The sequence below is a fragment of the Xyrauchen texanus genome, chromosome 10 (genome assembly GCF_025860055.1).
Source record: "Xyrauchen texanus isolate HMW12.3.18 chromosome 10, RBS_HiC_50CHRs, whole genome shotgun sequence".
In the NCBI taxonomy this organism is placed as follows: Eukaryota; Metazoa; Chordata; class Actinopteri; order Cypriniformes; family Catostomidae; genus Xyrauchen; species Xyrauchen texanus.
The window spans coordinates 19,069,592-19,191,487 of record NC_068285.1 but is presented as its reverse complement, the minus strand read 5'-3'; the positions used below and the strand labels follow the sequence as shown (position 1 = coordinate 19,191,487).

At 37.4% G+C, this 121,896-nt stretch overlaps 8 protein-coding genes across 19 annotated transcripts; 7 read left to right on the top strand and 1 right to left on the bottom strand.

The window, feature by feature from the left end:
* Positions 1-4,119: 4,119 nt before the first annotated feature.
* Positions 4,120-59,128, bottom strand: LOC127650079 (homeobox protein XHOX-3-like). Of its 3 annotated transcripts, none has more exons than XM_052135280.1 (3): positions 58,437-59,128; positions 6,000-6,235; positions 4,120-5,662 (listed from the first exon to the last, which is right to left on the bottom strand). In XM_052135280.1, exons 1-3 carry the CDS (start codon positions 58,489-58,491, stop codon positions 5,126-5,128), a joined length of 828 nt encoding a protein of 275 aa, XP_051991240.1. In that variant the 5' UTR covers positions 58,492-59,128; the 3' UTR covers positions 4,120-5,125. The 3 variants fall into 3 exon arrangements, with proteins under 3 accessions (XP_051991240.1, XP_051991241.1, XP_051991239.1); XM_052135281.1 differs by lacking the exon at positions 58,437-59,128 and adding an exon at positions 18,963-19,077; XM_052135279.1 differs by lacking the exon at positions 58,437-59,128 and adding an exon at positions 7,239-7,608.
* On the top strand, positions 19,140-20,977 carry LOC127650082 (homeobox protein Hox-A13a-like). Its single transcript, XM_052135283.1, has 2 exons — positions 19,140-19,917; positions 20,138-20,977. Exons 1-2 carry the CDS (start codon positions 19,233-19,235, stop codon positions 20,383-20,385), a joined length of 933 nt encoding a protein of 310 aa, XP_051991243.1. The 5' UTR covers positions 19,140-19,232; the 3' UTR covers positions 20,386-20,977.
* Positions 27,785-30,911, top strand: LOC127650083 (homeobox protein Hox-A11a). 2 transcript variants are annotated; one of them, XM_052135286.1, is made up of 2 exons: positions 27,785-29,092; positions 29,716-30,911. In XM_052135286.1, the coding sequence occupies exons 1-2, from the start codon at positions 28,480-28,482 to the stop codon at positions 29,943-29,945; spliced, it is 843 nt and encodes a 280-aa protein (XP_051991246.1). In that variant the 5' UTR covers positions 27,785-28,479; the 3' UTR covers positions 29,946-30,911. The 2 variants fall into 2 exon arrangements, with proteins under 2 accessions (XP_051991246.1, XP_051991245.1); XM_052135285.1 differs by having other exon boundaries at positions 27,785-29,101.
* LOC127650078 (homeobox protein Hox-A3a-like) lies at positions 35,636-83,673 on the top strand. 9 transcript variants are annotated; one of them, XR_007971388.1, is made up of 7 exons: positions 47,413-47,720; positions 59,860-59,969; positions 64,169-64,228; positions 73,269-73,329; positions 76,396-76,954; positions 78,062-82,290; positions 82,676-83,673. XR_007971388.1 is itself a non-coding variant. In XM_052135278.1 (4 exons), exons 3-4 carry the CDS (start codon positions 76,513-76,515, stop codon positions 78,850-78,852), a joined length of 1,233 nt encoding a protein of 410 aa, XP_051991238.1. In that variant the 5' UTR covers positions 71,017-71,769; positions 73,269-73,329; positions 76,396-76,512; the 3' UTR covers positions 78,853-83,673. The 9 variants fall into 9 exon arrangements, 1 of the variants encoding a protein (XP_051991238.1); XR_007971389.1 differs by lacking the exons at positions 47,413-47,720; positions 64,169-64,228 and adding an exon at positions 35,636-35,702; XR_007971387.1 differs by lacking the exon at positions 64,169-64,228.
* On the top strand, positions 38,739-41,319 carry LOC127650085 (homeobox protein Hox-A9a-like). Its single transcript, XM_052135288.1, has 2 exons — positions 38,739-40,067; positions 40,343-41,319. Exons 1-2 carry the CDS (start codon positions 39,524-39,526, stop codon positions 40,579-40,581), a joined length of 783 nt encoding a protein of 260 aa, XP_051991248.1. The 5' UTR covers positions 38,739-39,523; the 3' UTR covers positions 40,582-41,319.
* On the top strand, positions 56,853-58,504 carry LOC127650084 (homeobox protein Hox-A5a-like). Its single transcript, XM_052135287.1, has 2 exons — positions 56,853-57,562; positions 58,062-58,504. Exons 1-2 carry the CDS (start codon positions 57,007-57,009, stop codon positions 58,310-58,312), a joined length of 807 nt encoding a protein of 268 aa, XP_051991247.1. The 5' UTR covers positions 56,853-57,006; the 3' UTR covers positions 58,313-58,504.
* LOC127650087 (homeobox protein Hox-A4a) lies at positions 65,638-67,466 on the top strand. Its single transcript, XM_052135289.1, has 2 exons — positions 65,638-66,104; positions 66,558-67,466. The coding sequence occupies exons 1-2, from the start codon at positions 65,693-65,695 to the stop codon at positions 66,881-66,883; spliced, it is 738 nt and encodes a 245-aa protein (XP_051991249.1). The 5' UTR covers positions 65,638-65,692; the 3' UTR covers positions 66,884-67,466.
* Positions 83,674-84,978: 1,305 nt separating the features above from the next.
* On the top strand, positions 84,979-88,591 carry LOC127650081 (homeobox protein Hox-A1a-like). The gene is made up of 2 exons (XM_052135282.1): positions 84,979-87,343; positions 87,561-88,591. The coding sequence occupies exons 1-2, from the start codon at positions 86,719-86,721 to the stop codon at positions 87,911-87,913; spliced, it is 978 nt and encodes a 325-aa protein (XP_051991242.1). The 5' UTR covers positions 84,979-86,718; the 3' UTR covers positions 87,914-88,591.
* The last annotated feature ends 33,305 nt before the right edge of the window (positions 88,592-121,896 follow it).

The following is a 121,896-nucleotide window of genomic DNA, read 5'->3' as shown; positions in this document are numbered from 1 at the left end:
CATGTGCAGTTTGATATGTGAATTTAGCGGTCACGTAACAAAGTAAACACCAAATTGGAATACGTAGCTTTTACCTCCTGAGCCAATGTTGTCAAGGTAGTACTAGCATGTAATAATTTTTGTGATTTTGAAAAACATGTTCATGTGCTTTGAAGCTACACTATCAGATTTTTCGATAAGACAAATGGAACTATATACAGGCACTTCCATCAATTTTAATAACAGAATATTCTTTAAAAGAAAATCATTGATCCAATGGTTCATACATTATGCTGGATCTGCAGACCAGCCCATATGTGGTATTCTGGCTGCGTCTCAGCTCTATGCATTGACCAGGTTAATCACATTGCAAGCCCTCTGTCTCCCTCTCACAGTGGTAAATGAAGAATGTGAGGGCATCAAGCTGCTGCTCCTCTGATATGTGAATTCATCAGTATAGGCAATGAAGAGCTAGATGGAGCAACTATTGCAACTGCAGCTGTTGGAGAGGACAGCTTATCTAGAAGAAAGAAAGAGAATTAGAGAGTCTGCGGGAATAACTCTACCAGGTGATTATAGCAACAAATTTATAGGTGAAATTAACCATAATAAATGAAAAAAAAACATGGTGATATATTCATTCATCAAATATCTAATTTAAATTGACTATATATCAGACACCAATAAGGACTGCTAACAGTGGAAGACTTGTCTAATTAACAGCAGAAAGTGAAACTAATGTAGAGGTTTGTTAAGACTTTTGTACAGACAATGGGGGCTGCTACTGTAAAACACCAGGGCAAAGAAGAACTGACAGAGAGTGACAGCACACCAAAACACTATGTAACTGTATAAATGCTATGATGATATCATTGTGACTTGCACTCTCTTTTTCTTCCAAAAACACCCTAACCATAACCCAACACATTTAGTTCTTTGCGCTGAAGAATATTGCTGACTGTTGACAATGCTGAGAGGCTAACAATGAGTTGTACTTTTGTATTTGCAGCCTTATTTGGAGCCAAAGCACACATACAGATATATTAAATAAATATCCACTTTTGTCAAGACGTGTTGAGGAAATACTTTGGACATTGATGATTAGGCCTACCTATCCCAAACTTTATAAATATGATACATTTAAATTATTAAATGAAATATCTTGTCATAAATGTCTTCTTTTTATGTTTCACAGTAGCCCAACTGCATTAAAAATTCAGTTAATTATTCCAAATTTTACTTTCTATTTTTGTAATTACTTTGTAACTTTTTTAAAGTGTAAGTTTGGCTGGTTAAGTCTGCTTTGGAGAGATTTTTCCCCTCTTCATCTGTTATTCTTGGAATGAGGAAGCTTATGCTTTGCAATGTAGGAAGCCCATCCCAGCTCCATGCTGACTGGCAACAAACACTGTGTTATAATTAAAAGGTAAACTGAATGAATTTTATAAAGTAAGAAATGTATGGCCTACTTCAACAGGAAGAGATAAAACGAGCTAGTTTTATCCCAACAAAACTGCATCCATCATGTTTGTTCTCTCTTATACATTTTAAAGCGTGTATGGTGTTTCTTCAGCCTGGTAGAAGTGTCTCCGTTGCCCCGTAAACAACGTTGATAGACGCCAGAAACATATGACTTTCACACACGTCGACTGATTTAATGTGACCTCTAGTTTCTTAATGCTATTGGATTTAACCAGATGAAGGCTCAGATTGTCCCGTGCACTTGTGCATTAATTCCCCATTCATCATCATTAGGCAGTGACTGGTGCATTCACGCATCGCTCTGTCTGCTGTAAATTAGAACATAAACAGGCTTTTAAATAGTCGCCGCCTGGAGAAGCGCTCACGGACAGATGCACGGTACCGCCCCAGCCTATATGGAATTCTGTTGCTCCAAAATAAATAAAAACATTTAACGAGATCTAAAATCTCATTCTCTCAAGTCTTACATTGACCTAGATCTTTAACTCTCTTGGTAGGGATTCATCGCTCATGGCCTAATATTGATTGTGTTGTTGTTGTTTTTTTAACATGGCTTTTTATTTTCTAGAGAGGATGCTGGGCGTACAACCTAAATGCACGTGGCGAGAAATGCCGTAGAGGCTACAACAGGACAGCTTAATCAATGCAAGAGCTGAGAGTAAAGCCACTCTGCTCGGTTTACCGACATGTAAATTCGTACATATTTTACGAGTTGGCTGTTTGGTATGATTTCACACGATTTTGTTCGTATGAATTCGTAGGATTTTATCATGGAAATGCCCGGTTGATTTGTGATGTGGAAGTAAGCTTTATGCACACCAGGTGTCAAGGAAAGGTTATTCATATGATGCCCTTACCCAAACCCCTTATCTATACCTAACCCATCAGTATAGTGTGTAAACATGACAGGAAGCTGCTGTTTGTGACAGAATCAAGTATTGGTAGTTTATTAGATTAGATTAGATTAGATTAGTGAATGTTTTAGGAATTAATTTGAGTGCATTCATATGATATCATAAAAATTTGCCAAATTTAGAAAAGTCGTACGAATTTTTACAATTTCGCTGTGAGATTGTGTTGGCAAAGAACTATATAAAGTGACATGTTTTTTTTTAATCCCACATGCTCAGTTTCAGTAGGCCTACATTGGCCTTGGGTATAGGCTATATGCGCATGAAATGTCACATAGCTATTAAGTATCAAACATTTATTGGACAGTGGTAAATTATCAGCCCCATGGTTGACCTATTTATATTTTTATTATTCATTGTCAATTTAGTCGTCGGTCATTTTCCTCGCTTCGCCTTTGGTAATTTAATGTAACACCGAGCATAAATCCGTCTTTGAATTTAGTTAACTGCTTTGTTTAAATGGCGTTTTATTCCAAACATATGCATTTTAATCAACTTGGTCACACTTACAAGAACTGATTCTAATAAGGCCTTCAATCACAGGCGCAGCCAGGACCTTCTGGAGGCTTGTGTGTGGATGGGGGTGGGGGGACTGAATTGTTTTGGCTGGCGATTCACAAGCAATTGTTTGTAAAATTAGAAGATGTAAAGAGTAGTAATTAAATATTTAAAAAAACCTTTCAAACAATAACATTTCCTTTCAAGCATATGGCTATATGGTTAAAAGTGACTGAAAAGGACAGGAAGAAATGGCTGGCACGCGGTTCATGAAGGGGAAAAACAGCTATAGCTTATTATTGTTAGAATTGTTCTTTAATTATTATTGTTATTTTTATTATTAATATTTATTATTATTATTATAGATTTTTTGTAAATCTCTCTTGGCTGGGTGCAAGCAAAATTTAATATCTTTGAATCGTATTGAATATTCTCATATTTTGCTTTAGCAGTTTGACATATTAAAGCCAGCTTGAGATGGTAAGACACAATATACAACCTCCTCTATTATGCCAAGAACGTTTCAATTTGCCCATCCAGGTGCCACAATTACTGGGCCAAACCGGTTTATTAACATACGTTGAATTGTGAGGTATAAGCATAATCGGTCTTTCTGCATTCCAACATATCCGAAAGACATTTCATAATTTGTATTAACAGCGCCAGCATATGGCTTGTGCTAACAATGTTCGAGGACTATTTAACCGTCAAAAACTGTTGTTCGTTCAAATCAAGAGGTCATTAACCAGCCTATCAGACAGCATCGTTTCAGTGTTGCAGATAAAAAAATAAGAGCCATAATAGAGACAAAGGTGACAAAATGCAGTAATTTGATAGCAAAACCATACGGTCATTTATGTTTAGGATATAACTTGTGCTTCTGATGCCTTATGGCTGTCTCTTCGTTCTCGTTCTCTGTACGAGACAGGTTGAGCATGTTTTTGAGAGAAACACAGGACTTATTGCCCCCTTGTTTAGCTTCCAGAAAGTGTAAAAAGAAATATATGTGAACAAATCTCATTCAATTAAAAAATCGTCAGGAAAAGTAGTGCGTGCATTGTTTCATAAATGACTGCATAGCATATTTGCAAATTGTAGTTCTAGCTTTTTGAGAATACACATTGATACACTTGTCCATTTTCGTTTAAAATACACCTTTATTAAGAAACTGAATGTAACCAGAACAGTTCTGACCATTTTCGCTCATTTCTACTATATAAAAACATAAATGGCGAATGTTCGACAGATCTCGAGTGTGAACATTAATACAAAAACGAATACTGGATGATACAATAATTGAATTTAAATACAAAAAAGTAAATACATTACAACAAATACGACCAATAAATAATGCCATGTCTGATATCCATAAATACCAACGTTATCATTTTTGTTTGATTTATCATTTTGTAGGCCATTGATAACTGCCTGAAAGATGGTGATACGAAAGCAAGGAGATAGCACGGTATGGAGGTGTTGGTAAAAGCATTCTGCTGATGTTATGCTGGTGAGATTTGCCGCATGTTTGTGCAATGGATCTCTAGCACATCGTCACCCGTCTAGCCAGCAAGCCTCGCATGGAACTTCTTAATCCGGTCCCCTGGCGCCTTGTTACCGGGTTGGCAGACAAGTCTCTGGGCGTGCAGCATTATCATTAATTCAACATTCAAAATAATTCCCTTCCGAATACATCACTCCTTCATTTCCCTCGCATCTGCACAATTCGTTGTGCTACCGGGACCGGGCGTTCGTGGAGGAGTTAAATAATGAGCCAAACTTGCTCTGTTAACAAATCCCCTTGTTAAAAAAGCAAGATGAAAAACATGGTTTTAATGTGAAAGAAACTGCATATGGGTCAATTTGTACGGAGTATGAGAGTATACATTTTGAGAAAGCCTTTGCGCTATCCTCAAGTCATTCCGATTTACAAATACATTTCCTAAATCACATTTTGTAGATGGGATATCCTTCAAATTTATATGCTTAAATATGATATATCTTTTATTAATATCTACTTCCCCCAAAGATTATTTAAACTAAAAGTCCGTCACCTATCAGTGTTAAAAGTAGGCTCTTTTTGCACAATAAATAGCTTCTCAACTGGAAAACATCCACAGATTGAAACCTTATCAGCAGGTTGCTTTTGTGTTGTGCATGGTGCTTTGGGTCGTTCATGCGTTAACTTATTAAATATTGCCAAAGTGCCCAAAGCTGATCGGGATAGTAATCGAAGAATCCGTAGCCTTTTGCTAGTCTTATCTGGTCAGTGGCACTTCCTCCCTTTGGTGCACCGAGACTGAAGATGATTTGCTTAGGACTGCTGGAGAGAACGTTAGGAAGGCCTCAGTCCTGGTCGTGGGCGAGCACGAAAAATCTGCGTTGTTGGACCTCTGTGGGAGACCATTTGACTGACTGGCAGCATGACAGGCAAGGCAGGAGCATGGACTTCCCCCGGGACCAAGACCATGACCCTGGCTGGGGTACAGTGATGGGTGTCTGAAGGCGCACAGCAGCTCAGGACGCGGATATGGATGCGAAAGAACCCGAAAACTGTCCAGCGAGCGCAGAGGGTTGGAAAATGGACCCCCGGTGGCAGAGACGGAACTTGCAGTTACACCGCTGAGGGGAGAGTAGTAAGGTAGAGGAAGATGTGATGGAAATGTATAGGGCAGGCTGCCTGTGGCTGCAGCATGGCTCATCATATAGGTGTAAAAGGCGGGGTCTGCAGGATGCGGCCAAGTCATCGCCAGCCGCTGTCTCTTGTCCTTCATGCGACGGTTCTGAAACCAAACCTGTAACAAAAAAGCAAGCAAATCAGTTATACGGTAGCCTAATGATTGAGACCTTCTGAACTGTGAGCAATGCACTTTTAATAAAGCAAATAACAGGTCAGACCTATATGTAAGTATAAATATAATGATAGAATAATATTGTTATTAAACTTTGTTTTAACATTCACGATCGTTTGGTCCGTCAGAATATCCGGTGAAGGACTCGAGCTTTTAACGTTTTCACATTGCTAGTTGTTCGCTGATCATCTTTAGGAAAGGTTTTTCAATTCTCATTAAAATAATTAGGTAAAATATTATGTTTTAAAAAATTATATGAGGTTTGTGTGAAGTGCAATACCTTGATGGTTGTTTCCGGTAAATTTAAGGTAGCCGCCAACTCGCACCTACGTGGCCTGGACACGTAATTTTCCCGGTAAAACTCTTTCTCCAGTCGTGTTATCTGCTCTCTCGTGAAAGCTGTTCGATACCGTCGCATCTGGTCAGAAGCGTAGTTTAGAGCCCCTGGGCCTGAACCCAACTTACTGTTGTCCACGCCAATTTCTTTGCCATGGTTCGGCGAACCCGTTTCCAGTCCTTACAGAAAAAAATACATTAAGGATTTTAAGACTTCCAAAAACTATTGCAATGTCATTATATATATGGAAAAACGTTCAAAATGAATTGCTGTTTGCATGATACTGGTTGCATGATAACATAAAACATCTATAACAAGATGTTTCTGAAATCAACAAGATATTTGTGATATTAGCCTACAGTCTTAAAAAGATTTCGCACAGATAGCTAAAATAATTGCACTGGAGACTGATAAACCACTGCAGAAAAGCTAATAAACGCAGTCTCAATTTCTCTCCATAATATATTACATTATATTTATTATTTTTGTAGTGTAAACCAAATAAATCGCGGCTTTAATAAAAAATCTTATCGAACTGCATATGCACTTCCGAGTACTGAGTTTTTGCATTCTATAAAATAATACAAATATAAAAATTACTAGCCAATTCCTAATTTCCTTGTTGCATTACTTGCTTTAAATGATATGCCTTATTCTAAATGGGTACAAATAAAACAACAGCGTTTAATGATCATACCATCATGGTCAAATAATATATATATATATATATAATTGTAGTAATTACACGTGATTTTACACGTGATATATATATATATATATATATATATATATATATATATATATATATATATATATATATATATATATATATATATATATATAAATAAAGCCTTTGATTTCAGTAAACGAAAAACGTAAAAGTTTTTAAGATGTTGCAGATTGGTGTAAAATTACTTGGCACCTTGTTAAATGCCTGGACAGCACCTCAGATATACGGTGGCCTTGTAATTGACTTGTTAATTCGAAAAGCAATGAGGTAAGATGAGCTGACAATCGACCGCGCTCTTAAGCAGTTGGCAACACGACACATCAGACCTGAAAACATGTTCATTATCGATTGTATCGTCACTCTATGTAAAAACGTACAAACAACATGTGGAAATTCAACAAAAATAAATAATGATAAATTAAGAAAAAAGACTTCGAGCAATTATTTTTTACCTTGTCCACTCGGGTAATCCATGCTCTCGGGAGTACAGCTAACATCTATTTCCTCATAGAGGTCTGATTCCGCATCTGAGCTGATAGCTTCTTTATTAGGGGTGTCTGTCAACTCTCTGCCCGGCGCAGAGGGCTTGCTAGCAAATGTCAAATCTCCGCACTTTGCAGGATGTCCCTTGATCGCTATTTCCACAAGGTTTCTCGAGTAAGGCACGGAGCCAGGACTTAGACTGTTCTGGTGAATCGGGTTGTCCTGTTGCTCTCGCATGGGGTCTCCAGTAGCTTCCGACAAATTTGAGCCAGTTTTGGCAGACGGAATACCAATCTGACCACACTCAGCGCGCATCACCAAGACTTTAGTGCTGTCCATAACCGATGGACAAGGACAGTCCAAGTGTTCCAGAGGTTTGTAAGACAGTTTGGAGCAGCAAACGCAGACGAGGAGCTATGCGATGCGAGCGCTCGAGAGTGCAGCACGAGCTCTGCGAGAGATCACCATTGCCCTTTCTCTCCTCAAGCTCTGTCATTCTTAATAGGGCAGTCGTCATAATAGAAGGCTCAGTGACGCCACGCGTCGATTTGGAGTGAATAAACAGAGCGACGAGCGGTCTTGCAGAAACAGAGGTGTATTCAAAGCTACCAGAGACAACTAAATACTGTAAACACCCAAAACAAGACAAATCGCAAAGACTCACTTTAAATTCACAGACATTCTGGTAGCCTAAATATTTTCTTATTGGTTGGGTTTGGGTAGCTTGTGATTTCGTCCTTTTTAATGACAAGCTAAATGATTGTGACTCACATATATCACTAATTTTTCGTTCTCTTTAAAGCTTTGTTCTATATGTTGGGCTTTTTATAAAAACTGTGTTTCCTAAAAGGATGCATGCCAAAACCGTTTTAGTTTCACTGAACTCAAATGTTTTTTTGCACTGAATTTAGATAATTTGGTTAAAAGCCTCAGAGAAGAGAAACAGACCATATGGTAGTTTTTAAGTTCCTAAAATAGAATGGATAGAGGCTTTAAAAAATGATAGTTTGAATAATGTCATAAAACGCAGATATGGTCAAACCCTATCTATTATCTCCCTGTCTTGAGCTCACTCGGATAGGAAGGAGTCATAATGTCAGCCTTTCGGAATTCATTAGCATATGTTTCTCCGCGATCAACACAGTCAGTGCGCGTTGGAAGACGTCAGGCTGAATGAGAATATTCAAAAGATGAGGAGGGCTGTCTCTCCTCCAGCAGCGTAATTTGAAGTAGCCTACATGTTTCATCCTTTCTTCTCGTCCCATCTCAGTCACGCTTTCGTGCACCCTCTCTTCCCTTCTCTTTTTCTTTTGCCTTACTCGATCTTCCAAAGTGGTGTCAAGTAAAGTGCAAAAAGGTCAAGTCCCCGTGACCAGGAATAAGAATAACAGACTATCTGACATTTAATTAGATTTGTTTGAGCCGCGCCAACAACGCATATCCTCATCGTCTACTGGCGAAAGGCAGGTGTCCAGTTCAGATATTCTGGAATAGTGTTTAAAATGTTTCAGTTTGAACTCTACAGGTCCATTGTCACAATTATTATAGTATCTTAATTATTTGATCATATTTATTTAAGGGATTTCGCAACCAAAAAATCAAAAGTGATGTGGTTTGCAGCAGAACGGACAGAAAAGAAGGAAACGATAAAAAAAATAATAATAATCCACAAAAACTGGCCCAAATTACAAAATGCACTTTTTTCTCTCTCTGTTAAAAAAGTATGTTCTTTTATATTGTTCACTTACATTTTCTATCTGAGTTTGACCTTTGGATTTTTTAAGATTCAGGTTTTTATTCTTCTTCTTCTTCTTATTATTATTATAAATAAAATCCACAGAAAACCACTGCATGGACATGTTGCCAAATGCACATGTTGGACATGTCACCTCTTGATCACTGACAAAAACAACATTTAATTGTAGTGGTTCTTATGAGATTGATTTGGGGCTCCATGAGACGATTCTGTCTGATACATACAAAGATGAAGTAGTGCACTAGCTGTTTTCAGTTAGGAGGCCACTCCTTCCTCCGCTTTGATGAGTTCAGGTAAAATTCACAACAAGCCGTGATGAAGTGAATAGCTTTAAACAATATCGTCTTAATGGGTTTGAACTTGATATTACTTCTCAACCCCGATCGCTTTCATCGTTTAATACAGCCGGCTGCAACTATAAGACTTTCCATATAACACTTGAACCACAGTGGCAGCGGTAGAACAGAACGATGTAATTAGCTCAACTGCTCAATCTTAATTAACCCCACCACCACTTAAAATTGATCATTTTGTGAAAACAAGCTCAATGGCGGGTTAATAGCACATATCTCTTTGACAGAGTAAATGGTGTAACCTGCAGAGAAAGTGACCATGTTTGGTGAAGAGGTGGGCAGTAGCCTATAAATCAACTCTACCGTCCTTTTAGCCGTCTCCCTCTGAATGTTCTTCCTTGTCGATTAGCGCGTGGGAAATCTGGGGACGTTTTACAAGCGCTTGTGCACATAACCGCCCTGTTTTTAAGAGAGCGGGACACGCATGTTGGAGGGTGACGTCAGATGCTCTATCCGTGTGGCCATAGTGACACTACTTCACTGAACCATCAAAGCTGTCCTCGTGCGCCCTCGCCTGTTAGAAGAGATGAGGGCTCTCTCTCTCTCTCTCTCTCTCTCTCTCTCTCTCACTCACATACACACACACACACACTCTCTCTCTCTCAAATTCAAATGAGCTTTATTGGCATGACTGCATACAATGTACAATGTTGCCAAACATTCTGTAATAGTAATAAAATGAAATAAATAATAATATTAAACATGTATTACATACACATAAAACAACATACAGTTAAGTACACAAATTGTAAAGAGAAGTAACTACTGAGAGCAATGAGTAACATTAAACTGCTCTTTTAGTATTTAGCGAGGGGTCACCCTCTCTCCCTCAGATCATGACAGGAGAACACATACCCTGCTGATAAGTCTATACATTCAGCTTTTCTCTCCAGGGGTAGCAGATCATCCCAGACTGGTTGCTAGTTCATTGATGCGTATGTTGAACAATGTTGGCCTTAAATAGCAATCCTCACTCCACGCTCCAGGGAAAGATATCTAGTTATTTGTGTTACACTTTTCATGTGGCATTTGCTTTCAGTGTACATCGATATAATAAGGGCTGGGTTTCCCAATAACGTTGCAACTTAAGCTAACGCTAAACTAACACATTTTACGATGGAGTAAAGACTATTTCCCAAACCAGCACGTAGATCGCTCATTATAAAGTAGAATTTACGTGCTTCGTTACAGGAGCTGTTCAGTCCAAATGTGCTAATCACTTTGGCCAGTATGTCCAGGTGTTTGTCTTCTCAAAATGAAAATATGGTGGAAATACTGACAAAGATGAAAGTTGTTCGTAACCTTGTCGAGTCAACAAAATGTATTACCACAGAATTTAATAAAAAAAAAATAATTATGGCTTTAGTAAGATGGAGTTTCAGATTTATTGATGCTCCAGAGATTAATGCAAGTAAAGAAATGCATGTAACGTGAATTTAAGCAAAGTGAATCATAAGGGGCTCTCAAGTAGCCTAAAGTTTGTTCCTTTTGCTGGAAACTGAACAAATGCACACAGAACAGGATTCAAATGACGGGCATCAGTATTGAACTACTCATAGACCTGTCTAAATATTAATAGATCAATAAATGATTTGAAGGTACTGTACACATGTAGCCTTACTGCCGTTATGCATCATCCAATTTGTTACTGCCTTCTAAAAAGACTATAGGCCACCTGATTTGAACCAGCCATTGGAGGAAGAAAGAAGAGGAGGAGGATGAAGAGAGAGCTGGAGAGAGAGAGAGGGAATCTCTCATTGCACACTCACGCTCTAATCTCCTCTGTTATATATATATATTTGTTAAGGTATATTTATTTAAGTTTAAACTGCGGTCACATATGTCTTCTTAAATAATCTAATAAGAGCATGTCGTCTTCCTTTTGCCATTACAATTATGCCCATCAAAGAAGGCTAAAATAACGTTATGCTGTATTATGTGTCTTGTAAATGTAGACCTCTCACGTCGCATGCGCAGACTGCAGAGACTGCCTATTGATTTCATTGTGATTTTTTCAGCCCTTTTTATCCTCAGAAATAGTTTACAATGCCTTTCCAATTATCAAGATATATAAATACAATTTATTAAATATCCCACTGTCTTTGATAAATTGTGATAGATGCCAGAAAGATATGTTTAAACTGCACTTTTGGATTTAAGTTTGGTTCAAAGCTCTCGTTCATTTACGAACGTTATTTACGAACTACTTAGATAACGCTGCTAAGGTTCTACTTAGTTCTTTGGGAAACCCAGCCAAGATCATGTTTTACCTCCCATGCAATGCCAGTTTGTAGTAGAATCATTGGTGTGAATCAATTCAGATGCTTTTTTAAAGTTAATAAAACATGCACAGATTTGGTCTTTATTTTGGACTATGTGTATTTCAGTTAGAATATGTAACGTGCATATATTTGGAGGACATATATTTGGTCATTTGGTAAAATACATTGTGTGTCAAGATGAAGTCTCGAAGTTATTATACAAAATAACTTTCCCAGTTTGCTATAATCACACAAATGTCTCTGTAATTATATCAAATTAATCTAAATGATTAAAGATGGTTACCATTCCTTGATTCCATATGTCAGGGAAATAACCTACACTCAGAACCACAGTTAATAGTTTTAGAATTTTGATTGGATTTTAGTGCTGGTTTGCGTTATCTTTTCTTTTAATATCCTATCAGGGGGATTTAGAGTTTTAATTTTGTCTTTTCAGTAATGTGAAAATCTTGGATTTTTGATTATCTTCGATTGACAATTCTAGTTCTTCCAATTGCTTGGTTACTTGATTTTGTTTATATACTCTCTCTTTCTGTCTCTGTCTCTGCTCTCTCTCTCTCTCTCTCTCTCTCTCTCTCTCTCTCTCTCAGATATTTGTCGTGATGTTTCTCGCCAGCATTGACTCTTAAAAGATAAACAAGCATTTGACAAGCAATACTCTGCTAATATTTTGGGGTCAATAAAATATTATCAACTCTCTAAAGGATAGATGCCCTCCAATATACATGGGCGTTTACAAGGAACTAAAATAAGGCACCTTTATGGTGTCTATATCAAACAGAAGCTAGATTACATTGTAAACATAGAGCAATTCTTTGAATTTGTTGAACAGTTTGTTTTAAGCGATGTATTTTATCAAGTTCATTTACTGATCTAATTGGATATGTTTAGCCTGACATGCCTTGAAGTGTGACTCACAAACTTGGACCCTATTCCTTATGGCTCATCTTGTGTTGGCCTACATTCCTAAACGACCAATAAACCTTTTTGTGGGCGGTCCTTGCAGGCGTCCTTGAACTTTAAACATTCAGATATTTGTCATTTTCCTGTGTAACCCAACCCCTAGAAGCTTTCTGTCATCTATATGTTATATCTACACAGTGGTAATTGTCTCAAACAAATGTGAAAGTTTGGGTTATACAGTATTATATTAATTATATATTTTCATACCAACCCGTTCTCACTCCCGAAGCTTCAAATTACTAATAGCGCGTCGACAAGTGGACGCCAAAATCACGCTTTGGCATCTCATGAAAATTCGTACATAATTTACAGGTTGGCAATTTCGTATGGTCTCGACTTGCTCGATGTTATTTGCTTAAACTCGCACGACTTCATCAAGTGCAAATTCCCAGATGTCTAATGTGGATGTCAGCGCCAGGTCCACATTCAAAGGCAAGGCCTTAAGGACATACTTATTAATATTATACCCTTACCCAGATCGAAACTTAACCAATCAGTATAGAGTGTAAACAGGAAGCTGTTGTGTGTTACAGAAGCAAGTTATTGTCACTTATTAAATGGAAAAGACGTCTTTGGCTGTAGTGAAAGTCCTGACGATTTCGACGCATCCGGCAAGCGCATTGCTTTAAATGACAAAAGTTCTGCGTCAAAGACTGAGGTGAAGGGAATCAGATTTTTTTTGTCATTGGCAAATTATATGCTGGGGTAGAATTTGTCATTATGACATGATATGTAGGGGTATGATTTTCATTATGTTTGAAATAAGCCACATTTTATTCACAACGATAAGGTTTTATTCACAACATGTATTATTTTACAGTGGTTAATGTTAAATCCATTATTTTATATATACATTCTGCTCTGCTGAAGTGACCTGTTCAGTTCCGAGGGTTTCCCATGCACTCCGATCTCTTTGTATGAAGAACAGACCCAAAAGTACGTTTTTATTTCGCGGACCCCCCTGCGTCAGCCGTAACACATTCAGCTCTCGACTCACAAAATCGCCGCCATGAGAAGGCGCCAGTGCAACGTCAAACGCCATTGGCTTTGGCTCTAGCGTGTCTTGTGAGTGACCGATTACGATGAGCTCAAGTTCAGATGCATCTTTTAAATGAGATGTGTGACCACCCGGTATTGGATGGCAGTGTATTCACGGAGGGGGAAGATTTTCAACTATTAAAATCTTCAGTTTCACTCTGTTCCTCATACAATGCTTTTGTATCATTTATACTGTATGTTCAAAAGTGATTGTATTTTTATCTGCTTGTTATGTATTTAATATTGTCGAGAATTTGTTAGGTTTAGGCATAATGGGGTCGGGTGCTTTAAAATATAAAACAAATTTGTGTAATGCACATTTAAATTATTGTTAGGCTACTAAATGTACCCAACCCCATCCCTAAACCTAACCAATTATCAACGACGTTAAACACGAAACCACATTGATAATTGGTTAGGTTCAGGAATGGGGTTGGGTTAGGGGATCTAAAATAATCGACATGATCGTGTAGTATAACCTACTAACATATAAAGGCAGTGACGCCTCCCTTGCAGACTGCCTCTGCGTGCGTCGGATAGGCTACATAAGCCAGAGGGTGCTTTTGTTGTCTGTAGATTGACGCGCTGCACATGCGGCAGTATTTGACGCCTCGGGAGTGAGAACGGGTTGCAAAAAGTCTGTGTTAGGATAGTACTTGCATATAGGTTATTCGTTGCATATGTTTATCCCACTAGACCAAATATCAAAACATTTCGTGACTTTCGAAGTTTCAGCATGTCTAAATTTTTTGAGAAATCGAATCTTAAAAATGTTTTGAAAACAGATTTTTACTCGGATCTCATTTCTTGAAAAGCAAGTCTATGTTAATATTTCTTAGTTTTTCTGTTGTAAACAAACAAACAAACAAACAAACAAACAAACAAAAAAATTTTTGGAACCATAAGGCTCTGTAGTTCATCTGATCGTGTTTTTGTCTTGGCAAGTCTTTCTCGTTTCATCTTAAACTGTTCGCACCTATTTGCTTGTGCGCGCTGATTAGAAGGAAATTTGAGGCCTGGTTGCAAGATGACTCGACAGGATCCGTCCCAAGTGTTTCCCGCACTTCCGCTAGAGGTGTAACAACTGTGCCCAACTTGAACTTGACCATGGCGTGTACAGAATGTTTATCACAACTCAACTCTCCCAAATTTCGAGTTGTAGAGAGCGGTTTTGATTAGCTACAGTAGGTGGACGACGTTAGCACCTTGTTAGGGTTTGCTCGATGCTTGACACTCTTTTTTTATTAAGTACATGTATACCACTATAGACCACATTTATTATATATATATATATATATATATATATATATATATATATATATATATATATATATATAATTTTTATGAACACCTCCATTAAATCATCCATCTCTTTAAAGAGATTCCCAAGGCTTTGTTTGAGAAGTGTGCACACATGCACCACACACCTCTTAGCTTGCTGTAACAATCATAACTTTGATTTTAGGCTTCATCCCAAAATCCTGGGTTAGATCCTGCTTTGGTTCACCTCATCTGTGCTGCTGAGCCATGCATACTGCCAACAGCCTCCACCAGCCAGAAAGCATGAACGCTACGATGACGACTGCCTGCCTCACTCCATTCATTTTAAGGATGGACTTCATATATCATAAATGAATCATTATATTTACAATATAATAACTCTTGTATTACATATTCAATAATTTAATAGGTTATTCAGGTTAACAGCATTACACATTATGTGAATTGGGCACACCTGTACGTGTGCCACCCCATCCTCACGCGAGCATCTGTATGGAATTTTCTGTTGACAAAATCACATTTATCATTCAGGTGCTATACGGCTATACCACTGACTTGACTTTTTACCATTTTCATTGTAATTACACAAACTTTATATCTTAATACTTCAAAACAATGCTTATATAATACGCTATTAGTAAAGTGAGTGGCATTTCCATGCGATAACACGAGACGAATCAAGTGTCTCTTCTTGGAAGGTTTTACTGTTCAACGTTAAAGGATATTAAATCTGATTAAATTATTTATTTATTATTTTTTTTTACACTTAGGCCTAACCGATGAAGTCTATATCAACGACAAACGCTTTCTCGTTTTTTTTTTTTTGTTTTTTTTTGTCGTCTATATAAATTAATTAGAATGCGTCATCAGGGAAATTACACATTTCTTTATTTATTCAATATGTTGGCTACAAATGCACACAATTTCCATAATCTCCACTGAACATAAATATAATACAAACATCAATTCATTTTTACAAGAAATATTACTCTGCAACCGTTTTTACCTTAATAAATAAATAAATATATAAACTCAACACACAATGGCAAGTGACCGAGCGCTAAATGGGCACGCGCATTTGCGTTATATCATTGCCTTATATCATGATGTCTTTATCAATAAAGACACCATTATTTGCGCATGGAAAACAAAGCAATTAAGATACAAAGTTTGGATAAAAGTAGCATCTTTTTGTTTTCCCATCGAGAAATGAATGTGTTTACATGACTCATTATTTAAAATGTACCCTAAATCATTCCCAAAATCTCAATCTTTTCTTTTTACTCATATTTCGGAATATTTTCATCGTTACATTTGAAAACGAAATGTCGAAAAAGAAATGCCGTACTAACGTTAATGATTTAACTCTTTAATTGTATCACCTAATATTAGTAGATATGAGCTTATTTCAGAGCTTCTACGCTAAACACACTTCTATGGGGGTTGTTTGTGGTTAACTGTTATTTCGAAACATTTATTACAAAACATTTATTATTGATTAAAATAATTTCTTTCGGTAGATGTTTTCAAAAGATAAAACAGGCTATATGTTGAACAATATAACTTAATTTCACTACAAATTTAGACGTGGCTGCACTCACTTTTGGTGCAAATGCTGCTTGACTAAAGAGGAAATATCCCAAAAATTGGAGTCGTGGGACCGGACACTGATAAAGAGTATTATTAGTGTCCGTGGATCACAGGTAAACAGTCAATACACCGTCTAGCCCACAAATCACACCACACTGCACAGTCTGTTGAATCTCATTTTCGGAATGAACACTCTTTGAGTATGCCCGTGCACTCTGGACTGCATATGCTGTAAAGTTGAAAGAATCGGACATTCTTATTAAACTTAAATGTCAGCAAAACTATATATAGCCTAAACATATTTGCTTTCAAACTTCACGTAGGCTTCTTTATTGTGTGCTTCGGCTCGTCAAGATGCACTCTTGCTGTAATTTCGTTGTAATTCTTGATGGAGAAGTATTCTTCTTGCTAGTGTTATCAAACATAATAACGTTAAAACGTTGGGTCCTAGGCCTGCACTGGACAACACATACGTTCACTTGTAATATTGTGAACTTTAAAAGTGCTGCGTTATCATTGCATTTAGAAATGGTAATAGATTGAGTTCACTTAGCTAAGCAATTAAAAAAATAGTGATTCCTTGTGGGGTCGAAAGCATACAAAATTGACGAGAAATGTTGGGATTATTGTCATTAACCTAATAAAATAGGTTGAAAGATCTTGCTCATTTTATTCTGTTTCTCAATATTATCTCATTGTTTCGAGTGTTTAACGTGTGAATTAGTAAAAATAAATCTGCGGAATATTTACATTTTAATTGTTATTTTTTTATACTATTTTTAATTTAACGCACAGAGTACAGAATATGCTAAATTTAAATTTTACAGTATAGCCTATACGACAATATACAGATACCTGTTGTGTCTACACGAAATTTCCCTATTAGTCATTTTTAAAAGCTTATTAAACACTATTCGTTTGTGATATAGGATGGACTTGATTAATAATAATAATAATAATAATAATAATGATATGCTAAAATAAATAGGCTATTGAAAAGTCCGATTTCCCAGCACATTAGCTATCAGTCTTTTACGTCTTTTGTGCCGTTTGCTGAAAAGCACAATGAAAATGTTTGACATCTCTTTCAAACATTTCTGAGCTACTAAGAAAACGAAATGTAACTTTGTCAACACATAAGAAAGGATTTAATTTTTTTTACAAAGGGGTCGTTAAAGTTTTTCCATCCGTTTTTTTTCTTTCGAAGCAATCGAATGAATAACTTCCTTTTTAGGAATCATGAGTTTATTTCTATTTAAAAATACTAAGCAAAAAAAGTGCTAAGCACATTTTTGCGCCGGTCCTTGTTCTGGACTGAAAATTCAAAGACATGTTATTCGAAATTTCTGTGGAAGAATTATCAGCATTCACATGAGAAATCAGAATAAAATACAATGTTTTAATGCAGATTTCCCCCTGCAGTTGAATATGCAGTTCTCAACGACCAATTAGTTAAAAATGCTTAAAAAACGTTAAATTGTACCGTCGTCCTTACGGAAAGTGGCGGGCAAGTGTAAGAAAAGGGCCTCTGTGACGCATTTCATTCAGCAGATATTTCTCACCATTCGACTCTTCTCCTTTGTAAAGTTTTGTCAACAGACTGGTCATCAAAGTCTGAAAAGGCCAACAGGCACAGCGTCGGCTCCAGACGACAACCTTCAACTTGACCTTGGCCTGTAGACGCGTCAGTCCCGCACGTAAAATGGACCGAAGAATAAAGGGGCTGTTCTCTGTCTCCGCATCTTGTAAACAAAACGGAAGCCTCAGCAGGAGTTCAAGTCGCGTTCAAAAACTGGACTTTTTTCTTTAACTGCCGTCACTTGCATCCTAGCTACCGTGAAAATATCCTGTACACATCGTTGTTGACCGTAAAATTGCCCACTTGTCTTGCTTACGTTGCATCATAAGATTATATTCTTTTAGATAGCCTAGCCTATATAGTTTGAGGATCCTATCTGGTCGTAGTCTACATTTAGGGAGCAATATTGAGTTTATTTTCTTATTATGATGTCATACTAGCCCATTTCGTTATGTGTATTATTAAGACGTTAACACAGGATACAATAAATAATATGCCTGTTTTAAATATCTTGCTATTCTGGGTGTATTCTGTTAAAGCCGTGGAAAACCTGGAGGTTTTTCGTGTTAATTGTGTCATCCAAGGCCTGCGTACTGGCAACAGCTTACACACGACTTTGTGTTTTATATTTGCAAAGATGGACTAGAACAGGTTCTTGTGATTCAAAAGCAAGTTTGCGGTTACTCTATTGGTTCCATATTTAACACGTCGCCTATGACTCATTTTTGAACAACATTACTGGAACATTTGTTTTAGAAAACAATGCTTTCAACAAACTGAAATTAGAGGCGAAACCTCATGAGGTACCACAAGTATGGAGGGCATTCACCATGTTCCGCTAGTTTACTCACTCGCTATTCACTTTTGGGACATCTTGAAGCTGATGAAATCCTTTGACAGATATCTCCCATGCAGCACAGCATTTGTGTTCCGTTTAATAGTTAGCACTTGAGCCGATTAGAGTCCTCTTACATATCACATGACCAGTTTTAAACCAATGGAGATGTGTTTCTACATAGGGTGCGTCAGAGTCGATTGACTCTCGCAGAATCCACTGTCTCCTGTTTTTTAGTCTCGGGTCTTTTCAAAAAAGAGCCACACGTCTCAATGTCCGACGGGCTATGACAACGTCACTGCTTCTCCGGCCGCGCTGGGTTGACCCGGTCATGTTTCTCTACGATAACGGTGGAGGCTTGGACGACTCCAGCAAGAACATGGAAGGGTTCACGGGAGATAACTTCTCACCGAGTCCGTGCAGGAATTTCATGGCTCACCCTGCCTCTCTTGCGCCCAGCGCTGCCTATACGTCAAGCGAAGTTGCTGCAGCGGGAGCCGGTGAGCCTGGAAAAAAATGCAGCCCCTGCTCAGCCGTTCAGGGTTCAGCCAGCGCTTCACTCTCCTACGGGTATTTCGGTGGTGGTGGGTACTATCCTTGCCGAATGTCCCACCATCACGGGGGCAATGGAGGTGTGAAGACATGCACCCAATCTCCCGCCTCTGCCTCACCTTACGGGGAAACGTACATGGACACGTCCGCTTCAACAGGCGAAGGTTATACCACCGCGCGCGCCAAGGAGTTCGCGTTTTACTCGAGCTATTCCTCAAGTCCGTACCAGCCAGTTTCAAGCTACTTGGATGTCCCCATGGTCCAGGCAATTAGCGGGCCTGCAGAGCCCCGGCACGAGTCCCTGTTACCAATGGAGAGTTACCAACCTTGGGCTATCACGGCCAATGGTTGGAACGGGCAGGTCTACTGCACCAAAGAACAACCACAAACAGGACACATGTGGAAGTCATCAATACCAGGTAAGACACTTTGCCAAAATAGGCAAAATAAATGAAAATGTATAACAAAGTGTTTTCTTATACAATATTCCACCCACTGTATTGTAAGAAACGTAACTGCATTGCCTATTGTGTCTATAACAATGCATACATTTGTTGCCTGAAGTTCTGTTTATTCGGCTTCCGCACATTTTTTTACACATTTCATAATTTTTTACTCTTGTTACAATTTCCTCCTCAGAAGCCGTGTCTCACGGAGGGGCAGAAGGCAGCTCTTTCCGACGCGGAAGGAAGAAACGCGTTCCATACACCAAGGTGCAGCTGAAGGAGCTCGAACGAGAGTATGCCGCCAACAAGTTCACCACCAAGGACAAACGCAGGCGGATATCCGCTCAGACCAACCTGTCTGAACGGCAGGTTACCATCTGGTTCCAGAACCGACGGGTAAAAGAGAAAAAAGTAGTCAACAAATTAAAAAACAATAGTTAGCTTTGCTAAACTGAAGGAAACATCATCAGGCCTGATCGTTAGCCTACCACACACTGAAAGTTATGTGTTTCAGAGTTTTGAAATGATAGACGTTTTGACGATAATTTGGTTCTCTTGGACTTCCATTTTGAAGTGACTCTTTGGATCGGACAGGGTTGATGGTGACGCGGTGCGTCATTTTTGTGTTGCACCAGGTGAAACGGTATGGCTATACTCACTGCTCAGGACAAAGAGGGCCAAAAGATGAAAAAATGTCTATGGAGAGGAACATTCTCGATATCGAAATTAGGAAGCTGTAACTCTTTACAGCGGTCAATCCTATCTTCTCACACAGTGTCAATTTTAAAACACACACACACACACACACACACACACACACACACACACACACACACACACACACACACACACACACACACACACACACACACACACACACACACTGCTTTAAATCACAAGTTTTCTTCTCCTCATGCTGGAGAATATAAGGTATAGACCCAGTAGTTTGTAAAGTTAATTTACAATCTGTGGTTATATTTGTGCTAAACTATGCTACAATGTAAAATTACTGTGTTGGAGTAGCATATATGTTTTGTCTTATAGTGTTGCTCAAAAATCCCAATAAACCATTGATAAGAAAAAATATGTATAATGATGTAATTAAATATGATGTAAAATAAATTTGGGGTCACTTCTCATGATCTTATAAACCTTTTGATCTGAAGGCGTATTCTTAAATGTTTGAAATTAGTTTTGTAGGCAAAAATATAATTGTGCCTACATATTAATTTATTTCATTACAAAACTAAAATTGTGTGTGTGTGTATATATATATATATATATATATATATATATATATATATATATATATATATATATATATATATATATATATAAAATACTTTTTGGAATGGATAATTTGGACTGAAAAATTAAGAAAGAAGCCAAAACAGTATTTATGGAAACTCCTTTAATACTGTTTAGAAATCATCCCAGGGTGATACCTCAAGAAGATGGTTGAGAAAATGTCACGAGTAGCCTACATGTCTGCAAATTCTAGGCAAAGGGTGACTACTTTGAAGATGCTAAAATATAACAGTTATTTTTTTTAGTCACAACACAATTCTAATAGTTCCATTTCTGTTCTTCCATAGTTTTGATGACTTTACTATTATCCTTAAATGTGAAAAATATTAATAATAAAGAATGAGTAAGTAACCCTAAACTTTTAACCGGTAATGTATGTATATATATATATATATATATATATATATATATATATATATATATATATATATATATATATATATATATATATATATAAATGTACAACACCAAACCACGTCACAAAGGTGACCATTAAAAATGCCAAAAATACAGAATATAATCATGAATAGCATCCTTTTACCTTGGTGTTTGAATATGTAACATTGATAAAGTAATTGACCTGTTGGATGGTGTCTGTACTGTAAAACAGACGTGTTCGTGTATACTCTATGAAATAAATGTTTGTCTGTGGACTTTAACAACGAACCAAGGAATAAATACATTTAGATCCCTTAAAAGGACGCGAAAACATTTTGCCCGTCTTAAGCAGAAACTAATGATAGAGCAATGGCGCCATCTTCTGATGAACAATTGCAAGCAGTTGACCTTGGTCACGTCAATCTTTAACATTAATACATTGTGTTGACATTGCTTTTATTATTCTTGTTTTTATATTAAATGCAATTTTCACTGACTACTACATTTAGATTTTTAAATAGTATTTTTAATTTAAGGGGTTCACTATTGGAATTTTGTGACTTGTAGAAACACGATCATTTGTACACATTGCACAATTTGAGACACTTCTTATGACGTAAGATAACTTGAATAACATCGTGTATCTTGTAAGCTTTGTAATGTAAAAAAAAAATGAAATAAAAAAATACTTAACTAGTCTACGGCAACATGAGGCTTAAGCCGTTATTCACTAGCACCGCGATGACGTTTTCTGGCTCAGGCTTGATTTATTATGTCTTACGAGGCAGAAAGCTTTTTGTAATTTGATCATTTTATTCTATTTTCTACATTTTCTATAAAGTCGTTTCTTTTATAATTTCTAGAACTTTGTAGAAATTGTGCTTCTTTACACACCTGCTGCCTGCAGCTCTTTTGACTCTGACTGTCATGGCATTCGTGCTTTTATGTTTAAAGAGATGTTGCAATTTTTGTAGTTTGGCAAATGACAGAACCCAAACGCACACGAGCCATCAAATAAATATGTTTGTGTCAAAAAGCACTGTTCTGATTTGTTAAGACCGTAACATTTTCAATATAACGCTGTTCAGCATTGTGGGAACAGCTTTTCCGTTTTATGATTATATATGTGTTTGACAACAACCGATGATCTCAAATTATAACTGGTTGTAACACACACACACACACACACACACACACACACACACACACACACACACACACACACACACACACACACACACACACACACACACACTTTCCACAGACATAATGATTTTTGTACTGTACAAACTATATAATCTATCCACTAACCCTAACACAACCCCGTAACCCTAACCCTTGCAGAAAACTTTCTGCATTTTTAAATTTTCAAAAAATGTAATTTAATATGTTTTTAAATTATGGAGACACTAGAAATGTCCTCATAAACCACATTTATACCATAATACCCTTGTAATTACCATTTTGTAACCTAGAAAATTGTCCTTGTAAACCACATAAACATGACTCACATTTTTTCTCCGTCAGTGTGTTTACGGTTCTGTTGTGTGACTCTCAAGTGCGCGCACGTATTCTAGAGAAAGAACAAATTTGAGCCCAACACGAGCCCTTTGCTTGTAAATCTGGTTTCTTGCGCCATCTATAGAACAAAAAGTAAACAGCATCTACAACGGCTTTACTTGGCTAGTTGTTCTATATAGATAGTAATATTCACCCTGACATTAAAACTTGTTTGTGTCCCGTAGATAACGATCAGTGCACATTCGCGGATTCTGAGGATTCATGACAATGATCTCTGTCATAAATCTGTCCCAAAGAAAACTGTAGATTTAGATTTAGGACTTTGCTTTTGGTCCAAACTTAAATCTAGTTGTATGGTTTTGACCTTCGATATGCGTATATATTTTGTTTACGAAACGCAGGGTTTGCTTCGAATTTTTGAACGTTTAATTAAAAGATGTCATGAGAGAGATTAGAGTCAATGACTCTAGTTATTACATGAGTTATTACAGTGTAAATACATAGTAATCTCAAATTATATAAAAACAATTGTTTACTTAATCTTACATTTTTACTATTCAAACTAGTTTTAATTAGGTTACCATTACTCTCTAAATCCTTAAATTGACACTAATACAAAAATTAAGTGGTTCTAATTAAACTGTATTTGAAATGTCACAATTTGGAATCATAACTCAAATGCAGTTCTTTAAACTTTGTTTTAGAATACTACTAACTCAAAATGACCAAGCACAAGTGTGGAATACCCACAAACCCGTGTGCTTCAATAAATTATGTTTGTTTAGTAAAAACAAGGGAATTTATGCAGTAAAATAATAGTTTTTTTTTAATAAAATGTATATAGATTTAATTCTTATGACTATTATTGTTGTTTTGTTGTAGCTGGTTGATAATTGAGATTTTTGTTAAATCAACATCAGGATGATTAGTGTTATCTCTGGTGAATTTGGAGCCTTTTAAGATTAAGCTATTTTTCTTTACTCAATTGTACTTTACAAAAATGCAGATTTTTGAGTAGAGTAGTGTGCCGAATGGCTAACTAAGAGTCTAGTCATAATTTCCCTTTTACTGTATGACCCAAATGTAATAATGAATTCAAAACAATGATACTTAAATCATAGATTAATTAGCTCACTTTTAACTAGTTACGTTATTTAAAAAAAATAAGTTAAAATTAAGCCAAACAAGTATGTTCACTTAGAAAAAGCATGCAAACCGATTGGCTTGGAATTTTTAGGTAAGGTCAACTAACTAGATTTTACAGTGTAGTTAAGAATGACTGTAAAATGGCGCGGGTTTTTCAGGTTGCCTTCTGTGCGCCAATGGAAGGTTTAAAGCTCTGGGTGACAGTCTAGAGTCTAGACAATGAAAGCCAAGGCCATAGACTGGTTTAGCGTACACCTCGTTGTTTAGCCCAGTGCTTGCTTAAAAAAAACCTTTGCATTTTAAAAACGTTTCAGGTTACAATCTTACCAAGAAACACGATGCTTTCTTTTAGTCAGTAGCAAAGTTTTTGTCAAAGATGAATGCAATAGGCTATATTGTATTAATTTAGCCTAGTTTAATTCATTAAGCCTTGTTCCCCTATTTTCAAAACATAAATAATGCTATAATTATGTTGCAATTAAAAGTAAATTCGAAGAGGGAAATACAAATTTCTGTGGCCAAAGATGTTGTGACGCTGATCTTTATAGCCGACTAAAACTCACAAATCCAAACTAAAATGATAACCAAACTAAATATATATAAACTAAGGATGTAAATGGGCGTACACTTTTCAAAATAACAGTCAATGCAATGCACGACACACTTGTAATCAAAAAAACAATACATTTGATGACGGATTTTTCATTTTTTATTTCTTCAGTTATGTCAGTATCGGATTTAAAATGCCTAAACTTCCCATAATCACTTTTCTAATCACGGCAAAGACGAGAACAAATTAAATCGGTGATGTGACGTTTTACTTTTGGTCCATAAATGTTTTGCTCTTTTCTGTTGAAATGTAGGTCCCCATGACATGCTTGTTTTACTTTATTAATCACTGAACAGTTAAACTAATTCAACCAAATGTAAAAGTCTTTATATTGCATGCTAGTTGTTAAGGTATACATTTAGTCCATTTTAAATCAATCCGTAAATTTTCGGTTATTTACAAAAGAAAAGACAGGAAGAAAAATGTCTGCAAAATACTAGGTTTTAAACCAATCACGAACCTAGCCCAAAACGGGCTTTTTGCAATATTAGGGTTGTTCAGTTACAAGTCAAGCACAAGACTAAATAACCAGGAAATGATTACAATAGCAACACAACAACTGAATTGGAAGTTCTGTGATTGTTTGGTCAGTATACTTTGCCATGTCCATTTAAAAAATGTAGGTATTTGAATCATACAGTTCCAAATCTTGAGGAGTTTGTAGGAGCCAATGATTTCTTTATTATATTAGAAAGGATAAAACAAATTATGGATTTTATACGCAAATGAAAATTGTGCATGTTTTCAATGTTGTTATTCCATATATTATTATAATCGTTGTTAATCACTGTAGTAACTTTATTTTATCATTATTATTACAATTGTCAGTGGCACTGAAACAGAAATTATTATTATGGCTGTCATCATTTGGACTATAAAACGTAGTAAAACAAAATTATCCTCACGTTAGTCGTAATCTAATTTGTAACTGCAGTTGTAGATTAATACAGAAGCTAGGTTCCCAAACATCACAACGCACCTCATAATGCATACGACTCCAAATAAATAACATTTATTGTTTGCTGAGCCTGCACTACATTTTTGTAGCAGACTTTCTCTTGCAATTATTGGTAGAAGGTGTGATTTTTTAGAATACAATTTTTAGCCCGACATAAAGGTGTTGTTAGGAGAACAGCCTTTCCTTAGTGTCGTTTTTCTAAACAGTTTGGCAAAAAAAAAAAAAAAAAAGACTTTCTATAAAACACTATTTCACTCCCCATTAGGCTATTTATTCGATTATTGTATAAAAAATAAATGTATGTGGTGTGTGACTGTTTATGGGATGTTGATTGGAGGTTTCTTTATTTAGTGCAGTACTTGCTGGTTTTTTTCCTACAAACTTTGACACTTTATGCTGCTCTCTCTCTAGTTTCTTTGTAAAGTTTCCTAATGTGAAATTGACGTTTGTGAAACCATATCCGAGGCAAACACTGGTTTGAGTGTCGTTTGTTTTTTCATTCTCTTTTTCAGACTCTCGCGGTGGGCGGTAGCCCGTCCCCCTCACCGAACTTGAAGTCGACCGTACAGCCAAGTCTGTGCGATTACCCTGGGGGAGGGGAGGGGTGCGGGCCGCAACACCAGACTTTATTAGTAGATGAAGCGTGGAAGAGAAGACGAAGAGAGCAAGAGAAATGGAAAACATCATTGCGACATACAATAGTAGAATGCTATAGCCTATATGTTACCGTACTTTTAAATATTTTTTAAAGCTGGTCCGATATAGGATGGCAATACAGCCTAATATTAATATGTTTTTTCTCTTGCTACATCATGGTCTGCTTGTTGTAATTCTTCTCGTTATCACCATATGCTTCTAAACTAATCTTACATTTATCTGAAGCTCTAGTGCTGCACTAAGTCTTGAGTTGGCCATTATAACGTTGCTACAATTTCCTCTTTACAGGTACAGAAAAATTGTTGATTTTGGCTGAAATATGCATGTGTTGTGTCGCTTCTTCTTGCCTCAGCAGCTTCGTTCTGTTGTGGTAAATGGAGTTTAAGTCGTACCATTTAGATCCCAGAACTTGCAGTCAAATCTAACTACTTTTTCCGTTGCACCCGAGCCCCAAATTACTGCTGAAAGCTTTCCAAACCACGACGGAATTTGTTAGGAGTTGACGAAGAGGTGCAGCTTCTGGTTTTGAGTGTCACTTTGCTATGTATCGTAATAAATGTATTAATGTACAATTGAAAAGGAACATACAATCTCAGAACTTTTAAATTACGAACGACAGTCACGTCTTGCAAACAGTGTGGAAATTGTACTATATGAGGCTCATGTTACTCACCTCCGTGTGCGTTCTTTGGAGGCATGGTGGTACAAGGGGATTAAGGGAAAGCAATGTGGAAATGTGAGGCCTTTGCCGGCCAAATCCGTGTTTAAGTCCACGGTAAAACTACTTTATGTTCTGGCCTTTTCAATTACACAATTTATAAGTATTTTATATGAGGCCTACTCTTAGTCAGAGCTTCTAAATACTAAGCGACACACTGATGGTAAAAAGGTAATGGATTTTCTCAATTAAATTACGACCCCATTAGTATTGAATTCTGAAGTTACCCTGATGTTACTTGATGTGTTATTTGTTTGTATCTTATTGTTTAATACCACGTAATTGTAACGCACAATGTGGTCATGGTGATAATCAGAATAGTTCGTATAGGAACACCTTGTCATAACTAATCATATGATTTTCTTGCGTAAACTTAATGATACATCGATACTGATAAAATGTTGATAACAGAAATACCGAAAGGCATCAGTGAAAACACATAGAAGTTAGTTAAGCAGTTTATAAAAGTGTATACATATTACAGCAACAATTTACAATTTCCTGGTACCAGCATGGAAGTCAAAAGCGTTGTCATTTTCTCACGTTGTCGCATTCAGGTAGGCCTAATGTTTCAAAAAAAAAAGAAAAAGAAAAAAAAAAATGATCACAATAAATAAATAGGCCTAAATATGTTTGTGTCGATATACTTTCATTTGGGAAAACAGAAATACATCATATCGTAGCTTAAATTTGTCAGTTTAAAGTAGACTATTACTTTTTCGATTAAACGTCACAGTCTAGTGCGTTGAGATTAATCCTGCATGCAACTACTGACAAGGTAATGGTAAACTACGGCTGGCATGGACTTCTTTGATGGGCAACCGTGATTGTTTTTTGTTTGTTTGTTTTTTGTAATCTTCACAAACTTGTATTGACATATGATGTGTACACTTTTATTGGAAATTCAAAAGTTCCAAGTTCAAAGATTCTAACCTCAGTTAGAATGTAGCTTTTGCGGTTTGCTTTCCCAGTTAACATTAGCCTACACATTATTAGTCATTGATAGCTTTCGCTTCAAAATACAAACAGAAAAAAAATTAAAGCATCTGTCATTTTCATTTCTAGATCACGTGACATTGGCATCCGCTGTAATGGATAAAGATGGATTTCCACGTCATCTTACGTCTCAAAATTTCTTCCTTTCGGATAGCCCGGGTAGGAGACACGCGCTCATGAGAGCTATGTTGTGGGCGTTGCGTATAGATCTTACAAGCCCAAGCTAGAAGCTGCACGGTTTTAATGATGGATTTTGACGAGAGGGTTTCCGTTGGCTCAAACATGTATCTGCCTAGCTGCACGTATTACGTTCCGGGGGCTGATTTCTCCACGTTGCCATCTTTCCTATCCCAGAATCCATCTTCTCGTCCCGTCCCCTATTCGTACTCCTCAAACCTGCCTCAGGTACAGCATGTAAGGGAGGTTACATTCCGGGACTATGCTATTGAGGCGTCAGGTAAATGGCCTCACCGAGGTCCACTGGCTCAGTGTTATCCGTCGGAGGATATAGTGCACAGGGAGTGTTTACCAGTGCCGACGAGTGTTGGTGAAATGTTCCCCAAGAACAGCTCATCTGCCTATTATCACTCTGCATCGACCTCGACCTCTGCATCCTGCTTCTACGGTGGTGTAGGAAGAAATGGGGTGCTGCCTCAAGCTTTTGACCAGTTTTTCGACAATGCGTATGGGGTCTCGGACAGTACAGCGAACAGCGGCTATGCAGCGAGAGATAAACAGCACTCCAGCAAGCACCCAACGCCAGCGCCCGCACCCGAGCAGGAGTCTCAAGGAAAGGAGCGACAGGAGACCAGTACTCCCGAATCGTCTTCCGGCAACAATGAGGAAAACACTAGCGGTGCGAGCAGTGCGTATGAGTGCAATCTTGTGTGCTCCTGTTAAAATTTTTATATGCTTTTTTATAAGCGTATAAGGTTTATGGAGGGCTTGAGATTTCCCCAACAAAACCTTGGCTACTTATAAACTATGAGAACAACGTGCTTTGAATTGAAATTGGCCATGAAAAACTCAAAGCTATACTTTCTTTTTGACTTGAATTTTAAAATGTGTTTAAGTAGCTGCAGTGATTTCACAGTATTGCTTGCAGAGATTACAGTAACAGTCTTCTCGCAGCTGCCTCAGTTAATTCGTACAGTTGTTTCAAGGGTTTAAGATAAAGGGGGAAAAATGTTGATGAAAGAGTATTTGTAGGGCTTTTTGATGTTGTGTTTGCCATGCTTATTTCATATAGGCGTAGTGTTTAAAATACGATAGCCTACTACTAAAATTAGAATTTTAATTCTTTAATTAACTTGATTTTGCAATCCATTGAATATAAAATGTTTTTTTGCATCTGTACCTATTGACGTTAATCAAAATGTTAGACCAACTGATATATTCATATACAATAATGTATTTGTTATACTTATTAATGTATCTTGTAAATTGTTATGACGCGTGTTTGTTCACATTGTCTCTTAGGTGGACCCAGGGTTCGCAAGAAGAGATGCCCGTATACAAAATTTCAAATTCGAGAGCTCGAGAGGGAGTTCTTCTTTAGCGTCTACATCAACAAAGAGAAACGACTTCAGCTCTCACGGATGCTTAACCTCACCGATCGCCAAGTGAAAATTTGGTTCCAGAACCGGCGCATGAAGGAAAAGAAACTTAATCGGGACCGATTACAATACTATACGAACCCTCTGCTCTAGGACGACGAGGAAATAACTTATACAAAAGCTGCAATAATGATATCAACAATGAGATGTTACAGATTCTCAGCGGTTAATTTCAAGTTCGTGACAAGGCACCATTCACATTAACTTGATGAATGCAATTACTGAGAGACATTTAAGTTTGCCTCATTTAATGGGTTGTTTTGTGGCCATACATATATACAGTATATATATATACGTGAATTTCTACACCATTTGTTTGCGAACATACATTTTGTTGAAAGTAGCTTACTTATCTGCTTGCACTTGTGGTGAATTATATGCGCAACGACTGCGTGCAACTGTCTGAAATATTTGGGTCTAAGCAAGACTTGGCTTTTTTTAGCAACTCACCAATAGTGCGTAGAGGAATGTATGGTGTGTTGTACAGTTGAGCCTAATAACATTTGTGTGACCAAATAGAAAAACTGTGAGAATGTTAGCATTACTGCTCCAGGCTTCCTAAATATTTATTGATTTGCAACCAAATGAACTGCTCTCCCTTGTAATAGTGATAATGTTGCACCTTCTGATTGTGTTCTAACACTCGGTTGTCTCTCAGAAAATGAAAGTGACTTATTACAAGCAAGTGTAAACTGATCATATTTTGGTCATCCAAAGTTTTCACTCGTTGCAAACTGTGAACAGGAAAACAAGAGACACTAACTCAACAAAGGTTGAAAACGTAGAAAATTAAGTGAGAAAACTCGCTGAATCTCAACTGAAAGCCATAAAGAGCGTTTCTGGTCCTGCAGAGTCCAAGAAGTGGCCTCATTCAGCTCATTATAAGACATTGAAGCATTTTCACACAAAAGGGAAACATGTTTAATGCTGAACCTATTTGTTGGTAAATGTTGTACTCTGCAAAGAAACGTGACGAATATTGTGCTGGGATTAAACAAAGCTTGGCTGCTTATAATCCAGGAGGTCATGTATAACACATTTCTTAAATTAAATATTCAAAAAGCGTTCACTGGACGTGTATTTGTCTTATATTATTTACACTTCATTAAGATCTACATATAATGCATATCCATGTGGTTATACGCATTCTGTATATTAATGAAAAACACAAAGAGTGTTTCTCTTTTTTTTCAAGAGCTCTCGAAAGAACAACACTGTCAGCCCACTGGGCAGTTGTTACCTGACAGTTTTACCATCACAGTGGTCACCATTTTTGCAGTTATCATCTGAGTGTTTATGACCGTACCCGTAGCGTTCATATAGCCTAAGACAGTCTAAGAGCAATAAACTAAGTCAGAGGGAGAGAAAAAGTGGAAGAGAGGGGGAGAAAACTAAGCTTTATGGTTGCTTGCTACGGTGCTGCTGGGCCTGGCTGGCGCATCCTTTTGAAACGCTTAGGAATATCCGTCTAATTACGGGGACATCCTCCTGGTTGCTTCAGCAACGCGACCATAAAAGCTGTCTGTGTCTGGGGCATTTGGGTGATTGCAGTGTGGTGCCATAAACTGTCTCAGAACCAAGGTTATTGGACACGGTTCCAAGGGGACGGAGGCAAAAGGATCTTGATGAACGGCTTCCAAAATACTCGAGTGCTTTCTGTCCTGTTTGTATTAGTTTACCACCAAAAGTAGGCTACCACCGAAAAAAAACTCTTGCTCGTTGTCTTGTTCCCCCTGCATTTTTTGTTTTTCTTTTTTTCGGTCTTTACTTGCAAGCAGTGTTAAATGTCGCACGTGTAGGTTCAAATGGTGTCCATTGGGAGGCACTCCTGAGATCAATGTCATGGCCGTGGATCATACTGAACAGGAGGTTGTTCACATCACAAACCAACAAACTCAAGGTTTTGAATCTGTTTTAAGGTAACATCATACTTAACCATCCATTTCAAAAGCTATGCGTCAACCGTGTTTGTTTATATCACATATTTAACTAATGTTTATATTGTCTTTGGTATGTGGAAGGGCTTAACTGAAGTAGTGATACTTTATTCAGTATGGTGCTTGGAACAAATTAATTCAACAAGACTTCAAAAACAGTGCAAAGTGTTGTAAAGGTCGATTCAGAGTCAAATCCCCTGCAGGTGTTCTGAAATGGCAGGCATAGATTAATTCAGCCACTAAAACATACCGTTAATCTTCTGGAACCAGAATACACATTAAGCGTCTAATTTTCTTATTACATTCAATAGCGTGTAAAATATGGGTGTATTAAAATTCCACTTTTACCACTGATTCAAATGAACTATGGTCTGTCGATTAAGAAATCCATTAAGCATACCACAGACTATGCCTTTTCGGTTATATATTTGAGCAAAAATTATTGGATTAATTTTTCAAAGCTAATTTATCGGTAGCTATATTCATGGATTTATTGTGGCCTCAAAATGTCGCACATCGTTCATTCGAGACTCCAGCGATGATTGAACATTGATCAGTTAACGCAGACTAGACGTGTCTCCAAAGCTGTCTTTATCTAGCATAGAGAAAATAAATTATGTAATTTGAAATGTAATTGTGAACCAACCATGATCGTGCCTTTCCGCAAGAGGGATTCAATAACAGCATGGGTAGTGTTACAATAGCAGCCTGACGGGTAGTGTTACAGTTTGCGTGGACTATATGTCTCTAGTGCAAAATAAATGCTTCCGTTTATAGCAATAAAATGTCAGATTATTTTTCTTAAATTCCTCTACAGCGAACCCGACCGTAGGGATGTAGAAAAGAAAGGTTTGGGTTTGTGACATATCAACTCACATATCTCCTAAATAAAATACACATAAAGGGAAAAACAATAATTCAGCAAACAGGATTGACTGAAGAAGAATGTTTATTATTATATGTTTATCCGAAAAGCGATATCATTTGCGTGTCCACGTTTGTGTAGTCCCCAAAGTAGGAGTAGTTTAATTGTTAGATTTAGTATTTATCCCACAATTTGGCCTTCCTCCTTCCTAGCTACACATGAGATATCTGAACATTATACTTACAACGTTAAATAAATATTCATGTGTTTGTTGTCTTGAGCTTGTGGATAACATATGATAACAACAACAACAACGTTATTCAGCAAAGGAACAATTTATCTCTAAGGGAAACATGAACATGAAGATAAAAGGAAATGCAGTGTGGTACGAATGAATAGGATTATCAGATATACATAAAACCATCAGAACAATTCAATAAATCAATATCAACAGCAGAATCATTATTATTATTATAAATCTTATTATAAATTAATATGATAATTTTTAATTGCGTTAATTAATGTTCAAAATTCCTTCATTTACATAAGTTTTATGAAGTACACTCATTAACTGTACCATTTTGATCACCTTTGTTAATACGATAAATTAATTAATTAACATCTCCAAATATAGAGAAAGATCATGTCTGGAATATTTGGGTAACATATGCGATACTATCAAAACATCCTTTTCATCTATATATTTAAACTTGAATTTAACCAAGGCAACCTCGGTTTAACAGAATTTTCGCAGTGTAAAGACAATTGAAGTTTTATCGTGAATGTGTGTTCACGTTTTTTATCATTTATTTTTTTAAACAAGAAAGAGTAAGCAATTTAATAATGTCAAGCAAACAATCTACAGAAATTATTTCAAAGAAAGGAAAAAATATTTACTTCATGTCACTTTTGTTCAATTCATAATTTTGAGAATGTCTGTCTATATATATATATATATATATATATATATATATATATATATGTATATATATATACATATATATATATGTACATATGTATATATACATATATATATATATATATATATATATATATATATATATATATATATACATACATATAGGGTTGGGAGGGTTACATGATGCATGATGCACATGATGTAAAATGTAATTTGTAACGTATTATATTAGATTACTCAAGATCAGTAACGTAAATACTTTGGATTACTTCTTCAGCACTGGTTTTGTTAGTTTTGACTATAAAACTCTGCCAGTACAGTAAGACATAATACACATGTTAAAAATATATTCTCTGTAAAATCTAAATATCTTATGCAGTGTTGTTTCTAAAACAACTCTCTTGTTTTTTGGATTTTTAGATATTTTTAAAGGAAAACAACAAAAAAATTATTATCAAGAATATGATTTTTGCCCTAATATCTTGATAGATGATCTTAATAGAAATAAAAAAATTATGATCCAACGTGAATTTTCTTGATAAAAAAATATGATCGTGCCTGGAAAAGTGCATGTAAAATGGCTAGAAATAAAATTTTAGCTTAGCATAAAGCTGACAGTTTACACAAGGTTCAAAATTACTTCTCTGTCTGCTGGTATGAATGAAACACATCATAAGAAATTGTTTCACCGCTGTTCAAAGGCACTTTGGATCACATCATTTATATGTATAAATATTTTCCATCTGAAAGGACTAAATATTAAATGAAAAAAATGACAATAAATTGCAAAGTAATCTCTTCAGTAATCAAAATACTTTTGGAATGTAACTGTATTCTAATTACCATATATCTAAATTGTTATATTGTTATAAATGTAATACTTAAAATTACACATTTTAAAAATACTTTTAAATATGTGATCCCGTTACATGTATTCCGTTACTCCCCAACCCTGTGTGTGTGTGTGTGTGTGTGTGTATGTATGTATATATATACCCATATACCCAGTTTTTATTTTATTTTAGCTTGACGTAACGATTTGCAGGTTACTAGGAAATGTGTCTCCTAATGACAATTTTAGAAACTGGATACTTAAATTAGCCCATGTTTTGTATTTAACATGTAAGATGTTGGTTCTGTTGCTGTTCCGTACCTTCTAATTTTCAGCTGTCTGTTTTATTATTTACTTTATGCCGTTATCTCATATAGTGTGTAGCCTATTTGGTCGCTCTAAAAATGCAAATTTTAAGGCAGTCATTTTTTTCTATTTTGTCCACAAAATCGAATCAGTTGATAACCGCATATTCAAACACGCACACATGTCTCTCAGCGTATTGTGAGCGAGCGCGCGTGGTTTAGTGTGGAATGGTGAACAGTCAAATCTCCATTTGTCCCACTACTGCACATCTCTGCCTCTATTGTTGATACGTTTGTGACGTGGTTCTGGAGGGGGTGTGGCTATTGAATGAGGGCACCTCGTCTCACTCAGCTTGTCAAACGAAGGAAATGACAGATACTGAGCTTTTCTTGTAGCCTACTTTAGCCAAACAGTTCCTGGTGGCTAGTGATAGCTGACACGAGGAATCTCTAATTAATGAGCGGATTGAATCTGGAAGCTACAAGCGACTTGAGTCTAGCGTTTGACTCTGACGACCAACATCGCTCACAACCAAATTCCTCTTGATGCTCTTTTTTCCACAAGCGGAGAAAGGTCTGTGTTAATATGTGCATACGAAATTTTACCAGTGATAACCTTGGAGGTGGGGTTGGGAGCAATGTAGTCTTGTCGCATGGTGACATTTCGTCTCTCCCCGCAGGACATGAGGATACGAGTTCCGAACTGCACAATACTACTCTGACTATTTCTGCCATAGACAGTTATGGCTGAAGTAATATGGGTAGTATGCAGCCCTGGCCTAACTTAGGTCAACGGACGTCAAACCCGCACTCAGTACTGAAATGAATGCTCGTGTATACATTGCCTAAAATACAGTATTTTCAAGAGATGGAGAGTGGTAGAGCCTCCAGTTATCATTGGTGATGATGTCCGATGAGGAAGAAGCACAGGTCGAACAGAGTGTCATCCTATACAGAGCTCGACAAGACCAGTTTGGCCAAGTGTGGCCACGGTGAGGCAATCCTTTTGAGTTATAGGTCTGTTGATACCATGTTGTGTATGTGTGTGTTTATTTGGTATTGTTTTATTTAGCTCATTATTTAGAATTAATGTGGTGTAGATTATTTATATAACTCTGAAAGGGAAAAATATGTGGGATCCAGACCAACATCAGAAAATATATTTAACATCGAAATGTTATGCCTTAAAAACACACTTATTTAGGTAGAATTAGCCTTTAAATAAGCTATTAAATATGTCTGGCAACCAATTTACATGCAGGCATTATTAAAAATAGATTAAAATCTATACCAAAAATAATGATTTACATCATTGACTTTTGGTAAAATTCTGTCTGCACTATTCCTTTTGCTATTCAATGTTACAGTAATGGTGATACCAAATAAGGATACTTCCTGTTTCCTTAAAAAGAGAAAAACATATCTTCTATAAGACACCCAGTGCTATGACATTGTACAAACGTCCTGTCAGACTGTTGTCAGAAGTTCTTTCCCAATGCATGTGCTATATCTCATAAGTACACAATACATGGATTGCTTAGCCCTATATGCTAACCTAAACCCCACCACTAAACCAAACAAAACCAAACCTGGTAACAGCGAATGAGACTCTCGCGAGACTTAGAGCTCGAGAAGGTGTTCCTCTTAGATATGCACTTGACTCAGGAGCGCCGCCTGGAAATCATCAGCAGTGCGCACCCGACCGACAGTCAAGTGAAAATATGGTAATAATAATAATAATCATAATAATAATAATCATAATAAAACAAATAACAAATACAAATTGTTTCATAACACAGGTTTTCGAGAGGCTCTTCTGATTTGATAAACAAAATGTGCTAATAGCACCTATGGCATTGTGCAATTAAATTGTTATATCATTATAGAATTTATAGCCTTTATTTGTGTTATTTTAATTATCAATTCAAGAATCATGTACTTAATAATTATCAATAATCTTTATATAAATCATTCTTTGAATGTCTTGTCTAGGCTAGGCCTACTGTGAATCCAGGTGACTACATTATCAAGATTGATAATAGTAATCACGTCTGCCAAATGGATAAACGTAAATGTAAATATTGAAAAGGTCTGCGGGACGAAACAAAACAACAACAACAACAACAACAACAACAACTTGTTAGTGTTTAGGCATGTACAAACATTCATACACATACATTGAACCGTTTTTAAAAAGTAGATTTAGTATTTGTGTTGACGACGTAGTTTTTCCCGATGCTATCTTGCTTTAAATATTTATTGAAGAAGTATGCCGCTATGTGTCAACAATTTGGCTTTGGGATTAATATTTTTTTCACGTTATCTCTGGCGGAAATAGTTTGAGTATATAGTTCTACGAAGGGCCACAACATGTAAAGGCATGCATTTAGTGAGTTTAGTCCTCTTTTGTGGCGCTTTATTGCTAGCTACTTTATGAGGCTCTTCGCTTTTCTGAGTGACTATTCTTAGTCCAGACTTGATAGAAGCAAGAATAAACACGTTCAGATTTCTTTCGATGGAATTGTCAGTTTTTGTTTCGCCGATATATTAATGAAGCTTTGAACTGAACGCAGTGCAGATAAGACACTGTTCCTTCTATTTTTACTGTCGAAATGATATAGTTGAATTTTAATAACCTTACGAAATACACTGTTTTATAGAAAATGCGGTAGAATAACTGTAAGATAAAGCATGTGGTTTGTTTAGATAGGCTTAGTTGATTTGTTTGAAGATATGAACCAGACTGTCGAGTGGTTTAGGTAGTTTCATGTTGTTGGGATTATATATTTTAACTCTGCAACAGAAACTGTCTTAATTGCCCCAGTTTAATTCTTCCTTATTTTACGATATTTTTTCGTTCATTTAACCGAATAGCCTATAGCCTATTTCACAGCCTTATTTCCTTAATTTTGTATTTCTACAAAAACAACTCTTGTGAATTTGTGCCATTTGTCTTTGTCGGATTTGTGTAATTTGTTAATTATTTTGTTGGTGAACGGGGCTGATTGCAGACAGGATTTCTGCGCAAACTTAATGTAGAGCGTACTTGACTATTCTCGGTAGTCTAGGCCTCGGTTATGTCCACGACGCAGAGACGAGCCTTGGGTGTCAGCGACCAGAGTGGCGCTGTAAACTCGGAAGATCGCCTAATCTGCTTCCGTTTATTGCCTTAAGAAGCGACTGAACACAAAAGGCAAGACTCATGATGTCACTTCGGCGCAGCAAAGGGAATTAATCTGTGCCTAAAATGTATGAATAGCGCCTGTGGTAAAAACTAAGTTGCGTTAAAAAACACTCCTGTGTCATTTACGGCCTCAAAGGGCCTTGGTTTTTCCGTCCCTCGTATTTTCCCTTTCTTTGAGACGTAGTGGCTTTTCCTGCCGTAAAAGAGTAAAGTCCTTCTGATAATCACTGGTGGACCGCTCAACAGCGTGAACATAGAACTGTTTTTGTCATCATGTTTTCAGTAAAGCCTAGCCTACATCTGCATTTAGAGGCATTCATTGTTGACTTGTTCCTATTTGAACTAGGCCTAAGTCTGTTGATAATACGCCTAGTTGATTAAAACAAATATTAACTTGAGAATGTTATGATTGTAATGAGCATTCTCATTCACCATTATTTATACACACGATACGTAAATGTAGCCTAGTCCTTTTATGAGCAATGATTAAATATAATATTAATTTAAAAAAAAAAATGACCTGATATTAAATAAATAGTATTATTAATAAAATAAGCGGAAGCTCATAAGTTTCTAAAATTGGTGCCACTTTGAATGTTCTGGACATTTAATGTTGTTGTCCTTTTAACCAAGCAGATTACTAAATAAAGCAGACTAACTAGTTCGACGATTGCAAGTTTTCTCACTCTGATTCGCCTGAATTTAAATAATAATAATGATGATGATGATGATCATAAATAAATGCAAACAGAACAGAGAAGTTGAACCACAGATCACATTAGCCTTACTTGTCTAATTTGTAGCGAAAATGCAGGAATATTGCCCTGTGTGAACGGGACAAATAAGTCCATTAAGGACATTAAATATTATTTGTTAAGTAACAAATAATAATTTTACAGGAAAATATCAACGACTGTTTACCATCAAGTTAAAGTAATAAACATGAATGAATGAAGACAGCTGACCATAGCTTTCCCTTTTGACAGATGTTATGTGCACACAAAACCCCTGTACTAATTGTAATATCATGGTAACAACATTATAGCTGAAATCGAACACAATAGTTAACAAGCATCTACATCTACTGTGTGCGATAAACAAGAAACTGGCAATTCGTACAGCAGTGTAACAAATCCCTCTAAATTAGTTTTTCAGATGTAGTTTGGTTTAGTTTGCAGAAAGGTTGTGTGTATTTTCTAGGTTCGAACTAATACTTCATGGGAGAAAAAAAACAAACATATTTTTTACAAACAACAGGCTACAAACTCCTTGGTTTGTGCTTTGAAACGCGTCTAGTTCAGATATCAATTCTATTTGCTGAAAGTGTTTAAATTCGGTGGATACATAACGCATGTTTTTTTTACAGTAGAAGGAGAGTAGTATAATAAGAACAAATGCAATCTTTTGACAGCAATTCCATTGATTTTTTTATAATTCCGTTCAAATGGTCACGTGTGTACCTCATCCAATCAAATGGTGGTTTGCTCTCAACATATTAGCTGACTGGGGCTTTGTGTGGGGGAAGTTACCTCTCCATTTTCACAGATTGTTATTTTGTGAGCGTGTTACTGTATGTGTGTGTTAGTGTTTTTATGTGTGTGTGTGTATGCATGAGAGTGCGACCCCGCCATGTCGACATCCGGCAGTATGACAGGATACTACGTTCACTCTCTTATTGCACCAGTGAATGAGGAGTCTCGTTTCTCAGGTTCAGGACTCATCCAGCACACCAGGCCCTCTGTTCTGGCCGCAGACCACACAGAGCTCGGTCGAAGCACATTCCCCGTAAAGCAACCCGTATATGATGGCTCAGGTTGGGGTCACATCCCAACGCATTTCTCCAGTGGTGTATCATCGGTGTATCAGTCGCATACACAGCCTCCCGTAGCTGGGGATTACGTGCAGTCTTGGCTGCTGGACTCGCCTTGTGGACTGCCCCTGACTGAGCTACAGGAGGTTCATCTTCACTATAATGCAAACCCCGATACGCATAGACCAAATGATGAAAGCGCACAGGCCATTTCGCATGCTGTACTCCCTCCTCGAGACGTCAGTAACGGAGGATGTTCTACCGACACAGAGACATCTGGCCGGACTACAGACACGGGTGGCGAGATCGAGGATAAATCGGGGGCTGATCCACGAAAGGCTCTTCAGATGGTGGGATATACGGGTAAAAATTTAAACTTCACTACTGATATCTTCTTGTGTTTTGACATGATTCTATTTGTAGCTTGTCTGCTGTGAAACCGTGCATGCCATAAACCCTTTGATTTATTTAATTATTTATTATTTATGATTACGTGATTGAAGACTAGTGTTAAATAGACTGTGTGTATTTGTGTTTATGCCATGGTCTCGATTGTAGATATCGATTCTTGTGTTCAAATCTTTTACTGCCCGTTTATGATTTCGAACCCTCCTCCCCTTTCCTCTACATTTTCCCAGACAACCCTGTGTCCAACTGGCTTCACGCAAGTTCTACGCGTAAAAAACGCTCCCCTTATACTAAGCACCAGATCCTCGAGCTGGAGAAAGAATTTTTATTTAGCACTTACCTCACGCGCGACCGCAGGTACGAGGTTGCCCGTCTCCTGAACCTCACGGAGAGACAGGTCAAAATTTGGTTCCAAAATCGCAGGATGAAGATGAAAAAAATGAACCAAGATGGAACGAAAGACAATTGAGAGTAAAGCACTTCGTTTAGGTGAGAATGAAGGATGAGCATTCCCATTGCTGAAATGATTATGTCGTGAAATTTTACATTAAGGCTTGTGTTATTCTTTTCTAACAAAATATAATTGTCGTCTGTCTTGAATCATGCTGGCAACCATGCGTTTTATACATTGAAAACTACTTGTTTGTCATAGTTCTGTTATAATAAATATTGCACAGATCTTTTTCTTTTTCTTTTTTTTTAATATACGGAACCTTAAATATGACGTAGTTTCTTTACAGCTCAGTATTTCACTTTTATTATGTCTGTATGAACATTCTAAAACATGAATGAAATGTGATATTCCACTGCTTTAATAGCTTAAGTTTTCATGTGTTCTATAGCATTTTCCTAAATTTCGAGTGGGATGATTGAGCCCACGTTTATGTAAAGTTCATACACTGAGGACCGCATGAGGTCACGTGCCCTCAGAAGTATTATTCTTTAATTTTAAATAATGGTGTAACCATAATCTAGTCCATTCACTACCTATATATACAAATTTCAAGCGACCAAAATGTTTTCACCATATCAGCTGTTACAGTGTTAGACGGTTGGGTGAAGTTTGTGCACTTCAGGGACTAAGTGAAAACATTGAGCTGTAGATATATAAGCACTGTACAAATACCTCAAAGTCCGTTGACCGCCATGATTGTGTTTTGTTTAACATTTCTCAGATGTCATTTGTTGATTAATTTATTGAATAATAAAGGCAATCATACATTTTCAACAGTCTCCACGAAATTCTGTATTCCTCGGGATATAAAAAAAACAATGAAATTGAGAATTTAAAAACAAACATGTACATGTTAAGTTTATATATATATATATATATATATATATATATATATATATATATATATATATATATATATATATATATATATATATATATATATATACAACATTTGGAATCTTGTATATTTTTTTAAATAAACAGTGATATCTAAAAATAACAGAAAGTATTTATTAGAAATGATGGATGATAACCAAGTTTTGTATTGTGGGAGACGTGAAACGGATGTGAATCTAAGGTATTTCGTTTATACGAAAAATGTTCTACCTCTTTCAGCTTTCCCCTTCAAGCCTAATACCCTCAAATATATATTTTACGCAACAACAAAAAAAAAAAAGATTTTTTTGTAATTCACAGACCTGCCATAATTTCAGAGAAATGTATTCTGAGAAGAGGCTATGTTGGGCAAGTTTGAACTAGGGGAAAGCAGGCTCGTCGATCGTCTGGGCTGCGTTTCCCAAAAGCATCGTAAGCCTGAGTAGATCGTAGAAACCATTGGCGCCAGTGGTCTCAACAATCAACTTAAGCATGCCGTGCTTTTGGGAAACGCAGCCCTGGCCGATGAGGTTGTTAGTTGCATACCACCATAAAAGACAATTGCCGCTATAACCGTTTATGGGGTGCAAAGCGCTGCGAGGCGAGAGAACGCAAAACAACAGAGATGTTACGAGGCTCGACAGCTGAGACCAGTGAATAACTCGCCATGTGTGCATGAAAATGTGGAATTATAAGAACGGACCAGACTTGGCACCGTACCCCCATGATGAGGTGCTTTTATGCGTGGGTTCGGGCTGTCATAATGGATGCCGTCTGCTTCAAATAGAAACCTTTTAAAAAAAATTGTTAGTAAGTAGCGTACGACCTATACTGGACGTTTTTTGAGGTAGGCACAGCTTTGGTGGATGGACATTGACTTCAAAGGCCTCACCGCCAGACAAGACCATGAATTGTAGACTCGGCAACACTGTCTGGCATTCCGTGTTAAATGGCTTTATGGCCGACCAGACACATTTAGACCGTTTTCAGAGGCCCAACACCCATTTGGAGATTTCCCCCCTCAAACCTTCAATGCTTTCAATGAGACTCGACTGTGTGCACAAAAAGCCAGCGGAAACAATCTAGTTTTATTGGCTTCTGTGACTGCAGCTCGCCCTATACGGCAAACTCAATCACCATTTGTATTGGCTTATAAACTGTATGTCAGTGCAATCAGTATATATTCTCAAGAAAGATGAGAAATATTCTCGCTTACATGAGAAAATATTTCATATACAGTGTTTTTACGTGCACACATGTTGGTCACTTTTACACGTATTCATATCTGAGCCCATGTGGAGAATTTAACCATGGCAGTGTGAACTTCTATTATTAAAAATAATTTTGAAATTTTAGTCTGAAACTTATATATACAATATGTACACGTCCTCCATTTTGCACATACAGATGACAAAGGATTCCGTTTTATTTTTAAATGTTTACATTTTCTGGTTAATTTTTCAATACCTATGCGTCCAAATTCAAAACTGGGACAATTTAATTTAGGCCCTATTATAAACCAAATAAACGATTGATTGAATAATGTAGCCTATGTTAAAGGCCCAATTGTAGCCTAAATAAACCGATTTAGTAAATCTCTCTTTATTAAGAATGCTGTATTTGTGTGTCCTATTTTTGGTATGCATTCTCATTACTGCTAAATTTGTAAGACAAATGTTTCAATGAATATTACCATTTTTGACCACTAAACTAGTAGTCAAAATACTGTATCCCTGTTTGATGATGCGATATTTTTTCCTCACTTGTGGGTGCCCCAATTATTAGGGATTTTGTGTTCGGTCAGCTCATTACCGAAAAATGTTTTACTAATTGTGGGAATGAGAATCTGATTGCAGTAATGATAAAAAAAAAAAACTCTTATTATTTCAACTTATAATTGTCTCTTTTGTTTAATGCTGTAAGAGGTACATGGGATCCGAAAACAATATGCTTAATTATGTGTTAGCATAATTTTGACGGAACACCCATAGGCCTACACACTTTAAAGTTATATCAAGTATCAAGTAGTCGACTGACATATATTTTTTAATGCTAATACCAATTTCAGTACCTAGAGGGCAGGTGGTTGACGCAAAAAAATAAATAAATAAATAAATAAATAATAATATTGCTAAATATCAACAGATATACTCAAGCTTGGCAGATCGTTATAGGCCTAATTAAAATCAATAATTTTTATATTGTTGTGTGTTAGAGGTCAAATGATATATTGTGTGAGAGAAAGGGGAACAGATTGTCTAAGTTTTTAATGTTTTTTTTTTTATTATTAATTATAGATATTCTAACTTTCAGTCTCATTACTGCAACCTACTTATCGTTAATGAAACATGTACCACCTTGAGAAATTAGACAGACAAGGGCTGGGTTTCCCGAAGCACTAAGTAGGACGTAAGTAGCACTTAAGTAGTGCTAAGGCGCGTTTCCCAAAAGCATCGTTATCTAATTTGAATTCTAGTTCGTAAAAACTTTCGTGAATTAACGAGTGCATTGAACCGCTATTAAACCATTAAGGGCAGTCGAAACATATTTTTCTAGCATCTTTCACAGTTCAAAGACAATGGGACATTTAATAAATTAATTAATATATTTTTATCATCAGGATATTGTAAACTATTTCAGAGGATAAACAGTGGTGAAAAAAAAGGTTAATTTTATCTGGATCAAATCCTTCTCTCAACTACCCGACCTTCTGTGACCAAATCACTGCGATGCATCTATTTTGTGTATTACAATAAGTAGTATTATAGGAAATTTTAACAGTAGATACATGGAAAAAGTATATCAAGTGACAACACATACATATACCATCGTTTCAACCAGAGATGCACAGGGGAGCAGATTCTCCTGTGTTTCCATAGACTATTGAAGCAGTCACTTAGTTATCCAATCTATTAATCCACTAAATGTCTATCCCGTTTACCAGTTTAATGTATCTGCCCCATTGTGAAAAAATCAAATATGTCCACCTTCATTTGATCAGCAGTTGACCCCAAATAAATCTGTTGTGGCTGTCTTGAGTTTGGTCTGAGGAGTGTGGGCGGAGTTAGTGTAAATAGCCTCTGCCAAAAAGATGGGCTATTTGCACTTAGTGTAAATCAAAAAATCAAATATGCTTAAATATAATTAAACTATGGTTAAGAGAGGAGATTAAAGCTAGAGTATGCAATCTCTCTCTCTCTCTCTCTCACTCTCTCTCTGTATATTCCTCCTCTTCTTTCATCAATATAGGCCTATACTCCGTCTTACTAAAGCCATCATTATTTATTAATTTAATTAAATTCTGTAATAGTTAGGTAATACATTTCGGCGCTTCAACAAGGTTACAGACAACTTCTATCTTTGTCAGTATTTCTACCTTGTATTTATTTTGAGAAGATAAACACCTGACCTGGACATCATGGCCAAAGTGATAAGCACCTTTGGACTGGACAGCTCCTTTAACGAAGCACGTAAGTTCTAAATTTTTATAAGGAGCGATCTACGTGCTGGTTTGGGAAACAGGCATTACTCCATCTTGAAATAACGAGAGACGTTATTTAAGATGATCGTTAAATCTTAAATTGCAACATTATTGGGAAACGCAGCCATGATTATTTTAACAATTATTAAATGCCAGATCATTTCTAATAAAAGCAACCATTACAAATTTATTCAAACAATTTGGGTTAATCTGAAAAATATTAAAAGCAAGGTGTGAAACTGGCTGGCATGTAAAAATGTTTTTTTTTTTTTTATTAACGTCCTTAAAAAAATGCTTTTAACATTTTTGGCCAACGTTTTTTGTGTTGCACTAGCGAGAATTTATCCAGACAAAATGTATAACATGTCGATAAAAATGTGGGTACATTTCGGAATATGTCTCAATAATAGTGTCCACAATTACAGAGTGTAAGAAAAAAAGAAATTGGTAAAAAAAAAAAAAATAGTAGGCCTATTGTGTGACCTGAAATAAATGTAGTTGTTGTTATTATTATTATTATTATTATTATTATTATTATTATTATTATTATTATTATTATTATTATTATTATTATTTTGTGAGAATACACAGCATTATAACATTGGAATAGTACTATATTAATGTATTGACATATGTTGATGTTCCAGCGAAAAAGAAACCACTGTTTATGGTCACGGATGGCTGTTATCTGCATTGTTGTTATTCAGTCCGACCACTTGATGTCAGCAAAACCTCCTAATCGGATAAGTGTTCAGATAAGGTTTCAGCTTTCAAAAATTTTCCAGGCTCTCTGTTAGTCGTATTAAATGTTTCTTTGTTTATATCTTAATCTTAGTTTGATCAATTTAAAAAATACAAGGAAAAAATCTCAATCAAAACAGACCTCGAATTTCATTTTTTAAAATGCGGCCTAATGATCTTATGAATTACTGATTCTTACATATTAAATTACTGTGCTCATGAAATTACAGGTTTAATTGTGATAATTTACAGTGGTTCATTAATGAACCAATTTAACTCATATTTATGAGAACACCCATAATCTAACTTAGAATGTGGCTGCACCTCCTTTCAAACTGATGAAATCGCAACAGGAATACTTATTGTTTTTGCAGAACAATCATGTGACTTCATGGGACCAATGCCAGTGAGGAGAGATTTAATATGAACTTTGGCTGTAATAGCCTTGTATATCACCATACCTCGTAAAAACGACACTGTAATTCCATGGATCCTGCTCAACTTCTCGGCGGGATTCATATTGTGAATGGCTGTCTCAGTCAGCGCGCGAATGACTCCTATTCCTTAGCACTGGTCAGGAATTGTGCCTTTGAGTGAAGGCATTTGTTGTCAGTGTCAAAGGAGGTGTGTGTGGGCATGATTATGTGGTTTACGAGGACAATATTTTAGGTTACAAACTGGTAATTACAAGGGTATTATGCTATAAATGTGGTTTATGAGGACATTTCTGTGTCCCCATAAGCTTAAAAAACATTTTAAACGATGTTTTATTGAAAATGTAAAAATGCAGAAAGTTTTCTGCGAGGATTAGGGGTTGTGTTAGGTTAAGGGTTTAGTTTGTACAGTATAAAAATAATTATGTCTATAGAAAGTCCTCAGAATGATATGTAGACCAACATGTGTGTGTGTGTGTGTGTGTGTGTGTGGTGTTTAAATGCTTAGACCTGAAGTCAATGTCACAATGTGGCTCTTTCAACATGATGCCTCCCGCCACACAATCATATATAGCACAGCAAAAACATGAACGAACAGAACCTCACGCGCGTGTATCCCCCAGTGAGAATGTGAGCTATGACTCTCCGGTTTGTTTGAGACAGCTCATGTATTATGTATCTGGTGTCAGAGGCTAGTGTTCTGTAACTGCATCCATTTAACGGCCGATGCAGCTGTTCATGTATGTGTGAAGTCGTAAAAGTTTTAATGCTCTGGTTCTCTGGTAATAAATCAATTACCTAGTGTGTCTTAATTTAGAGGCTTCCCAGTGCGTATCTGGTTGCATAATGTATTTCCATCGTTGTGTCTGCTTGAAAGATGTATAGCCTGCTCCGTTGAAATAAACCAACAAAGCGTACAGCTAAGCCTATATCAACTTTCAAAAAGATCCATTATTTTTCTTGCAAGATGTAAACATGAGATATATTGGTCTAAATTAATCCTTAGAGCGTTGTGTCGAGAGCTGTCATTGTCCAAAGAGATTGTCGTACCATGTGTAAACCCAACTTTTACTTATAAAAAATATTTTTAATGCAGCTAAATAACCTAGAATTTCTTTTCCTTTAAACTTCTCTTTGCAAAATGGCGGCTAACAGCAAACATTGCTACCCAGCCCCCACCACTGTCCTGCTCTATCACGGAGAAGCTATAAATCTGTTCCTGTGTACGAAAATTTACTACTCTGCCATACAACTTTACGAGGCAACGCTAGCTCCTATTGGATACCGGTTCGTCACATGTTCTTAAGGCCACATTAACGTGAACTTTTTCTGTGTATGCAGCCGAACCTAAAATAGAGCTGCATTCTTCTCCTGACCTTGCTTGCCTGGGCTTCTTTTTCCAGCGATATTCCGTATAATCTTCCTTCAATTTATTTATGTGTTGTTTTATTTCATTCTAAGGTGAGGATCCCTGCCAAGGACTTGCACACTGATTGGTAGTAAATTAGTTTATTGCTTATCCCGTTTGTCACGCTTTTGCCGGAGAGAGCAGTTATCCGAAGAGCTATGAAATATTTCTCATAACAACCTTTCTTGCTTTCGTGGACCAGACACACTGAACGGTATGGACACTGTATTTTTGTACGTACTACGACATCTCTGGGAACTGATTTTAACTTAATGTTGTGGTTATGTAAGAATGAACACGGAAATTGGCTATATAATATAATATAAAATATTTTATAAATTTTTCATGTTATTTTTTGTTTTATTGTTCTGGCTGCTGCTGCTGCAATTGTTGTTGCTTGTTTTCCATGAGGGATATGAAGTGAAAACAGCTTGATAGCTGACTGTATCATGTGTGCTAATATACTTCTGGACGATCTTGTCGTGATGAAATAACCTTTGTTCAACCTTTCTCATAAAAAAAAAGAAAAAAAGAAAACTGTAAAACCATTTTTATTGAGAACAATCTCGGTGGCCTGGCTAAATTCAGTCTTGACAAAAAAATTTAGTTTCATTTCTTCAAGAAAGAAAAAAATATATATACTAGCTTTCACTGCATCTTAATACCTTTTATTCGTAATTGCTCAGGTGTAGTGCAAGCATGAGATAATTTTAACAAGATTTGGGTTATAATAATGCATTTGAGTAAGACAAAAATATAGTTCAAAGAAGGGGTGCAGTATTATCTTGAATTAAATGTGTGTGACGAGGGAAACGGTTGTACCTAAAAACTATCGCTTGGTGGCGATCCATTTTACAGGCTGCAGCGGCAAGTGGGTTCACTTGTTATAGCAAACATATCACGGTAACATATATGTTGTGAATATGTGAGTCTATCCAACCCGTTTGAAGCTTGTGCAGAAGCCGTCCGCGTCTGCATGATGACGTCAAAGGTGCCCTCTGGTGTCCTCTCGTTGACGGTGTGAGAAACCCCATTTTTTTCAACCAGAAAACTTTGTCGTCAGTTATTAATCTTTGAATATTATTTCGTGTGCTTAACCTCAATGTTATAATAGGCCTACTTATAAATATATTAGTGTGATATTACATTATACAATCGTATATAATATAACCCCTAACCCAACCCCATTTCTAAAACCTATCGGATAATCAACCTTAAAAAACACGAAAGAGACACTTAGATATCCATCATGTGATATACACGGTATTCTAGTTTACCAATCCAGCACTGCCCATTGTGTCAGTCAGTTGACGTCAAAGGTTTCTCATTAAAAAGAACACACTTGTCGGTTGCATCGTAATATTGGCGCCAGAGGGCGCTTTTGGCGTCTGTAGATTGACGCGCTGGGCTCTTGCGCGTGCGTCAGTCTTTGACGCTTTTGGAGTGAGAATGAGAATAAAACATCATAGGCTACCTTTTTCCAGATTCTAGAGATCAGCGCTGTTATCAAAACTGTTCAATTTTTATTAAACAGTGCAATATCATCATATACATCTGAAAGATATGTAATAGCAGAATGTTTTATTTAATCGTATGTAGGCCTATTACAACGCCAACGCACTTTAAAAAGGGCTGATGCCTATGTCTGATGTTTAAATAAGCCTATTTGCATTGTCGGAGAGTGGAAACATAAAATTGGCCACAAAATTACGCTGTGTTTGTCCAAAAGTATTTTAAATTGATTATCGTTTTAGAAGTTGTTTTACAAGTGTTTTGGAGAAATCATTTAGGGGAGACCGGGCTTGTTATTACACGGGCAATAACGAACTTTCAGGTTGTGAGCCAAAAGGTTAACTGAAAGTTGAAAAACTGTCCCCAGGAGCAGAATCTTTTTCATAAATGTTATGCGTATTTTAAATGTTAAAATACATTTTGAATTTACACCCAATGGCGCTGTCGCCCACAATGTTGAGCAGCAGTGCGGTAACTGTTATCCACCACTTGATAGCCTAAATGTCCCTAAAGTGCAAGGTAACTATAAATAGGACTATAACTATGGGAAATCACTCGGTAAATAAAAAAGGCAGGTAAATTGCACATATTTTTAAAGTGTCACAAAAAGCTATAAAGTTACAATGACGAGCAATTCAAATGTGACATTTCAGCACTCCAGACAACGTTGAATCTTAGCTCTGAGGTGCCCTTTCCTTTTTTTATTTCCCAAAAAATACTTAAACCATGAATACGCAAGAATGTGCTGTGTGCAATATTAACTGTCTGAAGTTGTTTTCTTAAAAGTAGGCCTACACTCAGTAAGTTTAAACAAGTTTCACTCATAAAGACATGAATTGCATATGTTATGTATATATGTTGGAAATTACACTTACATTAGATGAAGACTCCAGTCCTATCAGAATCTCAATTAAATCTGTTTCATTTTACATGGACCAGGTGGCCCCTTATGGACTCTGCCATGTTTAGGCCTACAATACATGACAACCTGTGTCATACAATTGACCATGTTACTACAAATAATAATTAAAATAATAATAACATGTTTATTTTAAATGGCGAAACAAACAGTTATGACCTGTAACTCTGTAACGCAGATTACCGTCAAACGGCATAGCATCAAGATGGTCACAGCCAGCAGAGAGCTCATGAATCATGGCTTTTCGGTCACAGTTCAATGCACAAAAAGGGTACAAATTAGTTTGGATTAAATCCAAGAATGTCCATTATACAGACGTGTGTAGAATGAGTAAAGAACAGACTAAAAAGAAGATAAACAAACATATTCGGTGTGAAGCTGCAGCAGTGTGTAAACAAACGTTGTGCATCCATAACGATAGGTTTCAGTATAGAGTCTAAAACCACTGGTACTATTGGGACGAGTAAGAGCCAACTAAAAACTTACTGAGTGTGCCTTTAAATTTTGAACCTTACAAAAAAGCTAAACCCAGCCTAAACTGGTTGACTGGTCTTAGCTTGTCTCCCAGAACCGTCAGTTGGGTTTTGGCACTTTTGTGCTTGAATCCATCTGGGTCTCATTTCCCAAAAGCTAAGTAGAAGAAACGCTCCTATGAATCAACCATAAATTATAGGCTGTTTCCCAAACCATCACAACTGAGTATTAGGCTACTTGAAAATCGTTGTAGATCTGCTTTGAGAGTGCTTAGAGTAATTGTAGAGCGCTTAAAATAAAATTAAGGACATCGACTTATACAGACTCCTGCAGGACATTTGCGAAATTACACTTCATACAACTTAATACACTGGGCCGTTTCCTACTTGTGAGGCCACCCATCTCCCCCCTTTACCATCAACCCCTCCCACCCTCCAGTTATTTTTGCTGATCTAAATAAAAATAAAAAAACGTGTTTAAACTAAACATTTTCTAATGTCTGGACTGTATCTGCAGGGTTTTCTGATTATAAATGGTTTCGATAAACTGAGTATATGTGAAGTTAAATTTCATGATTTCACTGCAAATACCACATCAGTAACACTGGAATTGCTCTAACAGTAGCCATTTGTAATCTGTCAGCAACTGTGACAATGGTTCAAACCTGTTTTTTATCCAACCACTTTATTTCTCTTAATTAATTATAATAAACCTGTCTTGAATGAAGTCCTGACAGCCTCATCTCGACCAAATCACTGCGATGAAATCAACATTTATATTCAGTTTTATCTATTATTTAAGTGGTATTAAAGTAAATATTAAGAGTGGAAATAGGAAATTGGATGGGAAAAAGAAGGGGACAAATGGCAGAATCGAACCAGGTTCGCTAGGACAACAGTACACATTCACACTTTGCACCCCAGCCACTGCAGCAACACCTGTTGTCTAGTTTGACGTATATTCCTGTGACTATTGGAGTGCAAATAGCTGCTCTGTGTGGCTGATGCTATTTACATTGAGCTGCAAATAGTCACTCCAAATATGAAAACCTCCTACATTTTATTTTTTGAATGGATTTACACAGTTCACGTTGGTCACATTTTAGGTCGTAAAAAACGAAATTCCGGATTAATCCAGAACAATCATATTCCTGTTGTAGGTGAGCTTTATGATGATGAAAAACCCTTTGCACACATGCCTGTCACATCTAGATACAACTCTCTCCTTGCGATAACATTCTCCCTTCCCTCTCTGGCCACAAGTGGGTGACCTATAACTGCATGTATTTGTGCCATAACAGCTGCCTGAGTCTTTCTTGCAGCTTTTAGTATATTATAAAATAAATAGGGTAAAAAAAGCGAACTTGCTTTGTGGGGGCCCCTGGTGGTTTGGGGTAAACTGTATCCTGTTAATACAGTTAATGTTGTGTCTTTATGCAATTGTATTGAATCAATTTGGTTTATAATTAAATGGAATATAATTATATAGTGCTGGTTTTCCCGAAGCACTAAGTAGAACATTAGTAGCACTAAAATAATACTTAACCTCTACAGCATGTTTCCCAAATGCATCGTTATCTAAGTAGTATGTAAAATCATTTGTAACTTAAGGAGAGCTTTGAACCACTCTTATGTCCAATAAGTGCAACTTATTGGACATTTAATATGTTTAATTAATATATTTGGATCATTGGAAAGCCATACAGATAAAAAAAAAAGTGTTGAGTAAAATCAGGGATGATTTAGTAGAGAATGCCCAATCAAGGTACAAGCTGGGAAAATTTAGTTTTTTAGCGTAATATGCTCATTTAAAATGTGTTCTTTGATCATAATCTTGACCAAACTTTTTTTAGATTTCGGTCATTCTCCATTCAAGTAGATAGGAGCTGCACTGATATGACTGGAAATAGCCTAACAAGAGCGTTCCAACGATGGCCGACAGTGGACTGACTTGCTAGAAAGACTTCGCATTAAGTAAAATCGCATTAAAATGAATAGGCAGACTCTGCTGTCTGGATATTATGAAAGGTCTAAAGATTTAAATGTCACATAATACAGAAGGATTATGTTTTATTGGCCCACTTTGATAAACATAAAAGCAATACAAAATGATATGTTCTTATTAAAAAATTTTTTTAGAGAAGAGACATTTGAGTAATCCCTGCAGTTTAAAACTTAAATAAATAGGTCTAAATAAATAATTAAAAGACGGTTAACAAAGGAGATTATAGCGACAATGTGCAATGAGCAATTACCTCTCTCTCTCTCTTCCTCCTCCTCTTCTTTTTCCTTCCTCCAATGGTTGGTTCAAAGTTTACAAGGCAGACAAAAATTACTTGCTGCATAATGGTAGTAAGGCTACAAGTACACAGTTAGAACTCTAACCATGATCTATTAGAATATATTTAGAATTTGGTAGGACAGTTCTGAATCCCATCATTCTAATCCTGTTCTGTGTGCATCTGTTCAGTTTCCAGCCAAAGAAACAAAGGGCTACATGAGAGACACTCATTGTGTGCATTACATACATTTCTTGCCTCACTGTCATTGATCCATATAAATTGAGCATCAATACATCTGAAACCTCAGTTTATTTATTTTTAAATTGCTTATAAAGAATGCAAGGGTAATAATGTTTGGCACTCCAGTTACAAACAACTTCCATGTTTGTAAGTATTCTCACATTATTTTCATGTTGAAAAAAGATAAGCTCCTGGACATATTGGCCAAAGTGATCAGCACCTTTTGCTGGAAAGCTCCAGTAATTAAGCACTTAGGTTCTACTTTATAACAAGCGATCTATGAGCTGGTTTGGGAAACAGGCACTACTCAATCATAAAATAAGGAGAGATGTTAATTGTAAAGTTTAAGTTGCAACATTATTGGGAAACCCAACTCATAGTAATATAACAAGAGGACATACAGTTGAAGTCAAAAATGTACATACACTTGGTTGAAGTCATTAAAACTAATTTTTTAACCACTGCACAGACTTAATATTAGATTTTTCCAACAATGGTTGCACACAGATTCTTTCCATTTTAATTGACTATATCACAATTCCAGTGGGTCAGAAGTTTACATACACTAAGATAACTGTGCCTTTAAGCAGCTTGAAAAATTCCAGAAAAGGATTTCAAGCCTTTAGCCAATTAGCTTCTGATAGGAGGTGTACTGAATTGGAATTGTATCTGTGGATGTATTTGAAGGCCTACCTTCCATCTCAGTGCCTCTTTGCTTGACATCATGGGAAAATCAAAAGAAATTAGCCAAGACCTCAGAAAAATAATTGTGGACCTCCACAAGTCTGGATCATCCTTGGGAGCAATTTCCAAATCCCTGAAGGTACGACTTTCATCTGTACAAACAATAGTATGCAAGTATAAACACCAATGGACCACGTAGCCATCAAACTGCTCAGGAAGGAGACACATTCTGTCTCCTAGAGATTAACAAAGTTTGGTGTGAAAAATGCAAATCAATCCCAGATCATCAGCAAAGGACCTTGTAAAGATGCTGGAGGAAACAGGTAGACAAGTATCTATATCCACAGTAAAACGAGTCCTATATCGACATAACCTGAAAGGCTGCTCAGCATGGAAGAAGCCACTGGTCCAAAACCACTATAAAAAAAAAAGCCAGACTACACTTTGCAAGTGCACACGGTGACAAAGATCTTACTTTTTGGAGAATTGTCCTCTGTTCAAAAATTTAATTAATATATTGAAGCAACATCTCAAGACATCAGCCAGGAAGTTAAAGCTCGGTCGCAAATGGGTCTTCCAAATGGACAATGACCCCAAACATACCTCCAAAGTTGTGGAAACATGGATTAAGGACAACAAAGTCAAGGTATTGGAGTGGCCATCACAAAATCCTGACCTCAATCTGAAAGAAAATTTGTGGGCAGAACTGAAAAAGCGTGTGCAAGCAAGGGAGGCTACAAACCTGACTTGGTTACACCCGTTCTGTCTGGAAAAATGGGCCAAAATTCCAGAAACTTATTGTGAGAAGCTTGTGGAAGGCTGCCCAAAATGTTTGACCCAAGTTAAACAATTTAAAAGCAATGCTACCAAATTCTAACAAAATGCATGTACACTTTTGACCCACTGGGAATGTGATGAAAGAAATAAAAGCTGAAATAGATCATTTTCTCTATTATTCTGACATTTCACATTCTTACTGATCCTAACTGACCTAAGACAGGGAAGTTATATGATTGCATGTCAGGAATTGTGAAAAACTGAGTTTAAATTTACGTCACCCTGCATTAGTAACTTAAATGGGCCTAAATAATACAATAGACCCAAATTGTTGTAACCCTAAATAAATATGCCTAATTAAATTATTAAATCAAAATATCCTCTTGTTCATTCCTCCAATGGCACGTTCTGGTCTGGGAGCCTATATGGCAGTTACAAATTGTAAGTTGGATAATGGCAATTGGCTACAAGTCCACAGTGCATAAATCTCTAACCAGGTGATCTATGAATACGAAGTGGCACTCTGTATTGACAAGGCCTTTGGAGTAGTTCAATACAGCGCTGATGTTCGTCAAAGCAATCTTCTGTGTGCATCTGTTAAGTCTCAAGTCATAGGAGAGGAACAAAACCTATTGGCTAAGTATGATCCACATCGTGTGCAATCACATTATAAACATTTTCAAGGTCCACTTTCATTCATCTCTATCAGGTTGTGCATCTTTATGTGAAACCCTGTCTAACCAATGCCAACGTTATTTCTTTTAACAAATTCAGTAATATTTCATAACGTTAAGGGCGTAAACAAGATTGCATGCAATTTCGATGTTTGTCAGTATTTTCGCACTATTTTCGTTTAGAGGGGAAACATCTGCCTACAGACTCTTTAACATTATACATTAGGCTACTATTTAATCAATATTGGATTAAGAATGTCATCGAAACACGGGCCTATATCAAATTGGGTTTGTTGTCTCGCCAATGCCTTCGTTATTTCTTTTAATCATTTCAGTAGTATTTCATAACGTTAAGCGCATAAACAAGATTGCATGCAATATCGATGTTTGACAGTATTTTCGCACTATTTTCGTTTAGAGGGGAGACATCTGCCTACAGTCAATTTTGGATGGAATACAAAGACTCTTTTTCATTATTCATATAATTGAATTTAATCAGTTTTAAACGTTGCCTTGGATTCCCTTAATTATTGAACATAATTATTGAATATAATAATAATGTACAGAGACGTATTAGCCTTAAATACTATATAGATACATACTATTGACTTATATTATTGTAAAGCCAGAGGAGGGTGCCTCCTCTGGCTTTACAATAATATAAGTCAATATTATGTATCTATATCCTATTGACTCTAATTTCTCTCAAGGTTTTGTCTCTCCACCAACAAACATCTTACGATTTTTTCCCTTGGCACAATCGCTTTGGCTTGCTCACTGCGGGCTTATATAAACCAAGGCATCATTTTCTAAAAAAAAGTTGTACACTGGGGGCATTAAGACATTAAGGCATGACCTCATGCAAAGCTTTTGATACGATATGCATAGTGGAAAGCACAAAGCGCTATTATAGGCCAACTATACAAATAACAATGACTTGACACTTTACTGGACATATTGGCGAAAGCTTCGACTGTTGGACCTGACAGCTCCCGTAAAGATGCACTTAATTTCTACATGAAATCAAGCGATATAGTACTTTGGTTTGGAAAAAAATCCTTTCCTCCATCATAAAACAACGTAGGCATACAGCGGTAGTGTATGTGAAAGCATAAATTGCAACGCTTTCAGTAAACCAAAGTAAAAGTGTCAGATTGTCCCCTGAATCGTTTCTTTTAAAATAATATTACAATTCAATCCTTCCAAATATTGGATTAAGAATGTCATCAAAACATAGGCCTATATATATTTGGGTATGCTCGATTTCACTGTCAATTCATTTTAAATTGGCAACCCATAATCGACATTCAGAGGTCATCCTTGATATCCTTTGTATTTGATATTTATATAATTGTTGACGATCATGTTCGAAACCTCTATATGCTTGTGTCTTTCAATTTACTGAATCAATTGGACATTGGTGTGCCTGTTTTGTGTGCAGGTCACGATGCATTGTTTCGGCAGACATAATTTTTCTACTGCAGAGTCGTTACCCTCTGAATGACCTCGTCGCACGCACGCTTCGAGTTTGATACTTAGGGGAGTCCCGATTTTAACCAGAGGGTGGCGCGCGGCCACAATCTTTAACAGAGCCTACAACAGCTAGTTTGATGAAACTGTAGTTGCGCGCTCCCGTCTCCAAACAATTCCACCCTGATTTCCTGCTTGCGCGTGAGTTTACCGCTGGAGGTCACAGAACAGGATTTACGACTGGTCAACAAAAACACGTGACTATTAGCCGTACCCCATATCTGGAAGCCTACGTAAGGGAGCATTAAGTCTGTGTCTCAGTCATTTCCATAATTCAACATAAATTGTGCAAGGGTGCAACAGAACCTCAAAACCATCAAGAGAAACAAATCAAACACACACGGTATTGTTCTCTCCACAACAGTAGTTTAAGTAATAAAAATAATTATACGGTAATTATTGTCAACCAATGAGCTCTTATTTTATGAACTCATTCTGCGATCGCTATCCAAATGGCGCGGACTATCCCTTACATAACTATGAAGATCACAACTCAAGTGGCCAATACAGAGATTCTACTGGCATGCATTCGGATAGGTATGGCTACAATGGAATGGATCTTAGCACCGGGCGCTCTACCACCGGACACTTCCTCTCATCTGGTGAGCGAGCTCAAAACTACACAGACAGCCCAACTACGACGCCTGCCCGATACAATCAAACGGTTACCACGAGCAGCGTTGAGTCCCAATCGCTTTCCACTGACCCTCTCCCTTGCTCGTCCTTAGCCAATTCTCCTGTCAGAAAGTCACCACATCTCGCCCTGAAAACCTCACTACCGAATACCAGTGGCTCTGCGACCAACAGTGTCGGGGCTTTTCTCGGTCGCGAGGACATTTCTAAAGCGCCCAGCACCATGGAGGAAGAAAAGCCAGCGGGAAGTGCGCAGACAACCTCAGTGAATGTTTCCGACACGTCGCAACCACAGATTTATCCATGGATGCGGAAACTTCATATAAGTCATGGTAAACAAGGCAAACATGCACTTCTGCTATTTTCAATTATTATTAATAGTATTTTATATTAAACTGATTGTTGAAGTAATATGTGATTTACCTAAGTACCTGTTAAATGCCACAAAATATTTGGCGATGTCTTATGCAAATACAGTTATTTAATTTGGGTTTTATCCACTATTTGGTCTATTATGTCGTAGTGGGCCACCTCTAACTTACTCTCATAGTTGACTAATTCGGGTAATTGGGTCTATTCTTAAAATAATAATAATTAAAAAAAAATAAATAATAAAATATATATATATATTTAATTAAGTAAACTTAATGTTTTGTTAATCGTCTATTTATCCATTAAAGAATGGTTATGCTTATAAATTCATTAAATACAGATATTTTAGACAGCATGACAGTTTATTTGTTTTGTTTTTCTTCTGCATTATTTAGTTGATATTGTTGGATCCTACAGTATACTATAGCTCTGACAATATATAACTTTTTTTTATAACAGACAGTTTGGCCGGACCGGAGGGGAAAAGGGCGAGGACAGCCTACACACGTTACCAGACACTTGAGCTTGAAAAGGAATTCCACTTCAACCGGTACCTGACACGTCGCCGACGAATTGAGATTGCACACACGCTCTGTCTATCTGAGAGACAAATCAAAATATGGTTTCAAAACCGCAGAATGAAATGGAAAAAAGACAACAAATTTAAGAGCATGAGTATGCCAGCTGCTGCTGCCGGATACCGACCCTGAGAATGTGTACATACTGAATATGTGCATTAAAATGTGTGTGTGTGTGTGTGTGTGTGTGTGTGTGTGTGTGTGTGTGTGTGTGTGTGTGTGTGCGTACGTGCGTGCGTGCGTCATATTTCCTTACCTGTATGCGTTTGTTCCGCATAACAGAGGGAATGAAGATTATGGGCTTTTCTCATTTCGTCAAAGACTTGCCATTGGTCATGAGACAGGGAGCATCCTGTGTTTCGGCTTTGGCAAAAAATAAACAAATAAAAATCAATAAATATATAAATAAATACAAATAAATACTCTCAATGTTTACATGAAATGTTGCTGTGTTTCGAACTTTTCACTGTCTCAAAAAAAAAAAAAAAACACCTGAAGGTGTAAATGAATTCGTTTTGACGAAAAATTCTTGACGTTTCTGAAAGATAAGAAAACTTGTAAAGGTGTTAGTTTTGACTCTGTCAAAAAAAACGTGTTGTTGTTTTTATGTCTTCTGGTGTGTAAATATGCATTTGTATATTCTGTATTTATTTTAGTTTGATATCAAATGTCAAGTGAATTTTATTTTATTTTATAGTCAGTCTAAAGTTGTAATTATTTGGGCCGTGCTGTAATGTCATCATTGTGTATTGTTAAAATTGTTAATTTCAGAATTGTCTGAATATATGTGAGTCGTGGCCTAATTTTTCTACTTGAATGTGTGTATATGAGTTTGTTTTACGTTTTCAAATGTTGAACAACATGTGTTTTAACTTATCGTGAATTTTGAATGATAACTGGAATTGAATGATACAGAAAACACAATATTGCTAACCGTGAATACAATGGTCATGCCAATAAAATTTTTACTTTAAATATTAGATCTTATTGTTGTCAGGTTTGCTTCTTGCCTGGATGTCTGTGATATGTGTAGATCATTAAATGTGTCACATGGAAATGCTATATGGAACCGAGAATTAGTCTTATAAAACTGCAATGTACAAATCGGTAAAAACAGCAACAACAACTCCACTTTCGAGATTCTCCAGTTTCGGGATCATTTAATCTAAATGCTTATGCAATTAATTGTTATTGAAATTCAAGATGAAGCAGAGCGCTGTGCTCCGCACAATTCAGTGTCTTTATTTCTGTAAAAGTTTGTTTCTGGTATTGTCTCTAGAAGTTCAACAGGTATGAGACTCACTAATCACCATTTTAACCGCTGTGCAAAGGGGGCACTTATGGTCCCCTAGCCAACCTCTCAACATGAGTGTGCGTCCACGCCCAGAGTCTAGAACACTTCTCTCCAGAAAGCTGGACAGAGTTTGGAGATTCAAACTTTACTAGACCTTGTGCCATTCTTGTTCCGTGACATTGGCGGGTAAGATAAATAAGCAGGGTTAGTCCATGAATTTGATCGTAAATATCACCCGGAGCCAGTCGGCAACTAGGCTCACTGGCCATAAAAAAGTCACGTGATGGCCATTAAAGTCAGTTTTATGGTTTTGGGGAGTCAACACTATATCGCATATGAAGTTTAATCGCACTGACGTGGAGCTTCGTTGACTCTTTCTCTGCAGACCGTAGAGGTGTTCCTTGACTGCTTCCACAATGTTTCTGACATACACGATTGCTATGGACTGGAAACATGCCGACCGGATTCACTTGAATGGACGAAGGTCATCTTATGGTAAGTTTAAGTTGGTTTGTTTCATTCTTGTGCTGCTGTTAAATAAGTCTCTCCAGACCCTTATAATGAGTAGAACACTAATGCGCTCAGTTCCCACTGTGTTAATGAAGGTTTGCACTGTTAGGAGGCTACTTGTCCGGCAGATGGGAAGTAGGCTAAGGGGAATTACATCTTGACTGTAGTTTTTTCCGTCCTACTGTAACATTTCAACCCTTTGCATCTGTTCAAAGACTACAATTTGTGAACGTATATGTGTTGAGAAAAATCAGTTTAGATGTGGTTGCACAGATTTGTCTCAAGCCAGGCCTACCTCAAACGTATGAGAGAAAGGTAGGAATCCCACACATAGACTGTATTAATAGCCTAACCTACTTCAATTCAAATAAATAGTGTTACGAATGTGGAGCCGCACTTACGGTCATTTTCCAGTATGTACTAGTGGACACGTCTTGCTTTATCCAGAGTTTTGTTTTGTATTACCTCCACAGATTGTTTTGCCATCATTTGTTTAAGTTAGGGACTATAGATATGTCCTCTTTGAACATTGTGCTCTCTATATAGAAACTACAATATGCTAATGTATTTAAAAGTAATCATACTTTTCGTGATAATAAACCGAATATACCAACACAGGTCTATTTTTGTCGTAACCATACAGAAAATCTAATTGGAACGCAGTATTGTTTTTAAATCAATTATAACTGTTAATGCAGACTCTTCATATTCTTTGCATGCTTGAGTTGAGGAAATAGGCATACCCGCATCCTTAAACTGAATTGTGAGGGCGAGTGGGAGATAGACAGAATTCGATAGATAATGAGGGGGAGAGAGAGAGAGACTGAAGAAAAATGCCTTGGCTCCTGGTTCAACGCGAGGTCAGCGGTGGCAGGAAGATGAATGTGCACACGCTGAAACCACCAGCAGAGCTCGCTTTTGGCCAAGTTCAGTGTCACCCTCATGGGCGCTCCTTTTCCCTATAAGGCTAGAAAATATAAACAGAGAGAATAACAACTCCCACATACAACTTTAATGGCAGGGACTCTCAGTTGAATGAAAATGGTTTGCAAATATATCAGAATGCAGCATGAATCTAAGCTGAACGAAATTGATTGCCATAGGCCTAAATATAAAATGTTGCTTGATAACGTATAAATAGGTTTGGTCTAACAACACTGGAATTAATGGAAAATATAGGAGACGTTACAGAAGAAAGAAAGAAAGAATGCGTGTTTGTTTTCATGTGTTTTATTTGTGCTTGTTTGTTTGCGAGAGAGAATGAGACTTTAAAGGGAGGGGGAGGGCTGGGGTTAAAAGTTTACTGAAGAACACGTAGCTGTCATCTGTTCTGGAAGAGAGCAGTGCCACTTTTATAATGGCACAAAAGATGGAATAGCTGTGAATCCCGCGAGTTCTGGTCTAACCTCGCAGTGAACTCTGCATTCTGGGTGACCCTAGGTTAGCATCCCCAAGAGACTACCTCTTTCGACTCTAAAGCTAAAGATTGAGTATTCAGGTTTTATTAGGGGGTTTGATTGGTGAATTTTCTTTGAATAAATCGCATTTGGTGACCAGAAGATCGACGTGACATTTGCATTTAGGATTGATAATCTTTCCGCGATGAGCATTTCTTTGTTTTCATAGATCCGGGGAACAAGGTTTAGACGGAATTTAAATTTAAACAAAGTTCCCTACAAATGATATGATATCGTACAAATTCGATATTTTGATAATTTTGTCCATCTGCGACGAATCTCGTTCCAAACATGCATAGATAAAGAATCTATATATTCAACCCTATATTTTATTTTGTTCTTTATTTCTTCTGTTGCACGGCGTTAAATGCTTTGAATGAGAAATCCTCAAATATAAAATATCTTGTAGAGATTATTTAATTGTCAAAATCCATCAGTCACAAATAGAATACTTAAAATGTTACTTAGAATGAGACCATATTGGCAATTATGCGTTTAGTCATTAGTTCAGATTGCAAATATTTTCACACCGGATTGATTTTTATTAAAATATACAGAACCGTGCTTGAACGTGTTTTTTTTTTTCTTACAAAAAATGAATAAAGCAAATTGTTAAAAAATAATAATAACATTCCAGCACGGTTTTCAAATTTTAATCAAAACAAATCTGGTGTGAAAATATTTGCAATCTAAACTAATCTGAGCCAACAAACGGCTATATAAACACAGCCATAGTCATAGGCCTACACATTTATAAATATATAAAACTCGTTAAATGCAAGTAACCTCGTCCCAGTATGTGCAAGTTTGGGGTTGCATGCTAATTTGGTTTAATTTACAATCCGTGCCTTTAGTTCACAGAAGACGCGATGTCAAACCTTGTATCTATTAAGATATTTATATCCCGTTTTATGAGGAACATTTTAATTAGTGTGATATTCAGGCCTAGTGTAGACCAAGTACATTTGGAAAAGAGGGACAGTTGAAACACTAAATATTTCCCCTCTAATGCAAGTTCGAACCACTGTGAAACACTGTGCTACAATTGTACCCGTGCCATAATAAATATGGTTGCCAATGCTCCTTCTACAGTTTTGTTAGCTTTTATTAAGTCAGAAAACTTAATGAAATCATTTGTTTTGCTTACTTGTCTTAGAAAGACAGACAGATGATAGATAGATAGATAGATAGATAGATAGATAGATAGATAGATAGATAGATAGATAGATAGATAGATAGATAGATAGATAGATAGATAGATAGATAGATAGATAGATAGATAGATAGATAGATAGATAGATAGATAGATAGATAATGTATTTTGTAGATAAAGTAGATTTAGTGCAAAAATATGATTGTAAATTGGTATTTTGGTTGGTTTGCATGTGTGTGCATGTTACTGGATGCCTGGAATCAGCGAGGAAACCTAAGAGAGCATTTCCAGCTGATGCGTTAGAAATTATATATACAAGCATTAGAAATATTTTAAAACAATCAGAGGGTATAAAATGTGTCAGTATATTTCACTTAACTTATGCATAATGCCATATTTAGCACTTTATAAATGAGTGTTCCAACTGTCCCGGGGTAGAGTTTCAACTGTACCCAAGCCGGGTACAGTTGTAGGAAAAGCGACCCTCGTCTTCAAACACTATAATTTAAGAATATATGAACAATGTATGCGCGTTTTTATCATTTACTTTGTTAGTAGACCTATAAAGGTAACTCATGTGGAAAACATTTAATGTTTATTCTGCTGTGTATTTGTGCAGTAGAGCAAAAAGCTAAATGTTTTCCATCTACTCGACTTGTTCTCCATATTTAGAGATTGCCGCATGTTTGAATTTAGGCCTTCAGTTTTGTACTCAAAGCAGAGAGTACACAAATTATATAATGAATAGCAGACGTCAATGTATAATTTTATATGGGGTTCAGAAAACTTAGCCTTGCCTACAGATAATATTACTGGTTATAGCCTTTCGGTTGGCTATACCAATACAATTTTACCAAAATGTATTGTTTTATTATTATTTAAATATTCATATCATAATAAAGTTTATATTCTGTAATAACTAAAACATCAATGACAATAATATTAGTAGCTAATAACATTAATGCCTGAAAATCTGTTATAGAAGCATGCGCTAAAGCGTTTTTGGAAAGGCCAATGGGTTTACAGATGGGTTGCAATAACGGCTTAGTTTATTTTATTGTATTTTATTTATTTATTTGTTTGTTTAGATAGTTAGTTAGTAACCACCGACCTCATGAAGGACCCTTTAAAGTTCTCTGAGGGATTTTTTCAATGGGAGAAACGAAGTCCAAGGCTGGGGTAAACGCAAGGTCAATGCGTCTAACAAATATGAAAATGTCACCTTTTCAGAGGGCATGCCTTGTTGTTTAACAAAGACTGTCAATGAGCAAGATTAATAAGAGGCGAAATGGAAACTGAGTCACTGAGAGGTCAGACCGACGTTATCTCTGTAGCTATTAAAGAAGGAAGCTAAAACAGTGTCGAGCTGTTCTGAGGCTGTGGGGCCGCACGTGGCTCACATAGTTTAGTTAAGACAAATTCGTGAAGGTTCTGTGTATACTTTTCATGAGTTTTTATTTCGGGTCAGGTGTTGCTTTACTACACAGAAATGTTAAAGAAAATTAAACATTGCATAAGCGTTGGAAACTACATGTCTCAAGAAGATGATGTCATTCTTTTCGTTAATCTGGCAGGCACCCTAGCAATTCAGCTTCAAGGTCAGGGATGTTATCTGGCTTACGAACTCACACAAGGTAGGACTTTTAAATTATTTTTAGTGTTAATTATAGCATTAGTACTGAGGTCCAATGAGAGTATGATGAAGCTCTCATACCTAATTAGAGCTCTAATAGCTAGTCTGTTGTTTATTTTACAGGAGAGGTTAAATAGTTGAAACAAAATAGATTTAGGATTTATATTTAATAGAGGCCAGTGTTTCTTGACCATCTAAACGTTTGACATTGCGTCCGTTTTTACGGATGTTGAATTAATTTCCTTTCTCTTGGACCATTACTAATACGAATATAATTTTATCAATCAGACTGACATTCAATTAAATTGATACCATAAGTAGTCACTGTCTGCATCTCATAACTGAATAAGTCAGAATAATACAAATACAAAGTCAAATTCAAAGTTTATGTCATCTCTCTCCAACGAGGCTCGAGTAGGAGGCGAAAAACAGTGTGAGCCACGGTGCAGCAGAACATAAGAGGTCTTTCCACCTCACCGTTTCGAGTAGCCTAAACACAATTAATACAGACACTTTCACAATACACAAATGAGGTGGAGGAACAATGTAATGTAATCGAGATTCTCAGCTTCATTTTTTGTGATCATGAGTAAACAAAATTATAAACATATATAAAGCAATACAAGATATGTCACTGTCATAATGATTTCTAAATGCCATGGGGAAAATATGACATTTCTGTATTTACAAAACATTTTATCTTTCCTGAAAGATTTTGCACAGTTCTGCAAATGTAGCTAATTGTGGGTCTCTTTTACCATATAGCAAATAATCCCATTGTTGATCTTTCATAATATGAGGAAGGAATATCCATGATAGAACTCCAGAAATCAAGTCTAGTAATTCTATTTAAATGCTACAAAAGACATATTATTTGATGCTGCCTGTTTGAAAACAGCCTTCTATTAACAGGTGCATAGATGGTCATTATTAGGATATCCTACTGATTCTGTTGTTTTTTAGAAAGATGTGATGATCCTTCATGAAGGTTCTTTCGAGGAACTTAGAGAAATTAGAATGTTAACGTGTTTAATTTACAGGTCGAGGTTATATTTATCATCAGAATGGGCTTTATCACTGCAAGGAGATAATTCCATGATATATCACGTCCTTTGTTGCACTTGTTTTTCACTGTTTCTCGTGCATTTTAATATACATTTTATACATTCATCCAGCTGTTTCGTCTTCCACACGAGGTAATGGTACCTACATATAATTATTTTCGGTCACATTTAGATTTAATCGCAAAATCAGACGCACAGACGGCCTGGACAATTTTCGTTGTGCTGATGTCTGGCCTGCTATTGGTGCTTGTTTACACGATGCCCACAGGAGGCGCTGATTGGTCTCATTCCTCACGTGACCTACCAACTTTGTACATTTGACAGACGAGTAGGTGGGTTTTGGTGAGATCAGGAAAAACGACAGCACGATAAAAATTAGAATTGTTGCACTTCACAAATTAATGATCATGAGCTCCTACTTGATCAATTCAAATTACATCGAACCTTCTTTCCCACCCTGCGAGGAATACCAGCAGAACGGATACATGCCCATGCCCTCTGATTATTATGAGCGGCCGAAAGACTCGGGCTTCCCCCATCACGAGGAGGCATCATACCCGCGAACAAACTACCACGAACCGAGCTATGAATACGGTAATGTGGCAACTAACGGTCTCAACGATTTCACCGACCGTCATCACGCGCAACCTCAATCCGTTCCGCAGAATCATGGACCCCGCCTCAGTACAGAGAGCTGTACTGGTTCAACAGCAAACAAGGATTGCAGCCTTGTGCCAGAGGCTCTTCCAGGCACACAGAAGGGTAAGGAGCCGGTGGTGTATCCCTGGATGAAAAAGGTCCATGTTAATACCGGTAAGTAATTTGCTTTGGCAATAAAAGCTCTTGGAACCCTGTGGAGAGCGTTCGTCGCAAGGCATATAGCGAGCATACTCAGTAGTAATTGCTCATTTGGACGATTTACTGCCCTCGAGATGAAGTCCCGGTGATTAGCAGTTCTTCTAAATTGTATTTATTGCTTGATGTTCCGCCGGGCCATTTGGCACCCAAAAGAAACTTCCTTGACCTAGCAACCAGTACTTTTAATCAAGCAACTTGTCTTAAAGGCTTTGAAGCATGTTGGCTGCAAAGCTACCAAATTAGTTGGTTGCGTGTAAATGGAATGCTGTCTCCGAAGAACCACTCGTGTCCTAGTCGTTTTTATTGTTCTTCAAAATGTTTAGTGAGCGTACCTAATTATCTGGAATCCTCTCACCAAAATCGGAGAATGTCAATAACACTTTCCCGGTTATGTGTTTGTGTGTTTAGTGACCGCCAGCTACTCTGGAGGAGTGCCCAAGAGGTCTCGCACCGCCTACACGCGCCAGCAAGCTCTTGAGCTTGAGAAAGAGTTCCACTTTAACCGATACCTGACTCGACGTCGACGAGTGGAGATCGCACACACAATGTGTCTTTCTGAGCGTCAGGTGAAAATCTGGTTTCAGAACCGCCGTATGAAGTGGAAGAAAGACCACAAGCTGCCAAATACAAAGATCCGCTCCTCGAGCTCTGCTCCCGCCAACCATCAAGTGAAAACGGACGCCACTCAGCAGCAGCAAACACTACTTCCAACGCCGTGTTCCTCGAACCTATAGTGCTAGATGCACAAACGGAACTGAACATGAAAGAAGAACACATAGCAGTATTAGGATACTTCACAGGGTTACTTTTTATTCAGTGTCCGACGAGGCAACCTCACTTTGCCTTCCCCAACCTCTTCTTCCCAACCTCTCTAATTTGAGCTGGACGCACCCTTTCTGTATAAATAGATGTTTTTTTTTTCTAATGGAACAATAGTAGAGTGTACTTAAACTTGGATAATGGATCGTTACGTTCTCTTTCTTTAACCAAGGCATACCGTCTTGTTTGTGAAGTTCACCACTGACGCGTGAACAAATCACTTTGACGTTTTAACATGAAGGCACAAGTATAGGAACCATTTCCAAAGGGGTAGTCATCATATTTGTCTTAGTCTTATGTTTTAGTGTATTATCTGTATTTACGTCATCAAAGCTGTGAATATTCGTGTATTTGGTTATTTGTATATTGGTGAATTATGTCGTTGTATAAGTAAGCCTGTATGCATCAGTGGAAATAATAAATATGAGTTTATTGTGTATTATCCCTGTAGGCTAATTCATGGATAAGACAAGGTAGTCTATGTGACAGATGTTTTTGTTTTTATCTTTACCGTAGTTTACATTATACAGTTTTATTCCAACATACCTTGAGTATCCATAAAATACTTTGTTTATTTAAAACAGGCCTAACTTTTCGTTCAACAGCAATTCACGCATGGTATGGGGAATTTGTAGCAACTTTTACATTTTAGAGCGTAAAATAATTCCATAAACCTTAGTCCAAAAGCTCAAGTTTACTTATTTTATTTCAAAGACACTATGACATCATATGAAAAATATTCAGTTTATTAACGAAAATAATTTGCCACCAAATTTGTGACGTTTATAGTTTTTTTTAATGTTTTGATTTTGCTGAACAATGTTAATGACGTATGCCTACTATTTTGACATTTGTTAAAATAATTAAACGGGGTGTACTGCAATAGCCTTGCTACTAACTTGGATTAGCAGGGAGTGACAAGATACCATATTGTTGATTTTGCGTCGTTATTAGGTAATAACTTAATGCAATGTTTATTTATAAATATCTTTCTGTTATAATGTAAAAATAAAAATATTTTTTAACTATAAGCAAATCTGTATGCAAATAAATCTAAACAACGCTTCGATAAATTCGACACGGCACTCAACATTTGTCACTTAACAATCGTACAAATAGACCCTGACATTTAAATAGATTTTTGTCCGTTTTCAGGACAATCAACTTTAAAGTTTCAATAAAAAAATATGTATGTCCATTTCTATTTGAATTATAATGCTGTTGTGCATCAAACATCAAAGTGTATTTAAATAACAAACAGAAGTCTTAACTAGTATTACGTATTGGTCTAAAATTGATGTGGGGTTCAAGCAAAGGGCACAAAGGAGCCAACAGAAAGGAGCCATCCAATCATCAAACTGAAGCACCGTGTGCGACCCCTTAACCTCTGACCTCGCCATATTCAGTACCTAAACATGGTCCTGTTCTCCTCGAATGCATTGGGCAGTAGTGGAACTTAAATATGGCATATACATTTATTTGATGATTTTGTATGAGACAAAACACGTAGTTTATAGAGTACCTACTTCATTGTTTACATGAATATAGAATATGCAAATATACATTTTACGAATATTGCAGACGGATATGATGTAACATTTTGCATCCTGTTTATAGTTTTTACCTTATTACAAGTAATTGATCGGAGACAACAACAGTATTACATGGAACTTTCTATCTGTTTGGTCTCTTCCCAAATAAAGCGTAAAGGTGGATTTGAAATCAGTATGGGTTAACGTATTCATAAATTCGTGAGTAAAACCTTTAACTGCAGCCACTAAAATCGTCATAATCCATTATCATTGATTCAGATCTTGACAGTAAGGAAATTTAAACTTCCACCAGGACACCCGAATGCGTAAAAGTAACCTCTCAATCCACCTTACTTAATTTTTAATTGACTGGCTCACATGACATTCCTTATTAAATAATAGATACCACCAGGTCAGAAATAGACTCAGAGTGTTCGGCAGGATTTTACATTTTGCCATTGACCGTCCACTCAGCGAGACATCCCAGAATTCGCTTTCGTGCTCCTGCTCCTCTTCCTGTCAACCTTCAAAATACGCTATAGCGTAAGTAATCTAATCTTTAAATTCTAACTAAAAAGTTGTCAATGAAACTGTACATAGGCTAAACAATGTTGTTCGTGTTAGGTGAATTTATCAGATGTTTTTATTTTATTGCAGTAAGGAAACAGCTTCCTCTTGGCACATTTTCCATAAGTAATTCAGATGTTATTATTTCAGAGGAAGGTCATATGCGTGTAGTGGGTCATTTTATCTACAGAGGTTATATAGTGAATCAATATAATTTATATCAGTTAATGTGACTGGACATACTAAAAAAGCTATTTGGTCATCATTTAAGGATTTGTAAGAATGTTTTATATATCTGTTAGTCATCAGCTGGATTTGTAAGTATACTAATGATGTAACTATAGCTGATGACTAGCAGATATATAAAACATTCTTACAAATCCTTAAATGATGACGAAATGTATCCCGATTAGGCAAGTTTCAGGCAGAAAAGAATGCTCCTCGCGACTCATTGAAAGGCTCAGTCAAAAGACTGGTCATACATTAACAGTGACTGTTGTATACAATATCATTATCTCAGGTCGAAAAAGGATGGTTTGGTAAACATTAAACACATTTCAAACCTAACAACAACAAGAACAATAAAACTATAGGCTAATAATTAATTAGTAAGTTGTTCGTAAGCCACTAAAGTAATAGCATTGACGGGTTCACGGAAAATGTACCCTTTTTAGTCGCTGTCATAAATAAAAACAGGCGACATTATTAAAGATTTTACATCTCCAACTTGTATTTAATTCTCAAATAAACGGTAAAACCATTGCCGTTTTCACTGCGTTGAGTTGTATATCTTTGATGATTGCCGCAGTAGGCTATACTCCATGGGGAATTATCTCCCAATGTATGTAGTAATCTTGACTTTGTCTTAAAAGCTCCAAATGTCAGTATTGAGAACTAATTTGTTCTGTGCCTGGCGAAGCTCCACAAACCTTTTAGAGAGAAAATACAAACTTATCTGTTCGCCTCTTCAATACGCAGCAGGCCAAACTGTTGATTGAACAATAAACATGTCGAAACAAGTTGGTCTGAGGTTCTCGTTTTATGATAAAATTACAACAAATCTACGACGCCATGTAAAATTAATATATAACTCATTTTGTTCAAACACAGGAATTTCTTCCACCCCTTGCCGTCCTGTTCACGTACTTTGTGTGACATCGCTATTCATAGGTGCTGTGGTCAGTCAGGTTTAGGAGCCATGCTGAAATGTGCGAGCGGTTTCTAGTGAGCAGGCAGGTGAACATACTATAACGAAAGCAACAACTACCAAATGTGTAACAAGAAAAACCAAGTCCGACTTGAGCGGTTTTTCAAAAACATGTTTACGCATGAGACAATCTGAGTCTCACTCAGCACATAGCACAGCATATTCAGCTGTTAATACTCAAATTAAGACGTTTTATCGCCTTTGACACGATCAATAATTCCCTGTGAACTATGGTGCTAAACTGATGAAATAGTTCAGCTCGTGTTAAAATCTAGAGAGAGAAAAAACATTGGGGGCGTCCTGCCCGACTGAGGTGATTAATTATCTACTGGGCCTTACCTCTTCCAGTGGAGGAGCTTTTAGCCTAAACACTCACGTTAACGAAAACAAGCACGTTCTTCTGACGGGGTTCCTTTCTTTTGTTTGATTTGGTGAACCTGATAGACCACCGCTCTGTAAATATGGATGCAGCTATGACTCTTGTAGCCTTACTATAAATGTTAGGGGGTCTGCTATAAAAGTTAAACACATATAGCAACACAGATAGTGTGCACAATTATGGTATTGTACTGTTGAAAGAGCTGACTCAAAAGTCCGAGTAGATGCTTGGTAGGTCCTCTGACTCCCATTCATGGTCTTAGTTGACTAATTCACCACAATCACCGAGAGAGGGCCACATTGCACACACGAGAGTAGAATACTGTATTTGTTAATAGTGGTGTATATCGGATTTTAAATGTATGTTTCATGTATCTAGCATTTGGATGACGCATTTGAACAAAATCGTGCGTGTAAAAAAGTAAAGGTTTAGGTTTATATCAATAAAGCACATTTTGAGAGTCCAGAATGCAAGAATCATTCTCAATAACACGAGCACACAATTAGTCATGTCGTCCAAAATATTCTTTGCTTGCTCTTATGACCCCTCCCACACACAAAACACACTCGTTCATTCACTACCACTAGAGTTTTGCCGAAATCCACGATGCAAGCTTTTTTTCTACCTAAAACACAGAACTGTGCATCTTCTTTTCCATCTTTGTGATGCGTTTAAAGTGGGGCCAACAACAGTCTCTATTAATGATTCACAGATTCAAAAAAGTTTTTACACACTGGATCACGTGAGTGGGGCGCATGGTATCGGTGAAATTTTATGATGAAGGGGTAGCGTGCGCGCCCCGGTCTGCTGATCTGCTTTTTGCGGTAGCCTACTTCACGAAAGTGGGGTCGGGTCATTGTGGACTTGCGAGAGAGAGAGAGAGAGAGAGTGAGAGAGAGAGAGCGAGAGAGAGAGAGAGAGAGAGAGAGAGAGAGAGAGAGAGAGAGAGAGAGAGAGAGAGAGAGAGAGAGGGATGGGAGAGAGAAAAAATAAAAAGAGCGAAAGACCTTAGGACGTTTTGCGGATGGTGTTATACAGCTGTCTGAACGGATATGTTTTTCCACGCACAAAAAGACAGAAAGCCCTGCGAACTATGAGGATGGATTTTACTTTGAGGTATTTCCGCTGATTGTTCATTACTCTTGTGAATTAATGGGGCTAAAAAAGAAAGGTCAGTATACAGACTGGCGGTTGTACACAGGAGAGATCTGAACTAAAGATCCGTTTGGTCTCTAATAATAAACTCAACTTAAAACATATTTTATAATTGAACGTTTATTATCTCCTAACTAGCACTTAAACAACCATTACACTTGTGCAAGTAAACCCCAATTGTATCGTATCAATTTACATAAACTTTGGTTTCTCACAAAAGTTGTGTAAATGAATCTATAATAAGTTAACTAATTCCCAAATACTGATGAACAGATATTATTATTAGATACACTAGACTGCATTCTCTGAATATAAATTGAAAAGATTTTAATAAAGAGTAATAAAATAAAATACATAGCAATATATCACCGACTTTACTCACTAAATTTGCTTTCATCTGGTTTCCATATACGGCTTTATTACAGTAATTTGTCGTTCCTTTTCAAACTTAATATTACATTTTCTTTCACACCGTTATTACTAAGTTGTAGTTGTTTAGGATATAAATATTGCATTTCTTTCAATATGTTTTTAAAGGTGTGAATGACTAATAATAATTCATCTTTATTTGTATTGCATTATTTTCCCTTTGTACCTGGACTCAAATTGGTTCCACTAGTGTGTAGCCTTCTAGGTTGAAGCGTGTAAACTGGGTTTTACCAGGAAGAATAAATCACAAGACAGCAAATAAAACGCCACACAGAGCAATGGCGGCCCGTTTGTTGCGGAGGCACACATTGGAAACGAGGATATAAAATAAGAAGGACTATCATCCAGAAGCACGCTGCCGCGCCGAGGTCACGACGCACGAGTCTTGATTTATGGGCTGGGGGACTGAGGGCGGCCGCTGCTTGGGAGCTAATGACTATTCGATCTAAATTCTCTTGTTTGGAGACAAAATGGGGGAGAGCACGATACATTTGCTTGAATGTCTTTTTCTTATTGACGATACATTCTTATTTTCACACGCGCATCAATATATGTATATATATATTTAGATATTACATGTCATTTAATTTGATACTTTTGCTTTTATTCTTATGGTTTCCTAGTAATTGCCTGCATTAGATTAGTAGTGCAAATATTTGTATAAGCAAATAATAATAATAAAAATAAATAATAATAATAAATAGCTTTAAGTAAACGATTTTATATTGATATTTCGCTAAAGCCTGAGCTTTGAAGTTGTTGAGCTTTTTGTCTATTTGTCTGTTGTTTATGTTCAACTCAATTCAGTTCAGCATTTAGTTTTACTGGAAATATAAATACTTAACTTGTTAAAATATTTAAATGAATAAAGAAATATACACTTTTTTTTCTCTGTACATTTACTGAACAGTTGAGTTAATTATGCCAGTGCAATTGTTATTACTGCCTAGATTTCTGTTATGGTGCTGTGAAAATACAGAAATTGTTTGCTACAGAAACTATAACACTTTTATTTTCATTTCTTGTCGTAGATCTCCAAATAATTGAATGTGTCTCATCACTAAGCATAGGAGAATCTGAGTTTTCCTTAAGGTGAGCTATAACTCTATTGCATTATACGATTACTGCATGTTTATATATATATATATATATATATATATATATATATATATATATATATATATATATATATATTACTCATTATCATTTCAATTATTCTGAGGCTTACACATTTGCCAGGCTGTATAAAAACTGAAGCCCTATAATTTAATTTTATCCACTTGTGTGTTGTCTTGAAGAAAGCAGGATACAAGCAAGTACACTAATCTAAAATAAGAAGCAATGCACAACTTTTAAGAAGCAATTAAATTGCAATGTTATTTCATCTTTGAATTACACGAATAACATGAATTATGATTATTGAATTGACTTTTCACCTGGCAGATTGTGACCCATTAATGAAATCTCTTAGTCATCGTTTTAATAGGGGGGACAATGGAGTAAATGTCCAAAAGGCTAAAACTGCATATGCAAGGATTTTTAAATCCCACTCACCAACCCACGTCGCCCGCCCTTCTTTCTTTAGTTTGAAAATCTGTAATCCAGTGGGCCGCGCGAGAACAGGAATCTGTTTGTGTTTATTGCTGTGCTGCGTTAGGACATAAATCTTCTAGTTTGACCCCGAAAAGACACAAGTTGATGTTGGTAATTCACTCGTATGCAGAAGAATTTGATCCACAATCTTCCCTCCCTATAGCTCACAGTTCCTTTTTTTCTTTCTGCTACTTTGTGGGTCTATGACTACTCCAACCCTTTTTTTTTATAATGAAGAAGCATCCTTTACTTTCATCAGTGATGCGCTTTATTATCAATTTTATTTGTTAAATGGATGGAGTTTGTCGAAAGCATTTGCAGTAGGTTTGATTGATAGCTCCATTGAGCACATTATCTATTTTGTTGTCGTTGCTGCTGCTGTTGTTGATGTAGCTGTTGTTATGATTTATCCCTTAAAACAGTTTGTGTAACTAATTTTAAAAATCTTTATTTTTTTAAGGTGGCAGTCTATTGGATCATTCGTACACTGTTCATCACACGTATGTGCCGTTGAAACACAATATTTCACAAATCGTCTTGTTCTGAGCATACACTTTTTGAACGTATTAAATTTGATGAAGTTGTCCATAGCCAGTCCTGACTGTGTTCACAGGGGAGTGCAACTGCTTTCTTGGCTTGAGAAGGCGCTTCATTTGCATAATTTTCTTGTCTACTGTGACGCTGAGGGAGTTTACTGGGGTGTGCATGAGTATGTATTAACGTGCTAGTTTGCGCAAGTTAGTGTTACATGAAAGGCACACTAGAGTGGCTAATGGTGGCATTTAGTATAGGTCCGAAACACCGAAACACACAATATACGTGAAGGTGCTTTATCATGACGATTAAGGCGCACGAGATTAGGCTACCTTCTTAATCTGCGTGCTTTACTGATCTACGACAAAAAAAAAAAAAAGAAAATAATTTTAGTCCTCGCGCGCAACTGAATCGCTGCTTCACTGCAGATACGTCCCATGACTCCTGCAAGTGCAGCTTTCGCTTTGTTGTCTTCCATATTTAGCTTAACTCTGAACCACTGTTTGATCGATTTCTGCTGCTGAATGAGAGAAGCTCGCGCCGTGCTGCGCGCTGCTCGTCAGAGAGGAAGGTAAGTGGGACAGAAAGAGAGTTCTCGCATGGCTGTTAAATAGCGAGTTTGTGATTTATGATCGCACGACTGAAACCTCGGTTCAGGGAGAGTTCATACTCGCACATACACACTCAAGCCAGATTCCTCCCGTGCGGCAGCCAGGGTCTCACACTTTGTGCCTTGAACGTCTTTTCTTTGAGCTTTTCATGTGTATGCTTATGCCAGGGAGTGAAAAAGTGGATAATGTCAAGCGTAGATAGATCGTCTAAAATCAAAGAGGTCTTTTGGTTTAATTGCATGTGATTATATTTTCTCAGTTTGCTATTCAGGTCATATTCAGCAATCACATGTGTTTGATTGTTGTAAAAAATGTTTCTCCAATTTTTATTTATTTATTTATTTTTTTGGTTGGCCTGTCAATAATTCCTCAGTTTCTTTTTTACAAGTTGCCTAGTCGAGATATTCTATTATTATTATTATTAGTAGTAGTATTATTATTATTTAAAGCCAATGCTTTTACATGTATTGTACGCGTAGATCATGTTTTTCATTCTCTTCATTGTGTTTCTAAGAACAAAACTGTCGACGTCTGAGATAAATTTAGATTTACAACCAATGTTTTTATTTTATTAAATATTCCCCCAGAGACGGGACATTTGTGCCATTAAGTACATAAATAAATTTTATTATTAAACTAATATAACTAAGTGAGTTAAGGCAGCTTTTTTCGATTGGAATCTATGTAAAATTAGATGTATATATTACTTGGATTATTTGCCCATATTGGATATTGTTGACTACCAGAATCTCCGCGCTTCACAGCAGTCAAGATCTTGGTGTCCCGTAATGTATCAGTAACATGCCAATCATTATGGCTGGCGGGGAAAATTTCATGGCGTGTTCATGGAAGCGCGAGTCCGCCCGGTTTTTCAGGTTTCTAGCTGCTATAGCTTTCGAACCAAAACAGTAGGCTACACGCAGAGGCTTGAAGAGATGTTGGCTAAAATCATAATATGTTAGGGAAGAAAACAGAAGACTTAGATGCATATAACCCGGTTGATTCTTTGTTTAATAGGAAAATATAATAAACATGAAAAAGAGGCTATGAGAAAAAACGGACAATGAAAAATGTACATCCTGTAAATTCCAGGGATATAATGTAGCCTACGTATAGAAAGTCTCACACAACCAATATATTAACAATTCAGACTATAAATGTACATTAAGATCTACTAGGTCGTTTTGTTTATTAATTAATTATTTATTTATTTTTTACTTGGCCTTCTCGACTGGACAGTTAAATATTTTAACCGGTAATTATGTTTTAGAGCTCTTCAGATATGTTGGCTATTGTTACAGCTGGCCATAAGGTAAGTGGTGACCAGCTCTCCGGGTCTCGCTGCGGTGTCAACCGAGTTTTGTGAAGTAAGATGGATAGGCCTTATTTTACCCGCTCACCATATCTTCTCTCATCGTAGGTTCAACCGTAGAGCCCATTGGCGAAGGGGTGTCACGTGACTACGTAGAGCCAATGTTCTTCTACAACGGTGTCAGGACCTTGTCAGACAGAGAAATAAACATTGGGAAACGGTGAGATGCAAAAAGCGACCTACTGCGACGGCTCGGCAATTTACAGTGGCTTCCCCTATCAAAGCGCAAACGGTTTAGGTTATGATGCCAATCAGCAGCAATATCTTCAGGGCCTTCATGTGGAACGTGAGCACCATCGATCGGCATGCTCCCTGCAGTCGCCTGGTGGCTCTGCAGCTCTGTACAAACCCAATGATATCTCTGAGGACTGCCAACGGAGTAACGGGACTCAAGCCCCAGTACCAGACACCCCCGACAACAATCAGCCCCCTACTGTCCCCTCTGGACCAGGTTCCCCTAGTGCCCTGAACCATATTCCGAGCAATGATGCCATCGCCAAGAACCCAGGGCACGCCTCGCCAACGCCAGCCACTAGGAAACAAATTTTCCCGTGGATGAAGGAGTCCCGTCAGAACACAAAGCAGAAATCCTACTGTACAATTCCAGGTGATTATATCAACCAAATCATAGGAGTTTATGAGGTCCAATGTGATTAACGGTTATAAAAATGAATGAATATGAGTTAGACCAGTGGTTCTCAACCAGAGGGCCGGGACCCACTAAGGGGCCTCAGTTTACTTCCAAGGGGGCCTCAAGATTACTTAAAATTCATTAAAAATAAGAAATATTAAAACAATTAAAATAATCCCACTTCATTAAAATTATAAAAAATACTTTATGATGTATACCTAGAAATTATAAACAGATTCTTTCTGAAATTTCTAGAATCAAAAATTATCCATGATTAATTATTTTAATCAGACAAGTTTAGTTTTGGGTGAGGGGGCCTTCAAATATTTTCTTGGACAGTGGGGGCTTGGAGTCAAAAAGGTTGAGAACAACTGAGTTAGACCACTTCTAATGTTATGAACCATTTAGCATGTTCAACTTTTTGTATTGATATTAGCAACGTAATATGGGCACGGTTTTGTATTTAAGCAATTTCTATAAAAATATCCATGTTGTCCCAATGCACGTGATTTAAGGCTTACAAGAAACGTTTTTGTTAAATCAACTAATTTAATGTAATTTTAACATGGGAGGATTGAGTAAAACTGACTAGAGAAAGTTCATTTTTGAGTCACTATCTATCTGTCTATCTATCTATCTATCTATCTATCTATCTATCTATCTATCTATCTATCTATCTATCTATCTATCTATCTATCTATCTATCTATCTATCTATCATCTATCTATCTATCTATCTATCTATCTATCTATCTATCTATCTATCTATCTATCTATCTATCTATCTATCTATCTATCTATCTATCTCTTTTTCATTTAGATTGGATACTTGTGGTCACATTTTCAGGTTTATTTATTCTTCATTCATTGTTTGGTTGGCCTACAACAGGCACGCATGCACGCAGTTCCCTGTCTGTTTACTTTATAGGTTCATACTATAAAGATGCCAAATGTAGCCTTTTCTTTCTTTCTTTACCAGTAGGACCTTTATGAATAAATTAATAAGTGGAGATAATTTACTGTGATATGCGTAAAACACTTTTCTGCTTAAACTGACCAAGGCTTTTTTTTTGTCCTCATACAGTGGAGGGCTATCCTGGAGACAAGAGTCCTCCCGGTTCGGCTGCCTCCAAGCGCGCTCGTACAGCATACACATCTGCGCAACTCGTGGAACTGGAGAAAGAGTTCCACTTTAACCGTTACCTCTGCCGCCCTCGAAGAGTAGAAATGGCAAATTTGCTCAACCTGACGGAAAGGCAAATTAAAATATGGTTTCAAAATCGCAGGATGAAGTACAAAAAGGACCAAAAGGGGCTTGGAATGATGCCCTCTCCTGAAACACAGTCTCCCCACAGTCCCGTTGCACTGTCATCAGGTGGCGGAGCAGGGGGTGGGAGTGGATATTTAAGTTCAATTCATTCTCTGGTTAACAGCGTGCCCTACGACTCACCCCCTCCAACATCTTACAACAAACCCCAGCCTAATGCATACAGCCTTCCTACGTCATATCCACCTCTGAGCAATTGCCCGCCTCCTCAAAAGCGGTTTCTGGTTACTGGCACAACCACGCCGGAGTACGACACGCACAATCTTCAAGGCAACAGTAATTACGGGACCCAAGTGCAGGGTAGCCCAGTTTATATCAGTGGCAGTGGAAGCTACTCGGATTCTTCAGTGGGCATGGGAGGTTCGGTTTTTGGCCTGACACATCTACCGCACCCCACTCAAGGCAATATAGATTACAACGGCGCCATCACCATGGGAAACAGCCATCATCAAGGAGCGTGCGAACCAAATCCGTGCACATTCACAGATCTTACAACGCACTATTCTCAGGGAAGAATTCAGGAAGCGCCCAAACTGACTCATCTGTAATGTGACTGCAATGTATTTTTCTCCCCGTTCACCGGCACACCTTCACATTCCTCGCCTGACTACGTCCTCCTCCTCCGACAGCTCCGTCCATTCGGTTCTTAGTTTTCCTGACGTAGCTCTGCGAAATTATTTTGTTGGTTTAAAAGTTTGCATATATATAAAGAGAACGTTATACTTCCTCAAAACTCACGTCATGTTATCATGACAATATGTAGCCTATTTTATTTCATTTTTAAGAAAATATGAAACAGGGTATAAGAAGACAGAACTATGGTTTTATGGTCCTATTTTAAATGTGAATTTTAAATGTTCAAAATTGTCCTCTGTCCAATAATTTTTAAATTAGCCTTATTTCCTCCCTATTTTTCTGTTTTGCATTTTGCACTTGAGGAAGAATGCATATGAGCACGACTTCTTTATTCAACAGTCTTATCTTACAGCGTGAACTCATGTGTTTCAGGTCTTTCACGTGTATTTATTTTGTTGTCATTGACAATAGATTTCTAGTGTTATTTAGCCCAGTCCTTCAGTTGATGGGTAGAAGGCAAAATTGAGCCGGGAATTCTCCCTGTATTGTTTATACTGAAACATTATATGGTCCAGTGCTAACAGGCAAGACTGTTTATTAAAGGTCAATGTATTCGAATATTAATGTGTGCAAATGTTAATCATTACTTTCTTTAAAGAGTCAGAAGATACAAGGGTCAGATGTTCATAATTTTTATTTGTTCAAATTTTTTTGTCAATCCATGTTGCTCCACATTTGAAGAAATAAAAGAAACTAACTGACAATCTTATGTATTTGCCTTAGTAGCAAAGGGATTACACATGTATAAGCAACTGGAAGAAAATCAAAGTCATCAACAGCTAAAATGACAATTTGCTTAGTGCATACCTTTGTCTGCATTGCGTTCTGTTCAAATGAAGCAACAATGTAATCAGACTGATATTTCTAATATTTCAAGATACTTGAAAGGAATTTTGTAAAGAAAAGGCAGAAACAGGCTAATGTGATGTGGACCGTCACTCCTGCAGTCTTGCATTTTGTGCAAAGTGTGAGCAATCCAATCCATTCCTGGCGTGACAGCTTCTACAGCCTCCAGTAGCGCCTGTTGAAGAGAAACATTTAAAATTTAAAAACTTATATTATAATTTCCGGCCCCTTGATAGGCAGACGACAGTACACTAGTGCTAGTTTGTCGACACTGCATACAGACTAATGACATATTAGTAAGGCCAACGACAAGAGTTACTGGAAGGACTCATCATTTGTGCATGCATTCATTCATTCGTAAAAGTAATAGTAGATGATAATCAGTTATATAGGCCTACGTGAGTCAACATCTAAAAAGTGTACATCTAAAAATGCATTTCACAATAGGCCTACCAATAACTAATTCCATTTAACATTACATTTTCAATAAAGAGGTCTTCTTCAATTTTACAAGCAACTAAGCACACATCTAATGATAATTTCTAGTGATAACATTTGGCAAATAATTGGCCTTTTCGGTGTGATTTCACTAGCCTCTATTTAGGTCATCAATTGGCTTGGCCATGTAGGCTATCATAGTGCCATAAATTATAAATCAATACTACAGGCTTAAACTTTTATTATTTCGTACTTTCGTGTATTGTAGAATTCCCTTTCACATACGGCTTTTGACATATGGTTAGATGGAATATTTTTCACGTCGTTTCCAGAATAAAATTTGACTGACTTCTTTAATAAATAAATAATTACTTACTCGTTGATTTCAAAGTAACGCCCTTTTAAATGGGATGTCTGATGTTATGCAATCTGAAAATGTGTTTATGAGAAAGAGAATCAGGCAAACTTTTCATATGAAGCTTTTATTGCCTTTCATCCTGGCAGGATTTGATGTCGCGTGGAGTTATAGTTGTGTTGTGAGGGCACGAGGCTGTCAGACCCTTTGGCAAGTAAGATTGATCGCGCGCAGGCTTCCATGATTCTTTGTTTAGTTGAAGCAAACGGCCCAAGTAGTACTCTTTTTCTTAAAACAAATAAACAAACAAACAAACTGACAAAATTTGGCTTCACCGATTAGGCCTTCAGAGGTCCATATCTAATAATAATATGACATGGCCTATACGGAACGTCAATTATTATAGCCTATTTAAAATAAGTTGCTGCATGTGATATGAAGCTATATGAACCTTTTGGTAGTTTTTGTTTTTACTATTTTTATCAATGTTAAAAACATTACGGGTTAATGTAAGAACGTTAAGAAGTAGGCCTACTTTTTACTATAAATATTGAACTGAGAGCCATGTAGGCCTATCACCATCGAAATGTTAGCAGTTAGCTAAAGCACACATTCATTGCTTCAAGTGTATACCCTTAACAATCAAATTTTGGGCTATATGCTTATGAACTATTAACGTATAACGGCTGTTGTATGCTATGTCTCAAGAGTATTTTATAGGCCTACTTGAATGATATCTAGCGTGTATTGTCGGTGATAATTGGCGGCCTTCTACCGTAGGCTACATTTTGTTGTGTGAGTAGGTCTATTTCACATGCACATTGGAGGTAATATTTTTTTTTCTTCATTTGAAACTACTACTACCAGGATCCAAAGCAGAACTTGTGCGTCAATAAATTGGATAATAGATTTGCGCGAAGGGGGAGGGGCATATGTGCTTCCAAATCATGTTTGTTCAAAAAGAACTGTTCTGAGCCTGACTACAAGCTGCGGGGATATTGTCTTCTTGACCGAAAACCACGATGCCGATGTACATAACAACAGTGACCTCAACGAGAGAGACTTTGCTCGAAGATGAGTTTCAGATCTGTCTGTCGGATCTTTTTGAATAAACCCAAAATTTGCATTGGGCAGAGGTAATTTGTCATACCTGTGTCACAGGGTTTTCGTTCCAATTTCAAACCAAGTCTCATTTAAATGCATGTGTAAATAAGCACGGTCACACGGGGACACATGGTCATAATCAGAGTTAATAAAATCATTTTTGTTTGTTTTTGTATATGACAAGCATATTTTATTGAGAAAGCAGGAAGGACTTTCCCTTCCTACGCTCTTGGATGAGACATTTTAACAATGAATTACAAATTTAAGTGTTAGACAGGTTTCATAGTCGGTCTTCGCTCGTGGAATGCCTCAGTTCTTCTCCTCCTTCCATTTCAGAAATCATCAATCAAAGGTTCAACTCTCACGAACACTCAGCCTCTCATCCCACCTCCTTTCGAACACACCATCCAAAGCCTGAGTCTTGGCAGTCAGAAACGCCATAAAGGGCCCCGGCACAGCTTAGATGGGGGCAATCCACTGCCCGCCAACTCTTTGAAACCGGAATACCGATGGATGCGCGAAAAGAACCATCAAAAGTACCTGGCTTCCTATACCAACATGCTCATCAACGGCAATTAAAGAGAGGGTTGTTATTTCTCCCCGAAAGGTACGTTTAACTACTTATCTACACAGTACAGTTGCCACAGTATCACTTTCCTGTCCATGCTGTTCATCTTAAATATCTAAACAGTCTACTACTAAATTATCTATATGAATTTCACATTGATTCTCCTATTCAATTTGAATTGAATAATGCCAAGGCCTTTCTGATGTTTAACAAGTAAGAAAGATTGATAGATTACTGGAGCGCACAGGCAGCTCAAGCATACCTTCATTAAATCCTTTTCCAGAATGCTTTTTAGGTAATCAGCTTGCGTTATTGTTGTTGTATATATGGCGACGTTTGCAGTGTGATAAGAGCCAATATTGGGCGTTGACTATGTAACATAACGTACTTGTGCTCTTGTGTGTCTGACTTATTCTGTTCTTAGCTTCTCCAGAGCTTCCCGAGGGTGGTTTGGCTAGTGGAGGAGGAGGTTTGCGCCGCCTGAGAGCAGCATACTTTTGGAGCTCGAGAAAGAGTTCCTTTAAAAATTAGCTTTGCTGGCCACAGCGTGTGGAATTAGCCGCGTTGCTCGAGCTAGAATATAACGCCAGGTCAAAGTGTGGTTCCAGAACCGACGTATGAAATATAAACGGCAGACACAGACTAAAGTGATCCAAGAGCAGCAAAGCAATACAACCAACAGGGTCCCTGGCCTAGAGAGGACAGCTGTACACGGAGCGGCGAGGACACCTCCATGTATGACTTGAGTCATGGCGGGGGCCTTGTAGCCTACATGGATATTCAGATTATTTTTCATAACGAACTGGCAACAGTCTTCGGGTAGCCCTGCAATAACAACGACGTGTAAACCTTTTTAACTGTTTCAATGCAGTTTTAGAAACAGAAGTCTGAAAGATATTCCGAGTCAATTGCCTACTGATCTGGGCAAAGGGACATCAATGTACCATCATTGTGCCACTCCGAACAAGTTATGGACACGTTGTTGCAGGACTTCGATATTTCGTCGACCGACTCATGTATTATCTGTCTGATATGCCAACACTGTACAAGTGTCTCATATCAGTGGACTTCTATTTCTTTACGGAATATTTGACAATAATTTCCTTCATAGCTAATCAATAGTTATGACAGCATCATAATTTTGATCAATGAATTCTAGGATAAATAAGGAGTTTCTGTTGCAATGTTGATTCATTTATTTTTATTTATTTATTTTCTTTTTTGCAAATTTGAAAAGATAAGCGACGTAAACTGACACATTTATTATAAATGATCGAAGGTAAGCTATGCCGTAAATCATGTGCGATGCTTAAATATACATGCATAGACATATTTTATAAAGGATTAGCATTTTTTATACCTTTTTTGTCTCGCTTATTATGTTGGTTGTTTTTGTAAGAATAAATACACATTTTAGAACTACTTGAAGTGTCAAGTCATTAATCGGCTCTCAAATTAACAGATCAGACAAATCAAACATTTTGCATTGGTTATTTCAAAGTAGGCTGGCAATACATGTTTAGTCGTGCAAAGAGCAGTCAGACAATGTTCTCGTACAAATAAACTACACAATAAACACATTTTATATTTACAACTTTTATAAATTAAGATTAAGATCCATCCTGAAACAATGTTATTAGGGGTAATGAGTATTCAATGCTAGCAATTATTATTATTATTATTATTATAATTACCTGGCAAGATGACCAAAAGGGCAAAGGTGCTTTAATTAGATTTCTGATTAAATGATGTGCATGATGAAAAACCAACGAAGAATTATTTATTTATTAATTATTGTCCTTTTCTGCACGATGCACATTTTCTTAAGATGTAGCCTATAATTGTTTACAACTAAAATGTTACTTCATCCATAATATTTTGTCCCGTTTTCCTGCTAACACATTTTAAAAGTTACAAATTAAGTTGCTAAACCGGGTTCAAATATGGCTTCTTCGAGTTGTGCTCTTTGTCCCCGCTCGGCGTGGGGAAATGCCTGGGATGTTTCTTTCCCTCTTTTAACGAACTCATAAATCAAAGTCTTTCATGCATGTTGACAGCACCGAGACAATCACTGCCAGTGAAAGATCTGCGCAAATAAGAGTCTTTTCGTATATCGTGTCTTTTCATTCTCACGTTGCCTATAAAAAATGGGATACTGAAGCACATCCCACGTGCACGATCAATAATAATTCATTTTTATTGGCGTTTTAACACCAGTTAGGATCACACAAAACACTATTATTTTTATTACGCGTGGCATACGTAATAATTTGTCTCTTGTCTCTGTAAATCTTTTTTCCCTACTGAATGACTGAAATGGCCTGATTGAAATTACTTTTGACCTTTTTAATTTAAAAAGTTTGGTTATTGCTATTTTTTCACGAACTTCTAGGCAATTCTGCAAGTGTAATAATAGCAATACTCTATTATGTTTACGTTACAAATTACACGTATTTTATGTAACTTAATAACAAAAAATTTCTCTAAATAAGTATTTTTGTAAATGAAGGAAAGATTTCTTAAAACGTCGTCTCCCTAAACCTGAGACGACATGCAAAATAAACAAACAGTATGTTCGTTCCAATCGCTGCCGCATCTGTTGCTTGCCTCACTCCCCCTCCCTTCGCGAGGGTATGGATAAGTGTGGAAGAAAATGTGTTAAGAAGAGGAGAAGAGAAATGCTAGGCCGCCAGCAGCTTGATGAAAGCGCCATTTTGGGGGGGGCGACAAAGCTGTAAAAATAGGTTCCATTGTGATCCAGAGGGGGCGCATGTCTCCCTTACTCAACTGAAGATAAAATACACCCCCTCCCATATTTACACCGACCAGCCACAAAATTAAAACCACCTGCCTAATATTGTGTAGATCCCCCTTGTGCAGCCAAAACAGCGCCAACTAGCATCTCAGAATAGCATTCTGAGATTATATTCTTCTCACCACAATTGTACAGAGTGGTTATCTGAGATACCGTAAACTTTGTCAGTTCGAACCAGCCTGGCCATTCTCTGTTTATCTCTCTCATCAACAAGACATTTCTGTTTGCAGAACAGATGCTCACTGGATGTTTTTTGTTTGTTTTTGGCACCATTCTGAGTAAACTCTAGAGACTGTTGTCCGTGAAAATCCCAGGACATCAGCAGTTACAGAAATACTCAAACCAGCCTATCTGGCACCAACAATCATCCATGCGATTATCTAATCAGCCAATCATGTGGCACCAGTGCATAAAATCATGCAGATGCTGGTCAGGTGCTTCAGTTAATGTTCATATCAACCATCAGAATGGGGATTTTCTTTTTTATATTTGGACCATTGCCAGATGGGCTGGTTTGAGTATTTCTTTAACTGCTGAATTAAAATTCTTTAATTTTCACACATAACAGTCTCTAGAATTTACTCTGAATGGTTCCAAAAACAAAAAACATCCAGTTTTGTGGATGGAAATGCCTTGTTTATGAGAGAGGTCAACATAAAATGTTCAAACTGGTTCAAAATGAGACTGACAAAGTCTGTGGTAACTCAAGACAAATGCTAAGTACAATTGTAGTGAGAAGAATATAATCTCAGAATGCTATTCTGAGATGCTGGTTGGTGCTGTTTTGTAAGTCTGATCACAAAACATTATTCGGCAAAATAAGCAATTCAATGCATATTTTTCTCGTTGAATATGAGATAAATGCCTACTTTTGTGTAATGAAGACTGACATAGGTCCCTAAGAGAATATATATTTGTCGTAGGTCAGTTGAAACAGTAAATCTACCTTGGTTAAGCACAGGCTATATTAAATAAGGTTCAGCTTCATTACATGACTAAAGTGCAAGTTTTAGTAAACAGTCCAATTTGACAAAGCTGATGCATTACAACCGGCAGAATATCTTCTTGCAACACACTCGCCCTCATAAAATCAGCGTAATCCACTCAATTTAAATTGAATTATCAAAATATTGAACCAGAAGAAAAGATACATATCCAATAGTTTGGAACTCACCTAACATGACACATTTCTTCAAGATATTTCCCCACTCATACAGCCCTCTAGTTTGCGGGGTCCTCAGGACAGTGTCTGTGAAACAACGTCCATCCAATTCCTTGCTCTCTGCATGCCAGCTAATCCATCCACTCAATAGGAATTGCCCAATGGGCAATGCGGGCCTACGTCATGTTGATCGACAAGGGGTCGGCATTTACATAAGCCTGGTCTTTAACGACAAGCTGTCAGTGCAAGGCCACTTAAGATCAAGATGAGACAGAACAACTGATCACTGGCTGCCCCGGCCCACGTGACTGTCACTGCTCATTCTTATCACTGGTGCACAGACACCCCCCACCAAATACACGACTGATTGAAGGAAGCTGAAAATTGGCTCCGTTCGACCCCGGGTAACTGGTGAGACATTAACCAGTCCCCGGCCCAAAGATCGGTCAGTGTGGCAGCCACGAGCAGAAACACCCACGACGATGCCACAATGAGCACATTCTTAGATTTTTCAGCAGTAGGTAGTGGAGATGGAGGTGGCGGGGGATCCTGCTCTGTTAGAGCGTTCCATGGTGACCACGGACTTTCAACATTCCAATCGTGTGCTGTTAGGGTAAATAATGGCATTGGGGATGAGCGGTTCATGTCCAGTAGATCATCACAAGACGCAGTCCCCCCTCATCCAAATCAAGCCGTGTCGTATCAGTCCCCTGGGACTCTTTCAATTACCTACAGTGCCCATCCAAGTTACGGGACTCAAAGTTTTTGCGCTGGATACAGTCACTATGCCCTAAATCAAGATGTAGATTCGTCTGTCAGCTTTCCCCAGTGCGGGCCATTAGTTTATTCTGGAAATATTTCCTCTACCTTTGTGCAGCATCGTCATCATCGCCATGGTTACAGCAGTGGAAACGGGCATCAATTCCAGTATTCCTCGGACACATATGGTAATAGTTCGGATCAGGCAAACCTTACCTTTGTGGGAGACTGCTCAAATCCTCTCTCCCCTCTGCATGTGGCCCATCATGATGCATGCTGCTCACCTCTGTCAGATGGCGTGTCTACAGGTCAGACATTTGACTGGATGAAGGTCAAAAGGAATCCACCAAAAACAGGTAAGTGAATAGAAAACTTTCTCATGTTGACTACCGTGTTTTTATATGGAAGGACAGAAAGAAAAAAGTTAGCACTGACTTAACTCTGCTCTTCAACAGCTGAAACTAGGCCATATAACTTTGTGGGGACTGAGCTTACATTCAGCAACACCTATTTAATAGTTAGATCAAGATTTTGCATGCACTTTTTATTTATCTGTTTATCGTCTCTCTTTAGGGAAAGCTGGAGAGTATGGATTTGGTGGGCAGCCAAACACTGTGCGCACTAATTTTACCACAAAACAACTGACAGAGCTTGAAAAAGAGTTTCATTTCAATAAATACTTGACTCGTGCGAGGCGTGTGGAAATTGCAGCTGCGCTCCAGTTGAACGAGACTCAGGTGAAGATTTGGTTCCAAAATCGTCGTATGAAGCAGAAGAAGCGCGAAAAGGAAGGTCTATTGCCCAAATCGCCGTCCGAACAGAATGATGGTCATGAAAAACCAGAGGACACCTCAGAAAAGTCACTTTCGCCACCACCTACGCCTTCCCCTGCTTCATCGACTGTTGATCCATACTCCTCGAATTAAAAGGCTTTGGCATTTGTTCTGCCAAACTAAAAAAGATGTTGCACAACAGTCAGTTACTCTAATGTCAAAATTGTAAAAACAATCATGTCCAAACACGGACATGAGTAAAAGTGTATAGAAAACAACGCACTATTTAGAGATTAGATTATATCGACCTGAAACATTTGAACTACTTAGTGTATTTTACCTGTGATACTGTTGTTAGTGTGAAATGACTGTTAATTGTTTTGGACACCTTGTCAAGCAAGATAGAACAAGTTCTCACAAGTGGCTTGTGCATTTTCTTGCAGTCAGAGCAAATGCTGCACTTTTACACACATCGTTGCTAGGTCGGACTTGTAGATTACTTGTCAAAATGCCTACCTCATGAACCAACAGATGATAGTGCAATAAATGTGGGGGGGTTATTTTGAGAGAGAGAGATGAAATATCCTGATAACTCTCAGCAAAGACTTGTTTGAAGATAATGACACCTTTTTCTGGGCCAGGTTTTATGTGCATGGTGTTAAGCCAAATTATTGTTCTGTATCGTATGAGTTCTGCAACACAATGCTCTACAAGTTGTCAACCGGTCAATTTTATAAGTCGGTGATGATGACTCTAGCCTTTTACGCTAATCATGCTTTAGGAAAAGATCAAGTTACGGGTGAATTAAATGTGTGAATTAAAATAGTTCTTAATTTATTTGAACTCTGGTTGTTGTACTCTTGATTGTGCCAATGCTTGTCAATGTTAATGATCTCCACATACACTTTACACATTATATCAGGTACTGTTAGAACAGATTTATCATACCAGCCACACTTATGGGTCACAAAAACAATATTGACAATTTGATAGTTTCAACAGCCCAGACTTCTACAAGTTATCTACACAACGTTTATTCAAGGAAATGTTAATTAGAAGGTATTTGAGGATCATTCTGGACTTGTCTGTTAAGTTTTATTCATTGATTTTGCTTGTTTGAATAGCCAATATCTCACTTTCTTTCTCTGTAACTGATATATGCATCCGTGCGTGGCTTCCTCCCGAGAGAAGAAGCGATATTGGCACACGGCAAGCATATTTATCCACGAAAGGATGATGCCCAATGCTATCACTGTCAGTCCTGATGACAACCCTATTGACCTGTTAGTTAATCGAATTGAAAAGGATGACAAAAAAAAAAAAAGAGGCAACATTGATTTAATCATCTCGACTATCGACAAGAATGAATCTGACCTCATCAATGGTCATGACATGATTTCCTAAATCAGCATATCATTTGTGCTAACAGAGTGTAGCCTTAGGTGTAAGGTGAGGCAGTCATAGAGCAATATAATAAACTAACAGATCTGAAACATCATGAGATATGACAATAACACAATTGTCTTATCAGATTTTACATTCAGTGTTACATTTGCTCTCAAACAAATCTCAACCATAAAGTAGATGGCAGGTCTGAGGCTGAAAAAGGAAAAGTTATTTCATTTTTCTTCCTTCATGCAATCCCTTCTCTCTCCAAGTCTGTAAAGACAGTAGAACACAACTGCTCACAGAACACTGAAAATATCCTTAAGAACTTCCCATTGGCACACTGTATAAAACACCACACACACATTTAGAGCTTTTCATTTCATAATATATATATATATATATATATAATTTATTTATTTATTTGATAGTGTGCCATGTTCCCTGAGCAAAAGCAATGCAGTCTTGATTGATGATCATCCTCACCTATACCTTAAATCCACAAGGTGTGACATAAGTGAATTTGTATGTTGATGTTCACAAAATAAGTATTCATCTTTGTAGTATGTCTAATATAATGTTTTACTTAATCCAACAGCCAATTGTTGGTTAAAGTATTCAGTTTACTAATGAATAAGACATTTTCCAAAAAATTACTTTACAGTTTCATGAAAAATGAATAAACATTTTCTGAGATTGTCAACTCCTGTGAAAGTACCAAAAAGTGTTTACACTGTTATCGATTTGATACATGTCCTAATGCTGAAGTGACTCAACTTCTGTAACTTCTGTGAGAAAGAGAGAGAGAGAACAAGCAAGAGAAAGAGAGGGAGAAACACAAACAGCAATACCTCTCCTGAAGTAACAACAAGGGCGTGGCCAGGAAATTACTTTTGAGTGGGCCTCAACAAAAATGAATGGGCCCAGTTTTCACCCAAATATTATTATTTTTTACCAAATTTTCCTTAACAATAGACAAGTGGCACATTCAAACAGTTCTTTTGCACTTTCAGAAATCAGAATTTATGATTTTTTTTTTAACTACTTATAAAAATAAGACTGAACTGTGAAAACATAGATGCAATTACATTCTTTTGCAGATTAAGAAAGCCAACAACAACTACATTAAACGCAAAACAACATGGAAAGTAAGAAACTTCTATTAAGGAAGGGACACAAGGCATATGTAATCTGAAGCATGTATTAAATTTCATAATCATTATGATATATTTAGTAGCAATCAGTATATATATATATATATATATATATATATATATATATATATATATATATATATATATATATACACACACACACATCTAAAATGTAGTTTTTCAATAATTATAAACTAAATTAAAATCACTAAATGGATAATGTGTAAGGAGACAAAGCATTAATGCAAAACGTGTCAATAAACATTTTTAACATTATCATAATAAAAACGATTATAACTTTGTTGTATAATATTAGTTAATGTTAATTTTTAAATATACACTACCATTCAAAAGTCTGGGGTCACTTGCCTTAAATGTTTCTTATGGTCTGAAAAAAACTTTTGATCTGAAGGTGTAGGCTTAAATGCTTGAAATAAGTTTTGTGGACAAAAATATAATTGTGTCACCATATTAATTCATTTAATTACAAAACTACAATTTTATACAAAAAAAAAAAAGTTTTTGAAATTGAGGAATTGGACCGAATAATTAAGAAAAGCAGCCAATAAGTGCCTAACATATATGGGAACTCCTTCAATACTGTTTAAAAGCATCTCAGCGTGATACCTCAAGAAGTTGCTTGAGAAAATGTCAAAAGTAAATTTCTGCTAAATCTAGGCAAAGTGTTGCCACATTGAAGATGCTGAATTCTAACATAGTTTTGATTTATTTTGGATTTGTTTTAGTCACAGTATAATTCCCATATTTCCATTTTAAATAGTCCATTGTTGTGCTGACTTAAACTATTATTCTAAAATGTGAAAAAATAAAGAATGAGTAAGTGACCCTAAACCATTGAACAGTAGAGTACATTATCAAAATTATCATTGTTGGTCCATGTTTTTTAATACAGAACTATTCTTTAACACATAAAATATATTAAAGGGATTATCACGTGATGCCTACTTAGATTCTGAACACATCTGAAAGTGAAAGTAGACATTTTTAGTAAAAATGTACTTTTTATCCGTTTCTCACCCACACCTGTCATATCACTTCTGTAGATATGGATTTAACCACTGGAGTCGTATGGATAATCTTTAAGCCTTTATGTGCTTTTTGGAGCTTCAAAGTTCTGGCGACCATTCACTTGCATTTTATGGACCTACAGAGCCAAAATATTCTTCTAAAAATCTTAATTTGTATTCTGCAAAAAAGAAAGTCATACACATCTGGGATGGCTTGAGGGTGAGTAAATGATGAGAGAATTTAAATTTTTGGGTGAACTATCCCTTTAAATAAAAATAACCAGACAATTAATATAGAAATTAACTGTCTGGTTATTTTTATTTAAAGGTATAGTTCACCCAAAAAGTTATATTCATATCCTATATATAGCTTATAAAGCTTATGTTTCTTCAGCATGTGAGAATGCAGTATGAACATCCATAATCCTATAGAGCCTTTGAGGCCGAGTAGCCTCTCAGGAACAACCCATGCCGTGCCGGGGCGGAGTGGCACGACTTGTGGCACCTTTCTACCATCATGAGCTTGGGGTGGGGTGTCAAAATTTGGGGCACCTCTTTCTCATCGCGCGGCTGCACAATTCGGGGCACATTTCCTTCATCGCGATCTTGCGAGCTCTGTGTGGTGAGGCTGAACAGGCGTCGTGCGGCCCCAGAGAGAGTTGCCACCCTAGACGGCTGCCTATTGCCTATGCCAGCATCCGCTACTGCTTGTGCATTGACTAATCTAAACGTACACAACTTAATGTTTCATTATTAATAATTATTAATATTTTTAAGTAACCATGAGGTGTATATTATAGTAATTTGTTGCTTATATTAGGAAATAACTTATTATCATATAGGCAATTGCTATTTTCATAAATTGTACTATTGCTAGATTTTGTTTTCTGAAAGTAACCAATATGGAAGTGTGCCAGGCAGACTTATATTAAAATCTGAGCTTTTCCCTCTGAAGTATTGTAGCTTCCACGTGCATATAATTTTACAGATTAATTGTTTTCGAAATCGGTGAGCGATGCAATTGTATTAGACTGACCTGACCTGGGGTCATCGAATGGTCATACAGAGCCCCTGAGAGTCTTTAAGATCTCCACACTGAAAGCTACATAATTCAACATACGACAGCGCGCGCATGTACAAGTCCTTAAGAACTCTAATTTGCAAGTCCTGGGAAATTTACGATACTGATTCCAATTCCCTACAGGTTTAGACCTAAATATGTGCGTGTGGTCAATGACTATATAGGCTACAGATTCTTTTCATCTCTTCGAGAATCAAACATGCAGGACCCATCAGCCTAGTGCAAGTAAACAAACAAATGACGGATGTTTGATTGTAGACCATCACGAAGATAAAACAAAAAACGGTTTTAAGAACTTTTAAACAACACATGCATCGCTGGATTGAACTGGATGACAATTATTTATTGTTAATGCGAGAAGGAATTTAGTTATACAAATTATACAAATGTCCAAAAAGGGCTGTTTGAAAAAGTTGAGTTAAACGGGAATAAAGGCTCCGCGGGGTAAAAGGCTCAATTGAAGTCATTTTCTCCCAAAACACTAAAACAAAAAGAAAAACAGCCACAGCGCTTTACTAAACACCTGTTTGTCACTATAGCCTACACTGCAACATTTTCCTGATCATTAGATCTTAGCGTGTGGTGTCTAAATAGGTTGATTTTGAGGCAATTTGCTAAAAAAAAAAAATGTAATCCCTGAAATTAACAGATTTCTTCTGAGACAAAATACTCATTTATAATTTTCAATTTAGTTTAAGGTCATTAAATCCTTTTTTATCATTAACTGTCCAATAAGTGGAAGGATAGTCTTTGGGGTAAACGTATTAAACACAATGGTTTTATTAAATAGGGGGAATGGATTTGTTAAGAAAAATGTTCAAAGTGGGGTCACATTGACTCATTCAATCATAATAGAGAATAGTTTTTATAGAATACTCTAAAATGCCAAATGTGTTTAACAAGAAATGGTTGTCTTTTTTCTGAAGCATCATTGAGTACAAAACGAGTAAGCATCATTTTAATTTGTTACTCAAAAAAGATCTTGATGTCTCAAATTGATTTGCATTAGGTGACAAATTGTGCCCTATATCTATTGAACCTTTATCTATACGACAAGTGTGGGGTAAAAGGCTCCCTGACCACCTTTTTTTTGTTTGTTTGTTTTTTTACTGAATTTTTATCAAAACAACCTTTCGTTATTATTTCTTTTCACACAAGTTATGTTGCTCCATCAATATTCAATATAAATAAATCAATTATTTTTAGCTTGATACATTTTGAGACCAGAACAAAAGCTACATTTCCTTAAGGGGTGCCATTAGCCCCATTGTACACTATAGGCCAAAGGATTTATAGTATTATATTCAATGTCATTTTTTTGTTCATTAAGTTACATTTCTTTAGAAAAATTTTGACTTTTGGCCAATAAATTTTTGTTCTCTCTTAAGTTTTAATTTGAGAATTAAATGTAAGATCTGAAAGTGACTGATAATTGTATTTGCCTGTTTACTCTGATCTGAACTACAGTATAACACAACACTGCAACAGGCATGGGCCCTTTTTGATTCCACATGTTTTCTTTAGTCTTCCATATGCAGACACTATTTCAGTTTAGATGTAACAACTTAGTGTAACATCATTAAAAAAAAATTCTACTGTGGATTGACACTACTATTTATTTATTAATTCATTAATTTATTTATTTATGCATGGCAACACACACAGCTGATATGTTCAATTGCTCATACTTACAAAAGTAATGTTTGTGATATGGCCATGACTCCACTTGCACTCAATAGTGTTTTCCAAAGAACACTTTTCATATCCAAATAACATATTTTCAAATAAAAAATGTTAAAAGCAATACATGGCCTTTTCCTTGAGTTTCACTCCCACTATCATAAACTTTATGATCCCAATATATATGAATTATGCTTTGACAAATAAAGTCTAAAACCAAAAATGAGTGCAAACTGATAGAAGAGAAGAACATTAGAGAGTGATGAGCAAGCAAGAGTCAAATAGAAAAAGAAGAAGAAATGGGGGGTAGATGGAGCCAGATAGAGTAAAAAGGACAGAAAGAGAGAGGTCCATCCATCACACTGTCTTAACCTTACAGTGACCCCAGCCTAACAGCCAATGAGGCACCTCCTGTCTGTGCAGGAGATCGGGTAACCGTGGAGATGGACTAAACGTTTTAGCATGCTCTCTTTGTGTCATCTGTCAACACCTCCCAGAATGCCTCACTAAAACTTAACTGATGTGAGTGCCACTACTTGATTGAAATGACTAGGTAAGTGCAATGACTTGCGCACAACCCATGATATGCAAAGGACATAACGATTCATAAAAAAGGAAAAAGGTATGTACACTTGCAAACTAACATGGATTATTCTTTTTTTCAATATGTTCTTTCTGAAGGGTTAATAAACAAACTGATCATGAAGACATGCATAACATTTTCTGAAACTCCATATAGATGCTGAGAAAATAAAAAATGATAGAATAAGTTTACACATTGCATAGGAATGGTTGCAGGGCAAAATGTTTTAGAGAAAGTTGCATGCCTGAACCTGTTACTAAGAGTAGTAGTGCATTGACATGTTAATTTGAATTTCTTTGTTACAGTCTCCTGATTTTCCAAAACTATTGCACCTTAAGAAGTCAATGCTGCAAAGCTTGAAATGCATGATGAGGAATCACTTTGAGTTTAGCCTCTCTGAATTATTTTTCTACAGATCACAAACACAATATGGAAAACAGAAATAGAGCTTTGGAAAACAAGTCCAATACAAAGAAGACCAACAGTGCAGTCAGAGTATTTGCATGGATAAGCAACTTTAAGGTTTAATGTTAATAGTAATGATTGTCTTATTTAAAAGGGATTAGGCAAACTCCCACAAGCACACACCCTAAAAAGCACATCTTAATGTAGTAAATACAATGTGCAGCAAGAAATGTGTAAACATAAACCCATGCTGCTCATGTGAAAATGCCCTTCAGTGCGAATACAGAGAGAGAGAGCGAGAGAGAGAGAGAGATAGAGAGAGAGAATAGAAGAAATGATACAGAAAGTTTCTCTACAAGCAAAACTGATGTTCATCAGATAAATCCGATTCGGTTTCAACTTCAGCTCACCTGCACCAATTAACACTAAGGAAATAATCTTCCCCCCCCCAAATGAAAAATGAAACGCATGCATTTGACAAGCCTACCATTTAAACACTGTCTCTATGTATTTGGTGCAAATTGTCTTCTGGGAGAAAAACCTGCCTTTGTTTTGAGGCATTTGTTTTTTCTGGCTGTCACATATGATTGAACACATGGAATGTTCAGCTCTCACAAGAGTAAATACAATTAATCAATTAATCTGATCTTAAAAATAGTCATTTGATTAGGGAAAATGTCTTGTCACGGTTAGAAAAATATGGAAAAAGTAGGGTGTAGACTAGCATAAGTTTCAGGAGAGGCATTTTTTTCAGAAAGGGCATATACAAATACAGTTAGTTTTGTTCTGAAGACCAGAAAAAAAGCTTCATATGCTTCAAGAGCATATTAAAGGAATATTCTGGGTTGAATATACATTAAGCTCAATTGACAGCAATTGTGGCATAATGTTGATTACCACAAAAACAAATTTTGACTCATATCTCCTTTTCTTTAAAAAAAAAAGCAACAAGTCTGAGTTACAGTGAGGGATAAAGTGATGTGGAGTAATCCATAAGCAATAAAATACACACAGTTTCAAAAATTTGCCACAAATGTAAATAATACAGCCTACTAAACTTTTCTGTGTAAAGTTAAAATTTTACAATTTTGTTATGCCGGTAACTTCAAAAACCCTAAATGACCGCAAACAAATATTTTAAACAATCTGCTTGCATTTCTGCTGAAATCTACTTTATTTCTTATTCACTTCCATTGTAAGTGCCTTACTGTAACCTCAATTTTTGCTTTTTTAAGATAAAGAGTGATGAGTCCAAATTAGTTTTTGTGGTATTTAACATTATGCCAAAAAATGCTGTCAATTGAGTTTGTATTAAACACAGAATATTCCTTTAAGGTGCGGCCTTCATTGACAAGATGGATTGTAGAACAGGCTACACTCTTGTTCCAACACTTTGCATAGGACAGCTCTGCAGGTAAGTGGTGTTATCATTTATAGCTTATGGTTTTCAATACCTGCTTCTACTCTCCCTTTAAATAGCAACAATAGTAACACTGTCAGTGTCTGAGTAATAATGATATTCTCATTCTCAGATGAATGGAAATGCAGCCTAGGGCGGCTCTGACATGACTATTTTTATGAGCTAAACCATCTAGTCTTTCTCACACACTTCACTCTCACACTAAATGTCATGTAAAAAAGAAAGAGTGGGCGAGATAGATAGAAGGGTAATATAGACAAGCTGTCAGACACCTACAGTGAAGCTAAGCAAGAGTAATTATTGTCTGTCTCCTCTGGGCAAAACCCAGTCGCACCTGACACACACCTACATGAGACCGGAAAGAAATGCAAACTACATCTCCCACAAGGCAGTAGGTGTCCATGGTTGGCTGGATGGCTTGGATAAGGTTGAAAGGTTGACTAAGTTAAATCATCACCAGGTGCTGATAGAGGCTAAAGATATGTAAATGGTTGAGGATTACATGTTCAGCTATTAAACACCTATTGGATTACAGGTGGAATCACTTTGCCACTAAAAAGTCTGCATTTATGTTAGTAAATAAGTAGCCTGATACCTTTTGACTGCTCATGATCCTCAAACTGCATGTCTAATGACAAAATATAGTTATGAACTGCTAGTCTGGGTGGACTGCGATAAAAAAAAAAAAAACATTCTAGTAATTCCTTCCCTTGTCCTGCCATTGCATAGCTAAACTAAGGACTGACCTTGTTTTGTGCCTTTTAACCTGACAGACAAACAGCTCACCACGCGCACAAATGAAGCAGTGCTCAGATGGTATTTTCAATAATGGCATTCTCATATTTTGTTTAGTGTTGGACCAGAAAACCTCAATTGGCTTCTAGTTTTTTGATAATTTGCATAGACAGTCTAGGTCTCGGCACAGATCCTGACCTCATCAGGCTTTTAGGCTCACACCTGTGCACTATTATCTCCCCACAATATAATTTGTGCAAAAGAGGCAACATGATACACAGTGCAAGCGAGCATTGAATGATGGAGCTGATGTTATCCTGACCATCACTGCCGGACATTGGCATGGATCACTCCACCAGACCGTGACGTGTCAACCGTGTGGCTGCTGATGTGATCTTTAGTCCCCTCATGATCTATAGACTGGCATTTTGGTCGCTCAGACACCAGACCCCAGCATGCATGCTAAACACTCTGTCAGCCAATATCCTGACAGGAACTTAACGCAGTCATGGCAATACTGAGACAGGACAGCAAAAGGCTGAAGACAGAGGCACCAATAGCCAAATGGCAGCTGGCCGCTCAGTCAAATTATGTGAAGGAGGTCAAAAAAATTTAATAAATTCTAAAACTTCAGAAAGTCAATTCAAACAGTATACAATGCACGGTTCGAAAGGGTCTAATTTTTTTGATAGTGTAATAATCACTGGACTTTGGACAGACTAAATTGTGTTTCAACTCAAACAACACAAAAAACTAAGCAAATGATAGTGCATTGAATGAGAAAAGAAACCTTTGTAAGCTACAGATAAAAAACATTTGTCATTTTCAAATGCTTAGTCCCATTCTCCCTGTTTTTGTATGTGGATAAAGGCTGGAGAAACAGACAGGGTGTGTGTGTCCATTTCAGTTCCTTTGGGATCATCCGTCCATCCCTCTATTGGCACATCCATGGAACTGTGAAGTGATCTAAATGCGTGGAGGTGTGCATGCACATGTCTGAGCCTAATGTCAATACAGCCCTCATCAGGGATTCCTTGGCCCGAGCGTTTACATAAACAGCCGCTTAGTGGGATTAGCATGATGTTAGCCTGTTAGCTTTGAGACATAAACAGTGGTTTAATCTGTTCCCAATCTCTCAGTGGGCTGACCAATATGACCAAACTCCCATTAGGTTAGGACATTTTTTTTTACCATCATACTTAGGTTACTGGTTCCCATCAGGATTAAGAGAGCATTTTATGGTTCATCCCATCATTAAAATTGAGAGAGCAAAGGGCCTTTTTAGGAAAGGCAATTACTCGATTTTTATAATAAGTAGGTTTTAAAAGAAATATTCCCCTCAACACTTCTTACAACATCCTGTGTTCAAAACTGATCTATAATACACTACAAGCGTGTATCTCTAGAAACCAGAAAATTGGTAACTAATATAGGCCAAGATACACAAAAACATTCATACATCAGCCTTCAGAAAATATTTTTCTGCCTAATATAGCAATCAGATATGTATGATGATGTATCAGATGATGTACAGTAGATGATAATCATCAATCTGGGAAAACAGATCTTCACTGGATTATGGGAAAAATCACCAGAAATACAAAAGTATACATTTGTATTGTTTTCTAATTTCTACTCATCTTTCAGTTCTCTTTCAGAATTCTGGACGTCTTCAAACAGACAAAAGACTCTAAAAATTATCTCTTGGTGTTTCTCCTGCTTTGTCCAAACACAGTTTTCATAATTAATATGGGACTGGTGGAAGACAGTATTCTCCCAGGACCCATATTAATGACTCGAAGCTCCTAAACTCTATGGACTGTACAGCCACCACCACACCAATGTAATAGTCTCAAATGGGATTTCTTCAAACCCCTGCAGCTACATGTAATGTAGAGATGGGTGTAATATGTTTCATATATTCTGGTAACCCACCAACAGTGGCTCTTTGAGTTTTTCCAGCTGTGATGTCTGATGCCTTAGGAGCTTGTCTCACCACTTCAACCCCTCCTTTGACTTTTTAATAATTACTCGTCATTAATTTGGTTTCAGTTGTGTAGCAAAGACATTTCTTTACTGTACTTTACTTTAAAGACCCAGGCCTCAAACTTTCTACCTGTTTTGTCTCATAAATGCCACATTTCAGTTCAGGAAATTACAGTTCAGGAAATTACATCCACAAATGTTTGGGTAATCTGCAACCTTTCCTTATTTCTAACCCCTTTCGAGTTGTCCATTTATATACATCTGGATTTTCTAGCATTTTCGTTACAAAACGCAAATGCATGCAAAAAAGGAAAACAAACCCAAATTTTACTTGGAAAATTGACACTGCAATGCAAAAAAGTTGAAAATAATTTCCATAGGAAAGATATCTTAAAGGGATAGTTCAACCAAAAATGAAAATTCTTTCATCATTTACTCATGCCATCCCAGATGTGTATGACTTTCTTTCTTATGCAGAACACAAATTATGATTTTTAGGAGAATATTTTATCTCTGTAGGTCTACAAAATGTAAGTAAATGGGTGCCAAAATGTTAAGCCCCAAAAAGAACATGTAGCCATCATAATAGTAATCCATACAACTCCATCGTTGGAATCCATATCGTCAGAAGTGATCTAAAATGTGTTGATGAGAAAAAGAACAAAAATGTGTCTTTTCTTTGCTAGAAATTCGTCTCCCTGCCCAATAGGGGGCGATATGCATGAAGAATGTGAATCACCAAAAACACAAGAAGAATGTGAAAGTGAAAGGTAAAGTGGAGATTGACTGAGCAGGGAGGAGAATTCATAATAAAAAAAAGTATTTAAATAAATATTTATTTCTCACCCACACCTCTCATATCCTTCTGAAGGATTAAACCACTGGAGTCGTAAGGATTACTTTTATGCTGTCTTTATGTACTTTTTGGAGCTTCAAAATATTGGCACCCATTCACTTGCACTGTATGGACCAAAAGAGCTGAGATATTCTTCTAAAAATCTTCATTGGAGTTCAGCAGAAAGTCTTATATATCTGGGATGGCATAAGGGTGAGTAAATGAGGAGATAAGAGCAACTGAGCAATACACTGTAAAAAAAAAAATCAAGGCTACGTGATGCAGTACGATTTTTGAGTTCGCTCAACAACTGTTTTCATAATTTTCCACATTAACATTGCTTTCCACATTGTCCATTTGAATTTGTTTCACAACATTTGAACATCACAACAAATTTCTTGTTCAGCCAACTATCAATTTGCAATACGACAACTTTCATTTGACTTCAATATTATATATAGTTTTAAATGACTTTACATTAAGTTAACAGCAATTTTAGCCTTTGAAGAATGGTATGTCTTGCAAGGCAAAACAACACTTACTTAGACACATAACAGACCTCAACTCTTATCACACAAACCTCAATAATGATGACAATCAACAAACATTGTTAAGTTAAATATAATCTCTTAACACTACCACAAAACAATTTACTACAGTGGCACCAAAAAAAACAAAAAAAAAAAACAATAACAGCATAAATAAAGCAAACAGAAAAAAATAAGTCTATAACACTAACAGCATAAATTATTCATGTTACAATGCATGCTGGGATCTCGCAAATCAGAAACATTTGTCAAAATAAAATTGCTTAGTTCAGACTCTTTGTTAGGCTAGTTGGGACAACATTTGGGGGAATTTTGTTGATCTAACATGTGTTTTCATGTAGATGCAAGTAATTCACATTTTGTAGTATCTGTGACTCAAAAACTCCCATAAGCTGGATACAATTTTATTTTTTATAGTGTAGTCTGATTTTACCAAAGAGAAAAGGACTGTCATACATATTATTTTGTATATATTTTGTATATATATATATACATAAAACAGACAAACACGTACAAAATAATTATCCGAACTATGTATGTATGTATGTATGTATGTATGTAGGTATGCGCACACATATATATATATGGATTTGTCTGTTTATTCAGACATAGGTGTGTCAGAGAAGCTAAACTGATGACATTATAATCTAATTTATAATAAGTCCCTTCAGATAGTAAAGTCAACACTTCTCTTTGTTTGTATAGCTTTATTCTGTACAAATACTAAGACACAGTATAAATGTGACACCCTAATCTAAGATTCTATCTCTTGTCCTCTCTTTTCTTATGTAGGATTGAACAACACACCACAGCCCTTGAGTACAGTTATTCAAGTATTGGAATATAGAGACTGCTGCATGTCAAAGTATTTAAGACCGCCAACCAGTCCCAAGTTGTTCTTCCACTTCTTTTGTTGCTCAAACCATATGCAAATGTTTTTTGTGCCTTACCAGTTCTTTGTGTGTGCATGTGGGTATTGTTCTGTAAGGATGACATCCAGTCCATACTGTGAACCACAAGAGTTCATAACTTCAGTGGGTCATGACCTGAACAAATATTCAGTCACTGTGTAGGGTAATGTTGCCTAATATTTTTTTTTTCTATCTACTTGCTTTTTAAATGAACTCTCCACTGGCAATGCTGGTAGATGGAGATGTCCTAACAAGCCAAATCACATGATCCTCAGTATCTTGTAAAAAAAAAATCTATAAATATAATTATATATAATTTAGCCTATTGCATATAAAATGATTATTATGAACTTTAGATGTTACAATAATTACAGTACAATCAATACACAATCAAAACAGCCTGATTTTGTTTAAACATTAACATTTTCTCCCAAATTGTCTTCTAAAATATCACTGCCAAGATGATAACATAGCAAGAGAGCACTACTGCCCCTGGTGTTGACAATATATCATAACAACAAAGATCGTTTGCATATGTTTGCTTTGTTATAGCCAGTATTTCATTGTTGATATAAACACTACACAGGTCAAGTGCAATAAGTGGTAGCACAAGTATGTGTATACGGATGTGTCTTCAAGTTCAGTCTCATTCATAAACACATCCTTTCACCAACAATATTATTATTTGTGATAGCAATATTGATAGAGGTAGACACCTTGATCTCACGGAACAAGAGGCTGCCTTTTGTATGTCATCTGTGGGCCAGGTTTCACCATCGTTGCAAAGATATTTGGTCTAAATAATGTCTTACTGAAAACCTAAAATTATTCAAAAAGGTTTGGGGTTAGGTTTGATGGTTATGATTATATGTAGAGGATAGAGAATATCATTAGCTCAGTATAAAAAATAGAAGTCAATGGAAAGTATTAGAAAGACAAACTTGTGTATTTGTTTCTTTGTATTTGTATATGTGGGAGGATGGGTAGAAAAAAAGGAGAGTTCAAGGTGTTCAAAATACAGAGAAGAAGAAGAGGAGAGAGGGAGGAAGAGAAGAAGAAAAACGAGGAGGTGGAGGAGAAAAATAAAGAAAAGGAGAAGAAAGAAAATGAGAAGAAGAAAATGATAAGTACTAATAATAAGAAAATGTGGAGAGGAAGTAGGAGGAGGAAGAGGATGAGAAGGAAAAGAAGAATAGAAGGGAGAACAAAAAGAAGAAAAAACGAGAAATAAGAGAAGAACGAGAAGCAAGAAAAATATAGAAAGAATAAGGAAATGAAGAAGAAAAGAAAGAAGAAAATTAAGTAGAAAAAGAAATGAGAAGAAAATGAAGAAACAATAATAATAAAATGAAGAAGAAGAGGAAGAGGAGGAGAAGAAGAAATATAAATAAAAGAAGAATAGGAAGGAGAACAAAAAGAAGAAGAAAGACGAAGAAAAAGGAGAAAGGAGAAGGAAAAGAAGAATAGAAAGGAGAAAAATAAGAAGAATAAAAAAGGAGAGACAAAGAAAAAGAGGAAGAAGGAAAAGACGAAAAGGGGAAAGAAGAAGAAAGAGAAGTATGAGAAGAAAGGGAAGAAGACAGAAAGAAAGGGAAGAAAGTGATGAACGAAAGAAAGAAGAAAATTAATAAGAAGAAAAAGGGGGAAGAAGGAGAATAGGGATGAGGAGAGGAGAAGTAGGAAAAGAACAAGGGGAGAAGTAGTATGAGGAGAGGAAGAATTCCAAATAGGATATCATAAACATTTATAGTGCTTTGGAAATCAAAAGCTATACACACATACACACACACACACACACACACACACACACACACACACACACACACACACACACACACACATATAAAGACAAACAAGCGAGCCATGTAAATTTTGAAACATTTACACTATTGCTAGAAATACATAGCCTTTTTCATCCTCACACACAAACCAAAACTATGTCTAAAGTCCAAGGACACAGGGCAGACGGTGAATGACCAGTGTCAAGATGAGAGTCTATTAGATATCTGTTTATATTCCAGCTCTCCCCGATATGTATAAAGGCTTGCCTGTGGGACACATATGTTGGCTCACACTGTGAATTGACCAGATTGTGTTTTTAAGGCATCACACCCCACATGGTTCATACAGATGTCAGGCCCCAGTCCACACACTCAACCCAGCTGTTACAAAACTGTGCCATAACATTGTGGTGGCAACCTGCCATGCACCTTTGCTCAAGAAGATTTAGAAAAATTATATAAAATAAAATATAGTGAGATTTGAACATTTCTGTGCATGTATTTTTTATTATTTTGTCAAACCTGTAATCTAACTGGGTGGCTCTCAAAATGTAAATAGTATATTTATCCTCTTTAATCAATAAACATTAACAGTATTTCTGTTCTGTGAATGCAACATAAAAAGGAATTGACACTGATATTGTTCAAAACAACCTGTCTTACTTCCACAAACCCAGAATACACTGTCAAAATGCCCCATTACACCTGCCCCAGCAGATCACATGCAACCTTGAAAACCAAATTTGATTAGATTTAGATTTTTCTATTTGTGGGGGAATTAGAACAGATGGTGCTTTAATTTGAACTGTTTCACCTCTCCTATCTGGTTCTATGGATACCTTTCCTGTCCCCCATATCAATGGGCAAAGCACTGTACATAACACTCTGCCAAACTGACCTTTTCGTAACTAGATGGAACATAAGTTGAATGAATTAATGGTTCTTGAACCACTAATGTGAGATTTTGCAGAAAGTAACGCAGGTGTTTCTCCTGCTGACCCCTAAAGGCTTTTTTTTGTAATTACATGAGTGATTCAGTATCTAATTTAAAGGGACAGTTCACCCAAAAATGAAAATTCTCTCATAATTTATTCATCCTCGCGCCATCCCAGATGTGCATGACTTCTTTTCTTCAGCAGAACACAAAGATTTTTAGTAAAATATCTCAGCTCTGTGGGTCCATACAATACAAGTGAATGGTGATCAGACCTTTAAAAGGTCAAAAAATCCCACATAAAGGAAACATAAAAGTAATCCACGTCTCCAGTGTGTAAATCCCAACACACTCTCACAGTGAGATCGTAAAGATTTGTATCACTTTTCTAAATTTGGCAAATTTATATTTTATCATACACTGGGAAAAAAAAATGGCAGCTGTTGTTGCCATAATAATTATGTAAAAAAATGCAAACGTAATCATCTTTACAGAACAACCTGTAAATATTAACGTTTAAAGCTGTTGTTTTCATGGTATATTTTACGATGCAGTATCGTCGTTTACAGTATATTATTAAATTATATACATAATATATTAACATTCTGAACCTGTAAAAATCAGATTTTCATTTTTATAATGTATTGTTAATCACTTTAGTAATTAAAGAAGAGCACATGATGACATGAATTTCACCAATAGTGACTCTTTCAGGAGCAATGACCAATATACATGTACAGACACATGTTGCACTCACACAAACACTAAACACCATCAGGGTAACACATGTGAGATTTAAATAATGCAATAAACATTAACTAAACTACTTGAAATATAACACAAAACACCCCAAAATACATAACTGATATCAAAACTAAGAAGAAACATACTGTAACTATTTCCATAAATTATAATTAAATGTAATGGGTCACGCAGGGAATTCTGGGAATGCCCGAATACTGTTTTTTTTTTTTCAGTAATCTGAAAAATAATTGACCTTAAAAAGTACACTCTTGGTAAACATAATATACATTTGAACCATTAATCATATTTTTACATCTAAAATAATGTCATTTTTGCAACATTTTACCATAAAAAACAGGTATTGTCTTTTAAAATATATTTTAAAAATGTTAACGTATATTTTACGGTAAATACTTGTTAACCAATTTCCTTTTTCCCTGTAGCATTTTTACAGTCTTTTATTGTTAAAATGATGGACATTTTATGTCATTTGTATGACTTTCACGACAGACAATGACGTCACTCAACATAGTTTCCATCTAATATGTGAAAATACTGTCACACACAGCAGCTTCCTGTCATGTTTACACACTCTATTTATGTTTAGATTAGGGGGTTGAGTAAGGGCATAATATTAACAAGCATGTCCATTTGTAACCCGTGTACACACACACACACACACGACGAGACAGTCACAATGCAAGTCAAAACTGCTTTATTAGATAAAAAGCAGGCGAAGGTACAGTGGGGAAAATCCAGAGGGAGAATGGTCGAGGAAAGCGTAGGGTCGAGAGCCGGGAAAATCAGGATATTACAAAAGGGCAAATCTACAACAGAGTGGTCAAGGAAAGCAAGGGGTCAAAGCCGGGGTAATCAGAATAAACGCAGTAATCTAACAAGTAGAATAAACAGGGGGAGCTAGGGGAACACTAGTGCTGGCAAAGTGAAGGGGTAACTAAACAATAACCCACCCGCGTGAGACGAAAGGGTTGTGATATATTTAGGGGAACAAACGAGCGGTGCAGGTGAAACGAATATCAGGTGATTGGGACGAGTACAGGTGAAACTAATGATCCCGTAATTGGGTGCGAGCATAGAGCCAGGGGGGGGTGTGTGGGAGTGAGCGAGTGAGCTTGATCGAGGGGCGTGAGCGTGTAAGCTCACGGAGTGAGCGCGTGAGCTCGACGGAGGGAAGCGAGCGTGTAAGCTCGCGGAGTGAGAGTGGGAGCTCGAAGGCGGGGAGCGAGCGTGTAAGCTCGCGGAGTGAGTGTGCGTGTGTGCCCGACAAAGCGGGGAGAAGCAGAGGAGTGGGGTACGTGACAGTACTCCCCCCTCTGTAACGGACGGCTCCTGACGGCCGCGCTCGGCTGCGAGGAGCGCGACCTCTGGGAAGCGGTGCAGGATGATCGGGATGCTGGCGATTCCAACAAACAGAAACCCCAGAAATGAAACCCCACACAACACAAAAAACAAAAATGAGGGCAGTCCAAGGGGCATAGAGGGCACAAAGGGAAATGAAACAGTCCATGGGGGTCAATGGGCAGTTCAAGGCAAGGTCAGGGGGAACATAGCGGACAGGCGGGTGGTCGGGAGATCTGGGGGGCAGCCATCGGGCAGAGACTGGGTCAGGGGGTCTGGAAGGCGACTGGAGGACAGGGATTGGGTCCGGGGGCCTAGAAGGTGACCACCGGACAGGGACGGGACTAGGGGACCTGGGATGAGGCAACAGGGCCGGGACAGGGTCAGGAGGCCACCGGACAGGGTTAGGAGGCCAGGGAAGAGGCCACAGGATAGGGTCAGGGGGCCAGGGAAGAGGCCATAGGATAGGGACAGGGTCAGGAGGCCAGGGAAAAGGCCACAGGGCAGGAAGAGGGTCAGGAGGCCTGGGAGGAGCCGTGAAAGGCGGAGCCGTGGAGGACTTGGGAGACGGGGCACTGAGAGAGTGAGGAGGCGGCGCCATAGGGAGCCCAAGAGACAGGGCAGAGGGAGGTGGTGCCGCAGGAGGCTCAAGAGGCGGAGGCCTGGAAGGCTCTGGAGGTGGAGCCGAAGGAGGCTTTAGGGGCGAAGGCCTGGAAGGCTCAGGAGGTGGAGCCAATGACGGTGGCACCGTGGGAGGCTCTAGCGAGGTAGGCCTGGAAGGCTCTGGAGGTGGAGCCATGGGGGGCTCTGGAGGGGGAGCCGTAGGAGGCCCGAGAGGCGGAGCCGTAGGAGGCTCTAGTGGCAGAGTCCTGGAAGGCTCGAGAGGCTTGGGGGGCGGAGCCCTGAGAGGCTCGAGAGGAGGAGGAGCCCTGAGAGACTCGAGAGACGAAGTCGTGAGAGGCTTGAGGGGTGGAGCCATGAAAGACTCGAGGGGCGGAGCCCTGAGAGGCTCAAGGGGAGGAGGCGCCCTGAAAGACTCGAGAGGGGAAGCCTTGAGAGGCTTGAGAGGGGGAGGAGCCCTGAGAGACTCGAGAGGCAAAGCCATGAGAGGCTTGAGGGGTGGAGCCATGAAAGACTCGAGGGGTAGAGCTCTGGGAGGCTCGAGAGACTTGAAAGGCAGAACTCTGGGGGGCTTGGGAGGTAGAGCTCTGGGAGGCTCGAGAAACGGAGCCCTAGGAGGCTCGAGAGGAGGAGCCCTGGGAGGCTCGAGAGGAGCCCTTGGAGGCTTGGGAGGAGGAGCCTTGGGAGGCTCGTGAGGCGGAGGCCGCGAGGGCTCTGAGGGGCGAGCAGAGTTTGGCAGAGCCGTTGAAGACTCTGAGGGCGGATCAGAACCCGGCAGAGCCGTGGAAGACTCTGAGGGCGGAGCAGAACCCGGCAGAGCCGTGGAAGACTCTGAGGGCGGAGCAGAACCCGGCAGAGCCATGGAAGACTCTGAGGGCAGAGCAGAGGTCGGTAGAGCTGTGGAAGACACTGAGGGAACCTCTGCGGTCTTGAGCACAAGACGAGACTGGGGAGAAGGGGCCCTCTTCCTTCTCTTACGTCTTCAGCCAACCGGTGACGTGGCCATGGGGACAGTCGAGGCTACAGGCGCTGGCTCTGGTGCGGTCGAGGCTACAGGCGCTGGCTCGCTGACCGTGGCAGACATGGGCGCTGGCTCGCCGGCCGTGGCGGGCATGGGCGCTGGCTCATTGGCCGTGGCGGGCATGGGCGCTGGCTCGTTGGCCGTGGCGGGCATGGGCGCTGGCTCGTTGGCCGTGGCGGGCATGGGCGCTGGCTCGTTGGCCGTGGCGGGGATGGGCGCTGGCTCTCTGGCCGTGCCAGGCTTCGGGACCGGGGCCGTGTCAGGCTTCGGGACCGGGGCCGTGACAGGCTTCGGGACCGGGGCCGTGACAGGCTTCGGGACCGGGGCCGTGACAGTCTTCGGGACCGGGGCCGTGACAGTCTTCGGGACCGGGGCCGTGACAGGCTTCGAGACGGGGGCCGTGGTAGGGAACGCTGTTTCAGTTTCTGCCTCCCCCACAGTAAACGAGGAACCAGCGTACAGTAGGGCAAGGTCAATAAACTGAGCCAGGTTGAGGGAGCAGCGACCACCAGGCATAACTGATGAGGTTGGCTCATTCAGCCCACATTGAAAAATGTCTTTCAGAGCCACCTCATCAAAGTTCACCTGGTTAGCCAGGGCACAAAAGTCAACCACGTAAGCCTCCAAGGTTTGACTCCCCTGACGCAAAGCCAAGAGTCGGGCCGCTGGCTCCAAAAAGTTAAGGGCAGGGTTTACCGTTCTATAACCACTGCCCTGCTTAAACAACCCTTGGCAAGCGTCCGAAGAGCCATCAAACCTCTCAGGGGGTTGAAGGCTTATGGCGCTCGGGGATGGGTTGGGAGCATAAACGGGCTCAGGGACAGACACAGGTAGAACAGGGTGACATAAATCAAAAATCGCACGTACCTGCTGTCCCTGGGCCGTGAGCGCTCGATCATGTCTCCCAACCGTAGGTCCTCGTGCAGAACGTCAAGGAAAGCAAGGGGTCAAAGCCGGGGTAATCAGAATAAACGCAGTAATCTAACAAGTAGAATAAACAGGGGGAGCTAGGGGAACACTAGTGCTGGCAAAGTGAAGGGGTAACTAAACAGTAACCCACCCGCATGAGATGAAAGGGTTGTGATATATATAGGGGAACAAACGAGCGGTGCAGGTGAAATGAATAACAGGTGATTGGGACGAGTGCAGGTGAAACTAATGATCCCGTGATTGGGTGAGAGCATAGAGCCAGAGGGGGGTGTGTGGGAGTGAGCGAGTGAGCTCGATCGAGGGGCGTGAGCGTGTAAGCTCGCGGAGTGAGCGCGTGAGCTCAACGGAGGGAAGCGAGCATGTAAGCTCGCGGAGTGAGCGTGGGAGCTCGATGGAGGGAAGCGAGCGTGTAAGCTCGCGGAGTGAGTGTGTGAGTTCGAAGGCGGGGAGCGAGCGTGTAAGCTCGCGGAGTGAGTGTGGGAGCTCGAAGGAGGGAAGCGAGTGTGTAAGCTCGCGGAGTGAGTGTGTGAGTTCGAAGGCGGGGAGCGAGCGTGTAAGCTCGCGGAGTGAGTGTGCGTGTGTGCCCGACGAAGCGGGGAGAAGCAGAGGAGCGGGGTACGTGACACCATTACACCTCGCATGCTGAATTCACACTTACTTCCACATTACACATCCGGGCATTTGCACTTCAACTAATCGTATGAATTTGTATGAAAGGAATCATACGACATCATACGAAATAGCAACTCATAAAATATTAATGACTTTTCATGAGATCAGGTTGGTAAATCCATTTCTTTAGAAGACAGAACAATATTTAAGTCCTTTTTTACTCTAAATCTCCACTTTAACATTTGCTTTCAGATGTGAAAGTGAAACTAAACAGGCACCACATGTATCTTTCAGATGTAAAAGTGAATGTGGAGTTTTTGAGTAAAAAAGGAATTACGTTTTGAACTTTTTCTCACCCCCACCTAATATATTCCTTCGGAAGATATGGATTTAACCACTGGAGTCTTATGAATACTTCTATGTTTCCTTTATGTGATTTCTGGAGCAACACAGGTCTGAACAACATTCACTTGCATTGTGAAGACCTACAGAGATAAAACAGTCTTCTAAAAATCTTTGTTCGTGTTCTGCTAAAAAAGAAAATCATACACATCTGAGATGCATGAGGGTGAGAAAATGATAAGATCATTTCCATTTTTGGGTGAACTATCCCTTTAATGATATTTTTTTAAATGAATGAATTAAAATAATATTATTTTGTTAAGAAGTTATAAGGACATTTCACAGTTTGTGTGCAAATGAAATATGGAAGATCCAGGCTATTTACATTTTACAGTGTTTGGGTTTGTCTTTGATATGGGGTTGTTCAAAATAAACAGCTGCCTTTCTGCCTCACTGCATAGGGAGTGGCTTGACAGACAAGCTGTGTTTCCAACCAAGTATTTTCACATGCGTTTTGGGATATTGCAAAAAAACGGATGGAAATGCCAAGATTCATTACTGGACAAACCAGCAGACCAATTATCACATCTGAAATGTTATTCTGGTCACCCTGAAATAATGGTGTCCAGAAAATACAAAGTCTGCAAAGAGTTTTCAGATCAAACAAGTCAACACAACAAACATGAACTGTGCCAAAGAGTAGGTTTATTGACACTTTTGAAAAAATATCTTACATATCCGCATGGTAAAGTCATAAGGATGGAAGAAGGCACAAACATAGTGCTCCCAGAACTGTGTGACATACTGTTGCTCCCAAACATGAGACAAAGTCTTTAAAAGGTAAACCATTAATATATTATTAATAAAAGAGTGACAGTGGCTCCAATTTATCCAGAAATTATGATTTTATTCTTTTGAACACTTGGATGGAAATATATCTTGAAAAAAAGGTACCTCTTATAGGTATAAGGAACAGGTCACCAAAAAGCAAAAAAAGGAAGAAAACTATGTTCTGCAGAAGAAAGAAAGTCATACAGGTTTGAAACAACATGAGGGTGAGTAAATGATGGCAGATTGCTAATTTTTGGGTGAACTATTCCATTAAATAAACTAGTTTCAGACCAGCTTTCAAGACACCGGTAGAGACAAGTTAACAAAGCATATACAGTATTTCAAACATCAAAAGACAAACAAAGATAAATGTATCTCAGTGGACAGGATATTATGCCAACCTTTGATAGTCTTGCCTTGATGTCTACTTTGGGATCCTGCTTGATGTGATGTATGTGAACTACTCTTCTAATTTACGAGATTGGCTATTCCAGCTACTATGAGGACAAATCTTAATGCTAATAACAATATCAGTGCCTGACCTCAATGATGCTCTTGAGTCTAAATGGGAGCAAATCCCAGGAGCCATGTTCCAAAATTAAGAGGAAAACCTTTCCAGAAGTTACGGCAGCAAATTTAGGGAATAATATCTAAAGAAATTAAGTCACATGGAAATCCTAGTGAACACTAGGTAGCCTGTTCTAACAAAATAAAATGTTCTTCTGTTGTCAGCAAATATACTCTCCTGTCCTTACAACTCTCTCTCTGTCTCGGTGTGTGGCTAATGTCCAACACTCAGCATGAATCTTAAATTATTCATCTTGTCAGACTCTTCTCTCCCAGGCATCACTATGGAAACTGCTGACCAAGTACTTTTACATGTCCCCATGGATACTCTCTTCCTCTGATGAGTCAATATGTCAGTGCTCTTATGACACACTGCCCTCTAATTTTACACTAACACACTAAATTTTCCAAATTTTCAAAATGTCTTCCTTTTGACAGGATGTTCATTAATATATTTAACATAATTAAGAATTATTAATTTAACATCAAATAAGTTAATTTTAGTTTTTTTTCCTGAAACATTTTATAATTAGGTTCCATATATTAACATTAGTTACTGCATTAGGTATCATGAACTGACGATGAAGACCACAATGCATTAATTAATGTTACATATACATCTTTAAGTTCAATTAAATGTTGAAATGAAAATGAACCAAGATTATTAAATCTTGTAAACATATTGTTCATTGTTATTTATGTTAACAAATGTAGTCAACAAATGGAAACTTGTTGTAAAGTGTTAATGTTTTTCTCTTATTCTATACACTTCTCACTACATCAACTTTGACCTGGGCAATGAACTACCAATATCATAGCAACCCAAACACCCAATTTGGGGTTGCTGTTCCGGTTCACTTCCTGTTCACAGTGCACGAGTCTGTGTTTGTTGCTTGCTAGCCTGTGTAGCATTGCTTATTCTTTTACATTCATTGTTTTATCTTTTGCCATTTTACTGCATGCTTAATCTGAACGTCTGCTAGCTGCCTTGAGATGTCACAAAGGTCACATAAACTACAACATATAGAGACTGTTTCACCTAGATATCATATATAGACTGTATCACCTAGATATCATATAGAGACTGTGTCTGTTACCCCGAACTACCAAACACAGACCCCTCAGTAAAGAATTTAGAAAACATTTCAAAGGTCAAACTTGAAAACAAAATTTAAGTTAAACATCATATAAAAGGTAGGGCTACTGAACATTAGATTAGACTAAATGATGTGCTCTGTTTGACTGGAACACGGCTTAAACAAGATGAATATATTAGATTAAACAAATCTACTCCCCCAGGTTATTGCTATAAGCATGAGCCTCTTCTGAAGGGTTGAGGAGAAGGTGTTGTTTCAATTTATAGTAAAGATTTTGGTGTTACAAAGAGGACAGGATATCATTTTGAGTCTTTTGAACTTAATAATGCTTAATGTGATGCCATCAGATATAAATAAAAAAATATCTGTCATCTTTTGCCCTTGCTACAGCATATAGATCAGCCCGTCTGTATTCTGATTTCCTTGGTGAATTTGCAAATGTTTTTATCAGATCTTGTAGTTACTGTAGATAGAGCTTCAATTGTTGGTGACATCAACATTCACATAAATAATGAATATGACACATTGGGTTTAGCAGTTATCAATATTCTCAACTCTCTTGCAGTCAAAATGTGACAGGACCAACTCATTTCCATAATCATACGCTAGATTTAATTCTGTCATATGGAGTTGATGTTGATACTATAGATATTCTACCGCAGAGTGATGACACCTCAGATCATTACCTCATCACTTGTATATTGCGATCAACTAATGTCACTCAATCTACACAACGCCATCATTCAGGTAGAACTATTCTTTCAACCACTAAAGATAGCTTCACTAATAATCTTCCAGAATTGTTTCACATACTCAGTAAGCCAAACAGTCTAAAAGAACTTGATGTAATAACAGAAAATATTAAAACAGTCTTCTTTAGCACTCATGATAGTTTTGACCCACTGCGATTAAAGAAAATTAAAGAAAAAAGCCCCACACCATGGTACAATAATCACACTCATGCTCTCAAGAGAGCAGCTCATAAAATGGAGCGCAAGTGGAAGAATACAAAATTAGAGGTATTTCACGGTGCATGGAAGGATAGTGTCTTTAGCTACAGACAGGCACTAAAGGATGTCAGGTCAGCATATTTTAGCAAACTCATAGATAATAACCACAACAATCCTAGGTGTTTATTCAGTACTGTGGATAAATTGGTTAGGAATAAACGACTGAACCAGATATCGCCATATACACCATATACCGTCGCAGCACAATAGTAATGACTATGGATTTCTTTACTGATAAAATAGAAATCACCAGAAATAAAATTGGAATTATGCAATCATCTGTCACAGCACCTCAGAAAACAGTGTCTCATACTTTTAATCACGAGCAACTTCAATGCTTCACTGTCATAGGTCGTGAAGAGCTAAAAAAAAAAAAAACATCTAAAAAAAAATCAAAAGCCACAACATATATGTTAGATCAAATTCCAATTAAGCTCTTAAAAGAGGTATTCCCTGTAATCTCAGAACCTCTTCTTAATATTAATAACTCGCTATATGTTATTATTAACGCTATCCTTAGGATATGTCACAAGAACCTTTAAAATTATTTTTGCAGTTATCAAACCGCAATAAAGTTAAAGCATGATCCTGGTGAATTGGCTAATTATAGACTGATTTAAAAACTCCCGTTTATGTCAAAAATTCTAGAAAAGATAGTGTCCTCCTAACTATGTTCATTTCTCAGAGAAATAGTATATATGAAGTATTTCAGTCAGTATTTAGGCCCCATCACAGTACAGAGACTGCACTTATCATAGTTACTAATGATTTGTTCTTATCATCTGATCGCGGATGCTTTTCACTTCTAGTACTTTTAGATCTTTGTGCTGCATTCAACACCATAGATCAGTACATTCTCTTGAATAGGCTGGAGAATTATGTTGGCATAAGTGGACTTGCATTAGTAAGGTTCAGGTCCTATTTATCAGACCACTTTGTATGAGGAATTGTCAAATCAAACAAAAGTAAAGTATGGAGTGCCACAGGGATCAGTTTTAGGGCCTCTGCTTTTCTCCTTGTATATGCTTCCTCTGGGAGATATTATCAGGAATCAAGGAATACGTTTTCACTGTTATGCCGATGATAACCAACTTTATATTTCTTCTAAACACAATGAAATTTCACTGATAAGTGCATCAGTGGATATATTCAAGACAAGAGTGTTCAAAATAAGCAACATTTACAATAGTTTGACAGATACCCAAATTTTTATATATATATATATATATATATATATATGTTCCAGTTTTATTTGTATTTCCTTAAACCTGGGAAGACCGTTTTCTGTTGATGAATTTTTCTCGAATGTCTCCGCCAGTTTATTAGCAATATCCTGTTTTGATGTTAATAAAGTATCCTGATTTTTTACATGTTGCATTTGTAGTCCTCCTTCCTTATTTTTCATCTTTCGTATCATATCCCATACTTTCTTTGTTGGTGTCTTTGACGCTAAACTTGATACATATTTTTTCCAACTCTGCCTCTTTGTTTCATTAATAATTCTTTGTGATTGTGCTCTATACATTTTTCAATCTGATGAGGTTTTCTGTTGTTGGATGTTTATTAAAGTTTCTTTCTGCCTTCTTCCGGTCAGCAATAGCCTTTTTACAGTCTTCATTGAACCATGTGTTTCTTCGATGGCATGACTTTGTTGATGTTTTTTCTGCTATTTCAATCAGTATATTGGTGAATTTCTTTATCGGATCTTGATATTCTTGCCAGTCTATGTTGAACTTTTCATAACAAAGTTTGTAGAAATTATACCAATTAGCTTTTTTTCAATAGCCATCTAGAAGTGTCTTGTTGTATATCTTCTTCAGTAGATGTTATAATCAGTGGGTAGTGATCACTTCCACAAAGATCCTTCCATACTTGCCATGAAAAGTCAATTATTATTTCAGGTTCACATAAAGTTAGATCAATAGCAGAGTATGATCCATATCCTGGATGCAAATATGTGCTTGAACTATCATTTAATAAGCACAAATCATTATTGTATATGAACTCCTCTATTGTTCTGCCTTTGGTATTTGCATGTTTACCTCCCCATAATGTGTTGTGGCTTTTAAAGTCACCCATCAATATGTATGGTGATGATAACTGTTCTACCATTTTGTTTAGTTCTTGTGTTGTCACTGAGGCATCAGGGGCTATATAAATAGAGCATATATGTCTTTATGAATAGTTAGACGTACGGCTACCACTTGCATGTTTGTATTTACTGGTATATGGCTGTGGACTATGTCATGTCTTATTAATATAGCTGATCCACCAGACGGACGTTGTATATTTTTGCCAAAAGTGTTTGCCTTAAATCCACGACAGTTCCACTGAATTATATGATTTCGCATTTTCAAGTATGTAAGACAAGTATCTGCCCTTTACCTTTGGATTTTGGAGATAAGCTTCGACTTCGGTAATTTGTAGTCTCTGTCATTTCAAAATCGTTATTCTTGAAACATTCAGTTTTTTGTGTTTTCTTTCTTGATTCGCTTTTGTTGACTGAGTTTTTTGTATTTTGTTGTGTCTTTTTTCCTCTCAAGGACTGGTTCTGCTCATTTGATGATCTTTCGTCTTCCTTGGCTTGGATTTTGATTTGTCATTATTCTACTTTGTGTTCCTTGATTCTTCTTTTTAATTGGGTCGAAAGTTCGGTTGCTGACATTTTGTGGTTTCTCACTGTTCACCCAGGTCAAATCAGTCTGCAATCAGTGGTGCTCATGGTTGATTTCAACACAGAAGCATATGTTTTCCTTAGGTTAAAGGATGGGGACTCCTCAACCTTTTTCCATGCTTCAACGTAGCTGATCCTTTCAACACATTTTATTCTCTGAATTTCTTTTTCCTTTATCCAAATAGGACATTCTTTTGTTGAGGATGGGTGAATATCTGGACAATTGCTACATTTTGATGGTCTTGAACACCCTGGTTCATGTCCTTCTTCTCCACAGTTGCAGCAGATTGCTTTTCTTTGCAGAAAGCAGAACCGTGGCCACATTTTTGACAGTTGTATCATCTCAATGGGTTTGGAATAAAAATATTGACCGGTACACTCACATATCCAATTTGGATCCTCTCCGGAGGGTGGATTTATTAAAGGTAATAATAATAATAATATAAGTGCCTGTCTTAATTATCTGATCTTCTCTTTTTATTGTGATCCTCTTGACATTCGTTACACCATGTTGAGTTAATTCTGATGCTATTTCAGCCTCATCCATATCGTGTAACTCTCTGGTGCATATAACTCCTTTACTGTTGTTCAATGATGGGTGATAATATGCCTTTATCGGTACATTTGCCAGCATATTTGCATTCTACTAGGATTTGTCCAGATCTTAGCTTTTAACATTTTTAACTGTTCCTGCTATGCCTGAAATTTCTTACTGTATTGCAAATGAAGACAATTTTGTAAGAGGCATGTCTGTTATTTTTGATTCTAGCGGTATAAATCTCTGCCAATTTTCACTCTTTTGTGAGTATATACACCCATTATCTGATTCCTCATCCAATATTTGTTCTATCATCCGTCATTTTTATTTTTTTTTTGTCAGCCATGTTTGTATGTTAAAATTTTCATCACTCCTGCTCCCCACCCACCTCGGAGCCCAACAGGAGGGTGCACAGAGCCACGGTTAACCTCCAGTTATGCACCAAGGATACAGGGGTTAAATACTTGAACAAAAGGAACAAGAAATTAATTTTACTCAATTGACCCTAAGCCAAAGCCCTTTTGGGTACATCTTGACTAGCCGATTGATTGGACTGGGTCCTTCCAACCTCCAGTCTATGTCAATTCAAAGCCAAAGTATTATGTTGGATCTGAGTCAGCCGCAGCATACACATTCTTCAAATACCAGGTTCTCATCCTCCCCAGACACGGGTTGCAACTTACGGCAAATAAGTTGCCCCATTTGTCGCCTCTTACGATCAGCAAGCGGGTGCTAGGGACCTATTCTAACCCGGGTCCCCATAGAATTCCATCATCACAATTAGGCTGCTTTAGTTAGGCCTGCCAGAACCAGAAACATTTCTCAGAAACATTTCTCAGAAACTAGAACTCTGCAATAAATGTAATGGCATCTATTCATGCTGTTTAGCCAGAGAGGAACTGGCACCCACAGTGAGCCTGGTTTTACCCAAGGTTATTTTTCTGCATTATATCTTATGGAGTTTTGTGTTCCTTGTCACAGTCGCCTTTTATATTCTATATATATTTTTATATATTTTTAATTTATATATTAAGCTTAATTTCAGGGACAAAAACTGACCCTCATGGGGGCACTTTCTCAGACAAAGTTTAAGGCTAAGTGGAGACCAAATGATACTGTCAATAGTGATTCTTAATTTAAAATTATTTTCAATTAAAAGCTGCACTACATAAGTTTATTTTTTTTATTTGTTTACACAATTAACAAAAGTTAATTATTGAGTGTGTGTGTAGATAAAAGTTAAATAGAAATAAAAACATGTTCAAAACCCTGTCCTTGTCTTTTATTTAGAGCTGTCAGGCTGGTTTTGGCACAAAATCGCAGATTCTGTAATTCTATGATTTTGGCTTCTAACGATTATGAAAGCAAAATAATCGAGATAAAACAAGGATTGTTACACATTCCATTTCGCTATGAAACAACGGCTTATGTCTTTAAAGTATCCTTTATTAAAGTTCAAATAATAAAGGGTTATGAAAATAAACCGCTATGATTTGCGACGTAGTGAATCATAATATACGTATGTATCACGTTCACAGTGTGTATCTTATCAAAAAGAAAATCGGTGATACGCAGCTCTATTAAGAAGAGAAAGTTTGTTTTTTGTGAGTTAAATATGGATCGAAGTGAACATAAAGGTGAGCCTTAGCCCATTATGCACTGGAACAAAATAAGTTTTTAATGAGTCTTTTTTTTTTCTTTTTGCTTGTTTTCCAAAATAACATATAAAGTTCTAACTTCAGGAGCTATAGGCCTACTGCAGATTGTTATCAGGTAATGTTCGACATTAACGCTATCCGGGACAAGTGGATTTTTGAAGGGACAAGTGAAAGAGAATTTTACCTGATACCAGACCAGATAAGCAGACTATTTAAAATGTCAGTAATGACAATAATAACTATTTATGATATTTGTGATAACCTAGGCCTGTGTCACTTAATAGAAAATTAATATTCTTATTCTGCTGTAGAAAGTAATCAAGAGCACGTCATTTTATAATTTGCTGGAGATCTAGTAACTGCTGCGCCTTGTTTGATTGACAGGCAGCATATGTGCGTGTGCTGAAAATGCTCATGCTAATGTGCACCTTAACAGTCAAATACATTTTAAAATTCCACCAAAACAGGTGTTCATGTAAACACAGAGAGTGATGTCTAAAGTAAACATAAACAGTGGAGAAAAAAGCAGATTTGTATTAAAATGTTACACTTGTAAGTATAAATGTAAGATAATAGACCTGCTGCTGTCTAGTGTGTCTTTGTAATAAACAACCATAACAAGAACACTCACTGCTCTTGACTTTAGTAGCTTTAAAAATTATTAATGTATTACAATCATACAGTGAAGACCAGTAGTAGTTTGTTGTATTTCATTCTGAATGTTTACTTGAATGCTTGATCGCCTACTGCTGTTAAAAACTTTTAAAGCTATTATTGGTAATCTATTTCTATTCATTTCTGTTTGTTCTTTTGTTTTTTTATTACTGACTGTTAACTTGAAAACTTAAGAACTTGAAACAATTCTTCCATGATTAACATATTAGTTTGTGATATTATGTGTTGTATTTTTGAGGCTGGTATTGAGAATTGTCAAATTTATGATTTTTGCCATAATAGAGCAGCCCTAATTCACCCCATCAATATGTAATTCTTGTTTTGTGTTTTTTTTTATTATTATTATTATTAACAGTCTTATTGTTTGTAGTGCATAGGCCTACGATTGTAGAATTACATTTCAGTTGTATTATCCACTTAGGCTGTAGATTGTAATAAGTGTCTTCGATTGAACTCATAACAACCAAATCACTAGTTTCTCCTCTTAAATTAAAATGTGTAGAAAAATATGTGTAGTAGATAAAACACTTGAATTATCATATTACCATATGTAATTAAGAGTGTTGTCTTCCTCAAAGCAATTAATATCATGGTGGTAATAACATAATAATAACACAATAGGAAAGCACATTATGACTCCTGCTCTGTTGGTGAATCTCTGCTGGAGTGATGATCACAGCCATTCTCCAAGTTGCTTACATATTTAGGTTTCAACCACAGATACCGCTAGAGAGCCCAAAGCCCCAGCTTTAAGACGATTAACTTTTAATTACGATTAGTTATCAGAGCAAAAACAGACAACATAACAGTCTTCTTGTCTTTAAAATGTTAAGTTACTCAATATAAACGTCTTCAGCACACAACAGAACCCCAGCAGCACTTTGCTTGTGTGATAAGGCTGAATTAGTTAATCAAATATATAATTGAGATTATAATTACAGCTGTCAGAATTAACTAATTAATTATAGCAGTCCATGTATGTCTACTCATGTTGCACCAATAGAATTACATTTTCTACTGAATGTGTGGTTTTTAAAGTGGCAGAAATGTCCATTGCTGGCTTCTGTGTTTAATTTCAAACAAATGTAAATACAAATTTGACAGCTTTGTCTTTAATGCTTCAAAGGGGGCCTTGTTTAGTAGTTTAGGATACTAGTCTTGATTTACAGGCCGGTTACTATAAAACATCAATAAAGTCACTGAGGAACACAGCTTTGGAAGTCAACAAAAAATATGGTATCCTGCTTATCCAACCAAATAACTGAATTGAATAACAGATACATTGTCAAGGTAAATAATTGACGATTATGATTTTTGATACTTGTGCGGCCCTATCATGTGATATTGCCCAAGTATGCTGTAATACTGGATAACCTCTCTACTAATAAGATGCAATGATTGTGATGGTTTCTATATTTAATTGGGAGGAACCTGGAAAAGAAGTATGAAAAGAGAGGAGAATGAAAGGGGAAATGGAATAGCAAAAATTAGAGCGAGACAATGGATGAGCGTGTAGTATGTAGAGACCCAAATACCACTGCTAATTCTCTCCTACTGATCCCCTGTTCTTTCACTGTGTGTGTGTGTGTGTGTGTGTGTGTGTGTGTGTGTGTGTGTGTGTGTGTGTGTGTGTGTGTGTGTGTGTGTGTGTGTGTGTGTGTGTGTGTGTGTGTGTGTGTGTGTGTGTGTGCGTGTGCGTGTGTGTGCGTTGGCTTGCAAGTGTTCCTTTGTGAAGTGTGTCATGGGGCCACTGATTCTGACATGGCTCATACATCACAACTCTGAGTGTGTGTGATTACAGAGGGAGGTTCTGAATGATTTATCGCTAGGCTTTGAATTCTAAGCTCCAGACACACACACCCATTCGGACCTGTTCTCCAAACTCTAACTTAGCCAACCTCCCACATACAGAGCACACCTGTCCAGCTCCTCTGTGGACCATCTTTCATATAATGCCCTCATCATGTATGAGCACAGACACTTGCCCATATGAGCATACTCACTCACACATTCAGCTGTGGATAATGAAAGGAGGAGAAAAGAAATATATGACATTGAAACAAATATGAACAACAAATGTGTCATGATGGAGGGATGTAGGTTATAAAAGGATGATCAAAATAAAGATTACAGAGAGCAGGTGAGAGCCTTTTCTCATAAAGCATGGATAGTCTTTATATGTGACACCCATCTCTTTGTATGATTCATTCTGTGTTTGAGCTGCTGGTTTGTTTTTAAATAATATAGAAGGGGCAAATTATTAGAATAATAAAAAATAACAGTTATGCAAGCTGAAGAATGTAATTTCTGCTAAACTAGCATCACCGAACGGAATTGCAAAAATGAACTTAGTTTTCAAAACAGCTTTCTGAATAAAGAAAGTAATATTTTTTACCCCATAGATTTGCATGCCTGAATATGTATTTTCAAGGACAGCTGTCTGAAGCAAATCAATGGATCAGTTGGTCGTTTGGTAAGTAATTCACCTGATCAATTCACTGAAGAAGCTGTGAGGAACCAAATCACAGCAAAAACTAATCAACCAATGAGATGGGGGAAGTTCCACACATCTTTTATACAGTATGCAGGCTCTGAGGGCGGTTAAAGGTGACTGTGGAAGAAGCTGAGAGTGTGTGTGTGTGTGTGTGTGTGTGTGTGTGTGTGTGTGTGTGTGTGTGTGTGTGTGTGTGTGTGTGTGTGTGTGTGTGTGTGTGTGTGTGTGTGTAATTACGACCAGACTTCTTGTTTATGCCTTTTATATCCAGTTCTCTAATTAAGGCCTTGGGCTCTGTCATTAATTAACATTGAAGTAATTAACAATCACTCTGACAGAGCAGCAAGATGTACGTAGATGGTACAACTGTGCGTGCATACAGAGTTTATATTTGTTCTTTTGGACCAAATAAACCCAGGGGTTCTAATTAGCTGATTAGCTAATAACCATCGTGTTCAACAGGAAACATTGCACAGAGAAAACACACACAAAATGT

Excerpts from the sequence above, each read along its gene's own strand:
- LOC127650078 (XM_052135278.1), top strand. The coding sequence starts at position 76,513 with ATGCAAAAAGCGACCTACTGCGACGGCTCGGCAATTTACAGTGGCTTC. Across the intron at positions 76,955-78,061 it reads ATCCTACTGTACAATTCCAG|TGGAGGGCTATCCTGGAGAC; the intron begins GTGATTATATCA and ends GTCCTCATACAG.
- LOC127650084 (XM_052135287.1), top strand. The coding sequence starts at position 57,007 with ATGAGCTCTTATTTTATGAACTCATTCTGCGATCGCTATCCAAATGGC. Across the intron at positions 57,563-58,061 it reads GAAACTTCATATAAGTCATG|ACAGTTTGGCCGGACCGGAG; the intron begins GTAAACAAGGCA and ends TTTTTATAACAG.
- LOC127650085 (XM_052135288.1), top strand. The coding sequence starts at position 39,524 with ATGTCGACATCCGGCAGTATGACAGGATACTACGTTCACTCTCTTATT. Across the intron at positions 40,068-40,342 it reads TCAGATGGTGGGATATACGG|ACAACCCTGTGTCCAACTGG; the intron begins GTAAAAATTTAA and ends ACATTTTCCCAG.
- LOC127650079 (XM_052135279.1), bottom strand. The coding sequence starts at position 7,608 with ATGGACAGCACTAAAGTCTTGGTGATGCGCGCTGAGTGTGGTCAGATT. Across the intron at positions 6,236-7,238 it reads GGATTACCCGAGTGGACAAG|GACTGGAAACGGGTTCGCCG; the intron begins GTAAAAAATAAT and ends TTTTTCTGTAAG. Across the intron at positions 5,663-5,999 it reads TACCGGAAACAACCATCAAG|GTTTGGTTTCAGAACCGTCG; the intron begins GTATTGCACTTC and ends TTTTTGTTACAG.
- LOC127650083 (XM_052135285.1), top strand. The coding sequence starts at position 28,480 with ATGATGGATTTTGACGAGAGGGTTTCCGTTGGCTCAAACATGTATCTG. Across the intron at positions 29,102-29,715 it reads AAACACTAGCGGTGCGAGCA|GTGGACCCAGGGTTCGCAAG; the intron begins GTGCGTATGAGT and ends ATTGTCTCTTAG.
- LOC127650082 (XM_052135283.1), top strand. The coding sequence starts at position 19,233 with ATGACAACGTCACTGCTTCTCCGGCCGCGCTGGGTTGACCCGGTCATG. Across the intron at positions 19,918-20,137 it reads GTGGAAGTCATCAATACCAG|AAGCCGTGTCTCACGGAGGG; the intron begins GTAAGACACTTT and ends TTTCCTCCTCAG.
- LOC127650081 (XM_052135282.1), top strand. The coding sequence starts at position 86,719 with ATGAGCACATTCTTAGATTTTTCAGCAGTAGGTAGTGGAGATGGAGGT. Across the intron at positions 87,344-87,560 it reads AAGGAATCCACCAAAAACAG|GGAAAGCTGGAGAGTATGGA; the intron begins GTAAGTGAATAG and ends GTCTCTCTTTAG.
- LOC127650087 (XM_052135289.1), top strand. The coding sequence starts at position 65,693 with ATGATCATGAGCTCCTACTTGATCAATTCAAATTACATCGAACCTTCT. Across the intron at positions 66,105-66,557 it reads AAAGGTCCATGTTAATACCG|TGACCGCCAGCTACTCTGGA; the intron begins GTAAGTAATTTG and ends TTGTGTGTTTAG.